Here is a 142,018-nt window from a genome sequence, read left to right as displayed (position 1 = left end):
AGAGTGCCCACCCCACCCTCTCTCTCTGCTCGTCTGGTGTCGTCCGTCCGACCAGCCCACCACCTCACGGAGGACAGCGCAGGCCACGGATCGCTGTGGTGCTTGAGCTCTAGTGTGTGTGTGTACTTCCCAATCCACCACCAGACACTCTGGCAACCAGACACTAGCATGCTCTCATATACGCAAAAGGTGCCCCCCCCGCACACACACACTCACTCTACTCCTCTACCTGCACCCCCCACCCCACCTGACGTTGCTGTGAGCAGTACTTCTGTTATTATTGTTGATTTCATTGTTTTTTTTGGAGGTCTGGAACCTGCACGTTTTCTTTTCTCTGTTAACAGAAAACCTTCTTGTGTAGTTTCTGTGTTCGCGGGTCAGAGCGGCTCGCGGGTCAGAGCGGCTCGCGGGTCAGAACGGTTTGCGGGTCAGAGCGGCTCGCGGGTCAGAGCGGCTCACGGGTAAGAACGGCTTGTTGGTCAGAACGGCTTGCGGGTCAGAGCGGCTCGCAGGTCAGAACGGCTCACGGGTCAGAACGGCTCACGGGTCAGAACGCCTCACGGGTCAGAACGCCTCATGGGTCAGAACGGGCTTGTTGGTCAGAACGGCTCGCGGGTCAGAACGGCTTGTTGGTCAGAACGGCTCACGGGTCAGAACGGCTTGTTGGTCAGAACGGCTCGCGGGTCAGAACGGCTCATGGGTCAGAACGGCTTGTTGGTCAGAACGGCTCGCGGGTCAGAACGGCTTGTTGGTCAGAACGGCTTGTTGGTCAGAACGGCTCACGGGTCAGAACGGCTCGCGGGTCAGAACGGCTCGCGGGTCAGAACGGCTCGCGGGTCAGAACGGCTCGCGGGTCCGAGCGGCTTGCGGGTCAGAACGGCTTCGCTCACGGGGGCCTCTCGGTGCCAAAATGTCTGTAGCTCACATGGAACAATGATTTCTTTCTCATATATTTCTTTGCTGACAAAGAAATATATTTATTTTTTTATTTTATTTGTATTACCGTGACAACGAGTCGAATGCCGCTCCACAAGTAAAATGTGATTGTTTCTTTCTGCTGTTGTTGTTTACATCACTCCTATAGCTCTCATCCCCCAGGTTCCTGTGCTTTGTGCTAAACCGTTTATTATTTTGAAAACAACATCTGATGATGAAATGACCGGCGCTTCACTCGACCCTCTGCTCGATGTTCGATATTGGCTTTTATACTGATATCCGATATACCGATATTGTCCAACTCTTAATTTTCCGATACCGATATCAACCGATACCGGTATATGCCAAAAAACGGAATAATTTCAGGTAATTAACATTCCATATCTCTTGTCGTGGAATTAACACAACATTATGCATACTTTTGACAATAAATAAAATAAAATTAGAATTTGTTCTTACTTGCTTGCCTGGGTAAATAAAGGTTAAATAAATGTAAAAAAAAAAAATTTAAAAAAATCCGATACCGATAATTATCGATATTACATTTTAATGCCAATATCGGACATCCTCGTTTTTTCTTCTTCTTCTTCTTCTTGGGGAGCTTGAGTGAAAGAAGCCCGGGCACTAAAGCCGGTGTACACACACTGTGCGGTAGGTCGTCCAAAACAAGAAAGAAATACATTATTTATGACGCATGGTGCATGGTGCCGTTCTGAGCCACGCCAGCTGCGCCCACTCACACTTCCGATGAGTTTAGAAGCTTTGCTTATTTCCGAAGAAGAGCGAAAACAACATTTTAAAGCAAAATGGACTCCTCTCTTTTTGCCTGTGAATAGCTCGAGGTGTCTCCAGAGCAGACGAGCATCTCCTCTGTCCTCTATATAACGGATGCTGGTGCAATTCCCTTCCGATGCCGAAACACACAAACAACAGGGTGACCTCCAGGTTTAGTGAGACATTTTGCTCAGGTTTAAAAAAAAAAAAAAAAAAATTAAATAAAAAAAGCATAATCGGAATCATTTTAAATATAACGTGTACATTGTATGATATTGCACTGTTTTCTAATATTAAAGCGTATGCGTGTCCCCAGGAAGAAAGATTTATGAAGCCTAGTGAGATGGTTGTAGCCTCTATAGGTGAAGATAGAATATTTTAACCCTTTCACTACCACACTACAGCAGGTTAACACCTTCACTACCACACTACAGAAGGTTAACCGTCTGTAGTGTGGTAGTGAAAGGGTTAACACTTTGTCGCGTGGCAGTGAAAGGGTTACCCTTCTGTATTGTTGCGTGAAAGGGTTAACCATTTGGTAGTGAAAGGGTTAAAGAGTTTGGCGAAGCTGTAGTTTTCGCTGTCCATGGTACTATGTACTGTATATAGTGTACACTGTCTATAGTATGTACTGTATATACACTGTACAGCTCCAGTGTCAATGGACGACACTAAATCAGATGCATCTTGATATATATATATATATATATATATATATATATATATATATATATATATATATATATATATACTGTATATATCCCCTTTAAAGGGACAGTCCACATCTCTTAGACTAGATGCATCTTGATATATCCCCTTTAAAGGGACAGTCCACATCTCTTAGACTAGATGCATCTTGATATATCCCCTTTAAAGGGACAGTCCACATCTCTTAGACTAGATGCATCTTGATATATCCCCTTTTAAAGGGACAGTACACATCTCTTAGAAGCCTGTCTGATGCGTCACGAGCTCGCGAGTCCTTTTACGACGCATCCCAGAAGCACTTGCACCCGGGGTGTTAGCGATGCTCGTGGTAAGCGGCTTTACGACAATTTTGTTCCTCACATTTTTACCCCGTTCACTCACACATTCACACACAAGTTCACACACCGACGGCGGAGGCGCCCATGCACAGCGCCAACCTGCTCATCTGGAGAAATTTAGGGGGTTAAGTGTTTTGCTCAAGGATACTTCGACACGCTGCCCGGGAGGAGCGGGAATCGAACCGGGAACCTGTCCGATTGCCAGATGAGCGCTCTATCTCCTGAGCCACTGTCATTAGGGACGTGTGAAGCATGGAATTGGCTGTTAATGACATGTTTTCATTTTGGAAATTCATCAAACGACAACAATGAACGTAATTTAATCACATACTGTATGTGTTTTTTTTTTTACCCAACCACCTCCCTATAACTTCAACAGCCGGGAGGCGGTAGGCGTGTGTGTGTGTGTGTGTGTGTGTGTGTGTTTACCTTCCCATCACTCTGACCTCTGACCTCTGACCTGCGGACACATCCCCCTCTAAACCGTAGGACTTCATTATTACAACATTTCCCACAACAACTGACCTTTTGGATGATAAACCGAACTGCAATTAACACATTAACTCTTTCACTGTGACAATACAGAAGGTTAGCCCTTTACTATCACACAACCGACGGCGATGCTCCATCATTAGCATCATTAGCTCCGCATAATGATGGAGCATCGCCGTCGGTTGTGTGATAGTAAAGGGCTAACCTTCTGTATTGTCACAGTGAAAGGGTTAAACATGTTAATAGTTTGACAGCCCTAGATCAGAGGATTGACTCAGGCTCCCGTTGACCTCCGCTGGCAACATGTTCTGCTTCAAACATCTCAAAAACCCAACCGCTGTACCTTTCTGGGTTTGCGTCGAAAAGGACACGTCGACTTGAGGCGTTGTAAAAAAAAATAATAATAATAATAATGTGGACTATCCCTTTATAGTGTTTGAAAATGTTTATTTAACCCTTTTACTACCACACTACAGAAGGTTAACCCTTTCACTACCACACTACGGACGGTCGGTCTGTAGTGTGGTTGTGAAAGGGTTAACCCCTTTTGTGTTGTGGCAGTGGAAGGGTTAACCTTCTTTAGTGTCGCAGTGAAAGGGTTAACCCTTTGGTAGTGTGGCAGTGAAAGGGTTCAAAAGAAAATAATCTAAATGACTTGGTATGTAAAGGAAGTGAAGCCACTGGCTGCAACATGATGGTATACTGTGTCGGTCCTCGTCAACCTGTTGTCTCTTGTTTTTCTCAAGTGCTTTATGTATGTATGTATATACTGTGTTCCTTAACCCTTTATGTATGTATGTATATACTGTGTTCCTTAACCCTTTATGTATGTATGTATATACTGTGTTCCTTAACCCTTTATGTATGTATGTATATACTGTGTTCCTCGTGCCACAACCCCAGGTGTTCTAATTTATTGTTTGTTTCCTCTGTTTTGTATCTTTCTTTTGTACCATAGTTTTCATGTGCTCTATTGGTATTCCACCCCGCCCCCCCCCCCCCCCCCCCTCTTCTCGCCCCCTATTACTATAAAGCCAATGTGTTTGTATTTATTCATCGTTTATTCGTGCAGGATTTGAAGAAAAACGAGGAATGCGCTCCCCAAATATTTTATTCCAAACAAACAAAAAACCACAACTTCATGACAATGTTTTGTGTAATGGCTGAAAAGCACAAGATGGCGCCGCGTCGGAGAACGCTGGTTCAGGAGAACCAGTCAAACGCAAAACCACTCGCCGTCGCTCCTCATCATCGACGACACACAGTCCGTAAAGACATTGATTCCCCAGTCCTTCTATAACACATCTGACTTGATCTTGACCACCCCACCCCCTCTTTCAGTGTCGGCTTGTAGATCACCACAATGTCTGCAGTTTAAATAAAGATGTTTTTTTGTTTTTTCTCCATGTTACCTTGCCTCGTCACTGTGCGGTGATTCAAAGTTTAAAAAAGTGGGCTTGGAATGTTCTTTCTAAACGGTAAATGGTGCATTTTATATAGCAGCTTTTATCCAAAGTGCTTTATAATTCTGTTCCTCACATTCACACACCTACGGCGGAGACGACCTCCTCATCGGCAGCAGTTAGGGGGTTAAGTGTCTTGCTCAAGGACACTTAAACACGCTGCCCGGGAGGAGTGGGAATCGAACCGGGAACCTTTCCGATTACCAGACGACCGCTCTACCTCCTGAGTCAAGTGTACACACGTTAAGCTAAAGAAAAGGCATATAACATCATAACAACAAGACAAGTAAGGATAACGTACAACTTTGACAAAGGTTGGAGATCAAGGTTTTAAATTCTGCAACAGAGGAGAATCTCAAACTTTAAGGATGTTGGAGTTCATTCCATGAGCTGGAGGGGCATCGTAGAGAAATGCAGATTTACCCTGTTCAGAGCAAACTAGAGGGACCTTAAGGACCAGCCAGTCACTAGAACGGGTTCCATAGGTTCCAACATTCCCTTCCAATAATGATGTAATATAAGGAGGTAGCGTACCAATAATGATGTAGTATAAGGAGGTAGCGTACCAATAATGATGTAGTATAAGGAGGTATCTTACCAATAATGATGTAGTATAAGGAGGTAGCTTACCAATAATGATGTAGTATAAGGAGGTAGCTTACCAATAATGATGTAGTATAAGGAGGTAGCGTACCAATAATGATGTAGTATAAGGAGGTAGCGTACCAATAATGATGTAGTATAAGGAGGTATCTTACTAATAATGATGTAGTATAAGGAGGTAGCGTACCAATAATGATGTAGTATAAGGAGGTAGCGTACCAATAATGATGTAGTATAAGGAGGTAGCTTACCAATAATGATGTAGTATAAGGAGGTAGCTTACCAATAATGATGTAGTATAAGGAGGTAGCTACCAACAATAATGATGTAGTATAAGGAGGTAGCTACCAACAATAATGATGTAGTATAAGGAGGTAGCTTACCAATAATGATGTAGTATAAGGAGGTATCTTACCAATAATGATGTAGTATAAGGAGGTAGCTTACCAATAATGATGTAGTATAAGGAGGTAGTTACCAACAATAATGATGTAGTATAAGGAGGTAGCTACCAACAATAATGATGTAGTATAAGGAGGTAGCTTACCAATAATGATGTAGTATAAGGAGGTAGCTTACCAATAAAGGCCTTAAAAATGTACATTGATGCAGAGACCGGCCTTGCGCGGTCGCCCCTACATACTGACAGGCACCATAAGAGACTGAAGAGTTGGACAAACATTCATTCATTTTCATTCAATCTTTAATCTCAAAATGTTATTGAGAGCAGGCTCTCGTTGAGAGGAACAATACATGATACAAGAACAATATAAAAGCAGAAAAGTCAATCAATGAAACAATTCAAGCTAATCAAAACGGTTACAGACTTGAGGTGAAATGTCCGGCCGTTATAGATTTAAACTGACTGACGGATGTATTGAGTTTTAAGGTGCTTTGCAAAACATTCCACATGTTAGTTTAGTTTATTTGGATCCCCATTAGCCATTGCCACAGGCATAGGCTACTTACTGGGGTCCACACAAATCAATACAATACAATAAAATCAATACAATACAATAAAACAATACAATACACCTCAATAACACATACAAATATTATATAATAAAATATCTAAGTTCACCAATCACACATACCCATCTTCTCAATCACCCACTATGTTTACTTAACTGACGGTACCATTCTTTCTTATGATTTTTAAGGTGTTTTTTAAATGTCTGTTTGTTTTCAACCCTAGTTAGTGCAGGTGGTAAGGAATTCCATGCAGTCATGGCTCTATACATCACAGTCCTCTTTATTGCATTTGTTCTTGGCATCTTTACAGTACATCTCTCCATTGACACATGCCTGGTGGAGTAACTGTGTACATGGATGTAAGTCACAGGACTATAATTAAACATCTTCCTCGCTCATGACTGTTCTGCACACGACGACTAGCGTTACTCGTCTCGACTCTGAGTTCCATCACCCCCTCCCCCTCCGTAGGGGCCTGCTCCGCCATGCGGTCCCTCCAGGGTGTAGTATCGTATAGTCTGCTCCCTTTGGTACAGTAATCCTGCAGAGCCTGTGAGCAGATTACAGGCCTATAGCCTGGGGGCTGAACCACGACCATATGACACAGTGACCCAGCACAGCACCGTGACGACGTGTCGCCTGAATTCCGGGCCACTTGAAATACCGGCAAGAAGACAAAAAGAGGGGCGACAAACAATCCATTTAGGATTAAATTATTTCATAATAGGGATTAGATAAGGTCCTTGTACAGTCCTGTCCCTGTGGAGATCTCAATAGCTGTGTCCCCGCCTCCGAGCTCACTGCCGCCGTATCATTAACTGTCATTTACATTAGTTAGAGCGGGGCTCCCTGTTGCCTGGCAACATGGCGGCCAATGATGCTGGTGTTGCCATCGCCGACATTCTCCCTGAATGAAAATGGTCCCTTCCATTGTCATTGTGACAATGTAACAACATTTTCCCTTCCATTGTCATTGTGACAATGTAACAAAATGGTCCCCTCCATTGCCATTGTGACAATGTAACCAAATGGTCCCTTCCATTGTCATTGTGACAATGTAACAAAATGGTCCCCTCCATTGTCATTGTGACAATGTAACCAAATGGTCCCTTCCATTGTCATTGTGACAATGTAACAAAATGGTCCCCTCCATTGTCATTGTGACAATGTAACCAAATGTTCCCTTCCATTGTGACAATGTAACAATGTAACTAAATGTTCCCTTCCATTGTCATTGTGACAATGTAACAAAATGTTCCCTTCCATTGTCATTGTGACAATGTAACTAAATGGTTCATTCCATTGTCATTGTGACAATGTAACAACATTTTCCCTTCCATTGTCATTGTGACAATGTAGCAAAATGTTCCCTTCCATTGTCATTGTGACAATGTAACCAAATGTTCCCTTCCATTGTCATTGTGACAATGTAACTAAATGGTTCATTCCATTGTCATTGTGACAATGTAACAAAATGTTCCCTTCCATTGTCATTGTGACAATGTAACAAAATGTTCCCTTCCATTGTCATTGTGACAATGTAACAACATTTTCCCTTCCATTGTCATTGTGACAATGTAACAAAATGTTCCCTTCCATTGTCATTGTGACAATGTAACAACATTTTCCCTTCCATTGTCATTGTGACAATGTAACAAAATGTTCCCTTCCATTGTCATTGTGACAATGTAACTAAATGTTTCATTGGTCGGTAAGAGAACAGCAGGGAATAGACCTCTAACTCAAATGTCAAGTTTTGTTTTATTTGTCACGTATTATATAAGGTACATTACAGTGACATGCTTGGTTCCGTATGAGCCTCCTGAGATTGTGCTTCATACAGTAAACAAAAACAAAAAAGTAAGTAAAAGAGGAATAAAGTCCCAAGTAACACTATACAAATATACAATATACAAACTAAAGTACAACCTATGTTAAATTAAGTAAAAATGCAGACAATGAGGTACAAAAACTTTTTTTTTAATGCAAAAATGAGGTATGGATGTAGAGCAAATCTTTTTGTGAGTGAAATATCCCTTTAAAACGTGGAGTCGGGGCGCCCTCGTGGCGCACCACGTTAGTGCCTCGCACAACTACGCGGCCGCACCGGGTTCGCCTCCCGCTCCCGGTGACATTTGTCGCATGTCTTCCCCGCCTCTTCTCCCGTTCATCCTCTCCTCATCTGTCGGTCATGTCTGACCAGGAAAAGCAATAAATGCTAAAAAATTAATCTTTAAAAAAAATAAAACGTGGAGTCAGGACCCTCATTCTTAAAATGAGTGTAGTTAGTATAATAATAATAATAATAATAATAATAATAATAATAATAATAATAATAATAATAATAATAATAATAATAATAATAATAATAATAATAATAATAATAAATGTAATTTGTATAGCGCTTTTCAAGGACCCAAAGTCGCTGACAATAGGCAAAAACAAAGAAACATAGAACCATGGAACCACAGGGAAACGGGGAACAATATGAATACACAAGAAACCACGAGTAACAGACAACAAATACAGGAGCCGGTAGGGGAGACAGTCAGGAAGTAAGTAAGGGAAACTGGGGGGGGGGGGGGGGGCAAGAGAGAAGGTAGGGCAGGGGAAAAGGGGCTGATAGGTTGGAGGAGGGTGGTTATGGGGAGGGAAGGTTGAATGCTTGGGAGAACAGGTAGGTTTTGAGACGGGATTTGAAGGTGGAGAGTGAGGGAGGGAGAGTCTCTGATGGTCTGAGGGAGGGTGTTCCAGAGTCGGGGTGCAGCACGTGAGAAGGCCTGGTCACCAAAACCTTTTAGTTTGGATGACGGGACGGTGAGGGAAGCAGGGGAAGAGGACCGGAGGGATCGGGTGGGGCGGTGAGGGAGAAGGACGTCAGTCTGATTGACCCACAGGGCACCAGCCTAGAAGAGTCAGGTACTGATTGACCCACAGGGCACCAGTCTAGAAGAGTCAGGTACTGATCTAGGCTGCTGCCCTCTGGGTCAATCAGTACCTTTATCTGGCTCTTCTAGGCTGCTGCCCTGTGGGTCAATCAGTACCTGGCTCCTCTAGGCTGCTGCCCTGTGGGTCAATCAGTACCTGGCTCCTCTAGACTGCTGCCCTGTGGGTCAATCAGTACCTGGCTCCTCTAGACTGCTGCCCTGTGGGTCAATCAGTACCTGGCTCCTCTAGACTGCTGCCCTGTGGGTCAATCAGTACCTGGCTCCTCTAGACTGCTGCCCTGTGGGTCAATTAGTACCTGGCTCCTCTAGGCTGCTGCCCTGTGGGTCAATCAGTACCTGGCTCCTCTAGACTGCTGCCCTGTGGGTCCAGTAAAGGTCATGTGATCTGAGGCCTAATTTATAAAGGCCTTGTGCACAAAAGAGTGCTTATGCCACTCCTGAGCAATTTATAATGTATACATTTTATTTTTTTAAGAACGTGGTGGGAGAATGAGCTCTGACCCAGGCCTGTGTGTGTGTGTGTGTGTGTGGGGGGGGGGTGCGTGCGTGTGTGTGTGGGGGGGGGGGGTGCGCGTGTGTGTGTGTGTGCGTGTGTGTGTGTGTGCGTGTGCGTGTGTGTGAGTCAAGCCAGACCAGAAAGCCATTTATCTGGTGGCCAGAGAAGAACCACAAGCTCAGCTTCCAGAAGCCTGGCCACACATGATGATGTGAGGGGAGACGAGATGTTGGCCACGGTCATGGAAAGTCAGTCAAACCATTGAGTTAGAAAAAATATTAAAAAAAGAGGATAACTAACAAATTATTTCCCTGCTACCTAAGTATAAATAATAAATAATAATAATAAACAGAACATCACCAGACAATAATAATAACAGTAACAATAACAATAATTACAATAAAATGACAGTAGAAATAACAAACAAAACAAAAAGAAATTATAAATACAGAACCTAAAAATAGAAACAAATTATATTACAGACACCACACAAGTAAAAGACATTTCCTCCCCCACCCCAGGACCCCCCAGGACCAACACCCCAGTCCCGCTCCGCTGCTAGATAGTGGCCTTAACTTTCTCATGTCTGTATTGTTATCCCCTCGTATAGAAGAGAGGCATCTTCTAGTCCTGATGGAGGAGCTGCCATCTGCTAAGTTCACCGCAATTAACAATCTTTTTCTTCCTAATAGCCCGTCCACTCCTCGAGCGAGGCGCACTCACTAACCTTTGTTCCAATTACTAAAGCCCCATCTGGTCCGGCTCCTCACACGTTCTGCATGGACCTCAGCCCCCCCCCCCCACAACTTACAGAATGATATAGTAATGTGGTGGAAAGTATTTTTTTACTCAAGTACAATTGAACTTAACTTTTCAGCGTTACTGGTGAAGCATAAAGAAATAATAATAATAATAATAAATCAAATTTATATCGCGCCTTTCAAGAAACCCAAGGTCACTTCACATGTCAAGAGGGCAAGGGAAAAGGGGCCATAGGGGATAGGGGGGGGGGGTGAGGGGGCAGGTAGAGGGATAATGAAAATAACTACTTACAATTAATAATAATTTAATAGACAAACTTGAAACTTGAGAGGGATAATGAAACCTAAATCTAATCTAAACTAACTAGTGGAGAAAACCTTGGTGAAAAGGTGCATCTTGAGAGCTGTTTTGAAGGTGTGTCCAGGGTTGGGGCGTTGCGGATTCCAGGGGGGGGGAGAGTTCCAGAGGGTATAGGGGACGCCACGCAACCTGGTGCGAGGGATAGAGAGGAGACCCAGATCAGAGGATTGTAGGTTCTGGGATGGAGTGTGCTGGTGTAACCGGTCTCGTATTGCTCTGCGTTGTGTTTCAAATTCCGATTCGACCCCTGTTAAGGGACTGCCCTGAGTGGGAGTTGAACCCCGGTCTCCCGCACCGGGGCCGACATCACAAACCGCTGCGCCAAGAAAGGATATCCCCCCTAAGCGCTCAGTTTGGATGCCTCTGGGGAGTGAGTTTACTTGCAGTACCGCTTAACATCCACAGCCACCGAACTACTTGTACCACGTGACTGTGGATAGACCGCGGTACCTCCGTTACACTGGAAAGGAAATAAACAATGTTTGTCTGTTGGTCTGTTTTCCCCCAAAAATGTTTATGTGTTTGCGAGGGGGGGATCTATACAGCGATATATCACAATATTGTGACTAGTATGGTGATAATATCGTATCCTGGGGCCTGTGGTGATTCCCACATGATAGAGACATGGAATGTGCCAAATGGAATTGTACTGATGGTGGCACTATAATCAAAGGTTTACTATGCATTATATTCAGCACTGTTGTATGTACTGCTATCATACAGAGTATATGGGTAGAGCAGTTGGTAGGTATAAACTGAGTTCAGAGTGGTGCAATCTGGGTAACAGAGTTCATAGTGGTGCAGTCTGGGTAACAGAGTGGTGCAGTCTGGGTAACAGAGTTCAGAGTGGTGCAGTCTGGGTAACAGAGTGGTGCAGTCTGGGTAACAGAGTTCAGAGTGGTGCAGTCTGGGTAACAGAGTGGTGCAGTCTGGGTAACAGAGTTCAGAGTGGTGCAGTCTGGGTAACAGAGTTCTGAGTGGTGCAGTCTGGGTAACAGACTTCAGAGTCGTACAGTATACTTGTTTGTTTTCAGATTTAATTTGCCCTATTCTCCTCGAGGACATTTTGACATGTTCAATAGTTAGCTGAACAAACCTAAACTTCATAATTTCTCAACATCAATCTGTCAATTCTGTTCCAATTGGTTGTAAATGAGTGTTTTCGTTGTGTAAAATAAATCTATTATTTGACTTCCTGACACTGACTAGCTAAGGATTACAGCACGAGGGGTTTGGTGATGTTGGATGGACATTTTAATGCAGCCACATCGACAAACCCCAGACTCAACATTTATTTTTTATTTTATTTTTCATAATTTTTTGTATCTAAATGTTTTTCTTTAAATGTATTGAAATCACAGAACAAATGGATTGAATGCAATGTGAGATATCTTGAACTGACTTGAATCCTGATCCTCATTATCACCTCAAACTAAAAATGTTGTGAGACAAGGCCCTCTAGTGGACAAAATACATATAACATATTTAACACATAATGTATTACTATAGAGCAAATATTCATATAATGTACATTTCTAGGTACCATAGTAACAAAAACTAAAATCACAAAAAATTTGACACATCTAATTAATCACTCCTGAACTCTGTTGCCTCAAATCATACCTACCTACTGCTTTCACTGTCTACAACTGCCCTACACTGCAATCATAATCATCATAATAATCTTAACTACCCACCTCATAGTCTACCCACATACTCTGTATGATAGCATGTACAACAGTGCTGTATATATATACATTGTATATTTATATTTACAGCATATATATATATATATATTTATATCCACGTGTGTCTGTACATACCTCGGGAATTGAACCAGGAACCTTTCCGATTACCAGACGACAGCTCTACCTCCCGAGCCGCATCCTTTTAGCATCGCCTGTGAGCACTGCACTGTGCAGCAGGCACTGCTCTGTTTACGGTTTGATTCCGTTTTTAAATCGGCAGTCATGAAATGACACATAAAACTAAATGTGCTAAATAAATCATCATTGTTTTTTGCTGATGTGCCCCTTTAATTTATTCTACAATATAAAGTACATACAATGACGTAGAGGCCCATGCAGTGAATAGTTCTGGTGGTTTTCTTCTGACATATAACGTTACATCACATAATTTCCTGGCATGGAATGAATCCAATCATTGGTAATAATAAGGTTATAGGGACGTTGATTCATTGATTAGAGCAAGCATTGCCTCTGATATAGATCTGGCTGTGAGTGGAAACCCACCTGAGATAACTATGGGGGAATTCACATGTATTACATTACCTGACCTCTGTAAGATTGTCTCTGAGTGTAATTCCGCCACCTCCTGCCTCGATCCTATACCAACAGCATTTCTCAAGCGGGTGTTCGATAGTGTCTCAAATCATGTCCTTGAAATCATAAATATGTCGCTTCAAACAGGCACTTTTCCAGATGCATTTAAAACGGCTGTAGTAAAACCACTACTAAAGAAAACAAACTTAGATGTAAACTAACTAAAAAGCTATAGGCCAATATCGAACCTTCCATTTATCAGCAAGATATTAGAAAAGATAGTCTCAGTACAAATAAACTCCTTTCTCAAAGATAATAACATCATGGAGGAATTACAATCATGTTTCAGAACAAATCACAGCACTGAAACTTGTGAGGTTTTGTCCGCTGCTCACCAACTTTCTCTGTCTTCTTTAAGCCTACTGTTAGGAATTCCCTACTCACTCTCTCTAGCCCCCACCCTCTCGTTCTTTACTCTCGTTTACTCTCAGTGGCCACACCTGGACTATTATCAATTACCTCTCGCACCTGTGGTGGCAGGCTAATTAGTTCCCCTGTGGGCTTTAAATACCAGGGCTCTTCCCCTCGTTTCGGCGTGGGGTCGTGTTGTAAACATGCCGTATCATATTCTCAAACATCTAGACTCTTTCGGGAGGTCCTCTGTTCTGCCTATGCTGTATTGATTCTCCGGCGTAGAGATGTATGCTCCAGCCTTCGTCTGCTGTCGCCGTTGCCTGAGAGTGGAGACTGGGCTGCGCTCCCTAGACTTCCACGGGAGGCATCCCAGTGATCCACTTCGGACCCCCGCGCAGCTGTTCGTCCTGACGCACATCCAGACCAGCGCAGACGCGCATCTCCTAGACCTTCGAGCTTGGCACGCTCTCCCGACCAGCGCGCAGACGCGCATCTCCTAGACCTTCGAGCTTGGCACGCTCTCCAGTCACCAGCGCGCAACGCGCATCTGCAAGGGCTTGGCACGCTCTCCAGTCACCAGCGCGCAACGCGCATCTTCAAGGGCTTGGCACGCTCTCCAGTCTCCAACGCGCATTTTCCAAAGATCCTCGTGCTTGGCACACTCCTCCTCGCAGACGCACCCCGATGCGTCTCTCGGTTCCGACGCGCACACCAAGGTGTGGCGCGCCACTCTGTTCCTCGGCTCCGACAGCGGCTACCCGGTGGACGACACCCTCGCCACCGCCGCTGTTCCAGCACTCTGTTCCTCGGCTCCGACAGCGGCTACCCGGTGGACGACACCCTCGCCACCGCCGCTGTTCCAGCACTCTGTTCCTCGGCTCCGACAGCGGCTACCCGGTGGACGACACCCTCGCCACCGCCACTGTTCCAGCACTCTGTTCCTCGGCTCCGACAGCGGCTACCCGGTGGACGACACCCTCGCCACCGCCACTGTTCCAGCACTCTGTTCCTCGGCTCCGACAGCGGCTACCCGGTGGACGACACCCTCGCCACCGCCACTGTTCCAGCACTCTGTTCCTCGGCTCCGACAGCCAGCCACCCGGTGGCGATGCCCTCGCCCCGCTGCTGTCCCTGTACCATTACGCATACGCCTGGGTGAGTTTTGATTGTGATGTCACTCACCCAGCGTAATGCCTCTTGCCCCCGTTCCCGCTGCTGTTTCCTGTACCATTACGCATACGCCTGGGTGAGTTTTGATTGTGATGTCACTCACCCAGCGTAATGCCTCTTGCCCCCGTTCCCGCTGCTGTTTCCTGTACCATTACGCATACGCCTGGGTGAGTTTTGATTGTGATGTCACTCACCCAGCGTAATGCCTCTTGCCCCCGTCTCGCTGCTGTTCCTGTACCATTACGCATACGCCTGGGTGAGTTTTGATTGTGATGTCACTCACCCAGCGTATTGCCTCCTTTAGTTCTCACTTAGTTAGTAGTTTGGACATTTCATCTCCCACTCTGTTTTTGTTCTCACTTAGATAGTATTTTTGGACATTACATCTCCCCCTGTGTGTTTGTCACACGAAGATATTATTACTTTGTTACCTTGTTTATTTGGACTGTTCTGCATCTGCTCTGTTTGTTCCCTTTTGAATATTAACCCTCTCCTCTGTTCTGCAGAGCGGCCCAGATGTTTTCCCACCAGTCCCCAGTTCCTCCCTGTTCCCCAGCCCGCCTCCGCGGGCCTCAGTCCCCTCTGTTCCCTAGTTCTCCCCTTTCTAGTTCCACCTAGTTCCTGGTCCCAAGTTCTCCCCTTCTAGTTCCACCTAGTTCCTTGTCCCTAGTTCTCCTAGTCCCCAGTTCTCCTGTTCCCTAGCTCTCCTTGTCCCGACTTCTCCTAGTCTCTAGTTCCTCTGTTCCTTTAACCTTCCCCTAGTGTTCCTTTAACTTTCCCCTAGCGTTCATTAACCTTCCCTTAGTGTTCCCTTTTCCTGCCCGCCTCTTAAAGGCACCTAGTTTTTCCCCTCTTGTTATATTCCTGTATTTGTGTTCTCCCTTAAAGGGACAGTGCCCTTTTTCCCTGTCTCTCAATAAATATCTGTTTCTTGGCAAACCATCATACCTGTCTTGTGTTGTGCGATTGGGGTCGGTTACAAACCATAACAGTACGACCCCACCAAATCGACGACCCCAGCCAGCACAGACGGTGTATGTTGAGTTTGCCTTTTTTTTCTTGTTCCCTCTAGTTCCCCTCTAGCTCCCCTGTTAGCTCCCCTGTTAGCCCTGTTGGCTTCCCTGTTAGCCCAGTTTAGCTCCCCTGTTAGCCTGTTAGCTCCCCTGTTAGCCCTGTTGGCTTCCCTGTTAGCCCTGTTTGACCCCCCTGCAGCTTGTTAGGCCTCTACTACCAGCATGGCCCCTGTCTGCTAGCCTTGCCCCGGCTGCTAGCACAGCCTCTATGTTTATGCAGCCCTTGCTGCTGGCATAGGCCCTGTAGCTAGCCTTGCCCTGGCAGCTAACCCAGTCCCTCAGCAGAGCCCCAGTCTGCTAGCTTAGCCCCGGCTGCTAGCACAGCCTCTATGTTTTATGCAGCCCTTGCTGCTGGCATGGGCCCTGTAGCTAGCCATGCCAGGCAGCTAACCTAATTCCCTCTGCATGGCCCCGGTCTGCTAGCTTGGCCCCGGCTGTTAGCACAGCCTCTATGTTAATGCAGCCTTGCAGCTGGCATAGGCCCTGTAGCTAGCCAGGCCCAAGCAGCTAACCCGGTCCCTCTGCATGGCCTCCACTTTTTTGTGTAGTTTCCCCACTGCTAGGACTGCCCTTTCAGCTAGCAAGGTCAGTTTATCTCCCACTGCTAGGACTGCCCTTTCAGCTAGCAAGGTCAGTATTCCCACTGCTAGGACTGCCCTTTCAGCTAGCAAGGTCAGTATTCCCACTGCTAGGACTGCCCTTTCAGCTAGCAAGGTCAGTTTCCCCACTGCTAGGACTGCCCTTTCAGCTAGCATGGTCAGTTTATCCCCACTGCTAGGACTGCCCTTTCAGCTAGCAAGGTAAGTTTATCTCCCACTGCTAGGACTGCCCTTTCAGCTAGCAAGGTCAGTTTCTCTCCCACTGCTAGGACTGCCCCTTCAGCTAGCATGGTCAGTTTGCTCCCACTGCTAGGACTGCCTTTTCAGCTAGCAAGGTCAGTTTATCCCACTGCTAGGACTGCCCTTTCAGCTGGCAAGGTCAGTATTCCCACTGCTAGGACTGCCCTTTCAGCTAGCAAGGTCAGTTTATCTCACACAGCTAGGACTGTCCTTCCAGCTAGCTTGTTCTCTCATGCTGGTCCAGCCCTGTCTGCCAGCCTAGCTCCGGCAGCTAGCGCAGCCTCTATGTTAATGTAGCAGTACAGCTGGCATAGGCCCTGTAGCTATCAGTGCCTTGGCAGCTACCCTTTCCCCCTGCTAGCCTAGCTCGGCAGCTAGCGCAGCCTCTATGTTGATGTAGCAGTACAGCTAGCATAGGCCCTGTAGCTATCAGTGCCCTGGCAGCTACCCTTTCCCTCTGCTAGCCTAGCTCGGCAGCTTGCACAGCCTCTATGTTGATGTAGCAGTACAGCTAGCATAGGCCCTGTAGCTATCAGTGCCCTGGCAGCTAACTTTCCCTCTGCTAGCCCTTTCCCGGTGCTACCATGGTTACCCCTTAGCTACCCTGCTTGCCCCTCAGTTCCTCTAAACCAGTTCTCTAGACCGGTTCTCTAGGCCAGTTCTCTTGGCCAGTTCTCTAGGCCAGTTCTCTAGACCAGTTCCTCTAGACTAGTTCTCTGGACCCAGTTCCTCCTGACCCGGTTCCTCTAGGCCCGGTTTCCTCTAGGCCAGTTCCTCCAGTTACCCCTCGGCGACCCTGTTTCTTTTGCTAGCCCCACTCTTGTGGTGGCTTCCCCTGCTGGCTTGGCCAGTACCTTTTGTTTTTGTCTTGTTTTGCCCCCTGCCACTCTGTCTGTATTTGTTTTGGGTCGCCAGGTGGCTCCCGTTGAGGGGGGGGTACTGTGAGGTTTTGTCCGCTGCTCACCAACTTTCTCTGTCTTCTTTAAGCCTACTGTTAGGAATTCCCTACTCACTCTCTCTAGCCCCCACCCTCTCGTTCTTTACTCTCGTTTACTCTCAGTGGCCACACCTGGACTATTATCAATTACCTCTCGCACCTGTGGTGGCAGGCTAATTAGTTCCCCTGTGGGCTTTAAATACCAGGGCTCTTCCCCTCGTTTCGGCGTGGGGTCGTGTTGTAAACATGCCGTATCATATTCTCAAACATCTAGACTCTTTCGGGAGGTCCTCTGTTCTGCCTATGCTGTATTGATTCTCCGGCGTAGAGATGTATGCTCCAGCCTTCGTCTGCTGTCGCCGTTGCCTGAGAGTGGAGACTGGGCTGCGCTCCCTAGACTTCCACGGGAGGCATCCCAGTGATCCACTTCGGACCCCCGCGCAGCTGTTCGTCCTGACGCACATCCAGACCAGCGCAGACGTGCATCTCCTAGACCTTCGAGCTTGGCACGCTCTCCCGACCAGCGCGCAGACGCGCATCTCCTAGACCTTCGAGCTTGGCACGCTCTCCAGTCACCAGCGCGCAACGCGCATCTGCAAGGGCTTGGCACGCTCTCCAGTCACCAGCGCGCAACGCGCATCTTCAAGGGCTTGGCACGCTCTCCAGTCTCCAACGCGCATTTTCCAAAGATCCTCGTGCTTGGCACACTCCTCCTCGCAGACGCACCCCGATGCGTCTCTCGGTTCCGACGCGCACACCAAGGTGTGGCGCGCCACTCTGTTCCTCGGCTCCGACAGCGGCTACCCGGTGGACGACACCCTCGCCACCGCCGCTGTTCCAGCACTCTGTTCCTCGGCTCCGACAGCGGCTACCCGGTGGACGACACCCTCGCCACCGCCGCTGTTCCAGCACTCTGTTCCTCGGCTCCGACAGCGGCTACCCGGTGGACGACACCCTCGCCACCGCCACTGTTCCAGCACTCTGTTCCTCGGCTCCGACAGCGGCTACCCGGTGGACGACACCCTCGCCACCGCCACTGTTCCAGCACTCTGTTCCTCGGCTCCGACAGCGGCTACCCGGTGGACGACACCCTCGCCACCGCCACTGTTCCAGCACTCTGTTCCTCGGCTCCGACAGCCAGCCACCCGGTGGCGATGCCCTCGCCCCGCTGCTGTCCCTGTACCATTACGCATACGCCTGGGTGAGTTTTGATTGTGATGTCACTCACCCAGCGTAATGCCTCTTGCCCCCGTTCCCGCTGCTGTTTCCTGTACCATTACGCATACGCCTGGGTGAGTTTTGATTGTGATGTCACTCACCCAGCGTAATGCCTCTTGCCCCCGTTCCCGCTGCTGTTTCCTGTACCATTACGCATACGCCTGGGTGAGTTTTGATTGTGATGTCACTCACCCAGCGTAATGCCTCTTGCCCCCGTCTCGCTGCTGTTCCTGTACCATTACGCATACGCCTGGGTGAGTTTTGATTGTGATGTCACTCACCCAGCGTATTGCCTCCTTTAGTTCTCACTTAGTTAGTAGTTTGGACATTTCATCTCCCACTCTGTTTTTGTTCTCACTTAGATAGTATTTTTGGACATTACATCTCCCCCTGTGTGTTTGTCACACGAAGATATTATTACTTTGTTACCTTGTTTATTTGGACTGTTCTGCATCTGCTCTGTTTGTTCCCTTTTGAATATTAACCCTCTCCTCTGTTCTGCAGAGCGGCCCAGATGTTTTCCCACCAGTCCCCAGTTCCTCCCTGTTCCCCAGCCCGCCTCCGCGGGCCTCAGTCCCCTCTGTTCCCTAGTTCTCCCCTTTCTAGTTCCACCTAGTTCCTGGTCCCAAGTTCTCCCCTTCTAGTTCCACCTAGTTCCTTGTCCCTAGTTCTCCTAGTCCCCAGTTCTCCTGTTCCCTAGCTCTCCTTGTCCCGACTTCTCCTAGTCTCTAGTTCCTCTGTTCCTTTAACCTTCCCCTAGTGTTCCTTTAACTTTCCCCTAGCGTTCATTAACCTTCCCTTAGTGTTCCCTTTTCCTGCCCGCCTCTTAAAGGCACCTAGTTTTTCCCCTCTTGTTATATTCCTGTATTTGTGTTCTCCCTTAAAGGGACAGTGCCCTTTTTCCCTGTCTCTCAATAAATATCTGTTTCTTGGCAAACCATCATACCTGTCTTGTGTTGTGCGATTGGGGTCGGTTACAAACCATAACAAAACTGCCCTTACTAAAATAGTTAGCGACCTCAGGCTAAACTCCGATGCTGGCAAAGTCTCAATTCTTGTCCTATTGGACCTTAGTGCAGCGTTCGATACGATTGACCATAATATCCTGATCAGTCGTCTTGAAAGACTGGTTGGCTTTTCCGATCATGTACTAAATTGGCTCATAACATACATTAAGGGGAGAAGGTTCTATGTTAAGCTTGGAGACAATGTATCCGAGGAACATGACAGCAGCTTTGGAGTTGCACAAGGAAGCTGCCTTGGTCCATTACTCTTCCTATATATGCTGCCCCTCGGGGACATCATTCGAGACCACAATGTATGCTTCCATAGTTATGCTGATGATACACAACTATATATCTCCGCAGAACCAAATAACACTACAGCCATACAGTCCATTACAAATGGTCTGTTAGCAATAAACAAGTGGATGAACAATAACTTCCTAAAATTAAACGAAAGCAAGACCGAAATCCTATTGATCGGCCCAAAAGCGAAAAGGGAAGTGCTGTGTGAAAACCTGGGGAGTCTGTCATCCTATGTAAAGACTGAAGTTACAAGCCTAGGTGTCATCTTGGACTCAGACCTGACCTTTAAGTCTCATATAAATAAGGCCATGAAAACCACCTAAGAAACATAGCGAAAGTAAGACCTTTCGTAAATAAAAAGGATGCAGAGACACTGATTCATGCTTTTGTATCAAGTCGGCTTGACTATTGTAATGCACTGTTCACTGGTCTTCCCAAAGCAACCATTGGGAAGCTTCAGCTTATCCAAAACTCTGCAGCTCGATTACTAACTCATACAAGGAGAAGAGAACATATCACTCCAGTCCTAGCCACTCTGCACTGGCTTCCAATAACTCATAGAATTGATTTTAAGGTCCTTTTCCTAACATATAAAGCTCTTAATGAGCAAGGCCCAAAATACATAGCAAATTCCCTAGTTAGTTATCTGCCCTCAAGAACGCTACGGTCATCCACTACAGGTTTACTAGACACACCCAGAAACCAAAAGAGGATAGGAAGTATGGCATTTGCCAACTATGCCCCAAAACTATGGAACACACTACCAACACACATCAGAAACGCCAGCTCCATACACATTTTTAAAGGAAAATTAAAAACGTACCTATACAGTCTAGCTTACAAATAGTTATGGCTTGGAAAAACCTGATGGATCCATGAGGCTAGGATAAGCCTTGTGGACCCAACTCTTTAGATGAAGGAACGGGTACATACGCACACAATACACGACCACTGATGGATCCGTAAGGCTTGGATAAGCCTTATGGACCCAACTCTTTAGATGAGGGAACGGGTACATACGCACACAATACGCGACCACTGATGGATCCATGGGGCTTGGATAAGTCTTATGGACCCAACTCTGACCACTAATAAAAACGTAACTACACTAGCGTTATAAGAGCTACCTACCATACAAGTGCATTGGTTTAGTGCATTTCCTACTTCCGGTTGCTACTGAGCGGACATGTTTGTGCGGACCTGTTCTCCCAAACTGGTAAGCAAATGACTGTTTTCATGTTTTCATTTTTAAGTTATTTTCATTTTTACGTTATTATTATTATTATTATTATTATTATTATTATTATTATTATTATTATTATTATTATTATTATTATTATTATTATTATTATTATTTTTTTTTTTTTTTTTTTTTTTTTTTTTTTAACATTGATCTTAACTGATCACTGTGACTTTATTGCTTTTATCGTTATATATGCCTATGTTTGTGTACAGCACTTTGAGCTACATGACATGTATGAAAGGTGCTTTATAAATACTTACTTACTTACTTACTTACTTACTTACTTACTTACTTACTTACTTACTTACTTACTTACTTACTTACTTACTTACTTACGTCACATAATCACATTATATCATCACATCATGCATTTATGTCTTCCTGACAAGCTGAGTCGACAGACACACACAGCCGTGAACAGATGTGGCAGCCAGACGCATAGATATATTGCCAGACGTACGTGGACCGAACGGACCAAGCCGGACTAGATATAACGTGTGCTTCTGCACGCTACACCCATCACTTTCACCACCCATCATTACCACACTCTGACTAGGAGTGTTGGGCCAAATGATAGGCTGCCTGAAAGTCCCGCTTTCTAGACTGCATGAAGAAGGAGCTCACGCTGCTGGAGAGACTGGAGAGTGTTTATGCTCCTTTTCTTTTCATCCTACAGGTCTGCTGTCATTTTGAACACAGATCCCCGGATCACAGATGCTGCCCAGAGCAAGGCCCAAACGTGCCCCCCCCCCCCCCCCCCCCCCCTACCCGGCCCTCCACCTTTTCCACCCTCCAGAGTTATTACAATATTCCATTTGGTCTCTCTTTAGGCAATTTGATTATATTTGAGTACGGAATATTCTCAAACTAATCAATACTTATTTCTTATATTTCTAAGTTATCATGGTACTATCATGGTACTCTCTATCATGGTACTATCATGGTACCGTCTATCATGGTACTATCATGGTACTATCATGGTACTGTCTATCATGGTACTGTCTATCATGGTACTCTCTATCATGGCACTCCCTATCATGGCACTCTCTATCATGGCACTCTCTATCATGGTACCCTCTATCATGGTACCCTCTATCATGGTACCCTCTATCATGGCACTCTCTATCATGGCACTCTCTATCATGGCACTCTCTATCATGGTACCCTCTATCATGGTACCCTCTATCATGGCACCGTCTATCATGGCACCATCTATCATGGCACTCTCTATCATGGCACTCTCTATCATGGTACCCTCTATCATGGTACCATCTATCATGGTACCATCTATCATGGCACTCTATCATGGCACTCTCTATCATGGTACCCTCTATCATGGTACCCTCTATCATGGTACCATCTATCATGGCACTCTATCATGGCACTCTCTATCATGGCACTGTCTATCATGGTACCCTCTATCATGGTACCCTCTATCATGGTACCCTCTATCATGGTACCCTCTATCATGGCACTCTCTATCATGGCACTCTCTATCATGGTACCCTCTATCATGGTACCCTCTATCATGGTACCCTCTATCATGGTACCCTCTATCATGGTACTCTCTATCATGGTACCCTCTATCATGGTACCCTCTATCATGGTACCCTCTATCATGGTACCCTCTATCATGGTACTCTCTATCATGGTACCCTCTATCATGTTACTATAGTTTACTATTATGCACTTTGCTACTAAGTAATCTACCTTGCCTATATTACTACACATACTATGCTAATTACGTCTATATGAATATGCACTCAAGACTGTAGCACTCAAGTTCAACACTGTTTGACAAACAATGTTACTGACCCTTAGCTGCCAGAGTTGTGCCCTTTCTGCTGACTTGTTGTACAGAACTTTTAAGTGGCTTTGGATAAAAGCGTTCAGCTAAATGACTAAATGTAAACGTAAATGTCACGTCCAAATATTATTTTTGCCCTAGGTCCTCCATGTCAGAAAGTTTGGGAAGCCCTGCTTTAGCTACCATTTATCATCACAAACCATGAAAGTCCACATACAGTAGATAGACAATGACATACGCACTAATTGAAATAGTAAACTAAACTTGGTACAGCGCCACCTGGCGCCATTTGACCTCCTTCTCCCTCACCGCCCCACCCGATCCCTCCGGTCCTCTTCCACTGCTTCCCTTACCGTCCCGTGCTGCACCCCGACTCTGGAACACCCTCCCTCAGACCATCAGAGACTCTCCCTCCCTCACTCTCCACCTTCAAATCCCGCCTCAAAACCTACCTGTTCTCCCAAGCATTCAATGTTCCCCACCCTCCTCCAACCTATTGATTGATTGATTGATTGAAAACTTTATTAACAGATTGCAGAATGGGTACAGTACAGTACAGCTCAATACATACAATTGTTAAGGGGATGCAGACCAGAGAAAGACTTTCGTCTTGTTTACATCAGGGTCCCCCATTTTCAATTCATCGTAACATATATGACATACATGACATACAGATAGACAGTACTGCTACATCTATACATGTATGACATACCAGATCTACAAATATACAGTACTGTTTGTGATAGGAGTGGGGGGAGGTTGGGTATGAGGGGTGGGTGGGGGACACTGTACAACTGTACAAACAAAACTGTACATTGGAATATTGACAAGACCATACTTGGTAATTTACTGTACATTGGAGGGGGTTGGGTTTGGACATTTACAGGGGCCAGTTTCGAATTGCAGTTTCCCGTAGGTGTTTTTTGAGAGTGTTTTTGAAAGTGGGTAGTGATTCACATTCCTTTACAGCTTTGGGTAGGGCGTTCCACATTGATGTGGCATAATTGCGAAACGTGTTTAGTCCCTTGTTTGAGCCGAATCTGGGTTTAACATGATTTGTGGAGCTCCCTCTGGTGTTGTGATCGTGGTATTCACTGACCTTTGGGAAGTATTTTGACATGTACATGGGTACCTTGGTCGTGTAGTGTATCTTGTAGACCAGGCCCATTGCAAGTTGCTGTACTCTGTCGTCTACTCTAAGCCATCCTAGGTTGACAAAGTGGGCAGGGGTGAGGTGGGTTCTAGGAGTAAGGTCAAGCAGTAGTCTGACCAGTTTGTTTTGAGATGTTTGTAATTTTGTTTTTAGTGCCTTTGAGGTGCTTTGGTACCATGAGGTGCAAGCATAGTTGTTACAAAGGATCAGATTAAACCGAATATATATATTTATTTATTGATATATATTGCATAGTATTTGTATATCGTTTGATATCCCCTGTATATTCCTTGTACATATACACGGAATATCCCTTTAGCCCAGACCATAATATTTCATTCTCCTATTGGACAGCGGTCCACCGGCGCCAGGGACCGGCCTCCGGAGTCAGGTTCAAAGTCACCGTCAAGACGTGTCTGGACATGCCCGGCCTTGCCCAGGGATACGCGACAGAAATGAGATTGGTACTAGTTTGTTCACCGTGCGTATAAATACGGCGCAGGTGAATATAGAAGCCCCTTCTTAGCCTTAGTATGTTACCAATAAGTTGAAGCCTCACCCACGATACAACGTGCGGTGAAGTATGGCCTGTTTGGCCCCAGAATAGAGCATTGAGACCGCGTGCGAATTAATAACTGAATTGTCAGAGTTTGGCGCTATACCGTCGAGTGCGACATATTTCTATTAAGTCATTAATAGTCTATTTGTGTATAGTGTATCGTGCGGTTAAAGTTCTACAGTGACCAGCATCTCCAACGCTTCCTCGTATTAGCTAGAGTTCTTATCCAGGCTGGGCTGACCACATGGCGCTTTCACCCGAGGAGACCTAGACGAGAACCGTATGGACATGTACACTGGATTAATCTACCCGACGACTACATAGCCCTTTGCGGCTGGAATATATTTGCTTTGGTCCTGTGATTTATGGAGCGGATAATCGCCGACGCCTGCACGTGTTGGATTTACCCCGCGAGGAGTCAAGTCGAGTCGGCGCCTCAGAGAGCCTGAGGCCGACTAGCTTTCTTCACTGTGGAGCTACAGTCCACGGAGAACAGCTGTATTCGTCTGTGGATCAAGAGGCTACTGCACCGGCTCCTGTACCTGGAGTCTCCTTAGTCATCGTTGACCAGACGTTCTACTACCGACAGATCTTCTACCCATGCTGGCTTACAACCAGGGGGACCCTTCCATTATCTCCCGCTATATTACTAGTGTACCATAGATATAATTCCCTAAGATTCAGGTTGTATAATTACCTCCTGCGTAACCAGAGAATGGACATTCATTATTGATTTGCCTACGCATATGCCTTTGCCTTACAAGTGCATTCAAAGAATAATGTAAAGTATCCTATGTACCTTTTGCTCCATTAAATACTTGATTATACCTTTGTTTGGAACCGATTTCATTGTGGGAAGTGTTCATCATATTCATATATCGTGTACTGTATGGCCAGTAATTAAAGTACATAAAGCGGTAGTGGTTTAATGATACCATACTTATCAATACAGTCAGGGAATTGTACCCCTCAGTTACAATTGGTCCTTCGAGCCGGATGGTAACTAGTGTAATATTAATATAGCGGTATTAATATTGACATGGCCTATGATGAACACTCCACAAAACGGTTCTCCTAAAGTAGATCGCCCGCAGCGTAGACGGCAGACACCTCAGTACTTAGAGGATTACGTTGCCAATATACTACCTAGCCTTCTACAGACGGTAAACGCGGAAAAAGTAGATAGTAAAATTATGTCCGACCCTATCGCCCAGGCTACCCCGCCAATAGAGGCCCTAGTGGGTTCTAACGTAACTGACCAAGCTCACGGTAGGGACCAGGAGGGACCTGACACGACTTTACCCCCCGCCAAGACCGAAGAAGTAGTCCCCGGAGAGCTCCAGGATAAAGACAGCTCTCCAGGGATGGAACTCTACCCGCTACAAGAAGAGGAGAGCACCCCGGAGATGGATCTCCAGGACTCGCCACAGGAGAACAGATCTCCAACGAGTACTGCCAGGAGCGGATCACCTCAACCAGCGTCTTCCCCCAGCGAGGCGGACAAGATGCTGGCACAGGCATTCCTCGCCAGCCTAGCAGCCTCAACAGAGCGCGATCGACTCCAAGCACAGACGCTTAGTGAGCGCGAACATTCTTCCATGGAAAGAGAACGCCTTCAAGCGCAGCAACGGAGCGACGAAGATCGTATACGTCTAGAGATTAGACGCCTTCAGGCGGAAGAGAATATGGTAAGAGACCGGGCCGAAGCAGAGCGCGCCGCCGCCGAAGCCCAGCGCGAAGAGAAGCGGAGCGCGACCTCGCTCTCACCAAGCGCGAAGCCGAGCGCGACCGATTACAAGCGCAGATAATGGAGCAGCTGATCGCCAGGGCGACACCCCCTCCCTCCGCACGGGGTTCCAGGGCCTCGTCAAGACACGGGTCAAGGGCACCCTCCCCTACCCGATCAAGTGACCCTGAGCCCGACCACCAGAGAGAGCCTATACCCCCCTCCGAACTCCTTCCCCGACCGGTCCACGCGAGGACCAGCTACAAGGAAGAAACGGTCTACACCGCGGAGAGGCTAAATAGACGACTACAGGATCTAGAGGACCTGCCAGAGCAAGAAGAAGAGGGAGAGGAGGAGAGTCAAGCCCGACAGCAGCACAGAACTCCACAGGACCAGGAGGTCCAGTACAGCCCAGGCTCTACCCCCGCGGCTCTGCGCTACAGACCCCAGACTCAATTCACGGGTGAGCTTGACGCACGACCAGCCCCGAGGAATAGCACCTGGATACGCGGGCCATGGTACCCAGCAGGTACCAGCCCACCAAGAGGCGTAAGAGGAGACTCGCCTAGGAGGCCTCTCTTCCAACGCTCACCGATGTGCCAGCCATCCATGGCATCATACATTGGCACACCGACGTTTCCGGACTTCACCCACGAGAACAGAGCACAGTACACCGAGCTACGAATGTGCTTAGAGACAATGATGTCCGATGTAGCTGACGAACCGTACAAGTATGCTATCCTACTGAAGCACCTCAAGGTGCCCCGAGCGCACAATATAGCGCTGGCCTATGCCACCTCTACTACCCCATACACAGCGGCTCTAGCAGCACTCGACCAAAGATATGGACGCATATGGGACTACGTAATACAAGAGATAAGGCATATTGACCGCCTACCCCCAGCCACAGACAATCGCTCACTAGATGACCTGTCTATCAAGGTACAATCCCTGGTAGGGATGCTGGGGGCGCAAAGAGAAAAGGGTATGCACGAACTGTACGCAAACTCTAATGTCGAGAGGATTTTAGAGAAGCTTCCGCCCGCCCGACAAGAGCGCTTCAGGCGGCAAAGAGACCACCGTGATCCTAACGGTCCCGAGCCATCCCTCCTAGACCTAGCCGACTTCCTGGCGAGAGAAGTCAACAGCCTACGGTTGGATACGTTCATGCGGAGCACCCCAAGCTCCAGAGAGGGACCTAGGAGAGCAAACGATGGCCGAAGATTGGTGACCGTCATGCACCAATCAGAACCAGTACCGAGCAGCAAGAACCACAGTACCCCCTCGATGAAAGAGAAGTGGAAGATGGTGTGCCCGTACTGCGAAAAGGAACACTGGTTGTCACAATGTGACACGTTCAAGAAGATGACCGCCGACGAGGTGGGTCAATGGATAAAGTCCAACCGACGCTGTTACCGATGTGCGCGCAGTCACATGGCAGCCGACTGCCGCTTAAAGAAGAGGTGTAGTCGGTGTGACGGAGCCCACCTAGATGTCCTACACGACAGTAACAGAAGAAAGCCTGCACCCTCAAGCAGCACAAAGGCAAGTGTTATGTACATTGACCCCGCCAGCAGCGGGGGCGCCCGGGTGCTCTTAAAGGTGGTCCGCGTAACACTGAGTTACCAAGACAAGGTCATGGACACTTACGCCGTCCTTGACGACGGGTCAGAGAAGACCCTTCTCCTCGCATCCGCTGCGGCCCAGCTGGGGCTGCGGGGGAGCGAAAACCAGATGACGATTCGGACAATAAGAAGAGATCTAAAGACGATAAAGGGCGAGAATGTCTCCTTCACTATCGCAGTAAGCGGGCAGCCAGAGAGACGGTATAGGATTACTAATGCTTTCACCAGCCAAGAAATAGGCCTGTCGCAGTACACCTACCCCATCGCCAAGCTGATGGATAAATATGTGCACCTGCGTCAACTACCTATCCCGCTCATAGACGGTGCCACCCCGACCCTGCTGATAGGCTCCGACCATGCAGACCTCATAGTCCCGATAGACCGGGTCCACACAGGGCCCAGAGGCTGTCCTGCAGCAGTCGAGACCCGCCTAGGATGGACATTACAAGGCCCCCTCGCTAAGTCTCTTAACCGAACAGCAGCCACTAACTGCCTCCACTCCAGAGTGACAGAAGAAGACACCACCCTCCTACAGCATGTCGAGAGGCTATGGACACTAGAGACAATGCCCTTTAAGAACGAAAAGAAAGACATTCGTTCCAAGGAAGACATTTACGCTATAGCCCTCCTCGAGCAAGGGACAAAGAGAGTCAAAGTCAACGGAGTGATGAGATACGCAACTCCACTCCTGAGGCGAGAGGGTATGCCCACCTTCCACGCCCCAAAAGAAGCGACGGAGCGGTATCTATTGAACACAGAGCGGCGCCTAGCCAGAGACCCCGCTCAAGAGACTGTGTACCGCGCTGAGATTAACAAGCTAATCACAGCGGGACACATAAAGAAAATTGACATTAAAGAGGCCGATCAGACGACCGAATCATGGTACGTGCCGCACCACAAAGTCCACCACAACGGCAAGGATCGTATTGTGTTCAACTGCAGCTACCAGATCGGATCACAAAATCTGAATAAAGAGCTCTTGCCCGGCCCAACACTCGGCCCCTCCCTACTAGGCGTGTTACTACGTTTCCGCCAGGACAAGGTGGCCATCAGCGGCGACATCAAAGGGATGTTCCTGCAGGTGAGACTAGTGGAGGAGGACAAGCCCCTGCTGCGGTTCCTATGGAGAGAGAGGATCGGGGATGAGCAACCAGCCATCTATCAATGGGAAGTCCTCCCTTTCGGAACCACATGCAGCCCATGCTGTGCTACGTTTGCACTGCAAAAACACGTCGCAGAGGACCCAGCAGCTGATGAAGAGGTCCGAAAAAGTGTAGAAAATAGTTTCTACGTGGACAACTGTCTGCAAAGCGTCTCGACGCCAGAAGAAGCCGAGGCCCTTCTACTCAAGCTCCGCGCCTCCCTGATCAAAGGCGGCTTTGATCTCAGGCAGTGGGCCAGCAGCGACCCGCAAGTATTGCGCAGCCTCTCCCCCGAGGACAAGGCAGCAAGCAGCGAGACCTGGATGGCGACCATCCCAGGAGAAGCCCAAGAAATGACATTAGGACTAGTCTGGCGCTTCAAAACAGACTCGCTCCATTATAAACACACACCCCTGACCAAGGGGCAGGGAAGGTCGACTGCACTACCGACTACCAGACGGAGTGTATACAGAACACTCGCCAGACAATATGACCCGTTGGGATGTATTCTACCTTACACCACCAGGGCAAAGATGATTGTAAGAGCGTTATGGGACAAGGACCAGGGCTGGGACGACCCCATACCCGAACACCTTGCATCCACATGGAGAGAGTGGGAGACGGAACTCAGCTCACTCCCAGGTGTCAACATACGCCGCAGCTACTTCCCACCCACAGTGAGGCGGGAGACGTGCCAGATGGACCTGCACGTCTTCAGCGACGCCTCCGAAGTAGCCTACGGTTCGGTGGCCTACTTGCGTGCCCGAGAGGAGGGAGGAGAAATACATACTGCCTTCATCCTGGCCCGCTCAAGAATAGCCCCACGAAAGCAACAATCTATCCCGCGTCTAGAGCTTTGCGCAGCCCTAGCAGGAGCGCAACTCGCCACGTTAATCCAACGTGAACTCACCATTCCGGTGCAAAGAACAATCTTGTGGTCAGACTCCACGACAGTACTCACATGGATCCGGTCTGATTCGTGCAGATACAAGGTCTTCGTGGGAGTCAGAGTCACAGAGATTCAAGATTTAACAGAAGTAGCAAGCTGGAGGTATGTGGACACAAAACACAACCCAGCTGACGTCATCACCCGGGGAATGTCCCTGGATGACCTCACCCGTCACAACCTATACAGTGACGGGCCAGAGTTCCTCAAGCTCCCGGAAGAAGAGTGGCCTACACCCACCCCACGGGAAGCGAGTAAAGAGGAGGCAGAAAACAAGAAATCTATGTTCTGTGGATTGAACACACTCGTCTCCACAGACCCCGACATAGACGATTGCCTCACCCTAGAGAGTGCGCAGCTAAAGACATTCCTGTGGCACCACCCAGAGGTTCAGCTCACTACTGACATTACTGCAGCTGACTACGAAGAAGCAGAACTTCTTCTACTACAACGAGCCCAGAGAGACTCGTTCCCCGATGAGCTAGACTGTCTACAGGGAGCAAAGCCCGTCCCATCAGACAGCAGACTGCTCCACCTAGCCCCCGAGAGCGACGCCCGTGGTCTCATCAGAGTGGGTGGTCGTCTGCGGAGAGCTCCAGACTTACCGGATGACGTCAAGTACCCGATAGTCTTAAACAGCCGACACAAGGTCACAGAGCTGATCATAAAGAAATACGACGAGGATGTGCATCACGCCGGGGCAGAGAGAGTCTTCGCGGAGATCAGACGTCGTTATTGGATACTGCAAGGGAGAGAAGCAGTGCGGCGCTTCCAGCGAACCTGTCTAGACTGTCGTAAGTGGCGAGCGCAGCCCAGTATACCCCGGATGGCTGACCTACCTCCCTGTCGCCTCCGACTCGGCGACAAGCCTTTTCACTCCACCGGTATGGACTGTTTCGGCCCGCTGTATATAAAGAAAGGAAGAGGAACCGAGAAGCGGTGGGGTATTGTATTCAAATGCATGACCACCCGAGCGATGCATATAGAACTCCTTCCAACCATGAGCACAGACTCATTCCTTATGGCCTTCCGAAGATTCACATCGCGGAAAGGTAAACCGTCTATATTATTGTCTGATCACGGGACAAACTTCAAAGGCGGAGAAAGAGAGCTGAGAGAGAGCTTCCAAGCTATGGGCCCAGAACTTAAGACCCACCTCGCTCCATACCAGATTGACTTCCAGTTTAATCCCCCGAACGCACCTCACTTCGGTGGAACTTGGGAACGAGAAGTACGTTCAATAAAGACAGCCCTGTACGCCGTGCTTGGGGCCCAGACCGTGGCGGAAGAAGTCCTAATGACAGTCCTCATGGAGATCGAGGGAGTATTGAACTCAAAGCCCCTCGGTTACGTCTCAAGTGATGTAGCAGATGTCGACCCAGTCACCCCCAACACACTCTTGATGGGGCGGCTGGACCCCGCGCTACCACAGACAATGTACAGGCCTGAAGAAGCGAACGGCCGAAGAATGTGGAGGTACAGTCAAGTATTGGCTGACAAGTTTTGGAACAGCTTCCTACTCCACTATCTACCGTCTCTACAGACCCGCCAGAAATGGGTGAAAGAGAGAGACAATTTGACAGAAGGAACAGTCGTCATGATTATCGACCAGTCAATACCCCGAGCTATGTGGCCGGCTGGCCGCGTAAGCAAAGTGATCACCGGTGCCGACGGAAAGGTCCGAGCAGCCGAAGTGCTCGTCCAAGGGCGGATCTACACCCGACCCGTGGCGAGGCTAATAGAACTGCCAAGGCTCCCCGATACTATCGATGACGACCATGACCCCATGACTTTGTGAACTGACCGACCCCTCACAACAGACATTGAGTAGTGGACAGTGCGGTTAATCTGTCTCTGCTTAGCTAATTAGGTGGGACTAATTAGGGGGCGGCTGTTACAAAGGATCAGATTAAACCGAATATATATATTTATTTATTGATATATATTGCATAGTATTTGTATATCGTTTGATATCCCCTGTATATTCCTTGTACATATACACGGAATATCCCTTTAGCCCAGACCATAATATTTCATTCTCCTATTGGACAGCGGTCCACCGGCGCCAGGGACCGGCCTCCGGAGTCAGGTTCAAAGTCACCGTCAAGACGTGTCTGGACATGCCCGGCCTTGCCCAGGGATACGCGACAGAAATGAGATTGGTACTAGTTTGTTCACCGTGCGTATAAATACGGCGCAGGTGAATATAGAAGCCCCTTCTTAGCCTTAGTATGTTACCAATAAGTTGAAGCCTCACCCACGATACAACGTGCGGTGAAGTATGGCCTGTTTGGCCCCAGAATAGAGCATCGAGACCGCGTGCGAATTAATAACTGAATTGTCAGAGTTTGGCGCTATACCGTCGAGTGCGACATATTTCTATTAAGTCATTAATAGTCTATTTGTGTATAGTGTATCGTGCGGTTAAAGTTCTACAGTGACCAGCATCTCCAACGCTTCCTCGTATTAGCTAGAGTTCTTATCCAGGCTGGGCTGACCACATGGCGCTTTCACCCGAGGAGACCTAGACGAGAACCGTATGGACATGTACACTGGATTAATCTACCCGACGACTACATAGCCCTTTGCGGCTGGAATATATTTGCTTTGGTCCTGTGATTTATGGAGCGGATAATCGCCGACGCCTGCATGTGTTGGATTTACCCCGCGAGGAGTCAAGTCGAGTCGGCGCCTCAGAGAGCCTGAGGCCGACTAGCTTTCTTCACTGTGGAGCTACAGTCCACGGAGAACAGCTGTATTCGTCTGTGGATCAAGAGGCTACTGCACCGGCTCCTGTACCTGGAGTCTCCTTAGTCATCGTTGACCAGACGTTCTACTACCGACAGATCTTCTACCCCTGCTGGCTTACAACCAGGGGGACCCTTCCATTATCTCCCGCTATATTACTAGTGTACCATAGATATAATTCCCTAAGATTCAGGTTGTATAATTACCTCCTGCGTAACCAGAGAATGGACATTCATTATTGATTTGCCTACGCATATGCCTTTGCCTTACAAGTGCATTCAAAGAATAATGTAAAGTATCCTATGTACCTTTTGCTCCATTAAATACTTGATTATACCTTTGTTTGGAACCGATTTCATTGTGGGAAGTGTTCATCATATTCATATATCGTGTACTGTATGGCCAGTAATTAAAGTACATAAAGCGGTAGTGGTTTAATGATACCATACTTATCAATACAGTCAGGGAATTGTACCCCTCAGTTACAATAGTCGTAGTACCCCTGAATGAGTGCTCCTGCCAGAGTCTTCAGGGTATTCTTGTTTACCAGAGAGGAGATCCGGTACAAGAATCGAGTTCGTTGGTTGACTTTTTTTATTACATTGGATGCCATTTTGTCACAGAAAAGATTTGCCTCTAGGATGGAACCCAGGTAGGTAATATCTTCTTTCCTTGTGACAATATTGTCACCCACTGTAACTGAGAAGCCGTCGGTCTTGCTGAGTTTGTTATTTGAACCGAAGAGAATGGACTCTGTTTTGCCCATGTGTAATGATAGTTTGTTATCAGCGAGCCATATGCAGATTTTGCCTAGTTCTGAGCTGAGGGTTTTTTCAACCTGTAACTTGTTCTTGTCAGAGACCAGCAGGGCTGAGTCGTCCGCAAACAGGAACAAGTTGCAGTCACAAGCTGACGACATGTCATTTGCATAAATTAGGAACAGTAGCGGACCTAGTATGCTTCCTTGTGGAACACCACAGCTTACTGTGAGGGGGGGGGATAGGGTACCGTTTACCTCCACCATCTGCTCTCTCCCCTCCAGGTAGGATTGCATCCAGCTCACTGATAGACTATCAAAACCAATTGCTTTTAGCTTGTCAATCAGAATGGTGTGATTGACAGTGTCGAAGGCCTTTTGTAGGTCCAGCATGACCATGCCGCAGTATGTGCCCGCGTCCACCTCTTGTTTGATGTGGTCGTTTAAATAGAGAAGGCATGTGTCAGTGGAGTGGGATGTTCTGAAGCCAGATTGGAATTCGTAGATTAGATTTTTTTCCGCAAGGTATTTTTCGACCTGTTCGTATACAATTTTTTCCATGACTTTCGAGATGGAGGTAAGGATAGAAACAGGGCGGTAGTTGCCTGGGTCTAATTTACTGCCTTTTTTGTGCAGAGGGGTCACTCTCGCAATTTTGAAGTCCTTGGGGACGTGTCCCTGTTTTATGGAGAGGTTTATTATGTGTGTGATGACTGGGGTGATGGCGGCTGCTGAGTCTCTGAGGAATTTGGAGGGGATGTTGTCATGGCCAGTGGCCTTGTTAGGTTGGAGGGCGCTCAGTTTTTTGAGTACCTCATCTGTTGTTACCATTTCCAGTTTGAAGTCGTCTTTGTGGACCCCTAGGTTCTTGTAGTATGCTACTATGTGTTCTACCCCATAATGCCCTGAGTGGGAGGGTAGTTTGTTTACCAGTGTTGTGGCTATGTTTGTGAAGAAACTATTTAAGTAATTGGCTACATCCAGCTTTTCTGTGATGAGCGTGTTGTCCGTCTTTATGTTTATGTTTGAGAATCTGGTTTTAAGTTTTTTACTGCAGCCTAGTTGGTTATTGAGTAATTTCCAAAGTTCACGTGGTTTGTTTTTGTTTTCCTCGGTTTTGTCATTGATGACATTTTTTTTTGCTGTTTTGATCATGGAGTTTACATCATTTCTTAGTCTGTTTCTTTCCAGTTTGAGTTCAGTCACGTGGGCTTGGAGTTCACTGCTCGTGCTTGTGGTAAGCTTTGACTGACTTTTACGAAACTCAGAGCATTTTTTGTCTCTGGTTTTCATAGCGGTCAGTATTTCAGCGTGCATCCACGGCTCCACGCGATTTTTTACCCTGGTGGTTCTTAGGGGGGCCATGTTGTCACCCCCTTTTCCCCTGCCCTACCTTCTCTCCTCTCCTGCACCCCCCCCTGGCTTCCCTTACTTACTTCCTAGGCTGGTAAAGATATGCCTCCTAAAGTGTGTAAACGGAAGTACAGGAAGTGCCGGCTACAGGCTTTCCGGTTTCGACAAAACAATTATACATAAAAATAGGGAAACAATGTCCAGGCACGCACTCCAGGTTTTTCCAAATTTATTGGCAGCCCGTAATGGGATCATCCCTATGTTCCCCGGGTCCTATGTTCCCCGGGTTCTATGTTCCCCGCTTTGATTGATTAATAGATTTAAAATTTTATAAATTTGTATTATTTTATTAATTATTAATGTCCGCCTTGTTTCGAACGGTTAAGCTTAGGCCCTCTTTCGAACTGGTTAAGGTTAGAGTTTGGAATCAGGGCTGGTGGTCTAAAATTTTCAATCAATCAATCAATCAAAGCGGGGGAACATAGGACCCGGGGAACATAGGACCCGGGGAACATGGACATGCTCCCCCTGTAATCATGACGTTTCGGTGTAAACACACCTTCTTCAGAATGGCTTGCAAGCCATTCTGAAGAAGGTGTGTTCACACCGAAACGTCATGATTACAGGCTGCCAATAAATTTGGAAAAACCTGGAGTGCGTGCCTGGACATTGTTTCCCTATTTTTATGTATGATATCAGAGGTTAGTGTCAAGTCTAGTGAGGTGAGCGCGTTCTACTACTTTTTTCGACAAAACAATTATAAAAACGTGTGATGAAGTGCACAATATTTCCTCGTTTAAGACACTGCAACGGCTTTGCCTGAAGAATTTACTACATGACCGGGACGTTCTAGCTTGTTTGCCGACAGGATTCGGGAAACGTTTGGCCCCATTCGGAGGCAGCTTCCAGGGGAAGTACATACACCGGACATTCTACCCCGTACACACTTTCGGCCGTAGTTCTTTACCAGGCTTTATCTCACGAGGAGATAAAACTGAGAACGAGGTTACTTCGGGTCAGCGTCTTCGGGTCATTGAGAAGCACAAGCACTATATAAAATAAATGAATTATTATTATTATTATTATTATTATTATTATTATTATTATTATTATTATTATTATTATTATTATTATTATTATTATTATTATTATTATTATTATTATTATTATTATTATTATTATTATTATTATTATTATTATTATTATTATTATTATTATTATTATTATTATTATCTTGGGTCTCCTGATGTAAAATGACTGCAAATGAAATGTCATTGTCTACAATTGCCTTACTGTAATCATAGTAATCATAACTACCTACGTCATCCTATAGTCTACTCATATAACTCTGTATGAAAGCACGTACAATAATGCTGTATATACTTATATATTTATATTTACCACATGCATCTATATCCATATCTGTCAGAATATGTCTGCATATAATCCTCCTATATACCTATTTATATACCTACCATGAGTCCAGACCCCAGGAAGAATAGTCTTCCACCCATGGGTGTAGAGACTAATGGGGATCCATAAATAAACAAATAAACAAATACACCTGGATATAACCCGAATAACTCTGTATGATGATAGCATGTACAATAATGCTGTATATAATGCATACATATATTTATACTTACCGTAATATATTTATCCACCTGTCTGTACATACCTGCATATAATCCTTTTTACATATCTGTAGATAGTATACTATATCTATCTGTACATATCCCTTACCTACTTTTATTAGTAACGCTGCTGGCCAGTATGACTTACTACCATAGTGTCTTTATACCTCTATATCCCTGTATATATTGATACTACAACTCTGTACATATATCTGATTAGCACTATTACTCAGTAGTACTCATTTATATATTTTAGATCCAGTTTAATCACCTGTACATTGCATATGACTACTGCACTTTACTCTACTTATTTTCGTTACTGTATGTGCTGTATAATGATAACATTTACATTTACATTTTGATAATAAATTGTAATCTAATCTATATGTAAAGCTAAGTAGATGTCACTGAGAAAGGAATTAAACAGTTTATTCACTTTGTCAAATGGAGTTGACAGGCTATTTCAGAGTTAAGTATTCCTCTCTTTCTCCCATAATACCTAGTCGTACACTAGTCCGCTAGAGGGCGCATAATTATTCCAGTCTTGATGACGTCACAGAGCATGTGACAGGAAAACAAAGATGGCGTCGGGACAACAGTGGGTCCTAGTGGAGATGGTACAAGCGTTTTACGAGGTAATTGCTCGTTTCTAAAGCCTTGATTGTAACATATTCGATATATTTGATTCCGGCCATTGACAAGAAGACGACTTATATGTTTATGGACGACGGTGCTTTCTAAAGACGCTGGCAAAAGTAAAACTCCCTAGTTCAGGAAGTGTAGTTGGTGTTGGGGGAAATGATCGACAGCTCCCTATAGCCAATCATCTGTTGAGTAGTGGATAACTCACTGTCACGTGGGGGCCAATCATACTTGGAGAATTTCTGTAAAGGCGTTTATTTTATAAGGTTTACTTAGGTTTAGTCAAAACTGGCATACATATTAATTTCACAAATGAATACGAAAAGATTGAAGAAACTAGGTAATGCTGTTACTCTTCAGTGTAATGTTGACATATTCCTAGATTGTTCCTGGCTTCAGGAAAGATCCAGCAAAGAAGGGAGGGGGGCTAGTTTATTGTGCAGTAAAACCTGATTGATTGAAAATGTTATTAACAGATTGCAGAATGGGTACAGTACAGTACAGCTCAATACACACAATAGTTAAGGGGATGCAGACCAGAGAAAGACGTTCGTCTTGTTTACATCAGGGTCCCCCATTTTCAATTCATCATAACATATATGACATACAACATACAGATATACAGATATATATCATGACATTTATGACATACATGATATACAGTACTGTTACATTTATATATTTATATTTACCACATACATCTATATCCATATCTGTCAGAATATGTCTGCATATAATCCTCCTATATACCTACTAGGACCCCAGGAAGAATAGTCTTTCACCCATGATGGGTGTAGAGATAATGGGGATCCATAAATAAACAAATACACCTGGATATAACCCGATATGTACATTAAGCATACATATATTTTATAATTACCGTATATATTTATCCACATCCATGTCTGTACATACCTGCATATAATCCTTTTGACATATCTGTATCTATCTGTACATATCCCTTACCTACTCTTACTAGTTATGCTGTTGGCCAGTATGACTTACTACCATAGTGTCTTTATACCTCTATATCACTGTACATATTGATATTACAACTCTGTACATATATCTGATTAGCACTATTATATATATTATTATATAATGACATTCATGACACACACAACATACAGATATACAGATATATATCATGACATTTATGACATACATGATATACTACAGTACTGTTACATTTATGACATACAAGTCCACAGTGTTTCCCATTAATTACCTAGACTGTGACAGTACTGTTTTTAACAGAGATCCTAACAGAAACTATATACATTCGAGGGGGAGGAAACTGTTAGTACCATATAATAAAACAATCTCTCTTTCTCTCTCTCTCTCTCTCTCTCTCTCTCTCTCTCTCTCGACAGCATTTATCTGGCCATCTTGAACATGTTTAGCTAACCTGTTTTTTTCCCTTTATGTTAGCTTAACGTTTACAGTGGCTATAGGCCTATGTTGTGTTTGTGTGTGTGTATCAGATATGACGGAATTCTCTCTCTCTCTCTCTCTCTCTCTCTCTCTCTCTCTCTCTCACAGGCACCTGCTTACCACTTGATCTTGGAGGGAATCCTCATATTATGGATTATCAGACTTCTGTTCTCAAAGACGTACAAACTACAGGAGACGTACAAACTCACAGAGAAGGTGTGATTGAGTAGCGTTCAAGTGTGTACTGTGTACAGGAGCAGTGAGTACAGGAGCAGTGAGTACAGCAGCAGTGAGTACAGGAGCAGTGAGTACAGCAGCAGTGAGTACAGGAGCAGTGAGTACAGGAGCAGTGAGTACAGGAGCAGTGTGTACAGGAGCAGTGAGTACAGGAGCAGTGTGTACAGCAGCAGTGAGTACAGGAGCAGTGAGTACAGCAGCAGTGAGTACAGGAGCAGTGAGTACAGGAGCAGTGAGTACAGGAGCAGTGAGTACAGGAGCAGTGAGTACAGGAGCAGTGAGTACAGGAGCAGTGAGTACAGGAGCAGTGAGTACAGGAGCAGTGTGTACAGGAGCAGTGTGTACAGGAGCAGTGTGTACAGGAGCAGTGAGTACAGGAGCAGTGAGTACAGGAGCAGTGTGTACAGGAGCAGTGAGTACAGGAGCAGTGTGTACAGGAGCAGTGAGTACAGGAGCAGTGAGTACAGGAGCAGTGAGTACAGCAGCAGTGAGTACAGCAGCAGTGAGTACAGGAGCAGTGAGTACAGGAGCAGTGAGTACAGCAGCAGTGAGTACAGCAGCAGTGAGTACAGGAGCAGTGAGTACAGCAGCAGTGAGTACAGGAGCAGTGAGTACAGGAGCAGTGAGTACAGGAGCAGTGAGTACAGCAGCAGTGAGTACAGGAGCAGTGAGTACAGGAGCAGTGAGTACAGCAGCAGTGAGTACAGGAGCAGTGAGTACAGGAGCAGTGAGTACAGGAGCAGTGAGTACAGCAGCAGTGAGTACAGCAGCAGTGAGTACAGGAGCAGTGAGTACAGCAGCAGTGAGTACAGGAGCAGTGAGTACAGGAGCAGTGAGTACAGGAGCAGTGAGTACAGGAGCAGTGAGTACAGGAGCAGTGAGTACAGGAGCAGTGAGTACAGGAGCAGTGAGTACAGCAGCAGTGAGTACAGGAGCAGTGAGTACAGGAGCAGTGAGTACAGGAGCAGTGAGTACAGGAGCAGTGAGTACAGGAGCAGTGAGTACAGGAGCAGTGAGTACAGCAGCAGTGAGTGTACAGGAGCAGTGAGTACAGGAGCAGTGAGTACAGCAGCAGTGAGTACAGGAGCAGTGAGTACAGGAGCAGTGAGTACAGCAGCAGTGAGTACAGGAGCAGTGAGTACAGCAGCAGTGAAACTCCACGTGACACATACAAAAAAAAGAAGTTGATTCTGATCCTGGAACGGCCGTTTTTCAATATGTTTTAAACAAGTAGGTAAATATAAATGGTTAGGATGAGGGACGGGTTTCTCAGCATCTTAGGCGAGATGGTGATGGTGAACCCCTTACAGAGGATTTGGATCTAGTCGTTAAAACCCTTTCACTGCCACACTGACTACAGAAGGTTAACCGTCGGTAGTGTGATAGTAAAGGGTTAACCTTCTGTAGTGTGGCAGTGAAAGGGTTAACCTGCTGTCGTGTGGCAGTGAAAGGGTTGACCTTCTGTGTATTGTCGCAGTGAAAGGGTTAACCGTTTGGTAGTGCGGCGGTGAAAGGGTTAATTTCATTACTTTTTCAGCCTGAATATGAAAGGGTTCATTGATTCGCTTCCCAACTCTACAGGCACGGCCGCCACTCAAGGCCATGATGCAAGGCATTCTGGGTATTGTGTAGTAGTGGGCAAGGCGCTCGCCACGAATGCGGAGACGCTGGGCTTGCCTGTTCGAGCCCAGCGCTCCACATTGCTTTCAGTTTAGCTGGTCGTCCGTACTAATACACATTGGCCGTATTAGGGGGTGGGAAACTGATGGGTGGGGATCGGGCGTTGTGGACAGCGACTCCTACAGGTCGGTTGGTGCGCCTGCGCAGTAGAATCAGGAAGTGTCGGGGGCAGCGTGAGCCTCCCACGCGTTACTCCTCGCCACTGAGAGATCGAGCTGCGCAGGTGAAAAGATGCGACTGCTGTTACCTCAAGTACCGGAGGGGACTTGTGCTATGTATGACTTAGTCCACATTGCAGCCGGCTTGTGGGAGGCAAGAAACAGCGTTCGTGACAGGGGAGGGTTGAATTGGATGATACGAAATTGGGATGGGAGAAAATATAGAAAATGGGAGAAAAAGTGGATCAAAAAAAAAGAGAGTCCAGCTCTAACCTGGAAAGACGAGTGTCTTGGCAAAACGACGTCTTGTTTGTAGGGATGATCGGCTGATGTACGGATAACCAATAATACATTTTCTGTTATTATGGCCATTGGCCGATTACATTTTTGTACAGATTGAAAGTGACGAGACGTGAAAACACTGTAAAATGGATAACAGTCTTCCTTTGCTTCTGTTGTCTATAAACAACACAGACACCTGCGCAGCTAGACGGAAAGATAACCACTGGCTGCTCACATCTGCCCAGTTTTGCTCATCGGGGCGCGTGAATACTTTGGGCAGCCGAAGAGTGCTTCCGCGATTGGCCAGCGCCCTCCTTCGTGAATACCAGCTCTACGCTCGTTTACCCTACGCCGCGCATGAGGCTCCCCCCCAGGTTAATACGCCGCCCTGGTTAATCACAGAACAAATCTTTTTTATTTTCTCTTTTTTTACATGAAACAAGACAAACAATACACTCTCTCAGGGTGCAGTTCTCTCTCTCAGGGTGCAGTTCCATCTCTCAGGGTGCAGTTCCCTCTCTCAGGGTGCAGTTCCCTCTCTCAGGGTGCAGTTCCATCTCTCAGTTCCCTCTCTCAGGGCGCAGTTCCCTCTCTCAGGGTGCAGTTCTCTCTCAGGGTGCAGTTCCCTCTCTCAGGGTGCAGTTCCATCTCTCAGTTCCCTCTCTCAGGGTGCAGTTCTCTCTCAGGGTGCAGTTCTCTCTCTCAGGAATTAGTAAATAGGCGAAAAAGGAGTTTTTCATTGTTCAAGAGTGGATATATGTTGCAGAACATGCCTGTTAATTACCTTTTAAATATCTGTTATGTGGTTAGGGTATGTTTTTTAAATAAATGCCCAGTGCTTTGTCATCACCTGTCAATCTGTTCTGTTATTCTATGCATAGCAAAACCTATTAATATTACCTATGTGTTGGCGGAATCGCGTTAATGTAGTGACGACAACCTATTAACCTATGTGTTGATGGGAATCGAATGCGCATGCGCGCATTACCGGCGTAGGGCGAAACGGGGGTAATAATAATAATAATACATCTATTTTATATAGCGCTTTTCCAGGTGCTCAAAGACGCTTTACATGGGCAGGAGAGACAAACTATGGCAAAACAAAAAACAGAACAAAACGGAACAAAATAATACATGACAAAATAAAATAAAATAAAACCGACAGAATTAGAGGTCAAAAGCAAGATTGAAAAGGTGAGTTTTGAGGGCTGATTTAAAAGATGTCAGGGTGTTTGCATCACGGATATGGCTGGGGAGGGCATTCCAGAGGGAGGGGGCAGCAGCAGCAAAGGCCCTGTCGCCCCAGGTCCGGAGCTTGGTCGTGGGAGGTGTTAGGAGGTTGGCATCTGCAGACCTAAGGCGACGGGTGGGCGTGTGACGGTGGAGGAGGTCGGACAGGTAGGGAGGGGCAAGGTTGTTGAGGGCTTTAAATGTGATGAGTAGTATTTTAAAATGTATCCTGTATTTGATTGGAAGCCAGTGGAGGTCGTGGAGGACAGGGGTGATGTGATCAGAGCGACGGGTGGAGGTGAGCATGCGGGCAGCAGAGTTTTGGACATATTGGAGTTTATTGAGAATAGTGTTTGGTGAGCCGTAGAGGATGCTGTTGCAGTAATCTAGTCTTGATGATATGAATGCATGAACCAGTGTTTCAGCAGCGGAGAGTGATAGGGAGGGGCGAAGACGAGCAATGTTCCGGAGGTGGTAGAAGGCCGATTTGGTTATGTGGTTCACATGGGGGAGGAAAGAAAGGGTGGAGTCCAGGATGATGCCAAGGTTACGGACGTGAGTGGAGGGGGTGACAATGGTACCATCAATATTTAGGGTGAAATCCTGGGTGTGGCTGGTGAGGGATTTTGGACCGATAATGATGATTTCTGATTTATTGCAGTTTAATTTGAGAAAGTTATTTTGCATCCATGTTTTGATGTCTGTGAGGCAGGTGCTGAGGGTGGAGAGAGTGGCTGGAGTGATAGTCTTGGTGGAGAGGTAGAGCTGAGTGTCGTCTGCATAACAGTGAAAACGCAGGCCATGTTGGCGGAGAATCAGACCAAGTGGAAGGATGTAGAGCAGGGGTAGGCAACCCTAGGCACGCGTGCCTGCATAGGCACGCGGGGGCATTTGCATAGGCACAGGGGGCATCAGTAAAAATGAAAAAAAAAATATATATATATACTTTTTTTTTTTTTTTTTTTTTTTTTTTAAATATTATAATGAAATATTTTGCACTGTTGTCGCATTTATCCCACAGGTTCTTTTTACTACCACATATTTAATTGAGACCCTTTATTTGTTTATTATTTCAATTTAGCTGGAAATATTTGCAGAGCCTTATAACAAACATTATTACGGTCACCATTGTGACCAGTGGGATTAATCAACACATTTTATTATTTATTTTTCTATTTCATTGAACATTGCACATGTTAAAAGCCATTTTTTTTACTCAAAATGTGAGTATTACCAAGTCAACTTGTGTTCTTAAAACAATGACAATAAACATAGTTTTATTAGGTTGAAATAATGTGGTTGTGTACTTATTTTTCTGTTAACTTATTATGGATTGAAAACTGAAAACCTTAATGCGCAGTAACTGAACTCAATATTTTTAAGTTCTGGTAACTTATTATTATTTTTACAGTGTAGTCTTGCGATCAATCAAAACTTATTTACACGATATACCTCACATTCACCCTCCATTCACATCCTGGTGTTCTCCTGGTGTTCTCCATTAGGCCTGTAGGTGGAGCTATGACAGCACACGTACAGTACACACACCGATGGTGTGTGATGTGTCCAAAAATGTATGGGCAAATGTGAGTGAAATGGTCGCACTGTATGCAGCTGTTTGTCTGCATTGCATCCCCCCCCCCCCCCCCAACTCAGATTTAGGGTTGATACAACCATCATAATAATATTGTTAATAATAACAATAATGATGTAATAATGTAAAAATTATCATTAGAAATACCTGATTATGAGAAGAAAAAAAATTATGATGCATGGAATATTGTTGAGGCACACTAGTTACAACTATATTTCAAACAGGCACTCCATGTCAAAAAGGTTGCTGACCCCTGATGTAGAGGATGAAGAGCAGGGGACCAAGTACTGAGCCTTGGGGGACACCATGAGTGATGGGGGCAGTGGGGGATTTGCAGTTGTTGATAGAGATGAATTGGTGCCTGTGTGAGAGGTATGATTGGAGCAAGGTGAGGGGGATTCCGGAGATGCCAACGGAGGACTGGAGACGAGTGATATGAGGATGGGGTGACTGATGGTGTCAAAAGCAGCGCTGAGGTCTAGGAGAATGAGGATGGAGAGGGAACCAGAGTCGGCAGAGAGGAGGAGTATGTCGTTGGTGACCTTTAGAAGAGCAGTTTCGGTGCTGTGTTTGGTGCGGAATCCGGATTGAAATGTATCATAAAGGTTATTGTTGTCGAGGTAGGATTTTAATTGGGAGGCAATGGCTCGCTCAATTATTTTTGAGAGGAAGGGGAGGTTGGAAATGGGGCGGAAATTATCAAGGGTTTCAGGGTTGAGACCAGGTTTTTTTAGTAAGGGGGTGACAGAAGCAATTTTGAGGGCGGGGGGAAATAGGCCAGTGGTCAGAGAGGAGTTTACGATGGAGGTGATAAGGGGAGAAAGGGCAGGGAGACAAGCCTTGACTAGGATGGAGGCGGGTAGGCGGGCGTCGGCCAATCAGGGCAACGCGGAAGCACTCTTCGGCTGCCCAAACTAAGTATTCACGCCATCGGGGCACGTGTATGCTTTTACCAACGCAGTTGTGTTTCCGGGTTCCCGTTTTGCGCTCTGATTGGCCACTGACCTACACGCGTACGCCCCCCTCGCTATCGCCTTTGGGGCGTGAGATATGAAGACAGATTTAACTGGGTATAGGAGTCTGCGACAACAACCCAATAATAAACACTCGAAACAGCTATTACCAGACAATTACAACAGCAGTGGTGCCTGCTTCAAATGTCACGTATTATAGGCTAGGGCTGGGCGATATAACGATAACGATAAATATCGCGATATATTTTAATAATCAATAGCGAATATCGAAATAAAAAAAATAAAACTTTTATTTTTATTTTTATATATATATATATATATATATATATATATATATATTTTTTTTTTGTGACCTGCAACAGGGCAGTTTTAAAACCAGAGACAGTGGACAGACTTGTCTTTCTTGCCTGCAACTTAAAGTAATGGCTTTGCTTGTCCAAATGACAATACTGACCAAATTGAGATTTATTTTTCTCTTGTCCATTTATTCTGTTTGCTTTCTAATGTAAAATACAGTTTGAAACCGTCTGTACACAGTAGGCTATGTGTGCTAGCAGAACTAGACTCCAGTCACAAGTCACGGTGCACATGTGCGGTGGTTTGTCCACCAAAAAAGCGCCAAAAGATCGAAAATAAACTAGCAGAGCCAGAACTGTTCAACTCCCCTGGAGCCACAGCCAGCAGAGAAGCCGGTTTACTTTCGCTTTTAAAGCAGCTGCAGCCTGAGAACTGGAGTGTGAGGGGATGTAACACTAAAGATGGCGGCAACGACAAAGAATTGCTGCAAAATAAACATACATCTGTTGTTAAATTTTTTTTATACTTATAACAATTCGATAGTTATCGATATCGAGAAATATGATAACATTATCATGTCGTTATCGCGATATGATTTTTTTCCATATCGCCCAGCCCTACTATAGGCTATAAGCCAGTGTAGATCTATTCGATGCAGACCAGAGAAAGACTTTTGTCTTGTTTACATCAGGTTCATTCATTCATTCATTCATTCATTCATTCTCCTCCCGATGTGTTCGTTCAACTCGCGTCTCTGCGACCAGCCGCTCTATCGGAGATAGGATCACATTGTGTCATGTTTTGCTAGAGGGTGGCGATGTTTATTATTCCGAATAGATCTACACAGGCTTATAGCCTATAATACGTGACATTTGAAGCAGGCACCACTGCTGTTGTAATTGTCGTCCTTCCCCCCCCCCAAAAGGCAGCCGGGAGCAGACACGGGCCAATCCAAGTGCTCCTGTCCGTCTTCGTCAGGGACGCAATATCGTTGGCGATCTGTTCTGCATGTTTTTCCATTGGGTTTATCTCTTTTTCTGGAGGGGAAACCCTTGCGAGAACATGCAGACTCCACACAGACATCCCGGGAGAGACCTGGGTACCTGGCGACCTGGTCCCCTAGCTGTGAGGCGACAGTTAACCACTACACCACCATCGTGATTACAATGTTTATGTTGTCAAATTAGAAAATATCTCTTATCGTGCAGCATCCCATTAGTTTTGTTTCATCACACTTGGGGAGATTGATTGATTGATTCAACATGTTATTAACAGATTGCAGAATGGGTACAATACAGTACAGCTCAATACACACAATTGTTAAGGGGATGCAGACCAGAGAAAGACTTTCGTCTTGTTTACATCAGGGTCCCCCATTTTCAATTCATCATAACATATATGACATACAGATAGACAGTACTGTTACATCTATACATTTATGACATACCAGATCTACAAATATACAGTACTGTCTGTTTATGAGTAAATTTTGTTTCTAAAAAGAGAGTATATACATTTGAGGGGGAAGAAACTGTACATTGGAGGAGCAACTATATAACTGAGCCATTCAGAGGTCGAATACACAATATGTGAAACATTCCTTTTTAACGATGGAAACATGTCGATCACAAACAAATGGACTTTTAAGTGTTATGTTTGAGGTGTGTGTGCTCCTGCCTTGTGTGTCCATGGCAGGAGAAGGAGGACCTCATTGAAGAATGGCTGCCAGAGCCTCTGGTCCCTCCCGTGTCCAAAGACCATCCCTCCCTGAACTACGACATCGTCACCGGGTAAGCTCCAACTGTCCCCTTCCCCCCCGAGATACCAGGTAAGCTCCAGTAGTCCCCTTCCCCCCCCGAGATACCAGGTAAGCTCCAGTCGTCCCCTTCCCCCCCGAGATACCAGGTAAGCTCCAGTCGTCCCCTTCCCCCCCGAGATACCAGGTAAGCTCCAGTAGTCCCCTTCCCCCCCGAGATACAGGGTAAGCTCCACCCGTCCCCTTCCCCCCCGAGATACCAGGTAAGCTCCACCCGTCCCCTTCCCCCCCGAGATACCAGGTAAGCTCCACCCGTCCCCTTCCCCCCCGAGATACCAGGTAAGCTCCACCCGTCCCCTTCCCCCCCGAGATACAGGGTAAGCCCAAGACGCAGCCCTTTCCCCCGAGATGCTTCACATAAAGGGGCTGTTATTTCCAGCTAAATGTTGTGGTTCCTGAGTGCTGACGTATAAAATGAGTCAGGCCAACGTGTGGGAATGTTCTTTTGTAATATTTTGAAATGAAAGAAGAAACGACAAACCCTTTTTATTTTTTAAACAATATTTTTATCGCATATAGTTTTTATACATATAAGACAGAAACACAGGACAAAAAAATACAATCAACCCCCTCCATTCCCTAATTATAATTAAAACTGACATTCACATAAACATTCAACAAAAAAGTACAGTAAAATGAATGATTTTTTATTGATATTTTTCCCCCTCCTTTTTTCCGTTTTTCTCCCATCCCAATGTTAGTCGTTATGCCAATTCCCAATCCCCTACCTGATCGTTGCGTGCTCTGCCCCCTACCGTCGGTCTGGGAGGGTGGAGACTATCACATGCTTCCTCCGACACATGTGTAGCCAGCCCACCGCTTCTTTTCACCTGGCAGCGCGGACTCTCACTGAGCGGGTGTAACGTGTGGAAGGATCACACTACATCCCCCAGATCCCTCCCTCGCTGTGCAGGCGCCCCGACCGAACTGTAGGAGTCGCTGTTTACAACGACCAGGATACACCCCACCGGCTTCCCACCCGCTGACACTGCCAATTGTGTCAGTATGGACGACCGACCAAGCCGGAGGTACCGCTGGCAGCTGGATTCGATCCCACTGTCTCTGCGGTGGTAGGCAGACGCTTAGTCCGCTGCGCTACCCGGCCGCCCTAGTAAAATGAATTATAAGAAATAATAAGAAATAAAAAAAATCTCTTCTGCCTCTCCACCTTCCTCTGTTTCTCTTTCCCATCCCTAACCTCTCACCTCTCCCATCGCTTTCCTTCACACTCTCACACCTTTCAAGAAACTCACAAATGTCGCCCACGTCCTCTCAAATTGCACCGCTTTTCCCTTTTGTATGTTTGTTAGCCTTTCCATTGCCAAGTTCTCTGACACTTCCTTTAACCATTGTTTCGATCCTGGTCTCAGTATCTCCTTCCAGTTTAGAGCAACCACTCTCTTGGCTTGTAACCAGTGTTGGGCAAGTTACTTTAAAAAAGTAACTAGTTACAGTTACTAGTTACTTCTTCCAAAAAGTTACTAAATTACTTACTCGGTTACAAATTATAAAAGTAACTAGTTACTTCAGAAAGTAACTATTGCGTTACTTTCAAGATTTTTTTTTACATAAACAACATACACAAATCTAAACTATTTTAATGTTGCTGTGGGACAAAGTGAGACTAGCCTCCAATCAAATGCCATGTGTAGGCTATGTAGATATTATAATTACTATGTTTATATAGTGGATCATACAAATACAAACAGAATAGATGTTTTGGAACTTTTGATATGTATTGCCCCTCAACAGGCCACAACTGGGCAACATTAAATTATGCTTGTTAAGCACTATACCAAAAATAAATAACAAATATATACTGATTGATTGAACATTTTAATTAACAGATTTCAGAATGGGTACAATACAGTACGGCTCAATACACACAATTGTTAAGGGGATGCAGACCAGAGAAAGAGTTTCGTCTTGTTTACATCAGGGTCCCCCATTTTCAATTCATGACATTTATGACGAAAGTCTTTCTCTGGTCTGCATCCCCTTAACAATTGTATGTATTGAGCTGTACTGTACTGTACCCATTCTGCAATCTGTTAATAAACTTTTCAATCAATCAATCAATCAATGACATACACAACATACAGATATAAGAATCTAATCAAATCATCTAAACTAATCTAATCATTACATTTAAGACATGCATGACATACAGAGATATATATATCTCTGAGCAGCTGAAGCCTGTGCTATTAAACCAGGAAGTGCAGCACTGTTGATAAGGCTGTCAGCACTGCAGTAGAGCAACTCAGTGCCCTGCGCTGCAAAGAGTGAACACTGAACACAAAACGCTCATGGACCCGCGGTCTTATGTTGACATTGTGTTGTTCGTTGGATTCGTTTTTGAGCTCAAAACGTACACTACACGGACCGCGGTCTCATGCTGACTGATCAGTGATCGCTTGTCTTGTCGCGCTGTGTGTCAGACTCTGGATGCTTTAGACACCCGCCCACCTCCACCTCTGATTGGCTTACCATGACATTGTATTCAACCTCAGCCAATCGTCAGCATGTATGCTTGGCTCGCGCACTGTCCACTAAACAAGGAAGAACATATTATTGCCTCTCGGCGCAGAGATATGTCTGATGTACATTGTACATATGTCTATACCGAACACTGTGACCTCATTTTCTTCTTCTAAATTACATGCACTATGTTATTTGATACTATCTTGTCTAGCACAGTCTCTGGAGCGTAACAGTAAGATAAGAAGCATTTTGTATGAAAGTATTCTGTACTTCTGTATGACAACTATTAAAGAAACTTGAAACTTAAAGAAACTTGAAACTTGATGAAAGAAACAGGTTCATTCATAGTAACGCGCCGCATTTTTTTGTAGTAACGGTAACAACGTTATTAAGATTGGAAGAGTAATCCGTTAGATTACTCGTTACTGAAAAAACGAACGCCGTTAGTAACGAAGTTACTTATAGTGCCGTTATTCCCATCACTGCTTGTTAACAGACAACAATTGATCAATTTCCTCTTTCTAGTGTTAGCTGGAAAGTTCTAACGACTAACCTTATTGTCTTCTACTATCATGCATTCTTCCACTAATTCATCTTCCTTGTCTATATTACTACTTACTATACTAATATGTAGGGCTGTCCCCGACTAAGGATTTGGATGGTCGACTATGATTGGCCAAAATGTGCCGTTAATCGACTATTGGGCTGGGGGGGGTGCTTAATGTCTGAAGGAGTCGACGGAAGGCTTCTTGTCCTCTGCAAAAGCATGCAATTGGTCCACTGATGGATACATGTTGATATTTGTCTAGTCTAGTGTGTTCATTAGACGGGTGAAATCCTCTTTCAGTGCCTCTGTGCCTGTTTTCGTAGGCAGTTAGCCTCTGGTATGCGTGCCATTAGCGTTAGCCACGCTTCTAGGCCTCTTTTTCTTTTGTAATGAATGATACATTTTTTTTTATAAATATATATATTTTTTGTATTCGACTAAGAGGTTGGCTAGTCGACTACGGCTCCTTTCGACCGATTAGTCGTCTAATCGACTAATAGGGGTCAGCCCTACTAATATGTCTCTACACTACACACTACTCTACACTATGCAGTCAACACTTCAAAACTGTTTGATGAACATTGTTACTCAGCTGAAAGAGTTATACCCTTGCTGCTGACTCATCCGCTAAATGACTAAATGTCCCCCATTGGTTGATTAATTGTATAGCTCTACTTGTGATATATTGGACTGACTGACCGAGTATCTGGTTCAGGAGCTAATAGTCCTGTAGAATAACCCTTGTGTTCTCTGGGTGGTAGATGGAGCGTGCAGCGCGTGTGTAACGATGCCGCTTTGCCTCCACAGGCCTCCAAGCCACCGGATCACTGTGAACGGAAAGGAGTGCGTTAACTTTGCCTCGTTCAACTTCCTGGGTCTCCTTGACAACGAGCGGGTGAAGGTTTGTACTGTTTTGATTGCATGACCACATTTGCATAATGTTATTGCAAGCTATTAATTTTGGACTCATTTAGTTTTCATTTAATCTGCTGTCGTTGTTGTTGTGATGAATAAATATATGGACCGTAGATGTAAAATGTAATGGATAGATGGGTAATAAGCACCACATCTTGGCTCCGGAGGTTCCCGCTCCTCCCGGGCAGCGTGGCAAAGTGTCCTTGAGCAAGACACTTGACCCCTAGCTGCTCCTGATGAGCAGGTCGCCACCTTGCATGGTCGCCTCCTCCGTGAGTGAAGGGGTTAATGTGAGGCATAAGTTGTTAAGCACTTTGGATAGAAGAGTTATATAAATGCTGTCCATTTATCGTTCACCCATCTCACGTTATATATGACTCTACATCTATGCATTTAGGTGTTTTCTTCATGATTAGTTGATTACTCTCGTACTATTCTGTAACTTATAGATGTATGTGTGGGGGGTTATTATTTATATTATATTTATTGTATAGGACCATCTGCATGATACATTATTCTATCTACATGGTAACGACACGGTATGAGGCCAACGGCGTGATTAAGGCAAGACAGTTCCCCCCGAAATCGCCGGTTTGCTTTTCTTTTGACGATATTGTGATTTTGTTATATTTAGCTTCTTCTATGAAACTAGTGACAATAAAACGTCAATAACACACATTTAGTTGTTTATTTTACTTAATTGTGTCTGATTGTGTCCATAGATCACAATTACAATACAGAACTTTGAGGTTGTTTTCTCAAACGAGTTTTTATGCATTTTACTTTACACACAAATACATGGAACTCCATTTCCCTAGTACCTACACACACCACGTTCCACATTTCCTCCTATCCATATCCTGCTTCTAATTACAAAAGGGTTTGTTGTAGTGTTGTCAAAAATATCGATTTTTCTATACATATCGATTCTGAATATTTAAAACGGTTTCAATACTCATTTCCTGCAATATCGATATTTAATTATTCAAAAATTTGTATAAAGAAGTTGCATTGTTCATTTCAATACCTGTAATAATACAGTAGTCCACACACACACACACACACACACACACACACACACACACACACACACACACACACACACACATGTGCATTCAGTTAAGTTGGAATATGACTGTAATACAAACGTTCACTTTGTCAGGTACATGCAACACAGATTACAGTGTTTACATCTGTCTGCTTGAGAAAATACCATGTTCTGCAATAAAAATTATTGAAGTGAGATGAACAGACTGAACTTTATTTTTGTATTTTATTTTTGTATTATTTTTTAAACAAACATAAACAAACATGACAACACACGATAAGATATACAAGCATTAATTGTCAGAGCACATCCAATGAGATCACATTTTAGTTAATTGTCTTATATAAGATATACCCCTAATACCTGTTATCTAAAAACCTACACACATATGCTCCAGCTCGAACCCCCCCCCTCCCGGACCCCACCCTGGGAAGTACCTCCACTATCCCTCGCACCTAACCAGACACTACCATTATAAGCTAGCTTTTATTCTCTCCACCACTTCTAACCACATTGACATTTTGGATTCATTGAGACCCAGAATTCTTGCTGTAGATATTTCTTGATAAATCACATCGAGATATGTAAGAAACCAAACTTTCCGGCAAATTTTTTCCGGTTGAAACCAGCGTGATGCGATCAGCTTTTTAGCTACTGTGATACCCGATAAAACCAATCTCTTTAGCTGTGGATTCACTGCAAACTCAAAAACATCATTCAATAGTAATACCGAGGGGTGTACAGGTATATTCCAAGATACGAGTTTTGATAATTGTTGGGTCACATCTTTCCAGAATGCCTTAACTGGTGGGCAGTCCCAATTAGGGATGGGTACCGAATTCGGTACTTTTGAGGTACCGAACCGAAACACGTCGGTACTACCGAGTATCGAATCAAGTGAGAAACCAAAAAAAAAAAAAATTATAATTTTTTTTTAACTTTTTTTTACTTTTTTTTTTTTTTTACTTTTCTCTTTTCATGTCAACATTCACACGCACAATATATGCTTACCTAGGATTTGACTTGATTCAACAACAAAGCAGTCGGAGCAATGACAAGCCGAAAACTGTCGAAATTGTAGTTATTTGAAGTTTGGATTTTTTTTTACGACTGAGGTAGGTAAATTAAATTTCGACAGTTTTCGGCTTGTCATTGCTCCGACTGCTTTGTTGTTGAATCAAGTCAAATCCTTGGTAAGCATATATTGTGCGTGTGAACGTTGACATGAAAAGAAAAAAGTAAAAATAAAAAAATAAAAAGTAAATTTTTTTTTTTTTTTTTTTTAAAGTACCGAAAAAAGGTACCGTTGGGTACCGGTATCGATTCACAGGTACCGGTACCGGTATCGGTTCAAATGTGAAAGGTACCCATCCCTAGTCCCAATACATGTGCATAAATGTCCCTTCGTCTCCATTTGTACATTGGGAGCATTTGGAGTCTTGTTTAAGCCTCCAATCTTATCCAAGCCTACAGTCTTATAGGAGTCAAGTATGTCCTGTGAATATAGTTAAGATTGATTTGTTGATGATCCGGGTTCCTTGATGTAAGTCGGACATTTGCCCAGGCTCCTTGCCAATCAAAGTCATTTTCCAGGTCTGGTATATCCCTCCTCCAGACAGAGTCTAGTTGGAGGGTTTCATACGAGGACGTTAGTAATTGATGATAAAAATCTGAAACAAAACCTCTCGATGTCTCTCTTTCGTAGAAGAATTTGTGGTATCTGTGGTGTTCAATTGGTATGTCTAATGGAACACCGTGAGACTTCAAACATAACAGTAACTGTTTGTAAAAAAGCCATGTGGACTTGGTGAGATAAAATGTTTTGCGTATTTCTTTATCACTACAAAAACCCTGTTTGTTAAAAACATCCCCTAATGAGTGTATGCCTTGCTCTTCCCATATAGGGAATCTTATAGGTCGTTTTTCAATTAAGAGTGCATTGTTATTGAATAAGGGAGCATGATTGTGCCATTTATGTGGGTTAGGATTTATTTTTTGTGATTCACGCCATATCCGGATCGCATGAGTAATTATGGGGCCAAATTTCCGTTCACAGTGCTTGATTGGTAGTTTAGTGTATGCTATGTCCTTCAGTCTATGTGGGGCTACTATGTTTTCTTCTAATTTTCTCCAGGATACTAATGCTTGGGGGTCAAACCATGTTGTCAATGGTCTTAATGTGTACGCCTTAAAATATTGGAAAAAATCTGGAAATGCCATGCCACCATCTGCTTTATTTTTCTGTGCGGTGGATCTTTTTATACGTGGTGGTTTGTTATTCCAAATAAATGTGTATGTGGAGGAGTGTAATCTTTTCCAGTAACCCTCTGGAGGGGGTAACGGTAGCATTGAACTGAAGAAGTTGATTCTAGGTAGTACATCCATCTTAACTATTGATATCCGTGCTTGTACTGTGTTTTTAAGTTTTGCCCATCTATCAAGGTCGTCTTTGATTTTGTTTTGGATTTTTGTGTAATTGTGCTTCACCGTTTGTCTTATGGTGGGGAATATTTCCACTCCCAAGCATCTAAAATGTTTTACCATCGGTATCTCTCCTGGGAGGGTTATATCTTTTTTTGCAGGGGTGTTAAGTGGAAGGAAAGCCGACTTCGGCCAATTTATCTTAAATCCCGATAAATCACCAAAGTTCTCAATCAACTTGAGCAGATGAGGCAATGTGGTGTTGGGGTTTTGCATGAACAATATTATGTCGTCCGCATATAAACTAATTTTTTGTTGTGTGCCCTTGATTACGATTGGTTCTATGGATTGGGATTGTCTTATATATTGTGCTAAAGGCTCTAATGATAGATTGAATAGTCCGGGACTAAGAGGGCAACCCTGTCTGGCAGAGCGTGATACCGGAAAGATTTTGGAGATGATCGTGCCTGTTGTAATCATGGCCGATGGGTCTTTGTATAATACTTTAATCATATCAATGAATCCTTTTCCTAACCCCATCCTTTCTAATACTGCCCATAGATACGACCATTCCAGCCTGTCAAAGGCTTTCATAGCATCCAGGGACAGCATCGCCTTAGGTATGGTGTCATCCTTGTCGGCATCTAGTACGTGCAGTATTCGTCTTATGTTATCAGTGATCAGGCGGCCTCTTATGAAGCCAGTTTGGTCCGGGTGAACTAAAGACGTCATATGCTTTTGTAATCTGATGGCTAATACCTTAGAGTACAGTTTGATATCGGTTCCGAGGAGGCTTAAAGGTCTATAACTACCGCACTCGTTGGGGTCTTTGTCTTTTTTAAGGAGGACTGTTATGAGTGCAATATTGTCATTCTTATGGAAGTTCCCCTCCTTGACTGAGTATAAGATCATATTTAGTAATAAGGGTCCAATTATGTCCCAACAAGAAAGGTACATTTCTGATGGGATACCGTCTCTTCCAGGAGCCTTACCACTTTGCATTGCGGTTATGGCCTTCTTGAGTTCCTCTAGTGTGATCGGTGTTTCTAACTGTTTAGCGTCATCCTCTGAAAGTTTAGGGAGAATAATTTGATTAAGATATGTGTCCATTTTGTTTTGATCGAAGGTCGTTTCTGATTTATATAAGTCGGAGTAGAATTCTTTGAATGTATTGTTTATTTTTACAGGGTCTGTTTCAAGTACTTGTTGTGCTCTAATGGTAGTTATATCTGCAAATTTTGCATTAATTCTTAATCGCATGGCTAATAGGTGACTAGGTTTGGAACCATGGGAGTACTGCTGTTGTCTTGTGCTGCGTATTTGTATTTCCGATTGTTGTCTGTATATGGCATTGATCTCTATTTTTAGTACGTTAACTTGATTCTCTAGTCGAGTTGAGTTGTTGTATTTTAGAGAATTAAATAACGTTGAGTAAAGCGTTTCCAGCTCAGCCAGTTGTGTGCATTGATTCTTGCGCATTTTGGAGGAAAAGCTATCCGTGAAATCTTTGATCATTCCCTTTACCGACATCCATAATATTCTGGGGTCTTGCACCGAGTTTGCATTCTCCCGTTGGAATACTATAAGAGCTTCTTTGAGTTGTGTAATGAATTCCTTGTTATTAAGCAGCATCGAGTTAAATCGCCATCTTGGGGCTCGGGAGGATAGTATACCAAATGTACCTTTGAGGAGTAAATAACAGTGATCTGCGTTGGGTATCATTTCCACTTCATAATTATCAAATAGTCTCTGTGATGCAAAGACATAATCTATTCTGGATAATGTATTATGTCTCGCAGATCGACAAGAGTACTTTCGGGTCGTGGGATTAAGTAATCGCCATAAGTCATTTACACCTGTAATCTTCGACCAATCCTTTAATGCCTTAGATGAATTATTTTGTTCGCTGGAAAAGGCGAGGTAAGATTTGTCCATCCTTGGGTTCCAGATGGCATTAAAATCCGCACCTATTATAAATGAGTAATCGGGAATGTCTAACATTGCATTGGTTAGTGTAGTGAAGAAATCCTCTTCGTACAAATTTGGGGCGTATACCGCTACCAACGCTATTTTCCTGTTCTTATGTGCAATCTTAGCTATAGTTATCCGACCTTCTACATCAGACCATACTCCCTTTAGTACAATATTCAACTTACGTTTAACGACTATGGCTACACCCCGAGTTCTCGTACCAATAGAAGAGTGACTAATATTATGATATGTGTTGTCCGCTAATTTATCTATGTCTTTCTCTAGAATGTGCGTTTCGCTTAGCAGAGCAATGTCCACATGTTCTTTTTTCATCAGTGTGAGCACGCTTTTGCGTTTGAGTTGGTTATTTATTCCCCCGGTGTTCCATATCATTATATTCAAACTAGCCATAATCTATACATGTTGTAGTGTAATTTTTGGTAATGCTTCTGGAGTGCGAGGCAATAATAGATATACATCCCACTAGTGTGGTCCCGTTGAGAGCCGAGCTTAAAAACATACATATATACAAAAAAAATCCCCTTCCCTTCCCTCCCACCGAGAGTCGTACAGGATTGTGTTCCATGAACACAACCTTTGCGTATGACTCCCTCCCTTGCACCACCGGATATCCCAGAATGATCCAATTATCCTTAACATTCCTATGTATACCATAGGATCTAACACTCTAAATTCTACCATAAGTAGAATGTCGACTGTGGCTTGGCCACTTTCCCGTTAAATAAAAATTTAAATAAGATAAAACTAAAAATAAAGACCAAAAATAAGCTTCAATTATCATGCCCTAATCACTTACATTTTATATGAACTTGTGTAATTTATAGTAACCCATGAATAATATGGAGGTATTGAACTGAAGAGAGAGCCTCAATAAATCAGAGAAAACGGATGAAAAAAAACAAGTAAAAGGAAGAGAACATTAACTTGGATCTTAAAAAGCAGTTTTTAAATACGTATATGCAGCATTACCCCTGACCAGGGGTGGGCGATGATCCGATGTGTAGAATGTTATTTCAGCCGGCCGCTGCTATGATGGTTCTGTGGTTCTGCAGCTAGATGCTGTTGATTATTCCCCCGAAGGGCTTCTGGTAGAATTGTCTGGCCACGTATTGCTGTTATTCCAGAATGTTTCCTATATCAAAGAATGCTTTAGATGTTCTAGATTATTCAATATGTCGTTTTTACAGTGATCGAATGTTCCAGTATGTTCTGGAGTGTTCCAATTTTGAATCCAATATGTCCGCAATAATAGAATCCCGACGGGGAAAGCATTCAATAACTCTGAGCTCGTAGGTCTCTCTGTCCCAAATCCTCGGTTCATTAAAGATTATACTATATGGTGTCCATGCATAACAGAGACTTTATTTTATTAGATAAAACATGTTGACAAAGTTTTACTTTGCAGTTGAAAAAAGGTAATAAATTAAATTTGATTAAAACAAATTTAAATATTTTTTCATATATGTTATGATGAATTGAAAATGGGGGACTCTGATGTAAACAAGACAAAAGTCTTTCTCTGGTCTGCATCCCCTTAACAATTGTGTGTATTGAGCTATACTGTATTGTACCCATTCTGCAATCTGTTAATACAATTTGCAATCAATCAATCTGTTATGCTTAACACACAGTACTATTAACTTTACTTAATTTCTAAGATTATATCATTTAGTTATTTTTTACGTGTGATCTAAAGATAAACAAAGGGTTTTAAAAGTGTTATATTTATCTTCTCTTATAGTACCAGAGAGAAGCTGAGGAGAATACATTTTTTTTAATTAAAATATATATGTATCTTTTTTTCTTCTTTTTTTTTTTTACATTTTAAGATTGAACCTTTTTCCCAGTGGTATCGAAAATGGTATCGAATATCGATACTTTTCAAGGTATCGTATCGAAGTTCGAAATTCCAGTATCGTGACAACACTAGTTTGTTGTAGACCTACGCGGTCGACCCGGGTTCGTCTCCCGATCCCGGACGTACATTTGCTGCATGTCCTTCCCCCATATCTTCTCCCATCCTTCCTCTGCTCTGCTCTCTGTCGGTCATGTCTGACCAGAAATAAGCTGTAAAAATGCTCAAAATAATGTTTTGCCTATTGGGGGGTACTGTCTCGCCTTCAAGTATTTGTTGAATATTTGTTGTTCTTGGAAAAACACACAAACGTAGACTATGTATTCTTCTAAAAGTATTGGGACCAGTCATCCTGTGTCCGTCTCCTTCCCGACAGCAAAAGGCGCTGGCGTCTCTCAAGAAGTACGGCGTCGGCACCTGCGGTCCCAGAGGGTTCTACGGCACCTTCGGTGAGTGAAGACACGCCCACTTTAACCCTTCCACTGCTGCACTGTTAACCCTTTCACTGTGACGATACAGAAGGTTACCCCTTTCACTGTGACGATACAGAAGGTTACCCCTTTCACTGTGACGATACAGAAGGTTAACCATTTCACTGACGATACAGAAGGTTAACCCTTTCACTGTGACGATACAGAAGGTTGACCCTTTCATTGTGACAATACAGAAGGTTAACCCTTTCACTGTGACGATACAGAAGGTTAACCCTTTCACTGTGACGATACAGAAGGTTGACCCTTTCATTGTGACAATACAGAAGGTTAACCCTTTCACTGTGACGATACAGAAGGTTAACCCTAGGCCTGCCACGATAACACATTTTGCTGGGCGATTAATTGCCCCCGAAAATATCACAATAAGCGATATTATTGCGACCGGTTAGAGCAGTGTTTCTCAAAGTGGGGGGCGCGCCCCCCAGGGGGGGGCGCAAAGGCATGACAGGGGGGGCCTTGAGATTTATTATAATTTTTTCTTTTCTTTTTTGGATTACAGAAAATTATCACTAAAGTGCTATCTGTTGCAGCTGCACTGTTCTCCATGAAAATACCATTTCTCAAAATCTGAAAATCATTATTTAATAAAACACAGAAAAGGATCACCAAGTTACTCTAGATAAGCTTCCTGACACATCTCCATCCAAACTCTTGGAAGAACTCTTTGAAATCTCATCTGATACCACCTAGAGAGCTAGTTTCAGAGTGTGGTGCTGAGTACCAAGTATCTCATCTCATGGCCCACCAAGTATCTCATGATGCAGCAGTTAAGGTGTTGATACCATTCAGCACCACATACAGTATCTGTGTGAAGCTGGCTTTTCATCCATGACAGCTCTGAAAACGAAATATAGGGCCAATTTGAAAGGTCACGATATTGGTGTTATTTCAATAAATTTAAACATGGCCCATTTCATGACTATTTTGTTGGGGGGGGGCGGGGGGCCAAAATATTTTGGTCTGCCAAAGGGGGGCCTGACAGAAAAAGTTTGAGAAGCACTGGGTTAGAGAATTTCTTTTTGGAGAAATTTATTTCCCAAAAGTTCTCATTTTTTTTTTTTTAAATTCACTAATATAATGATAATAGCATAATAATGCAAGGACACCGTTTCAAAGTGCAATACACTTTTTTTTTTTATAACTTTCTTTTTATTGTTTTTCACAATAAGCAAACAATCACAAACAACAAGACATAACAAAAACACAATCCCGGGCTGCATTATTAGTGTCACTTTACAAAAATATACTTTTCACATGCTGAGTTCTCAATTCTCTTACTTTCCCTATAGGTATGGCGAATATTCTTTACAACTATACATCAATACATCATCCACTGGTTGTCGTCATTAACATATAAAAGTCCCACTTTTCCCAGTACTTCAAACCTTTCTCTTCCTGTAATCTGAGAGTAAAAGTAAGTCTTTCCATTGTGTATATTTCGCCTATAATGGCCAACCATTTTTCTTTTGTTGGAGGTTCTTGTTGATACCAGAGACGCGTGATCGCTTTCTTACTTGCTGCTAAAAATATTTTCATCAAATATCTGTCTCCTCCTACCAATTCCTCAGGTAAGTTACCCCGGTACAAATAGGAGAAGGTCTCCGGTATCTTAAAATTCAATATAACCTGCATGGTGGAGTGAACATCTTGCCAATAACGTTGAATTCCTGGACAATTCCAAAACATATGAGAGTGGTTTGCCTCCCTCTGGCCCCACTGTCTCCAACATGGTTGCTCTATGTCTACTTGTCGGGATTTGATTTTGGGAGTTATGAAGAATCTAGTCAAGTTTTTCCAGCAGAATTCTCTCCATGTTTTTGAATTAGTCGAGCTACATTGAGTTCTGCACATGTTCTCCCATTCGTCTTCGGTTATTTCAATGTTTGATTCCTTTTCCCAATTTGTCTTAATGTAACTTGTGGAGTCAGTTCTGGCCTGAACAAAGCTATTATACAATTTTGACACAGTCTTACTTATCTTGTCCCTGTACGCCTGAATGAATATCTGAATAACACTGTCTATTGGGGTATTGGGCTCAGACACCTTTACCTCTTTTAGAAAGTACTGGCGTAGTTGTAGGTATCTGAAGAAGTCGTGTTTATCCAAACCGTATGTATCTTTCAAGGTTTGAAAGCTCACAAGTTCTCCATTCTCTACCATTGTGCTGAATGAGGTAATACCTCGGAGAGCCCATTCCTTAAATGTTTGATCATACATTCTTGGTTTAAATCCTAAATCGAAGGCAAACCACCTCAAGATCTTAATCCTTTTTTCTAACTTGAATTGTTTCACAATTTTGAACCATGTCTGTAGGGTGTGTACAATAAATGGGTTTAAGTTTCTATATAGGGTCTTGGCCTGCTGTCTATCACCAATTACTGTCTGGAGTGGTATATCAAGTGATTTCACTTCAATGTCCTTCCACTTCGCTTCGTAGTCCCTTTCACACCAACAGACCAAAGGTCTTATTTGCGCTGCATAGTAATACTCCTTCAGATTTGGGAGGGACATGCCTCCCTTCTCTTTAGGGAGTTGGAGTGTCCGGAACCTAATTCTCGGTTTTTTCCCGCTCCATATGAATCTAGAAATCATCCTGTCCCACTCGTTAAACTGTTTAGCAGGGATTTCCACCGGCAGGGACTGGAAAAGACAATACACTTTTATTTAACATTGGAAGACATTTTAAATATCCTAAATAAAAAAAATGCTCAGTTTGATTGTTTATTATAAAACAAACTGAAACTGGAAACAAGCCCTCTGTCTGGCTTTTTGTGTCATCCTTTTAACATGTACATGTATTATTAATGTACCTTGCGCCGCGGTACCATGTACAAAATGTTAATAAAGTGTGAGGAAAAAACTGGAAACGTAATAAATAAAAAGGCAGTGAAACAATAATCAAATAAACACAAATATATACTATCTCTATTGGAATGGAGACTTCAGCACAAGATAAACTAGGGATGGGCAAAAATAATCCAGATCGATTGATCACATGATGTACTCGAGTACTCGTGGAGGAAAAACGCTGTACAAAATAAACGTATTTTCCGGTGTTTTAGACTTTTATTTTGAAGCCCACTGCTCCGTCTTTTCCGGTGTTTTAGACTTTTATTTTGAAGCCGACCGGAGCGGAAGTATTGTTGTTATTATATTATCCTAGCAGCCAACTTGTCTCGTCCGGTTCTGTGTTTTTGAGCTAATGATAAAACAAATGTTGAGATTGTTGGTGAACAACTAACTTTAGGTTAGTTTTAACGTTAGCTACTAACGTTAGATGCAGCTACTACAGGCAATCAACGATGAGGAGGAAGCGTCAAAGCCGTATATAATAGAATAGCCGTGGTGCGTAGGCACGAGAGCGTAACTCGATTACCTGTTATAATAAATTAATTCATGTTTAACTTGTCCCCGTGTCCAGTCCTTTGACCACCCGTTCATTGTTTTTATTTTATTATTTTTTGGTCTTTTTCCCCCTCCATTTTCCTCCGATTTTTCTCCCATCCCAATGTTAGTCGTATGCCAATTCCCAGTCCCTTCCTGGTCGCTGCGCACTTACCCCCCACAGTCAGATCATCTGGGAGAGTGGAGGCTACCACGTGCTTCCTCCGACACACGTCCAGCCAATCACCGCTTCTTTTTCACCTGGCAGCGCGGATTCTCATCGAGAGGGCGTAGCGTGTGGGAGGACCACACTATCCCCCTCAAGTCCTATCCGCGCTTAGCAGGCGCCCCGACCGAACTGTAGGAGTCGCTGTTTACAACGACCCGGACCCACCCCGCCAGCTTCTCCCACCCTCTGATACTGCCAATTGTATTAGTGCAGACGGCCAGCCAAGCTGGTGACAACCCCGGAGCTGTGAGCTGGATTCGAACAGGCGAATCCAGCTCACAGCTCCGGGGTTGGTGACGAACGCAATCTCCGCTCGGCCACCTAACCGCCGACCACCCGTTCATTGTAAACAATGATGCATGTAATTGTATTAACGTTATTGTGTGTTGTAGCTATGCTATACGTTGTATTTTGTTTGTTAGTTATTTAGCTAATGTTGTTAGCATTGAATGAGCATCAACGAACGCTAGATCTTTAATCTTTATTTAGCAGTCCAGTTTCTCCGGGCAGTAGCGAGTAACTACTTGGTTCTAAAAATAGCTAACGTTACACTACAAATAACGCTACTTGGTTAAAAGGAGCAACACTATTGAGAAATGTAGTTAAGCTATGTGGCGTTGCCCCCACGGAGCTCCCGTGCTGTGCTCTAGTACGATGAATTGAAAATGGGGGACCCTGATGTAAACAAGACGAAAGTCTTTCTCTGGTCTGCATCCCCTTAACAATTGTATGTATTGAGCTGTACTGTACTGTACCCATTCTGCAATCTGCTAATAAAGTTTTCAATCAATCAAGTAACTCCAGCGGCCCCCAACACGGAGAGTGACTGACGATGGGTACTGGTTCCGCCTCATTAAAACAAACGCGCAAATAGCAATTAATCGCGCCCGTCAAAATCATTGCATTCATTTTAATTATCGCGGCAATTAATCGATTTATTGCTTATCGCGGCAGGCCTAGTTAACCCTTTCACTGTGACGATACAGCAGGTTAACCCTTTCACTGTGACGATACAGAAGGCATGCGGCCTTGGAGCCGCAGGTTGCCGACCCCTGGGTTAAAGGAACATGCCAACGTTATGGGAAGAATTTGCTTGTTTTATTTGTCACATATAAGGTAGATTACAGTGAAACGCTTGGTTCTGTATGAGCCTCCTGAGATTGTGCTTCATACAGTAAAAAAGAATAAAGACCAAACATACATATACAAAAGTACAAAATGCAAAAATGAGGTAGAGGTGTAGTGCAAATATTTTAGTAATAAATGGATCAAATATGGTGTAGTGTTAAAAAGTGTAAACTAGCCTATAGCTTAAATCTCCGGGAGAGGTGGTTTTGGCCAACAGCTAGGCTAGCTGGTTCTTATCCGCTTCCATTCATTTGTGCTAAGCTAGGCTAGCTTGCAGCCGGATAGCTTTCTAATGAACGCTAGAGGAAGTTGGTATCTACAGTATCTTCTTGTCTGACTCTGGAGGAGACAGTAAGTTAATTTCCCATAATGTTGACGTGTTCCTTTAAACTGAAAACCTCTCCTCTTGATCAATAGAGTCTATCTATAATGTTCCTTTAAACTGAAGCCCCTCCTCTTGATCAATAAAGAGTCTATCTATAATGTTCCTTTAAACTGAAGCCCCTCCTCTTGATCAATAAAGAGTCTATCTATAATGTTGATGTGTTCCTTTAAACGGAAGCCCCTCCTCTTGATCAATAAAGATTCTATCCATAATGTTCCTTTAAACTGAAGCCCCTCCTCTTGATCAATAAAGAGTCTATCTATAATGTTCCTTTAAACTGAAGCCCCTCTTGATCAATAAAGAGTCTATCTATAATGTTCCTTTAAACTGAAGCCTCTCCTCTTGATCAATAAAGAGTCAAAGTCTTTATGCCGCTGGTTTTGTTGATGAGTATAAAATATGGAGCAGCCTCCTTGCTGGTATTAATATGAACTGTAGTTACTGGGGAATGAAGCAGTTTCCCCTGGAAGTCTCACGCAAGCCATTCTGTTTACTGGTCCGGCTCCGTTTCAAAGGACCTGTATGTGACGTTAATCTCCTCTCTCTCCTCTCTCCTCTCTCCTCTCTCCTCTCTCCTCTCTCCTCTCTCTTCTCTCTCCTCTCTCCTCTCTCCTCTCTCTTCTCTCTTCTCTCCTCTCTCCTCTCTCCTCTCTCCTCTCTCCTCTCTCTTCTCTCTTCTCTCCTCTCTCCTATCCCCTGTCCCCTCTCTCCTCTCCTCTCCTCTTCTCTCCGCTCTCTTCTCCCTGCTCTCTCCCCTCTTCTCTCTCCTCTTCTCTCCGCTCTCTCCTCTCCGCTTTCTCCTCTCTCTCCTTTCTCCTCTCTTCTCTCCACTCTCTTCTCAATCCTCTCCTCTCTCTTCTCTCCTCTCTCCTTTCTCTTCTCTCTCCTCTCCACTCTCTTCTCTCCTCTCTCTTCTCTCCTCTCTCTCTCCTCTCTCTCTCCTCTCTCTCTCCGCTCTTCTCTCCTCTCTCCTCTCTCCTCTCTCTTCTCTCTGCCCTCTCTCCTCTCCTCTCTCCTCTCCCCTCTCTTCTCTCCTCTCCTCTCCGCTTTCTCCTCTCTCCTCTCTGCTCTCTCCCCTCTTCTCTCTCCTCTCTCCTCTTCTATCCGCTCTCTCCTCTCTCCGCTCTCTCCTCTCCGCTTTCTCCTCTCTCTCTCTTCTCTCCTCTCTCCTCTCCTCTCTCTTCTCTCCTCTCCTTTCTTTTCTCTCTCCTCTCCACTCTCCTCTCTCTTCTCTCTTCTCTCTTCTCTCTTCTCTCTCCTCTCTCTCTTCTCTCCTCTCCTCTCTGCTCTCCTCTCTCCGCTCTTCTCTCCTCTCTCCTCTCCTCTCTTCTCTCTGCTCTCTCCCCTCTCTCCTCTTCTCTCCACTCTCCTCTCCTCTCTCTTCTCTCTGCTCTCTCCCCTCTCCGCTCTCTCCCATCTCCTCTCTCTCTTCTCTCCTCCTCTCTCTCTTCTCTCCTCTCTCCTCTCTCCTCTCTCTCTCCTCTCTCTTCTCTCCTCTCCTCTCTCTCTTCTCTCCACTCTCTCCTCTCTCCTCTCTCCTCTCCACTCTCTCCACTCTCTCCACTCTCTCCACTCTCTCATCTCTCTCCTCTCTCCTCTCTCTCCTCTCCTCTCTCCTCTCTCCTCTCTCCTCTCTCGCTCCCCTCCAGATGTCCACTTGGAGTTAGAGGATCGTTTAGCCAAGTTCATGAGGACAGAGGAGGCCATCATCTACTCCTACGGATTTGCCACCATTGCTAGTGCAATACCCGCATACTCAAAGAGGGGGGACATAGTTTTTGTGTAAGTACCCACTTTACACTCGCATTTAAAGCCACATTGTTTAGAGGTGTAGTAGTAAGATTGTCCAGTTTTTAATTATTAAGTTAGTTCATAAATAGTCAACGTCTGGCATTAGCAGCCCGACAATCCCCACTTGCATTTAATTGTATTTATTTATTATTAAAAATTATGTTTTGTCTTTCTATAATATTTTTTCTCTCATCCCCCAATTTAGTCGTTATGCCAATTCCCTTCCTGGTCGTTGCGCGCATTGTCGGTCTGGGGAGGGTGTAGACTACCACATGCTGCCCTACTGTCGGTCTGAGGAGGGTGTAGACTACCACATGCTGCCCTACTGTCGGTCTGGGGAGGGTGTAGACTACCACATGCTGCCCTACTGTCGGTCTGGGGAGGGTGTAGACTACCACATGCTGCCCTACTGTCGGTCTGGGGAGGGTGTAGACTACCACATGCTGCCCTACTGTCGGTCTGGGGAGGGTGTAGACTACCACATGCTGCCCTACTGTCGGTCTGGGGAGGGTGTAGACTACCACATGCTGCCCTACTGTCGGTCTGGGGAGGGTGTAGACTACCACATGCTGCCCTACTGTCGGTCTGGGGAGGGTGTAGACTACCACATGCTGCCCTACTGTCGGTCTGGGGAGGGTGTAGACTACCACATGCTGCCCTACTGTCGGTCTGGGGAGGGTGTAGACTACCACATGCTGCCCCACTGTCGGTCTGGGGAGGGTGTAGACTACCACATGCTGCCCTACTGTCGGTCTGGGGAGGGTGTAGACTACCACATGCTGCCCTACTGTTGCTCTGGGGAGGGTGTAGACTACCACATGCTGCCCTACTGTCGGTCTGGGGAGGGTGTAGACTACCACATGCTGCCCCACTGTCGGTCTGGGGAGGGTGTAGACTACCACATGCTGCCCTACTGTTGGTCTGGGGAGGGTGTAGACCACCACATGCTTCCCTACTGTCTGTCTGGGGAGGGTGTAGACTACCACATGCTGCCCTACTGTTGGTCTGGGGAGGGTGTAGACGACCACATGCTGCCCCACTGTCGGTCTGGGGAGGGTGTAGACCAGGGGTCTCAAACTCAATGTACCTGGGGGCCACTAGAGTCTGGGTGAGGCTGGGCCGCATCAAATATTCCACAAAAAAAGGGGTTCAAGTTTTCCAAAAAAAAAGTACAACTGATCCAATCTTCTCAATCTTTAGTAATAACATTTCAGAACATAAACGGCTCTTCAGAACATGAACAGTTCTTCAGAACATAGGCTTCTCTTACCTACTCCTTGCTGCCAGAGACTTGGCAGTGCTTCCTCTTATGTCTTCCCCCCTTGTGTGTCCTCTGAGGTTTTCAGGCGCAATACATCTTCAACAAACTACCCCTTTGCCTCATCATAAAACCTCACAAACACCAGCAACTGAGCGTTCTCAGTGGTGTCAGTGGACTCATCCACAGCTAAGGAAAGGCACTGTGCATTTTTTTTTATTCTATCACAAAGCTGTTTAATCAAATCACCAGCCAGTATTTCAGTTATTCTGTCAAAGAGCACCTACGGGAGACTGCAATTAGAAACTGGCCTCGGTAAATGTCCAAACCCACCCCCCACCCAACCCCCGCCAACCCCCGCCAATGTAGTTTCTTCCCCCTCAAATGTACTGTATATATTCTCTTCTAGTCTGAAACTTTTTAAATTGTATTGCTAAATTGACATTACTATAGCCCATTCAACATCGATTATCTTATCGTTCAGGATGTAGGAACGTTTAACTTTTTGCATTCACACATTCATATGAAAATACCGTCTAGAATATAAATATGTTATCGTTTTCTGCAGTAATTCCTAGAACGTGAGATATAGGCATAAATGCATATACATTATCGAATGCCGTTTGTTGCCGATCCACGCTATATTAAAATTTCAACTGTACATGGTCCTAAACGTTATGACTGATCATGCGCGGGTGAACGGAGGGGGGGGGTCGTTTATAATTCCGTGATCGTCGTTGAATGCTTTATGTAGTATGGGTGATATATAGATCAGAGCAGTTTGTATGGATAATAATAAACAAACAGGCTGAAAGTCACGGCAGCCTCCTCTTACCGTTGGGCGATGAGACTGGAGCAAAAAGATCCCAGTTATTTGATGGGGATCGAGTCCATCCATTTCCGGTTTGTATAATACTAATACACGCCCAAATCATGTCGATTATTGAGTTATGGCAGCGATCCATATCCACGGTGTGTGGCTAGAGTCCCGCGACGATATGCGAGTGGCCGGACGTATTTAGGAGACGCACCGATATCCAACCGGCCATTTCCGGTTTGGCAACTCGCCGATCATCCACCAGGGGGCAGTATTGAAGCGTTGCAGAGTTGTGCCGAGTCCCACTGCATCAGACAAGGCTCCGTGAGTGAAATATGAATACCATGGCGAAAATATGAAATATGATCACAATGATCTCAAACAAGTCGTACAGCGTGATTGGCGGGGGAAAGTGTTAACAATTGTGTATATTGAGCCGTACTGTATTGTACCCATTCTGCAATCTGTTAATAAAATCGTCAATCAATCAATGGAGGGAAGTCTATCTAGTAGGGCTGACCTTCGATATTTTTTTTGGAATTCGAAGCTTCGAGATTAAATTCTTTTTTTTTTATTATAATAAAAAGATTTTTTTTTTTTTTTTTTTTTATGTTGTTGGACTTGTACAGCACTTTGTTCAACTTTGTCAGTGCTGTAAAGTTTAAATCTTAGACAAATGAAACACTGCTTTCATGAAATATTGTAAGCCGTCATTTGAGGCTTTATAAAAGCAGCACAATGAACACAAATCTGTCAGTGCCGAGTCCGACCTCGTCTTAAATAACAAACAGCATTGCTTGTTGTAGTTAACAAAGAGAGGCAGAGTTGAGTTTGCACACAAAAAAAAAGATTTAAATTATTATTATTATTTTTTTATATATTCGAATTTTATTTTCATATTCCAATCCCATGCCCATCGAACAAAGTATTGAAGACAGCCCTACTATCTAGACCCACACACCCTACATGTATGGAGGGAAGTCTGTGTTGCCGGGCAGGATCTGAGCAGCTTCTCTGATTGGCTGTTCTCTCCACAGGGACGAGGCGGCCTGCTTCTCCATCCAGAAGGGCCTGCAGGCGTCCCGCAGCTTCATCAAGTACTTCAGCCACAACGACATGGAGGACCTGGAGCGCCTCCTCAAGGAGCAGGAGCTGGAGGACCAGAAGGTCAGTCTGGGCTCCACCCTCCGTCTTCCAGACACTGAGCTTCACAGCTCCACAAGAGCACAACGGCATAATTTCATAATAAAAGCACAACGGCATAATTTCATACTGAAAGCACAACGGCATCATTTCATAATAAAAGCGGAACAGCATAATTTTATAATAAAAGCGCAACGGCATCATTTCATAATGAAAGCATCTCCCAATTTACATATTCCATGAGCGAAAAGGAGCAAGGGGAAGAAAATATTATCTAGCATGCCCCCTTTACTCAAAACAATAAATAGACAATAGAAATAGATGGTCTATCAATTACACATATTTAACAAGCAATACTTACAATAACATGAGAAAAATAAATAGTCATAGGGAAAGCTATTACCCCTTAACTTCATAAACTCTAAATGTTCTTTCTTTATACATTTTCTTGAACTGAAAGACATTTGTAGAACTCTTTTAAATCATTCTGGAGAGAATTCCATAGTTCTAGGCTACATACTGAAATACACATCCTCCTGATGCTTTAACCCTTTCACTACCACACTACAGAAGGTTAACCCTTTCACTACCACACTACAGAAGGTTAACCCTTTCAATACCACACTACAGAGGGTTAACCCTTTCACTACCACACTACAGAAGGTTAACCCTTTCACTACCACACTACATAAGGTTAACCCTTTCACTACCACACTACAGAAGGTTAACCCTTTCACTACCACACTACAGAAGGTTAACCCTTTCACTACCACACTACATAAGGTTAACCCTTTCACTACCACACTACAGAAGGTTAACTCTTTCACTACCACACTACAGAAGGTTAACCCTTTCACTACCACACTACAGAAGGTTAACCCTTTCACTACCACACTACAGAAGGTTAACCCTTTCACTACCACACTACAGAAGGTTAACCCTTTCACTACCACACTACAGCAGGTTAACCCCTTCACTACCACACTACAGAAGGTTAACCCCTTCACTACCACACTACAGAAGGTTAACCTTCTGTATTGTCGCAGTGAAAAGGTTAACCCTTTGGTAGTGTGGTAGTGAAAGGGTTAAAGACGTGAACGTGGATGTGTGCTCCCTCTCTCCTGGCTGCAGAACCCCCGTAAGGCCCGCGTGACCAGGAGGTTCATCGTGGTGGAGGGACTGTACATCAACACCGCGGACATCTGCCCTCTGCCAGCGCTGGTGAGGGGACCAGAGCTGGGCCTCAAACCTGCTCTTTATCTTCTTATAGAATGGCCTTAACCCTTTCACTGCCACACGACAGCCGGTTAACCCTTTCACTGTGACAATACAGAAGGTTAGCCCTTTACTATCACACAACCGACGGTGATGCTCCATCATTAGCATCATTAGCTCCGCGGAGCTAATGATGCTAATGATGGAGCATCACCGTCTGTTGTGTGATAGTAAAGGGTTAACCTTCTGTCGTGTGGCAGTGAAAGGGTTAAGGGATTAAATACTTGTTTTAAATCTTGTTTTATGTTGCCTTTTTATTTAAGGCCCTGAATGTCACATACCGGTATACATGTGTGTGTGTGTGTGTGTGTGTGTGTGTGTGTGTGTACTAGGGGTGGGAATCACCAGAGGCCTCACGATACGATCACGATACTTGAGTCACGATACGATAGTATTGCGATACTAAATATATTGCGATATTACTATTGCGATTTATTACCTTTTTTCAACTGCAAAGTAAAACTGTCAACATGTTTTATCTAATAAAATAAAGTTCAGTCTGTTCATCTCACTTCAATAATTTTTATTGCAGAACATGGTATTTTCTCAAGCAGACGGATGTCAACACTGTAATCTGTGTTGCATGTACCTGACAAACTGAACTGTTTGTATTACAGTCATATTCCATGTGTGTGTGTGTGTGGACTACTGTACTATTACAGGTATTGAAATGAACAATGCAACTTCCTTATACAAAAACAAAATACAAAAAAATATATTTTTTATGAATAATTAAATATCGATACTTGGCATCCCTGTATCGATACAGTATCGCCACGCAAAGTATCGCGATACTACTACGTATCGATTTTTTCCCCCACCCCTAGTGTGTACTGTAGTATGTATTCCCACCAGGTGAAGCTGAAGTATATATGTATGCATGTTCTATGTATTCCCACCAGGGGGCGGTCTTGGCTCTGTATGTACACGATCACAATGGACTTGAAATTCCACTTCTTTGCCTTAAAAAAAAGTCTGTGGTTGCGTTTGCAGTCTGCTGAGTGAGACTGCACTGTGAAGCGCCGTCCACTGAGTTCTGAAGCATCTGGCTGAATACAGGGTTCACACAAGGTCCTTGAAGTGCTTAAAGTGCTTGATATTTAGACCTATCTCAAACCCTGCCCCTTTTCTTGATCCTCCAATCACAACTGTTGTCCAGACAACTGTTGTGATTGGAGGATCAAGAAAAGAGGGCAGGGTTTGAGATAGGTCTTGAAAACAGCCAAGGTGCTTAAAAAGTCCTTGAAATTCAAATCAACCATTCGCATTGAAAGTTTTGTTCATCCATGATAAAATGGTTCTGAATCAAGAAATTGAATTGTTTTATTTAAAGTGTAACTAATTGTCGGAAATTATTTTTTCAAGCCATAAATATTGGATCTGAATTTTCTGAAACACAGCATTTAAAAGTGAATTGTATCCCTTTAAATGCCCTTTTAAAATGAAAGATAGTGCTTAGGAAAGTACTTGAAAAGTCACCATAACACTACCACCACCACGCTACACACCATAACACTACCACCACCACGCTACACACCATAACACTACCACCACCATGCTTCACACCATAACACTACCACCACCATGCTACACACCATAACACTACCACCACCACGCTACACACCATAACACTACCACCACCACGCTACACACCATAACACTACCTGCTACACACCATAACACTACCTGCTACACACCATAACACTACCTGCTACACACCATAACACTACCACCACCACGCTACACACCATAACACTACCTGCTACACACCATAACACTACCTGCTACACACCATAACACTACCACCACCACGCTACACACCATAACACTACCTGCTACACACCATAACACTACCTGCTACACACCATAACACTACCACCACCATGCTACACACCATAACACTACCTGCTACACACCATAACACTACCTGCTACACACCATAACACTACCACCACCACGCTACACACCATAACACTACCTGCTACACACCATAACACTACCTGCTACACACCATAACACTACCACCACCATGCTACACACCATAACACTACCTGCTACACACCATAACACTACCTGCTACACACCATAACACTACCTGCTACACACCATAACACTACCTGCTACACACCATAACACCACCTGCTACACACCATAATACCACCTGCTACACACCATAACACTACCTGCTACACACCATAACACTACCTGCTACACACCATAACACTACCTGCTACACACCATAACACTACCTGCTACACACCATAACACTACCTGCTACACACCATAACACCACCCTGCTACACACCATAACACTACCTGCTACACACCATAACACTACCTGCTACACACCATAACACTACCTGCTACACACTATAACACCACCCTGCTACACACCATAACACTACCTGCTACACACCATAACACTACCTGCTACACACCATAACACTACCTGCTACACACCATAACACTACCTGCTAGCTGCTACACACCATAACACTACCCTGCTACACACCATAACACCACCTGCTACACACCATAACACTACCTGCTACACACCATAACACTACCTGCTACACACCATAACACTACCTGCTACACACCATAACACTACCTGCTACACACCATAACACCACCTGCTACACACCATAACACTACCTGCTACACACCATAACACTACCTGCTACACACCATAACACTACCTGCTACACACCATAACACTACCTGCTACACACCATAACACTACCTGCTACACACCATAACACTACCTGCTACACACCATAACACCACCTGCTACACACCATAACACCACCCTGCTACACACCATAACACTACCTGCTACACACCATAACACTACCTGCTACACACCATAACACTACCTGCTACACACCATAACACCACCCTGCTACACACCATAACACTACCTGCTACACACCATAACACCACCTGCTTCACACCATAACACTACCTGCTACACACCATAACACTACCTGCTACACACCATAACACCACCTGCTACACACCATAACACTACCTGCTACACACCATAACACTACCTGCTACACACCATAACACTACCTGCTACACACCATAACACTACCATGCTACACACCATAACACCACCCTGCTACACACCATAACACCACCTGCTACACACCATAACACTACCTGCTACACACCATAACACTACCTGCTACACACCATAACACTACCTGCTACACACCATAACACTACCTGCTACACACCATAACACTACCTGCTACACACCATAACACTACCTGCTACACACCATAACACTACCTGCTACACACCATAACACTACCCTGCTACACACCATAACACCACCTGCTACACACCATAACACTACCTGCTACACACCATAACACTACCTGCTACACACCATAACACTACCTGCTACACACCATAACACCACCTGCTACACACCATAACACTACCTGCTACACACCATAACACTACCTGCTACACACCATAACACTACCTGCTACACACCATAACACTACCTGCTACACACCATAACACTACCTGCTACACACCATAACACTACCATGCTTCACACCATAACACTACCTGCTACACACCATAACACTACCATGCTTCACACCATAACACTACCTGCTACACACCATAACACTACCTGCTACACACCATAACACTACCTGCTACACACCATAACACTACCTGCTACACACCATAACACTACCTGCTACACACCATAACACCACCTGCTACACACCATAACACTACCTGCTACACACCATAACACTACCTGCTACACACCATAACACTACCTGCTACACACCATAACACTACCCTGCTACACACCATAACACTACCTGCTACACACCATAACACTACCTGCTACACACCATAACACTACCTGCTACACACCATAACACTACCCTGCTACACACCATAACACCACCTGCTACACACCATAACACTACCTGCTACACACCATAACTCTACCTGCTACACACCATAACACTACCTGCTACACACCATAACACCACCCTGCTACACACCATAACACTACCTGCTACACACCATAACACCACCTGCTACACACCATAACACTACCTGCTACACACCATAACACTACCTGCTACACACCATAACACTACCCTGCTACACACCATAACACCACCTGCTACACACCATAACACTACCTGCTACACACCATAACACTACCTGCTACACACCATAACACTACCTGCTACACACCATAACACTACCTGCTACACACCATAACACCACCTGCTACACACCATAACACTACCTGCTACACACCATAACACTACCTGCTACACACCATAACACTACCTGCTACACACCATAACACTACCTGCTACACACCATAACACTACCTGCTACACACCATAACACTACCTGCTACACACCATAACACCACCTGCTACACACCATAACACTACCTGCTACACACCATAACACTACCTGCTACACACCATAACACTACCTGCTACACACCATAACACTACCTGCTACACACCATAACACCACCCTGCTACACACCATAACACTACCTGCTACACACCATAACACCACCTGCTACACACCATAACACCACCTGCTACACACCATAACACTACCTGCTACACACCATAACACCACCTGCTACACACCATAACACCACCCTGCTACACACCATAACTCTACCCTGCTACACACCATAACACTACCTGCTACACACCATAACACTACCTGCTACACACCATAACACTACCTGCTACACACCATAACACTACCTGCTACACACCATAACACTACCTGCTACACACCATAACACTACCTGCTACACACCATAACACTACCATGCTACACACCATAACACTACCTGCTACACACCATAACACTACCTGCTACACACCATAACACTACCTGCTACACACCATAACACCACCTGCTACACACCATAACACCACCTGCTACACACCATAACACTACCTGCTACACACCATAACACTACCTGCTACACACCATAACACTACCTGCTAGCTGCTACACACCATAACACTACCTGCTACACACCATAACACTACCTGCTACACACCATAACACCACCTGCTACACACCATAACACTACCTGCTACACACCATAACACCACCTGCTACACACCATAACACTACCATGCTACACACCATAACACTACCTGCTACACACCATAACACTACCTGCTACACACCATAACACTACCTGCTACACACCATAACACTACCTGCTACACACCATAACACCACCTGCTACACACCATAACACTACCTGCTACACACCATAACACTACCTGCTACACACCATAACACTACCTGCTACACACCATAACACTACCTGCTACACACCATAACACTACCTGCTACACACCATAACACTACCTGCTACACACCATAACACCACCTGCTACACACCATAACACTACCTGCTACACACTATAACACTACCTGCTACACACCATAACACCACCACGCTACACACCATAACACTACCTGCTACACACCATAACACTACCTGCTACACACCATAACACTACCTGCTACACACCATAACACCACCACGCTACACACCATAACACCACCTGCTACACACCATAACACCACCACGCTACACACCATAACACTACCTGCTACACACCATAACACCACCTGCTACACACCATAACACCACCTGCTACACACCATAACACTACCTGCTACACACCATAACACTACCTGCTACACACCATAACACCACCCTGCTACACACCATAACACTACCTGCTACACACCATAACACTACCTGCTACACACCATAACACTACCTGCTACACACCATAACACTACCTGCTACACACCATAACACTACCTGCTACACACCATAACACTACCTGCTACACACCATAACACTACCTGCTACACACCATAACACCACCACGCTACACACCATAACACTACCTGCTACACACCATAACACTACCTGCTACACACCATAACACTACCTGCTACACACCATAACACCACCACGCTACACACCATAACACTACCTGCTACACACCATAACACTACCTGCTACACACCATAACACCACCTGCTACACACCATAACACTACCTGCTACACACCATAACACCACCACGCTACACACCATAACACCACCACGCTACACACCATAACACCACCTGCTACACACCATAACACTACCTGCTACACACCATAACACTACCTGCTACACACCATAACACTACCTGCTACACACCATAACACCACCTGCTACACACCATAACACTACCTGCTACACACCATAACACTACCTGCTACACACCATAACACCACCTGCTACACACCATAACACTACCTGCTACACACCATAACACTACCTGCTACACACCATAACACTACCTGCTACACACCATAACACTACCTGCTACACACCATAACACCACCTGCTACACACCATAACACTACCTGCTACACACCATAACACTACCTGCTACACACCATAACACCACCTGCTACACACCATAACACTACCTGCTACACACCATAACACTACCTGCTACACACCATAACACTACCTGCTACACACCTTAACACCACCTGCTACACACCATAACACTACCTGCTACACACCATAACACTACCTGCTACACACCATAACACCACCTGCTACACACCATAACACCACCTGCTACACACCATAACACCACCTGCTACACACCATAACACTACCTGCTACACACCATAACACCACCTGCTACACACCATAACACTACCTGCTACACACCATAACACTACCTGCTACACACCATAACACTACCTGCTACACACCATAACACCACCTGCTACACACCATAACACTACCTGCTACACACCATAACACTACCTGCTACACACCATAACACCACCTGCTACACACCATAACACTACCTGCTACACACCATAACACCACCTGCTACACACCATAACACTACCTGCTACACACCATAACACCACCTGCTACACACCATAACACTACCTGCTACACACCATAACACTACCTGCTACACACCATAACACCACCTGCTACACACCATAACACCACCTGCTACACACCATAACACCACCTGCTACACACCATAACACCACCTGCTACACACCATAACACCACCTGCTACACACCATAACACAACCTGCTACACACCATAACACTACCTGCTACACACCATAACACTACCTGCTACACACCATAACACTACCTGCTACACACCATAACACCACCTGCTACACACCATAACACTACCTGCTACACACCATAACACCACCTGCTACACACCATAACACCACCTGCTACACACCATAACACCACCTGCTACACACCATAACACTACCTGCTACACACCATAACACCACCTGCTACACACCATAACACCACCTGCTACACACCATAACACTACCTGCTACACACCATAACACCACCACGCTTCACACCATAACACCACCTGCTACACACCATAACACCACCTGCTACACACCATAACACTACCTGCTACACACCATAACACTACCTGCTACACACCATAACACTACCTGCTACACACCATAACACCACCTGCTACACACCATAACACCACCACGCTTCACACCATAACACTACCTGCTACACACCATAACACCACCTGCTACACACCATAACACCACCTGCTACACACCATAACACTACCTGCTACACACCATAACACCACCTGCTACACACCATAACACCACCACGCTTCACACCATAACACCACCTGCTACACACCATAACACCACCACGCTTCACACCATAACACCACCTGCTACACACCATAACACCACCACGCTTCACACCATAACACTACCTGCTACACACCATAACACTACCTGCTTCACACCATAACACTACCTGCTACACACCATAACACTACCTGCTTCACACCATAACACTACCTGCTACACACCATAACACTACCTGCTTCACACCATAACACTACCTGCTACACACCATAACACCACCTGCTACACACCATAACACCACCACGCTTCACACCATAACACCACCACCACCGTGCTCCACTGATGAGGTCCCCACATATAGAAACTGTTGTAATTCCTACACTGTTCACCTGCTTAGCATGTAAATAATATACCCTCACATTAAAGCTGAACGTCTGCACTTAAAGCACATCTTGATTGTTTCGTTTAAAATCCAGTGTGGCGTACAGAGCCACAGCGATGACATCAAATATCTCTGGACGTCACCTGACTGTGTGTACTATACTATGTTTTCCCACCAGGTGAAGCTGGAGTATAAGCAGGGGTGTAAAGTACTTGAGTAATTGTACTTTGTTACAATACTTAAGTACTGTTTTTGGGGATTTGTACTTTACTCTGGTATTATTAGGTTTGTATACTTGTACTTTTACTCAATTACATTTCAGAGAAGAAAAACATACTTTTTACTCCTTACATTTAAAACGCAGACCTACAAAGTACAAATCTCGCAGGTCCAACCATTTAAATTCGTATATTTGTTTCTCTGGCCGAACTAACGTTAACGTTATTAATCCTGCGGCCGCTCTTTATTTAAAAACAGCCAGATACTCTGACTTTTACTTGAGTACGATTTTGAGACGGTACCCATACTTTCACTTAAGTATAATTTCTGGGTACTTTTACCCAGAGCTTACACCCCTGAGTATAAGTATGTATGTATGTTCTATGTATTCCCACCAGGTGAAGTATAAGTATGTATGTTCTATGTATTCCCACCAGGTGAAGCTGAAGTATAAGTACAAAGTGCGTATCTTCCTGGAGGAGAGCATGTCCTTTGGCGTTCTGGGGGAACATGGCAGAGGCGTCACGGAGCACTTTGGTGTCGACGTGAGTGGAGTTCATCAAGTTTCAGGTTTTGTTTGTCTCATATATAAGGTACACGTACATTACAGTGAAATGCTTGGTTCTGTATGAGCCTCCTGAGATCAGTCAGAATCAGAAAGGTCTTTATTGCCAAGTATTTACACGTACAAGGAATTTGATTTGGTCCTTTTTGGTGCGACATTAACCGACAGACAATTACGGTAGAATACAATAAAAAGGTAGAATGAAATCAAATGTAATATAAAATAAATTAAAATGGAAGCACAATAGAATAGAATTACAGAATTCTAAAATAAAATAGGCCAGGACTGTACAATTGGGAAGTACAATTGTACACTTTATTATTTTTTCTTTTTATTGTGTTTTTGGTAGATTTGTTTAAAATTGTTTGTTCTACCGGGCAGTCCGGTAGAGAGAGAGGAAGAACGGGGGAGACAGAGCGGGGGGAAGACATTCGGCAAAGGACGCCGGGTCCGGGAATCGAACCCGGGTCGGCCGCTTCGCGACGCAGCGCGTTACATGGGTCGCCACTTGGGTGCCCAATTGTACACTTTTTCAAGTGGAAAAATACATAAAACACACTGTTTGTTACGTCCTGCACATGGGAAATCGGTTTAAAATGGAAGATTGACCCACGTCTTTATGGAGTGGTTAGTACCCAAGAACCACATGGAAAGAAACGTGCACGAATAGAGGTCTCGACGAAGGCATTGTTAAAGTTATTTCTTTCCATATCGCCAAACTCCAGTAGTCTGGCTGCTGTTAATGAAACACTTAGCAATTCCTGTTTTAGGTGTTTTATTAATAATTAATTGATGTACTTAACCTCTTAACGGTCCTGTACATTTTGCATAAAACGCCTGTCGATTACAAACCCAAAGTAAGTTGAAAGTTATTCTTGAACCATCTGTAGCACATGCACTGGTCTGGCCTCTTCTGAAAGGAAACGTTATGAATTTTCTTCCACAACAGCTGGAATCACTCTGAGTGCTAATGTAATAGAGTTACAGAGGTTTGAACACTGAAATAAACGTTATTTTATACTTACGTCTGAATTATTTTGCAAACGGATGCCCGCAAAAGAGTTCCAGCTGAGAGGTATGAGCTGGAGTTTATCAAGTTTCAGGTTTTGTTTTATTTGTCACATATAAGGTATGTGTACATTACAGTGAAAGTATTGGTTCTGTATGAGCCCCCTGAGATTGTCCGAATCAGAAAGGTCTTTATTGCCAAGTATTTACACATTTGCAAAGGAATTCGATTTGGTCCTTTGTGGTGCGACATTAACGGACAGACAATTACAGTAGAATAAAATAAAAAGTAAAAATAAAATGGAATATAAACTAAATTAAAATAGAAGCACAATAGAATAGAATAGAATTATAAAATAAAATAGGCCACGGCTGTACAATTGTGCACGATGTGGTCCAGTATATATACACTAATAAGAATAAAAATAACAATACAGTGGGATGGAATAGTTAACAGGGCTTCATCATACAGTAAAGAAAAAAGTGAAGTACAAAATGCAAAAATTAGGTAGAGCAAATCTTTTAGTAATAAATAGATCAAATATAGTGTAGTGTTTTTGATAAATGAATGTTAGCACAGCATGAGGATACATTCATGATCAATAAAACGTTTGTTAGGAGACATACAAACGTAAACTATTAATTACATACTTTTTTTTTTTTTTTTTAATAGTAGACTGGACTATGTCAATGTTGAACTTGTAATGGAATTTACACTATTTTACCAACTTTGTTGCTCTATTCAGATAACATCTGATTAACTTCAGCAGCTGATCATGTGATTAAAACCACCCCAAGTTATTAGTTCACAATGTTGTGTTTATAAATTAGTTATATAGAGAAACGCACACACATTGATTTAGATTTATTTCAATCATCAATTTTACAGATTGATTGTGGTTGTCTTTTCACATTAATATTGATAAATCACAATGACTTGGATCATTTTTTACATTCTATAACTGACTATATATATCTTAGTCTACGTCTGTGGTTGTGTTCACATGTGCCGCCCCATCAACTACTGGAGTGGACATGTTGCAAGATCCACTGATCACACTTCAATTTTCACTTGGATTTTCGAGTTGAAACAAAGATTGAATTAATGCAGTGGTTTCCAGACGTTTTCAATCAGGCCCCACTTGGGTAGTTGGAATATATATATTTTTTGCCCCACCTAGCTAGAATCCATTTTAGGCTACAAACATGCCATTTCCTCTACCACTAACAAGACAGGATTAACATAACAAAGATACAATTATAGTTTTATATTTTATTTGAAAATGCTTGGCAAATGATCCTGTGCCACTGTGAAATAATTAGGCCTAATTAAAAACGTAGTTGTAGGCCTACAGTAGGATAGGAGATTTCTTTTCATTCACATAATAATAATTTGCCTAATAATTTGCCACCTTTTTTGTGGCAAAACGTATTTAGGCTTCTGAATGTGCTCTGTATAAAGAACAACACCTGGCGGTCAGTTCATTTTTGTTTACATTGTTCAGTTTTGGTAGGCTAAATTAATATTAGTCTTTCGCACCCCACCTGCAGTACCTCCGCGCCCCACTAGGGGGTTGCGCCTCACACTTTGGGGACCACTGAATTAATGAATGAAAGTATGGCAAATTCAAATCAAGGAGCCTTATCGCACTCTGTGAGTGTGACACTGTACTGTACTGTGCTCACAGCAGACTATTAGGCTAAGCGGCAAACTAGTTCAAATACTTCCTTTTGTCACGCAGCGCATTGTCGCTTCACGCACCAATAGGGAGGTGTAGTGGTTACGTCATTGTTGTTTCCGGCCGGTCCACCTCGCTGGAAATTGCAATGTATTTCCAATGGACACATTTCTAAATCGTCTTGTTTAAAACAAATAAAGCATGAACATTGACACGGTGTACCTTTCTGTGCGTATTCATCCACAATCTATAGCTCACAATTCGCAATTAATCGTAAAATAATTACGTATAATTGTATTTCAACAAAAAATGCTTAACACATTGAGTGCCAGCCACGAGAAATCTCGTTATTTCATGCCATGCGTTGAGTGCCAACGATGAGAAATCTAGTTTTTAATCGTTATTTCTTTTATTAGCGATTTCCATTCATTTTTCATCAATCTAGCCTCATGTTACCATTGGGACTGGCTTTGAGCTTGAACAGGGAAAATACCGCCCCTATCGTCTCTCTGGATGGTATTGCACCCATTGTATTGGACTGAATGAAATGGATGGGGAAAAAAGACATTTTACTTATCAGGCATGTAACCGGAGACGATCCCATTCATTGCCCACCCTCAGAACAGCGTGGTATGTGTTTCCAGTACCCAGCGTTGGATCAATAAACGCGATCGATATTTGGAATGGCGATCAGGAATTGGAATAATCTTTTTGGAGAACATCTGATCTGAGGTAAGGAATCAATTTTACCAGTCTTGGGGTAATCAGAGTATTTTTTCACCTATATCTCAGCGTGTCCCATATGTGTGTGTGTGTGTGCTGATCAGGAAATGGATACTCGATTTTTCAGCCCGCTTCTCTAGCGTGCATAAGTACACATAATACTATCGATAATCTAGAGTTTATTTGAAAACGATTCATAAATAGGCCGAAAAATGACAACGTGTTTTGTTTATTCCACTAAAGAGCAATTCCTGCAGAATCTCTCTTTTTTCTAGAAGTTAAAAAAAACAAGCGTTTTTCAAAATTGTATAAAACGGAAATGTACCGATTAAAAAAAACAATCCGTTTCGACAATGTTGACTGCAAACAAGTCATTGATAAGCGACAGGCGTATTAGACACATAGCCATAATTTAAGATATAGTTTATGCGTTCGCAAATGTGCTCGCCCTCCCATTGACTACAGCGCCGGCACTCAAGCGCTAAATCGTGCGCCCCCTGCTTGCACTCCAAGTGTTAAACAATAATGTTAGTGATAGAAGGGAACACATTTTTTGCAAAAATGGAAAGATGGCACGCATACCAGAGGCTAACTGCCTAAGAAAACAGGCACAGAGGCACTGAAAGAGGATTTCACCCATCTAATGAACATATATCAAGATATATCCATCAGTGGACCAATTGCATGCTTTTGCAGAGGACAAGAAGCCTTCTGTTGACTCCTTCAGACATTAACACATTAACTGCCACGCTTCTATCCATCAATGTATGATCACTGCCACCAGTCTAAGCTTATGGAGATGTTCACCTTCTTTGCAGGGCTATAACTTTTTAAATTGTATTGCTAAATTGACATTACTATGGCCCATTCAACATCGATTATCTATCGTTCAGGATGTAGGAACGTTATACTTTTTCATTCATAGATTCATACGTCTAGAATATAAATATGTTTTTATCGTTTTCTGCAGTAATTCCTAGAACGTGAGTTATAGGCATAAACGCATATATAGATTATCAACTGCCATTTGTTGCCTATACGTTATATAAAGAATTTCAATTGTACATGATCCTAAACGTTATGACTTATCATGCGCAGATGAACGGGGCGGGGGGGGTCGTTTATAATTCCGTGATCGTCAGTAAATGCTTTATGTAGTATGGGTGATATATTGATCAGAGCAGTTTGCATGAATAATAATAAACACTCACACTGAAAATGACGTCAGCGTCCTCTTACCGTTAGCCGATGAGACTGGAGGAAAAAGATCCCACTTATTTGACGGTGATCTCCTAGATCCATTTCCGGTTTGTATAATCATAATAAACGCCCAAATCATATCGATTATTGAGTTATGGCAGCGATCCATATACACGATGTGTGTCTAGAGTCCCGCAACAATATGTGAGTGCCGGACGCATTTGCCCGGTGCACCGAGATCACAAGAGATCCATTTCCAGTTGTAACTCGCCGATCATCCACCAGGCGGCAGTATTGAAGCGTTGCAGAGTTGTGCAGGCTCCCACTGCATCAGACCAGGCTCCGTGAGGGCATTCTGAATACCATGGCGAAAAAATTAAATATGATCTCAATAACGTTGTACGCCGTGGAATGTCAGAATTAGCATGACCTTGAAACACGTTGTACGACGGTTTTGGCGCAGTATGTGTTAAGCACCCCCCACAGCCCAAATGGAATGATAAACAAATATATTAACCTGTTAAGCTGTAGGCTGTATTTCGCCTAAAGGTACATGCCTAAGTAAATGGAAGATTGCTCCACTTCTGCAAGGTCAATTTGCATGTTCTTGGTATCTAGGAACATTTAGGGACCTGGGGGTATGTATTTCCAGTGTCAGAAATATTGTGTCTGTTACTAGGCTGAGTAAATTGTAATGAAGAAAAGGAGAATATAAATTATGATTTATGATTTTGATTTTATGATGTTAAATCTGCGGGGTACGAGAAAATGCTCACTGTGCTCATTCACCACCTTATTGAGATCATGTGTACAAAAAATCTAAGCAAATGAATAAAGGGAAGATGATTAAACAGAAGGATTTGTAGATACAGTAATTAATGATAATCGATTTTAATTAATTTAATTTAATTATAAATTCATATTTGACCTTGACCTTGACCTTATTATGGCCAAATCATACATCTATGTATAGGGAAAATGCTCCTCTTTCCAATGGCAGGGTTAAATCTGGATTTAGTCATTTCCTTGCGGTTTTTACGATAATTAGCATTTTCTGATAAATTCGTATTTCCGATAAATCGTATAAAACATCGGTAAAAATGAAAATATACACTTTGACTACTGTTTTTGATATGGTTATGGTCTTTACTCTTGGCTACAAAAAAAAAATTTAAAAACATTAACCTCTTAACATCCAAGGGCCCACATGTGGACGATTCTTTGCCGACCTCTAGTGGCTCGGGTGTGCATTTCTTTTAATACAATATATAGATAGAATTAAAGCCCTATTTGTTGCCTGTCGATTGCCCTTTCAGGTGACAAAATCCATTCAGCGGTTCTAGAGTTGCATGCCGATATGTGAGGCGTGCCCCAAAGTACGCAAAAGTACACATTACCACCCCCGACTCCCGGGGCTCTAGCTCCGTCAATCATTTGGCGATCTCGAAAATATTTTCACAAGGTTGTAGCCAATGAGAGTGGCTTTCCAATGATATCCCATGATATGATAATTGGGGATCTAATACGGTCTCTATTGATTTATGATAAAGAAAAGCAGGGTCCCCCTATAAAAAAAATTCATAGTCGACTAATAGTCGACTATCGGCTAATTTCGGCCAATCATAGTCGACTATCCAAATCCTTAGTCGGGGACAGCCCGTTTCATTTGGTTTGTCTCTCCTCTTCCAGATAGACGACATCGACCTGATCAGCGCCAACATGGAGAATGCTATCGCCTCCATCGGTGGCTTCTGCTGCGGACGCTCGTTCGTCATCGACCACCAGGTAACCACAGGAGGACCTGTCACACGCATGTAGCATGTAGCGTGGTTCACTCTGCGTTGTGTTTGTCATCGACCACCAGGTAACCACGGAGGACCTGTCATACGCGTGTAGCATGTAGCGTGGTTCACTCTGCGTTGTTTGTCATCGACCACCAGGTAACCACGGAGGACCTGTCACACGCGTGTAGCATGTAGCGTGGTTCACTCTGCGTTGTGTTTGTCATCGACCACCAGGTAACCACGGAGGACCTGTCACACGCGTGTAGAGCGTGGTTCACTCAGAATCAGAAAAGGTCTTTATTTGCCAAGTCGTTTTCACATACAAGGAATTTGCTTTGGTCGTTCTTGGTGCGACATTAGCGGACAGACATTAACTCTGGATGCCAGACCCGATGATAGTCGGGTTATCTCGCCGACCGTTCAGCGCCAGACCCGAGTATAGTCGGGTTTTCATCGTTATTTCTTTTATTCGATATTTCCATTCATTACAGGCACACGGACATCTGGGTTAACATGGGGACTCATCCTGAGAATGCCAAAGTGCAATACCGGCCGCATCCACCCAGGTGGCAGTATCGAGCACCCTTTGAAACATTATATCTTGGCCTGTGCGTCAATCAAATGTCTCTGGTCCCACTTTTCTTTGTCGGGCAAGGCGGGCGGGTATCCCGATCCCATTGAGAAGCGTCAAATGCCTCCGATGCATCTGTTGTGGTCGATTATGTTGGCGACACGATGGACACCGATACTCGGACTCGCGATCAGACAATTGGAATATTCTTTTTGGGGTACATCCTAGTGAAGGTAAGGACCATACGATATCAATCCTGCTGTGATCCAACCATGACTTCACCTAGATCGCAACATGTGTCTGTAATGTTACTAGTGAAAATCACATTTGACTGTATATCGTCGTTTTCTGGGATTAGACAGGATCACTCTAAAACTATATTCATATTCACCACGGTATAACACGCAAACGTATATTGACGTATATTATTTTTCATGTATTGAAGCTTGCTAACGTTAGATAGCAGTGTTTATAAGGAGTCGTCTGCCAACAAATATGTTGTTTCAACAAATGGATTCACAAAATGGATTACCATCCAAATGTTATTGAAGACTCCTGTGACCAGTACATAGGTACTACATACGTCTTAACTTTTATTAACAATTTTTGACCGCAGAAATATGCGCAAATGTTCTGCGTTATATGCGTCAAGACTCGACAGTGTGTGTGTCCCGACCCCACTTCTCCATGTCCACACGGAGATCTTTGTTTGTTGTGCCACATAGTAACAGTGAACCAAACACAAACATCCGTGGACTGAAGTGACATCATCCCGGCTGCAGAAGCCCCTCCCCCGAGCATTGTGTGTGCGGTGTCGTGCCGATTGGTCAACTGTTTCTCAAATGTGATCGGTCCTTTTTTTTAAGTGGAAAAATACATAAAACACACTGTTTGTTACGTCCTGCACATGGAAAAATCTGCTTAACTGGAAGATTGATCCACGTCTTTATGGAGCGGTTAGTTACCCAAGAACCACATGGAAAGAAACGTGCACAGATAGAGGTCTCGACGAAGGCACAGTTAAAGTGAAAATATGTACTTATTTCTTTCCATAATTATCGCCAAACTCCAGTGGTCTGGCTGCTGTTAATGAACCACGTTGTAATTCCCGTTTCATGTGTTTTATTAATAATGAATTGATGTACTTAATAGTAATGTATGTCGTATAAATGTATAGGACATTTATAGTAATGTACTATTAAGTCTATTAATAATGTGCTATGAATAGACTTTAATAGTAGTGTAAGTGAATCTGGGTATTATACATATGGGAAATGCTTGAATTAAGCATTTAAACAGTCACTTCATAATATGCGACATATCAGTCAGTCGGGGTCAATACCAATATTTTATAAAGAGGAAATATCAGTCGACGCCTAGCTTTCTATCCCGGGTTTCAAAAGCATAAATTAAATCTGTGCAACTGTTTTACGATCTGGGAGAAGCGCAGGTTTTTATGGTGCGTATTAAATGACTGTAGCTCATTTTCACCAGAAGACTACAGAAAAAAGAAATATTCTGGAACGAGCGTGGTGGACACTGCAAACTATGCTATATTTTCCTGTTATGCTAAACTTCAATACTATACTAAACTGTGCTATACTGTCTATTTATCTTTTCTTTGTACAACTTTTTGAAGTGAAATATATTAGTAGAACTCTTTACATCATTCTGCAAAGAGTTCCATAGTTTGATACCTATAACTGAGGTGCACCGAATGTCTGGGAGTGTCGCATATTTGGATTTTATTGTGTTTTTTTTGTTCTTGATTTATTGTGATGTTTCTTCTTGACTAAAGGAACACGCCAACTTTTTGGGAAATTAGCTTATTTGCCATCTACCCTGGAGTTAGACAAGAAGATACATACCCTTTTCTTCTCTGGGCATGCATTAGGCTTTCATCAAAAGCCCTGTAAATGGGGCTTTTGAGGTGATGAAATCACTGCGCCCAGGCAGCAGTGGTTAGGCAAAAAATTGTTAAGAGTATATATCTGCTTAGAAAACGAAAATGTCTAATTATTAGAAAATGTATTCTCCACGTGGTAAAATACACAGGTGCACAACATGTTTACAGGAACGTTTTAGAGTTGTATTTGGAGTGTATTTCGTGACTGTTGGGAACTACAGGGGGGATACTAGAGGGGGGATACAACCTCAGAGGACCATTGAACTTCAAAAAACCTGTGATGAAAACCAACCTGAAAATAATGTGTATCTCCTCTTACGGAGCCACCCTGTGGAATGGGCTACAGGATGAACTAAAATATTGCGAAAAGATAAATCAATTCAAATCTAGACTAAAAAAATCTATTTTGATAGGTACAGAAGGGAAGAAGAGCTTTCATTGCATATAAAAAAATAATAATAATAATAAATACGTATGATACTGTATTGTGCGCTATATCATATCACATTATATAATCATATTATAATTAATTTGTATATTATATTGAACTATATTTGCGGTATATTGTATATATATATCATGTACTATATATCTCACATCACATTATATATGTGCTGTATACACTATACTATTATATATGCTATTATATACTGCAGGTATACTATACTGTAATGTGTAGTGTAATGTGTACTATATGTATCTACTATGTATGTATGTAAATGAAAAAAAGATAAATGAAACGTAAGTCTTCAGGGGTAGGGCCCGACAAGCCTAGTGCTTCTCCCTTCAGCCCTTTTGGGACAATTGGACAATGCTGCAATAGCAGCTGGTAAAACTTTGGTGATTTATGGAATGGACGTTGTTATGTGTCCAAAGCCCGAAATAAAAAATAACTGAACTGAACTGAACTGAACTGAACTGAACTGAACTAGGCTACACTGGCACACCTACTTCCAATGAATGACGCTAAGCCAGGCTAACGGCGCGGCTGTTCCCTGGGCCTAATGCATGCACAGAGAAGAAAAGGGTATCTGCTTGTCTAACTCCAGGGTAGATGGAAAATAAGCTAATTTCCCAAAAAGTTGGCGTGTTCCTTTAAAGAATACATGTGATTTGATTTGACTGTGTGTGTCTCGACAGCGTCTATCGGGCCAGGGCTACTGTTTCTCTGCCTCTCTGCCCCCCATGCTGGCGGCTGCAGCCATCGAGGCCCTTAACATCATGGAGGAGGACCCAGGTAGGAGAAGAAGCCTCTGTTCACCGTCTTGTCTTACTTTTCACAGTAGTGGAGGAAGTAGCTGTAGAATTAGAATAGCAAGGGCGGTCAGGTGGCGTAGCGGAGATTGCGCTCGTCACCAATGCAAGAGGCTGCGGTCTCGACTCCCGGAGTCAGCATTGCTTGGGCTGATCGCTATACTAACTCGTTTGGCTGGGTTAGGGGGAGGGAAGTCATGGGTGGGAATCTGGCGTTGTGGACAGCGACGCCTACAGGTCAGGTCTGGGAGCTTGCTCAGCGGAGGCAGGACTTGATGAAGGCAGCGTGACCTCCCACGCGTTACACTTCACCAATGAGAGTCCTCGCTGCCAGGTGAAAAAAGAGTCACTGGCTGTCGCCGCGCGTGTCGGAGGAAGCGTGCGGATGACTTCAGGGTTCAATTGTACCGACCAGTAGGAGAACATGCGCACAACAACCAGGTAGGGGAGGGGGGGAATTGGCACAACGACTAAATTGGGATGGGGAGAAAACAGAGACAAATCTGAGAAAGAGAGGATACAAAAAAAATAATTAGAATAGCACCCTGGTTCTATGTGTATATGTCTAACTGTTCATGTTTAGTAATGTGTGAATTCCGGGTTGACAGTGTCAGGTTTAAGTTGTTAAAGCACAGATGAGTAGAAACTTTAAGGTGGTATCTATAAATGTAAATGGTCTGGTTAACCCAGTTAAACGGAGCAAAGTCATAACCAAATTGAAACGTGAAAAAGCTCAAATTATCTTTTTGCAAGAAACTCATCTCTCTCAGATGGAGCACGAGAAACTCAAGAAATATGGATATAGGAATACGTTCTATAGCTCGTTTAGATCGGGTCATAAACGAGGTGTTTCTATACTAATTCCTAACTCATTAAATTTTGAACTCATGACAGAAACTAATGATAAGGAAGGACGCTATGTCATGATAAAATGCAAATTAGAGGGCAACTTGGTTACGCTGCTGAATGTATATGCCCCACCGGGGAGCAACAAAGGTTTCTATAAATTCATATTTGGTCTGATAGCAGCGGAGTCTGAGGGGATACTAATCTGTGGGGGAGATTTTAATACTATTCTTAGTCGTGAGCTGGACACTACAAGCCATAGGGTGAACAGGACTCCACAGACAAAAATAATGAATGCTTCACTCGCAGACTTAGGAATGTTTGATGTATGGCGAGATCTGAGAGAGACTACACCCACTATTCTGTTCCTCACTCTGTTTATTCAAGAATTGACTATCTTTTTATGTTTAGAGGTGATAGACATAGGATAATGGATTGTACTTTGGGAACTACTGACATATCAGACCACTCTGCAGTCTATATGACTTTACACTTGGATAGTAGGCCAAGGAACACGCTATGGAGGCTTAACACAGGAATATTGAACAACAAAACAATTGTTGAAAGTATTAGGACCGAATTAAAAACATATATAGAGATTAATGACAATGGTGAGGTTAATCCAGTGATTGTTTGGGATGCCGCAAAAGCTGTGCTAAGGGGGAAAATGATTGCCATCACAGCAACACTGAAGAAGACGAAAGAACGCAAATATCAGGATCTAACCCAAAAATTGACATCTATAGAGCAACAGCATAAAAATACTCCAACTAGTCAGCTGCTACAGCAAATTAGGGAAACAAGAAAATTGATTGACGAAGTCTATAAAGATGACATTGAGAAAAAATCTAGATTTTTATGTCAAACATATTATGAATCAGGCCCAAAGGCTACTAGATTATTGGCCAGAAGGTTGCGAAAGCAACAGACACAAAATACAATTAATAAGATTAAAGATCCCTTAACTGGAGTAGTGTCCAGTAATTTGGGAGATATAGAGAAGGCCTTTGAATCATACTACAAAAACCTATATACACAACCAGCACAAATAGATAGTGAAGCCACTATTGCATTCCTGAGATCTCTTGACCTGCCCTCAATTGGCAAAATGCAGAACAAAATTATGACTGCAGAAATCACTATAGAGGAGTTAGACAGGACAATATCTAATCTTAAAACTAACAAATCGCCAGGTAGTGACGGCCTTCCAGCAGAATGGTACAAAGCTTTTCGCCAGGAGATCATGCCATTGCTGGTGGCCTCATTTAACTACACTCTTAGAGAGGGCATCCCCCCTCCCTCCTGGAGGGAGGCGACTATAACAGTACTTCCCAAGGAGGGTAAAGATAAGGAATTATGTAGTTCGTTTAGACCAATATCGATCCTTAATTTGGATTATAAGCTGTACGCCTCCATTATCACAAAAAGATTAGAACAGTTTTTGCCAGACCTAATAAGCACGGACCAAACTGGATTTATATCTGGTCGCCAAACCCAGGATAACTTAAGACGAACACTACATATTATGAATCAGATTAAACAAACCAACGTTTATTCGGCCTTATTAAGTCTGGACGCGGAAAAAGCGTTTGATTGTGTGAGCTGGGACTATTTATTCTTGGTACTAGAAAGGTTAGGATTCAAGGAAGATGCAATTAGGTGTTTTAAAACACTATATACAAGACCCACAGCGAGAATAAAAGTAAACGGTCGGTTAACAAATCCGATCGCCCTAGAACGCGGTACACGCCAAGGTTGTCCATGTAGCCCCGCCCTGTTCGCGATTTTCATTGAACCGCTAGCCCAAGCAATTAGGGAAGACCCCAATATAACAGGTATTAATATAAAAGAAACGGAGCATAAAATAGCATTATACGCGGATGATGTCTTAATTTACTTAAAAAAACCCAGTCTGAGCCTCCCTAGACTAATGGACCTTATTGAAACCTATGGTCAACATTCGGGATACAAACTAAATATAGGAAAAACACAGATACTTACATATAACTATACCCCCCCAAGAGAAATAAAAGAAAACTACAATTTAAATTGGAACATGAAGTCCATAAAATATCTGGGAGTAAGGCTGACTAAGGACTTAACAAAATTGTATGAAGCAAATTACCAGCCCCTAAACACACAAATTAAAAAGGATATAGAAAGATGGTCATTAGCCCCCCTGGATTTCACCTCCAGAATAGACTCAGTAAAAATGAACGTAGTCCCTAGACTACTATATCTTTTCCAGTCCTTGCCGGTGGAAATCCCTGCTAAACAGTTTAACGAGTGGGACAGGATGATTTCTAGATTCATATGGAGCGGGGAAAAAACCGAGAATTAGGTTCCGGACACTCCAACTCCCTAAAGAGAAGGGAGGCATGTCCCTCCCAAATCTGAAGGAGTATTACTACTGTATGTATGCAGCGCAAATAAGACCTTTGGTCTGTTGGTGTGAAAGGGACTACGAAGCGAAGTGGAAGGACATTGAAGTGAAATCACTTGATATACCACTCCAGACAGTAATTGGTGATAGACAGCAGGCCAAGACCCTATATAGAAACTTAAACCCATTTATTGTACACACCCTACAGACATGGTTCAAAATTGTGAAACAATTCAAGTTAGAAAAAAGGATTAAGATCTTGAGGTGGTTTGCCTTCGATTTAGGATTTAAACCAAGAATGTATGATCAAACATTTAAGGAATGGGCTCTCCGAGGTATTACCTCATTCAGCACAATGGTAGAGAATGGAGAACTTGTGAGCTTTCAAACCTTGAAAGATACATACGGTTTGGATAAACACGACTTCTTCAGATACCTACAACTACGCCAGTACTTTCTAAAAGAGGTAAAGGTGTCTGAGCCCAATACCCCAATAGACAGTGTTATTCAGATATTCATTCAGGCATACAGGGACAAGATGAGTAAAACTGTGTCAAAATTGTATACTAGCTTTGTTCAGGCCAGAACTGACTCCACAAGTTACATTAAGACAAATTGGGAAAAGGAATCAAACATTGAAATAACCGAAGACGAATGGGAGAACATGTGCAGAACTCAATGTAGCTCGACTAATTCAAAAACATGGAGAGAATTCTGCTGGAAAAACTTGACTAGATTCTTCATAACTCCCAAAATCAAATCCCGACAAGTAGGCATAGAGCAACCATGTTGGAGACAGTGCGGCCAGAGGGAGGCAAACCACTCTCATATCTTTTGGAATTGTCCAGGAATTCAACGTTATTGGCAAGATGTTCACTCCACCATGCAGGTTATATTGAATTTTAAGATACCGGAGACCTTCTCCTATTTATACCTGGGTAACTTACCTGAGGAATTGGTAGGAGGAGACAGATATTTGATGAAAATATTTTTAGCAGCAAGTAAGAAAGCGATCACGCGTCTCTGGTATCAACAAGAACCTCCAACAAAAGAAAAATGGTTGGCCATTATAGGCGAAATATACACAATGGAAAGACTTACTTTTACTCTCAGATTACAGGAAGAGAAAGGTTTGAAGTACTGGGAAAAGTGGGACTTTTATATGGTAATGACGACAACCAGTGGATGTATTGATGTATAGTTGTAAAGAATATTCGCCATACCTATAGGGAAAGTAAGAGAATTGAGAACTCATGTGAAAAGTATATTTTTGTAAAGTAACACTAATAATGCAGCCCGGGATTGTGTTTTTGTTATGTCTTGTTGTTTGTGATTGTTTGCTTATTGTGAAAAACAATAAAAAGAAAGTTAAAAAAAAAAGAATAGCACCCTGGTACAGTAGCGTATTGCTGCCACACCAGAAACGGAAGAAAAAAAAATATCATTATCACCTTATAACATGATAACTTATTGTTTTAACATAAAACGTTTCACGGTATAACGTGATAACTTATCGTTTAACATAAAAGTTTCACGGTATAACGTGATAACTTATTGTTTTAACATAAAACGTTTCACGGTATAACGTGATAACTTATCGTTTAACATCAAACGTTTCACGGTATAACGTGATAACTTATTGTTTTAACATAAAACGTTTCACGGTATAACGTGATAACTTATCGTTTAACATAAAACGTTTCACGGTATAACGTGATAACTTATCGTTTAACATAAAAGTTTCACGGTATAACGTGGTAACTTATTGTTTTAACATAAAACGTTTCACGGTATAACGTGATAACTTATTGTTTTAACATAAAACGTTTCACGTTATAACGTCATAACTTATTGTTTTAACATAAAACGTTTCACGGTATAACGTGATAACTTATTGTTTTAACATAAAACGTTTCACGGTATAACGTGATAACTTATTGTTTTAACATAAAACGTTTCACGGTATAACGTGATAACGTATTGTTTTAACATAAAACGTTTCACGTTATAACGTGATAACTTATTGTTTTAACATAAAACGTTTCACGTTATAACGTGATACTGATATTTCTTTTCTGTTCTGGTGTGGCAGCAATATGTACCCTGGTAAATGTCCACCAAAATGATAAATAGCAGCTTTTATCGAAAGCGCTTTACAATTTTGTTCCTCACATTTTATCCATTCACTCACACATTATAGGGGATATGTTGATAAACATACACATATATAACATATATATAAACATATATATTTGCACAGTGCATGCAGCTACTAAAATATATATATCTTCTTTCAAATTCTGCTTCCTTATTAACTCAATCAGCGCCTAGAGGTCGCTGTTTACCGTGTGGTAAAAAGGCCAGCGCTTTAAAGAATAGGGATACATGCCGGTATTTGCAGGGCTAAAAACTATATTAAATATTATAGCTATGGATCTAATAAACACGTCGATTGTCAGTGAGTTTCTTCCAGTCAACATGCAAAAAACAGATAATTTTTTCATACATACATTTCCGTTTTATACCGTGGTGAATATGAGTATAGTTTTAGAGTGATCCTGTCTAATCTCAAGAAACTCCAGCAAACCGCGCTTCAATGCATTTTCTTAGAAATCGTGCCATGTCTCGGCTGGTTTATGAATCATTCTGAAATAAACGCTAGATTATCGGTATTATGTTTCACCATGCACGCACGAAAGGGTGGGGGGGGGGGATATGCTTCGAGCGCCACCAACGGCTTATATTACACAGTACAGTACATTACAGACATACACTGCGATGGTGGCGAAAAAATCATCGGATCAAAGCAAGATTGGTAACATATAGTCCTTACCTAATCTCTGATGTACTGCAAAAAGAATAATCCAATTCCTGATCGCCATTCCAAATATTGATCTGCGTCTGTCCAGCGTTCTTCCACCAAAACACATGAATCCACGGTGCTCCAGAAATCCCCAAATCCGTGTGTTATAACGTTAGTCATGCCCAAGAAGGAAAACCTGGACCGGACTTCTTAGATCGATGCACAGCCCAAGCCAGAGGGATTCCAATGATGTGCAATACCGGCCGCAAGGCATTAGGCGACGGTATTGGCCGTTTGCGATCTCAGAGCAATTCCCAATGATAACATCAGGCTGGATGGATGAATTATGAATGGATATAGCGAATAAAAGAAATAACGATTAAAACCCGACTTTTCTCGTGATTGGCGCTCAACCACCGGCGACATAACCCGACTTTTTTCATCCTTGGCGCCCAATGAGTTAATACCTCATGTTATTTATGGTGCATTTATATAGCAGCTTTTACCCAAAGCGATTTACAATTTGTTCCTCACATTTTACCCATTCACTCGCACATTGACACACCGATGGTGTGTGTGAATTTTTTACTCTAGTAAAAGTATTTGATATTTAACGTACTCTCTTGCTATTTAATGTAATGTCACACCTCCTTCCATTTTGCTGCTTCCAGCAGTTGGAACGAGATGCAGAAGACTTTGAAAATGGACAAATTGTTCCCCCCTCACTACTTTTAAGGACTCTATCACAGAGTTGTTTACACACACCTGCAACTGTCACTGACTTAGCTTCCAGCCCGTAACCTTGGTAACCCGGTACATTCCTGCAGCATCCTAATGGACCTGACAGACCTTCGGTACAGCGTCAGCTGAGGACTCTGATTCAAACCAGTTGCAATCTGCATTTTCTTTTAATAAACCAATATTTCTATTAAGACTAATCTTGTCTTAACTGCATTTGTGGAATCACAGCACCCGTTTGTGGGTGTATACACAGAAGATACTGTAGGTAGCCATGGGTAGAGAGGGTTTGGTAAGGTTGTAATATATATATTCTTTGTAACCTTTATGTACCCTGAGGAGGTTGAGGGATTTTGAGTGACGCCCTGCTTCACACTCAGTTAAATGGCTGCTTTTTTATAAAGCGCTTTACAATTTGTTACTCACATTTTACCCATTCACTCACACATTCACTCACACATTCACAGACCGATGGCGGAGGCAACCATGCAAGGTGCCAACCTGCTCATCGGGAGTAGTTAGGGGGTTAAGTGTCTTGCTCAAGGACACATCGACACGCTGCCCGGGAGGAGCGGGAATCGAACCGGGAACCTCCGGATTGCCAGACGACTGCTCTACCTCACACTGAGCTGCAGTACGACAGCCTGCGGGTTGCTACTATGGAGCAGTTGGGTGTTATGTGCCTTGCTCAACGGCACCTCAGTGATTTGTTGTTATGGGGAAGGGTGAATTAATTTCCCCCGCCCCCTTATCATATGAACTTTTTTTTTTATCCACTTTTTCTCCCATTTTCTATTTTTCTCCCATCCCAATTTCGTATCGTCCAATTCTACCCTCCCCTGTCTCGAACGCTGTTAGACCATGCCTCCCACAGGCCGGCTGCAATGTAGACCAAGCCTTGCATCACGTGTCCCCTCCGGTACACGAGGAGGCAGCCGTCGCATCTTTTCACCTGAACAGCGCGATCTCTCAGCGGCGAGGAGTAACGCGTGGGAGGCTCATGCTGCCCCCGTTGCTTCCTGATTCTGCTGTACAGGCGCACCAACCGACCTGTAGGAGTCGCTGTCCACAACGTCCGATCCCCACCCACCGGCTTTCCCACCCCCTAATACTGCCAATTGTATTAGTATGAACGACCAGCCAAGGCGGAAGCAACGCCGAGAGCTGGGCTCGAACCCAGCATCTCCTGCATTAGTGGCGAGCGCCTTGCCCACTGCGCCACTGCGCCGCCCCCAGTATTAACCTTTTTTTAAAGTTACTGTCGCCTTTTGGCTACAGCCACCATGAGACGCCAAGTATCCTGAAAGAATCCGAGAATAAGGGATAAAAATCAACGTACAGAAGTTTGTCTTGTCTCCATACATAAAGTACCGCGTGCGTCAGCCGTAGTCCTGTAGCGTACAGTCCGTGGAAGCAGGTATAGCATGTCCAGGCCACACATAGTCACAATGCTACTACTGTGCTACCTACCACACTTTTATGGAAAAAAACTCAATACCTGGTTATTAACCAATCAAACATGTAATCACTTTTAATCAGTTCATTGTGTATTTTATTATTGCTTTTTAACTATTATGTTGGATTGTGTTGTAAATATACTGTGTTTTACTTTTAATGCTTCTGTTCTAGTAGGTGTATCGTCGGTCTTATAACAAAATGTTGATTAATGTGTACTGTCCTTTTTAATGTGTACTGTCCTTTTTTAAAATAAACTGAAACTGAAACAAATGCATAGGAGCGGTAGCAGGAGGTAATCAGCCTCACGGGCACCGCCAACACTGACCTCACTCTCGTCTCTCTGCGCGGCTCTGTCGGTACGGAATGTGCGTGCCGCGTACCCACGTGTGTGTATGTGTACGTGTGTGTATATGTATGTGTACTGTGTGTGCGTGCGTGCGTTCACCCGTGTCTCCCCGGCGCGAGATGAGTCGAGGTCGAGTGCACTTAGCGCCGGCAAGCGCTCCCGGTCTCCGTCACATTCTGACAGGGGGGTGGGGGGGGCGGTACCAGGACCGGTACCAGGACCGGTACCAGGGCCAAGGTAAACTAATTACCCCTCTCTCCGCCAGCTGGATCTTGGCTCGTACCAGAGAAGCTTGAGCCCCCGACTGCAGAAAATACTCCCAAGACGTTGAACTTCTCCTCTCCTCTGTTTTTTTCTTCTTTCCCCTCTCCAGAAATTTTTACCGTCCTGAGGGAGAAGTGCAAACACATCCACAAGGCGCTGCAGGGGTGAGTTTCTGGGATCTCTAGTCTACCACAACACTCCACAACAACCACTACTCCTATAACACCTCGCAACAACCACTACTCCTATAACACCTCACAACAACCACTACTCCTATAGGCCTGATATTCTATATTCTATAATCATATTTCAAATTGCATGTGCATGTGAATTCAGTACTGTATAAAATGTAATTGATATTCTCATTTGGTTCATTACAATTTACTCAAGCCTAGTAACAGACACAGTATTTCTGACACTGGGAATACATTCCCTGAGATCCATAGATGTCCCTAGAATCAGATACCAAGAACATGCAAATGGCCCATTTAAAAAGAAAAAAAGTCTGTAAATGTTTATTCTACGTTCTTATGGAATGAATGAAATAAAAAAAAATAAAAAAATATATATATTTTTTTTTAAACTGACAGCCCTAGTTTAAAGGGTCTAAAAAGTGAACGACGTGAATGTTCAAGGTCTTCCTTCAAGCTGTGGTTCTGCGGGCGGTCTGAGGCTCCGAGGCTGGTGGTCCTGTTACGCTTTTTATCAAGAGCATCTAGTACTTGCAGATGTTACACATTAAATATAGTGGACTAAAAAGGAGGATATATTCCCCCGAAATATTGCGGAGTAAAAGCCCCATGAAATGGAAATACTCAAGTACATTAGAAATTCCTTGAATCTTAATTACTTTCCACCCCTGCATATTCCTAGTGGTGACCTTATGCAATATAAAAAAAAAAATAATACTGTAAACTCAAACTCAACACAGAAATCTCCCATTATAGCTGAGCATGGGAGCAGTTAAAAACGAGATGCTGACATTTTTGGCAGTTTATTAACAATGAGATATTGCCACTTCCCTGTAAAGCTCACAGATTTTTATTTTACAGCCCCTGGCTCACGCTCGACGTCGTGTCCATATATATCTTATCTATATACACAGTTGTTGGAAGCAGCACATAAAGCTGTGGACAAGGTTCCCTGACATGTTCTTTCTATGTTCTCTGTGGGAATAATGAGGATTATAGTTATATATTTGACCTCTGACCTCGGCACACATAGTGGTGGTGGAAGAGGTAGACAAATCCACCTCTGCACTAGTGTTGTCACGATACTGGAATTACTAGCTTCGATACGATACCTTGAAAAGTATCGATATTCGATACCACAGGGACATTTTTTTTTATCTTAAAATGTAAAAAAATAAATATATATATTAATACACTACATTTTGCTGGTCGATTCTCCTCAGCTTCTCTCTGGTACTATAAGAGAAGAAAGTCAAGATAGACCGCTCTCTCGGTATCTGACACTGGGTGCTGAAATCCCAAAGATTAAATAGAAAAAAGCAGGAGGAAGCCGGACCAGCACTCTCAGATTCAAAAAAGTTTTAATCGCAGCCTTGAACAAACATGTTTTGAAGCAAAAGCTCCTTCGTCAGTGTTAGTGGCAACGATAGCTTGCAAAGGTGGGGGCTATATACAAGGTAGGCAGGAAGTGACATCATTGCAGGTGAGACTGGAATTGCTAGTCAACTTTGACCGTAGGAACTCATTTGTATTTAATTTTAGTTTACTTCACATTATAACACATTAGATTATAATGTCCTTACATTTGAGTTCCTACGGTTCCTTACTTCTGACCATTATAGTCAAAGTATTTTCCTATGAATTGAAACTCATAAGATCACATAACAAGGATAGCATCATTGGCGTTCAGTTTCAGCTATATTGGCCAACGTTAGCCAGCCATCTAGCCAGCCACTGCACTACGAACTGCTAGCCAGCCAGCTGGCTACCTTTTAATTCACAATACAACAGCCAGCTACTGCACTACGAACTGCTAGCCAGCCAGCTGGCTACCTTTTAATTCACAATACAACAGCCAGCTACTGCACTACGAACTGCCAGCCAGCTAGCTGGCTACCCTTGACCCACTGCCAGCCAGCTAGCTGGCTACCCTTGACCCACAATACAACAGCTATCCAGCCAGCTACTGCACTACGAACTGCTAGCCAGCCAGCTGGCTACCTTTTAATTCACAATACAACAGCCAGCTACTGCACTATGAACTGCCAGCCAGCTAGCTGGCTACCCTTGACCCACTGCCAGCCAGCTAGCTGGCTACCCTTGACCCACAATACAACAGCTATCCAGCCACCCCCAATCTACAACACAACAGTCAGCCAGCCAACCGTACACAATACGGTCTCAGCCAATCTTTTATCTCTCTTTTTATTTTTTATTACAGATCCCCATTAGTCATCACCGCAGCAACAACTAGTCTTCCTGGGGTCCACACACAACAAAACAGTACATACATACATAACATTATAGTAGCATACATTAAAAAATCTATTCCAATATTCCTACATATAAAAATAATTGCAATCACATCGTTTTGTCAGCTAGCCACTCCATTGCGAATTAAAAGGTAGCCAGCACAGCCCGTATTAGCTAGCTACAGTAGCTAGGTAGCTAACGTTAGCCAACGGAAGAACGATAGCTAGTTAGCCAACACTAGCCAACAGCTGCGACAACGAATGCCAATGATGTTATCAGACATTGATATTATGAGCTATCAGTAGCTAGCCAGCTAGATAACGTTAGACAACGCCTCATGAAGTGAATAGTTTACTGGGCCATTTTGTTTAATGCTTCAGTGATGTTGAAAGAGGAGCTGTCGCGACAAGTTGCGGAGGCTAGGACTCTTGCCATCTTCGGAGCGAATGAGAGGATTATTTGACAAGACGGTCGGGGAGGGGCAATGCGTGCACTGCAGTGGCGTGTGTGTGCCTGTGTGTCAACAACTTGCTATAGGAGAGAAGACGGCGAGAAAACCAGCTGGTATCGATAGTGCAGAAAGTATCGATATTGCGGGAAATGAGTATTGAAACTTTTTTATATATTCAGAATCGATATGTATCGAAAAATCGATCTTTTTGACAACACTGCTCGGCACACATGGTGGTGGAAGAGGCAGACGAATCCACCTCTGCACAAATTTTTTACATGTTCCATACACATTTTCCGATGCATTAACCTCTACTTTATATTTTCCATACACATTTTTTCCGATGCATTAAACTCTACTGCATATGTTCCGTTAACATTTACATTCCATCTTCTTAACATTAAATATTAGGATTCCATACAGAGCCTGTTTAGCGTCTCCTGCTCTCTGGCGTAGAGGTCTCTGCTAGGGGCACTTCCCCTCTCCGGTCTCCCCTGGTATCGGCTGTTGCTCCAAGCATAGGAAGACACTCATTAAGGATTCTTAGGTCTTAAAGGCAGGTTTCGCACAAGGTCCTTGGAGTGCTTAGAGTGCTTGATTAAGTCGAGGCCTGGAATTCCTTGAAAACAGCCAATTTTTTAACAAGGTGCTTAAAAGGTCCTTGAAATTCAAATCAACCATTCGCATTGAATGTTTTGTTCATTTTTTTTGGTCTGTTTTAATCAAATCTGACGTCACTGTATTGCACGCTCTAACTGCTTTTCCTAATTTCTTCGCGTGTGATGCTCTAGCTGGCAAGCAGGCCAAGAAGATGCTTAAACAGCATTTAAAAGTGAATTGTATCCTTCGAGTGACATCCTTGAAACTGAAAAATAGTGCTTGGAAAAGTACTTAAAAGTCCTTGAATTGCAATGTCTGTGGGAACCCTGTAAAGGAACCAGAAAGGTCTTTATTGCCAAGTAGTTTTACACATACAAGGAATTTGATTTGTCGTTTTTGGATATTAACGGACAGACAATTTACGGTAGAATGAAATAAAAAGGTAAAATAAAATGGAATATAACTAAATTAAAATAGAAGCACAATAGAATAGAATTATAAAATAGGCCCAGGGCTGTACAATTGTGCACGATGTGGTTGAGTATATACACTAATTCGAATAAAAATAATAATATAGATGGAATGTTCAGCAGGGCTGTGCAATTGAGCAGAAATGTGCAAACATAATGAACAGTGAAGTATGAACAAGTATGAAGAGTTTTGATTGTATATACAACATATATAGCTTTCATACCCGATGAAAGCTATTTGGGGGCAGAGGTAGTTTGATGTAATTACAGCGTGTGAAGAACTTCTGGAAATAGATTACCAGCGACATGTGTTGTTTAAAAGCTGAAGTGTTCTAAAAAAGGGTTGCGTCACACTGCTCAGAGTTTCAGTTGAATCAGAATCGGAACGAGGATCAGAAAGGTCTTATTGCTTTTCACACACAAGGAATTTGATTTGGTTGTTTTCGGCGCGACATTAATGGACAGACAATAACGGACAGATAATAAAATTGAAAAGGTGGAATAAAATTAAATATGAACTAAATTAAGATAGAAGCACAATAGAATAGGATATAATTATGAAATGGAAAATAGGCCAGGGCTTTAAAATAAAGAGGTGGAATAAAATTAAATGGGATATAAACTAAATTAAATATAATCACAATAGAATATAGTATAATTAGTAGTGCTGTCAGGCGATTAAAAAAATGTATCTAATTAATTACAGGATTTGTAATTAATTAATCGCATTTTAATCTCATAATAATTTTAGGCCTGATAATTTATATTCTATAATCATATTTCAAATTCAGATTCAGAGTTTTTATTTGCCACATGGAAGCAATACAATCATACAGTTTTCATACAAAATCATAAATACAGTTCTACCATGGGCAAAAGGAGCAGCCCCCCCCCCCCTATTCTTAAACTAAACAAGTATCAGTATCAGTTTCATTTGTTCATTTCAAACCATACAACCTATACAATACAAGACAACCACAAAACAGCACTACAACCACCACAAAACAATAGACAACAGCAACAACAGACACCACCCATGGTCCGAAAAGTGGGATGGAAGAAGCCAAGCCTGTGAACTTCCATTCCCCACACCCCGACCATCAACCGCTACACACACAACATGCAACACAGCTCCGCTTCCCACATTCCCGACATCTCAACAAGACACACATGAGTCTGACCAGTCAATACATATTTTATATACATACTCCTTTTAATGCCAAACATCATGTTCACCCTCCTCCTTATACCTTTCCAATATTCCTTTTTTTAACTTTCTTTTAAACTGGTATATGTTTTTACTCAATTTAACCTCCTCGTCCAATCCATTCCATAATCTCACTCCACAAACAGATATAGATTTTAGAGTGGTTCTTACACCCGGTTGCTGGAGTTTCTGTTTCCCTCTAAGATTATAATTCCTGGTTCCTACCCTCTCAGTGAACCGATATTGGATGGGGGTTGGAACTTGGAAGAGAGTTATGTGAAGCTTTGAACATGATTTCGGCAGTTTTAATTTTGATCAAGTCCCATAATTTAAAAGCTGATGCTTGTAAAAACAATGGGGTAGAGTGTTGGTTGTACTTAGCATTGTACACAATCCTAATGGCCTTTTTTTGCAGAATATAAAGAGGTGATATATTGGAACGATAAGTATTACCCCATACTTCCAGACAATAATTTAAATATGGGACTACAAGTGCATGGTAGAGGATGAGAAGTGACCTTTGGTTGACAAAATTATTGGATCGATACATAATCCCCACACTTTTGGCCATCTTGGATTTTACATGACTGATGTGTGGTTTCCAGCTTATCCTGTCATCTATGATCACACCCAGGCATGTGTCCAGATGGCAGAATTCAGTACTGTATCTACAAAACCTTCTGTTTAATCATCTTCCCTTTATTCATTTGCTTAGATTTTTCAGGTCTGGTAAATTTTAGCATGGTGTTATTTACAGTTAAAAAAAATGAATGTAATTGATATTCTCATTTGGTTCATTACAATTTACTCAAGCCTAGTAACAGACACAGTATTTCTGACACTGGGAATACATTCCCTGAGATCCATAGATGTCCCTAGAATCAGATACTTAAGAACATGCAAATGGACCATTAAAAAAAAAAAAAAAAATTATTCTACGTTCTTATGGGATGAATGAGATAAGTATATATATTTTTTTTGTAATTCATTTCGAGTTAATTTTCATAACGCGATAATTTGCTGTGTAATTAATTAATCTAATTAACGCGATAAACTGACAGCCCTAATAATTAGTAAACATTTAAATAGGCTATAGGTACGTTACTATGAATGAATGAACATTACATTTATATAGTGCTTTTCTAGACACTCAAAGCTTTCCCCACAGTGTAGGGTGGAAATTGCCTCCTTCACCACCACTGGTAGCACCTAACCTTGGGCTACGCAGGCTCAATGACTGCCATACACTGGCACCAGGCACACATCACACTACACAATGACTACCATACACTGGCACCAGGCACACATCACACTACACAATGACTACCATACACTGGCACCAGGCACACATCACACTACACAATGACTACCATACACTGGCAACAGGCACACATCACACTACACAATGACTACCATACACTGGCACCAGGCACACATCACACTACACACTACACACTGACTACCATACACTGGCACCAGGCACACATCACACTACACAATGACTACCATACACTGGCACCAGGCACACATCACACTACACAATGACTACCATACACTGGCACCAGGCACACATCACACTACACAATGACTACCATACACTGGCACCAGGCACACATCACACTACACACTGACTACCATACACTGGCACCAGGCACACATCACACTACACACTGACTACCATACACTGGCACCAGGCACACATCACACTACACAATGACTACTATACACTGGCACCAGGCACACATCACACTACACACTGACTACCATACACTGGCACCAGCCAGGCACACATCACACTACACAATGACTACCATACACTGGCACCAGCCAGGCACACATCACACTACACAATGACTACTATACACTGGCACCAGGCACACATCACACTACACAATGACTACTATACACTGGCACCAGGCACACATCACACTACACACTGACTACCATACACTGGCACCAGCCAGGCACACATCACACTACACCAGCGTTTCCGTTAGCCGGTAATTACCGGTATTTGACCGGCAAAATCTGTTGAAGTCCGACATATTTAATCTCTCCGGTCATAATGTCCGGTGAAAATAATTCCCTCTAAACACAATTAGATTATTTGAATTGTATTAAAATAGACTAAAATTAAATAGCCTATGCGATGAACGAAACAATCATTACATTTGTTTCATCGTTGCTTCACCAAGCAGCCGGTCTAATAATGACACCGCTGTGTCAGCGCGAGCTTGCTGCTCCTAGATTTGTGAGAAGCATCCATCTGCAGCCCCACAGAATGCAGTACTCCAATCCAGCCATTGGCAATTCAGCTGTTGGGTGGGCGGCGCTGCTGAGCCCAGACCGGACCGGACCTAAAAACACCGCTGCTCTGTCGGTCTGCAGCTCCATGCTTCACGTAAATCTAACAACAGCCAGCTCGCGCTGACACAGCGGTGTCATTATTAGACCGGCTGCTTGGTGAAGCAACGATGAAACAAATGTAATGATTGTTTCGTTCATCACATAGGCCATTTAATTTTAGTCTATTTTAATACAATTCAAATAATCAAATTGTGCTTAGAGGGAATTATTTTCACAGGACATTATGACCAGCACCAAGTCGTTGGGAGGTGGAGTCATCACGCAAACCCACGATAATGTTGCCGTCTCTCTCTGCCAAATTTCTCAGTTCTTCGCTTGATATAATTAATACAAATGTCCAATATAACGGAATTCGTTAGCTCATAAAAATGTGATTATAACAGACTGCTGTTTAATGTCGGGCAGACTGCCCACCGACACCTCATGTCGGCAGCAGCACGAAGTCTCGAGGGACTTATTTTATTTGGAATATATTAATGACTGTATACGCAAAAGTAGCCTAGTTTTAAGTTAAAATATTATAAATGCCTTGATGATGTCATTCTTTATATAGGCCTATCAATTGTTTTTAAGCTCAATAAACTCTGACCGGAATTTATCCCATTTGTCCGGTAGATTGAAATCTACCGGACACTCAGACCTGCAAAAAAAAATTCTAACGGAAACCCTGCACTACACACTGACTACCATACACTGGCACCAGGCACACATCACACTACACAATGGCTGAAAGGCTCAGGAGACAAGGCTTGATATCAGCCAATTAACCCTTTCACTGCCACACGACAGAAGGTTAGCCCTTTACTATCACACAACCGACAGCGATGCTCCATTATTAGCATCATTAGCTCCGCATTTGCGGAGCTAATGATGCTAATGATGGAGCATCGCCGTCGGTTGTGTGATAGTAAAGGGCTAACCTTCTGTATTGTCACAGTGAAAGGGTTAACCGGCTGTCGTGTGGCAGTGAAAGGGTTAAGGGGGATGACATTAGTACTGTTCCATGAACACAGTGCGATCTCTCTCTTAACATGTTGCTTGGTCTCTGCTCACAGCATCCCTGGCCTGAAGGTGGTGGGCGAGGCGATCGCTCCGGCGCTTCACCTGCAGCTGGAGAGGAGCTCGGGCTCCAGAGACCAGGACCTGCGGACGCTGCGCAGCGTCGTGGATTACGTGAGTTCAATACCTTTATCCATTTCACTACCACACGGCAGAAGGTTAACCTTTCACTATCACACGACAGAAGGTTAACCTTTCACTACCACACGACAGAAGGTTAACCTTTTACTACCACACGACAGAAGGTTAACCTTTCACTACCACACTACAGAAGGTTAACCTTTCACTACCACACTACAGAAGGTTAACCCCTTCACTACCACACTACAGACGGTTAACCCTTTCACTACCACACTACAGAAGGTTAACCCCTTCACTACCACACTACAGAAGGTTAACCCTTTCACTACCACACTACAGAAGGTTAACCGTTTCACTATCACACTACAGACGGTTAACCTTTCACTACCACACTACAGAAGGTTAACCTTTCACTACCACACTACAGAAGGTTAACCTTTCACTACCACACTACAGAAGGTTAACCTTTCACTACCACACTACAGAAGGTTAACCTTTCACTACCACACTACAGAAGGTTAACCCTTTGACTACCACACTACAGACGGTTAACCTTTCACTACCACACTACAGAAGGTTAACCTTTCACTACCACACTACAGAAGGTTAACCTTTCACTACCACACTACAGAAGGTTAACCCTTTGACTACCACACTACAGAAGGTTAACCCGTTCACTACCACACTACAGACGGTTAACCCTTTACTACCACACGACAGAAGGTTAACCCTTTACTACCACACGACAGACGGTTAACCTTTCACTACCACACTACAGAAGGTTAACCTTTCACTACCACACTACAGAAGGTTAACCTTTCACTACCACACTACAGAAGGTTAACCCTTTACTATCACACTACAGACAGTTAACCTTTCACTGCCACACTACAGAAGGTTAACCTTTCACTGCCACACTACAGAAGGTTAACCTTTCACTACCACACTACAGAAGGTTAACCTTTCACTACCACACTACAGAAGGTTAACCCTTTACTATCACACTACAGACAGTTAACCTTTCACTACCACACTACAGAAGGTTAACCTTTCACTGCCACACTACAGAAGGTTAACCTTTCACTACCACACTACAGAAGGTTAACCTTTCACTACCACACTACAGAAGGTTAACCTTTCACTACCACACTACAGAAGGTTAACCTTTTACTACCACACTACAGAAGGTTAACCCTTTCACTCACTCACACACTGACCTCAGAGGCGGCAGTTAGGGGTTAACCCTTTCACTACCACACTACAGGTTAACCTTCTGTAGTGTGATAGTAAAGGGTTAACCTTCTGTAGTGTGGTAGTGAAAGGTTAACCTTCTGTAGTGTGGTAGTGAAAGGGTTAACCTTCTGTAGTGTGGTAGTGAAAGGTTAACCTTCTGTAGTGTGGTAGTGAAGGGTTAGCCTTCCGTATTGTCACAGTGAAAGGGTTAAACCATTTGGTAGTGCGGCAGTGAAAGGGTTAATGAGACTCTTTTACAGTTTGTAAATAGTAATAATAATTATTATTATTATTATTATTATGAGCATGTACCCAACATTATATGAAAAATAAAAAGTCATTACGATGTTTTAGTGCACTTCAAGCGCTAAAGGGATTCATTAACAACTTATATTAGTAGGGTCCATCTCACTCTGTGTTAGTACTCGTCTGTGTCTTTTCTTTTCATACCAACCTTACCTTTTTAAGTGACCGTGGTCTTGTCCTTGTTGTATCCATGTGTAATGTTGATAGTAGTGGGTGTACACAGACGAAGGAGTATCTACGGTGGAGAGCAAGCCTTTGTCTGGGATAGGTTCCAGGCTATTAGCTCTTCTCACAGCCTAGCCATCATCTTTAGCCTCCGTCGTCTTAAATGCTATGTTCTTTTGGTAGAACTCTTCGGCTGCCGCAGAAGTGTTGAGAGAGTAGCAGATTCCGTTCATGGTTATTGGTATAAGCTCATTAAGCTGTAGTCAAGAGAGACCTGGGACGCGTTTTTTAGCCTCGCCTAGCTTGGCTTTTAGTGGGCCATAAACAGTGCAGAGCTTAGCTATCGATTAGCCGGAAACGGAAATGGGAAATGCTGAAATAATAACGTGAATTATTCTAAAAGTTATAATTATTTTGTCTCATCTTGTTTTAGTCAACAGTTTTTAATAAACTAAATAATAAACAAAGAATTATATAATGTTGGGGTGCACCTTCCTGATACTCAAATCCCTTTACACAAAGTTGACTTAAAACATAAACCAAAAGGATGCAGCAATACACATTAAACAAATTAAGAGCGTACAGGTGTAATGTACACTATCCATCTTTCCCATTTCTTAAAAAACATGTCCTGTTGCAGTCTAAAAGAAAATGTAATTCTTTCCATCTTAAAAATATCATAAATAATATCAAATCCAATCATCCACTGTAGGAATTTCTGTTCTGAACCACTCTCTAGTAATGGCTGTCCTGCCAGCAGCACTTAGAATCTGAAATACATGTCTATCATATGAGGTGAAAATATATATGAATTGAAAATGGGGGACCCTGATGGAAACAAGACAAACGTCTTTCTCAGGTCTGCATCCCCTTAACAATTGTATGTATTGAGCCGTACTGTATTGTACCCATTCTGCAATCTGTTAAATAAAGTTTTCATTCATTCATTCATTCAGGTAACGTGTTCTGATGGCAGAGCGCCCAAATACAGACTCTCCATCTTAAATGGAATGTCCACCTGGAATACCTTTAGCAAGATGTTATGAACCTCCCTCCAGAAAGGTATCAACAAAGGACCAGACCAGAATATGTGATAATGATTTGCCTCGGAGAGTCCACACTGTCTCCAGCAGTTGGGAGAATTGGTATAATGACTCCTTTTTGAGCTGGAGTAATGAAGAACCTAATGAGGGTTTTCCAACTAAATTCTCTCCATACGGCTGAACTTGATGTTTTCCTTTCTCCCATTCCTCTTCCGTTATACTTAGGTTTCCCTCCCTTTCCCGTTTTTGTTTTACATACATTGAATTACCTTTTGTCTGTTGTAGTCCCCAAGTCTTGAGATGGTTTTTTGGTTTGAGTTCAAGACATAAGCCTCTCTGAAAACTTTTAGTAGAATATGATCCAAAAGCGTTTGTTTATTTAGCTTCATGAATTGCTCAATATACTGCCGAACTTGAAGACATCTGTAGAAATGTAAATTTTTCAAACCATGCTGCATCTTCACATCTTGAAAACTCTTCATGGACCCCTGATGTAAAAAGGTACAATATGCTGTTAAGCCTCGAGTCTCCCACCCTTTAAACCTTACGTCCAATCTTTTAGGTACAGAATCTGGGTCATATGCACACCATGTCAAAACTTGTATAGCCTCTTTTAAATGACTTTGGGCTATTACCTTATTCCACAGCTTAAGTGGTAAACAAATCCATGGATTTCCAAACTCAATTAAATTATCCAACAAAACCGTATCCCCAATTGCAGCTTGAATTGGATACTCCTCTGTTACAGCCATCTCAATCTCCTTCCACCTGGCAAAATATTCTGGATTACACCAACATGTCAAAGGTCTTAATTGAGCTGCAATATAATAATCTTTTAAACATGGAAGTGCGACCCCTCCCTTGTTTTTTGCCAATTGTAGACTCTTGTATCTAATTCTAGGTCTTCGCCAAATGTACCTCGAAATAAGCTTGTCCCATTCCTGAAATTGTTGGTCAGGTAGGTCTAGTGGAAGGGATACTAAAATATTCATTTTAACCGATTCAATTCAAGACCCAAAATTCAGAAGAGGTATTAGATCTTATCTCCTTATGTCTTCCTTAATCTTTTGATTGATTTCGTCTTGTTTACATCAGGGTCCCCCATTTTCAATTCATCATAACATATGACACACACGACATACAGATAGACAGTACTGCTACATCTATACATTTATGACATACCAGATTTACAAATACAGTACTGTTTGTGATACAAAAAGAGTAAAAAAAGAAAGGGAGTATACATTTGATGAAGAAACTGTACATTGGAGGAGGTGGTGGGGTGGGGGGGGATGGGTAGGCGGGGTGGAGGTAACTGTACATTGGATTATCAACGAAACCTTACTTGGTCCCAAGAAGAGGGTCTCGTGTATTACTGGGTTAGGACATTTACTGTACATTGGAGGGGGTTGGGTTAGGACATTTCCAGGGGCCAGTTTCGAATAGCAGTCTCCCGTAGGTGCTCTTTGAGAGCGGTTTTAAAAGTGGGTAGTGATTCACATTCCTTTACAGCTGTGGGTAGGGCATTCCACATTGATGTGGCATAATTGCGAAAACGTGTTTAGGGAGGAAGTTAAGTAAAAAAAAATTCTAAGCTTCTAATTAAAATCGAAGCTTGGCCCCGAAGCTTCGATTGCCAAAAAAAGCTTGGAAGGTCAGCCCTAGTATTCATGTGTTTTGGTTGAGAAACGTTGGATCAATAAACGCGATCAATATTTGGAATGGCGATCAGGAATTGGATTAATCTTTTTGCAGTACATCAGATGTGAGGTAAGGACTCTGTTACCAATCTTGGGTTAATCCGATGTTTCTTTCGTAACGATCACAAGTGTGTGTGTGTGTGCGTGCTGTTGGCGCCGACCAAAGCACGGAGGGGCGACTTTTCAGCCCCCGCTTCCGTGCGCGCATGATGAAATATATAATACCAATAATCTAGCGTTTATTTCAGACGATTCATAAATCAAGCGACAAATGGCACGATTTCTAACTAAATGCATTGAAGCGCCGTTTGCTGGAGTTTATTGGGATTCGACAGGATCACTCTAAAACTATACTCATATTCACCAAAAAACGGAAATGTATGTATGAAATAATTATCTGTTTTTTGCATGTTGACCGGAAGAAACTCACTTGATTGAATTGATTGAAAAGTTTATTAACAGATTGCAGAATGGGTACAGTACAGTACAGCTCAATACATACAATTGTTAAGAGGATGCAGACCTGAGAAAGACTTTCGTCTTGTTTCCATCAGGGTCCCCCATTTTCAATTCATCATATGACACACATGACATACAGATAGACAGTACTGCTACATCTATACATTTATGACATACCAGATTTTCAAATACAGTACTGTTTGTGATACTAAAAAAATCCAGAGGGGGGGGGTTGGGTAGGGGGGGGGGGGACACTGTACATTGGAATACTGACATACATTTGACATGGAAATTGTACATTGGAGGAGGTTGGGTAGGTGGGGTGGGGTTGGGTTGGGTGGGGCTGTACATTGGAGTACATTACACTGTACATTACACTGACAATCGACGTGTTTATTAGATCCATAGCTATAATATTTAATATAGTTTTAGCACTCGCAAACACCGGCATTATCCCCATTGAACAGAGCGCTGGCATTCTTACCACAAGGTAAACAGCGACTTCTAGTGGGTGCGGAATGAGTTAAGGTGAATGTTTAAAGTGAGTGTGTGGATGGCTGGCCGTTCACACTAATACAATTGGCAGTATTAGAGGGTGGGAGAAGCTGGCGGGGTGGGTCCGGGTCGTTGTAAACAGCGACTCCTACAGTTCGGTCGGGGCGCCTGCTAAGCGCGGATAGGATCTAAGGGGGGTAGTGTGATCCTTCCACACGTTACACCAGGGCTATTCAACTAAATTGTTCAGGGGGCCACATTGTCAGAAACCCAAGGGGCCAGGGGCCGGACTGCCACGGCGTCTCCCCGTGCTATGAATATATGTACACTTGACACAACACGCAACCACATTTTCACAACTTTTATTTAAAGGGGAACTATTTTACTATTTCTTTCACTATTTGGGCACTTTTACACAATTCCTGTGGGTTTATGGAACACCTCTGTAATATTTTTTTTTTTTAATTCATTGTTTTGTATTTCTAATCAAGTACTCAAAAACAGCATTTTTCTACCTCAAGATCTTAAGCCGTTTTGAGCCTGGGCTCCAACCACAGTGGGAACTGTGTGGAAACTCAGCTGATTATCATGCAGCGGTGTCTCTCTGACATCACAATTCAGCACATTTTCAGATGACTCAGTTCAGTGAGGGTGAATATTGTGAGAGGAGAATTGGAAGAATGCTCCAATATGAGAATTAGAGACATAGATCATATTAATATAAGTCCACATAGCTAGGAAACAATGCTAAACACTGAAAAAGGCCATTTATAAGATAGTTCCCCTTTAACTACATTGCAAAAGTAGTATACTTTTCAAAAAAAGTGCTTCATTTATGTGCCACATCTGCAACATCTCCTGCAAAAAGTGCTTCATTTATGACTGTGCAACAACTGCAACATCTCCTCTTCAACATTTCAATATAAAAATAAAATAAAAAACAAACAAGTGCATGATGTGCATCTGAACATTCTAACATCAACACTTGAACAAAAAAACACATTTGTAGTGCAGCTGAGCTTATGAAAAAGTGCTTCATGTCTGTGCAACAACAGCAAATCACAGCATCTTATTAGCACTTATTGTCGACTCTTAACTCTCAAACATCAGGGGGGTGGGGGGCAGACAGGCCTAGCCTACATACACACATCTAATGAGAGCGATTGCACTTCTTTGACTGGGCAATGGCAGAGAAAGAGGGTTCATAGGAAGTGAGGGCTACCCGCAAACAGTGATGCAAATGCTCATTTGTCAAGGAGGCATGGTTGCTTGTTTTAATGGCATTCATGTGAGAGAAACTGGATTCACAGGTGTATGTTGAGCCAAACATTGTTAGCACAGATATTGCCAGCGTTTTTATTTTGGGGAATGTCTTGACATGAATACACTTTATCCGAAATGTTGTGGTGGATTCATTCTCAAGTGCCTGCTTCAGAGCAGATGATGCTTGCATGTCAATTATTTCAAGTTGCAGGAGACCTTCATCAATGTGAAGTGATGCAAGGAACTCTTGTCCTTTTGTGGAAATAGCAGCTACATTGGCAAATGGGTTGCTCACAAAATGCATCAATTCTCTGGACATGTCAAATTCATCAAATCGACTTGCAAAGTTTTCCCTCAATTTATCAATGAAATCTGTCATTAATTGAGTGACTTTTGGCTCAATTGTGCGTGTTAACGTTAACATGAAAAGAAAAAAGCAAAAAAAAAGAAAAAAATTATTATTATCATGTAATCTTTGGCGGGCCGGTCAGAATCATCCCGCGGGCCGGATCTGGCCCGCGGGCCGCCAGTTGAATAGCCCTGCGTTACACCCTCTCAGGGAGGATCCGCGCTGCCAGGTGAAAAGAAGCGGTTGATTGGCTGGACGTGTGTCGGAGGAAGCACGTGATAGCCTCCACTCTCCCAGACCGACTGTGGGGGGTAAGTGCGCAGCGACCAGGAAGGGGATTGGGAATTGGCATAACGACTAACATTGGGATGGGAAAAAATCGGAGGAAAATGGAGCGGGAAAAAGACAAAAAAAAAAGGGAAAAAAAAAAGTGAGTGTGTGGATGTGTGTGCAAAGACTTGGATCATCTTCACTGTTGACGCCTGTTTCCTTGTTGTTGTTCTTCTTCTTCGTTAGTGTTTGGAGCGGCAGGTGGCTCTCACACTGGCACGCTACCTGGAGAAAGAGGAGCGCTTCCTTCCCCCGCCCACGTAAGTCAACCGTTTGTTTAACCTGAAACACATGACAGCCCATTCTGATCACCCTGCTCTCTCTCTCTCTCTCTCTCTGCTCTCTGCTCTCTCTCTGCTCTCTCTCTCTCTGCTCTCTCCCCCCTCTCTATCTGCTCTCTCTCTCTCTGCTCTCTCTCTCTGCTCTCTCTCTGCTCTCTCTCTGCTCTCTCTCCTCTCTCTCTGCTCTCTCTCCTCTCTCTGCTCTCTCCTCTCTCTCTCTGCTCTCTCTCCTCTCTCTCCTCTCTCTCTCTGCTCTCTCTCCTCTCTCTCTCTGCTCTCTCTGCTCTCTCTGCTCTCTCCTCTCTCTCTCCTCTCTCTCGCTTTCTCTCTCTCTCCTCTCTCTCTGCTCTCTCTGCTCTCTCTCTGCTCTCTCTGCTCTCTCTCTCCTCTCTTTCTCTGCTCTCTCCTCTCTCTCTCTGCTCTCTCTCTCTGCTCTCTCTCTGCTCTCTCCTCTCTCTCTCTCCTCTCTCTCTCTGCTCTCTCTGCTCTCTCCTCTCTCTCCTCTCTCTCTCTGCTCTCTCTGCTCTCTCTCTCTGTTCTCTCTCTGCTCTCTCTCTCTGCTCTCTCTCCTCTCTCTCTGCTCTCTCCCCTCTCTCTCTCTGCTCTCTCTCCTCTCTCTCTCTGTTCTCTCTCTGCTCTCTCTCTCTCTGCTCTCTCTGCTCTTCCCTTTAAACCTGCATCACAAACCAGACAAATGTCCCCTTTAAACCTGCATCACAAACCAGACAGGAAATGCCCCAGAATGCAAAGCGGCCGCTCTAGGTGACATTAGCCACACTCCTACAACACCAGCAGCAGCAGCAGCAGTTCAGGTCTGACGGCTTCACCTTGTCTCCCCAGCATCCGAGTGGTGGTGACCGTGGAGCAGACCGAGGAGGAGATGGAGGCAGCGGCGGCCTGCATCCGAGAGGCGTCCCTGGCTCTGCTCCAGTGACCCGACGAGGCCAGGCTTCTCTCTGGGTCCCTGGCTCTGCTCCAGTGACCCGACGAGGCCAGGCTTCTCTCTGGGTCCCTGGCTCTGCTCCAGTGACCCGACGAGGCCAGGCTTCTCTCTGGGTCCCTGGCTCTGCTCCAGTGACCCGACGAGGCCAGGCTTCTCTGGAGCCACTCTGGGCACTGCGCCACCCGGTGGGGCTTCCCTGGGGAGAGAGAACATTCATCCATCCACTGCAACACAACCAGGCGCCGTCATCCACTGGACCTTTTTTCTTTTCTTTTTTCCCTTTTTATTATTGAATATGAAAGTGGGTACAGTAGGAGAAACGACAGACTGTCTGCACCAGACTCACCACGGGGGTCACGTGGACCTGAAAGGTGGATGACGTTCATTGTTTCGGAGCTTCGCAGAAAAAAAAAAAACCAAAACAACCAAAACAAACCCACGTTTTTTCCATTTCTCAGTCATGATCTCTTTTTCGGTTTTTTTTCTTCATATTTTTTATATTTGTTTTCCTCGTCTCATCTGCTGTGTCGCCGTCACTGCCTGTACATCCACGTCCTGTAATCTGCTACAGGACGTAACGCTCTGATATCTTCTGACTGTGAGAGGAGGCCTCTGGGTTGTGTTCACTCCACGCTGACGGCTCGTCGTCTCACCGGCTCAGTCGTCTTGCCTTGGAAAGTGGTTACATGTCTTAACTAATCAAAGAGTAAAATATACTGTATTTAAAAGTAGACTTTAGAATTTTGTATATCAAATTACTTTTATATATATATATGCTGTATTGTTTATATATATATCCTTATAATGACGGAAACCAAATTTCTTTTTGATATTTGATTTAGCCTTTTTACTTCTGTGACCTAAGGGTAGATAAACAAGACTAATTAATTTTGATTCCCTGCACTGTGCTATTCTATGAAATGTACATATTCTTCTTTTTTTCTTTCTCCAATCTTAACGGGTTATAGATTTTCTTAGCAATTTTCTTTCTTTGTAAACCTTCTGAATCGTGTTTTGATTTGTGTGTTTTTTGGTATCTTTGTTTCAGGTGATTCCTTGCCGTTTGCATATCGTGACCACATCTTTGTTTGTCTGTCTGTTTGATTGATCCGTTATATCATTTTCACGTGTTTTTTTTTATTTTATTGTTCATAATGACATTCCTACAAGAGCTAATGAGATCACTAAAGGTTTGTTACACTAATGTGAGCATTTTATCCACCAACGCATTAAAGGTAAAGAATCTGAACAACTTTTTCATCCAGATCATCAGCCTGGATGTAATATTTGCACTATTTGTAATATCTGTCTTCATTTCAGATTCAAGCCTGTTATGAGCCAGAGATAATGGCAAGTTCTATCCTTATTTTGTACCGTGGTCAAAGGTTTAACAACATGCAATATACAGTGTGTGCCTTGTGTGTCGCTGCTAACTGTACCATCAATTCCAATAGTTATTAAAAATAAATGCATTGGGAAATGGTCTCTTATAGTTGGATTATTTTTCTCTTGCTCAAATAACATGGTTTTAGAATGTCAACCTTTCCATATTACAGTACTTACAGAATCTTTAAAAAAAAAATTATATCTCACTGATTCTTGAGAGTCGGGACAAAACACTTTAATATTATATTTTGAGAACGCACACTATATTGATTAGAGTTGTATATTCATGTAGATAAAGGTCTGAGCTATTTAACCATGTAAAGGTGCGGGCTCTACATAGAAAAACATTTTCAACAAATTCACATGTTTCCCTTTGAAACTTGATTTGTGTTTACTCCGTCAGACACACAAAAATGTATGTAATTCTAATTATTCCAGTCCAACAAGAATCTAAAGTTCTGAAGTATGTTGTAATAGTGTTTAGTTACTCTGGTATGCAATCAAATATAATATATAAACCTCAGGTGTAATTTCACACTATTCTGAAAACTCAGATTTAGAAATATTAGCATTTTCAAACTTTGTTTTTAATTTTGATATGATAAATAAAAGATCATTAAGTAAATAAGACAAGAGGATGAAGATCTGATGCTCCTTTATTACTTAAACAACATAAACTGAAGAAGGAATTTGTCATTTCCCCAAAATTAACAAAAACAAACATCTGACGGTGTTGACGATAGGGCTGACCCCTATTAGTCTATTAGTTGACTAATCGGTCGAAAGGAGCCGTAGTCGACTGGCCAACCTCTTAGTCGAATATAAATAAAAATAAATAAATAAAAAATGTATCATTCTTTCCAAAAGAAAAGAGGCCTAGAAGCGTGGCTGACGCTAATGGCATGCATACCAGAGGCGAACTGCCTAAGAAAACAGGCACAGAGGCACTGAAAGAGGATTTCACCCATCTAATGAACACACTAGACTAGACAAATATCAAGATGTATCCATCAGTGGACCAATTGCATGCTTTTGCAGAGGACAAGAAGCCTTCAGTCGACTCCTTCAGACATTAAGCACCCCCCACAGCCCAAATGGAATGATAAAAAAATTAAATATTATACTTTTTTTATTTATTAATTTTTTTGGTCAACCAATAGTCGACTAACGGCAATTTTTGGTAATCATAGTCGACCATCCAAATCCTTAGTCGGGGACAGCCCTAGTTGACGAGAAACTGACTGAGTTGACAAAATTATATGCATCTCTGATAAATGAACACATGCATTTTTTAAACAGATGGAAGTGACAATGATAAGAACTAATAACTCCTTGTCTTATACTGAACATTTTGTTAACTCATTTGTAATAACAACAAACTTTACATACACCTTTCCAACTATTACAAAATGCACTGTTTCCAACAACAAAAACTAATGGAGACCAGGACCCCTTCTCCTCATCCCTGTTTTCATCTACCTCCTCTACACCACTTCCTGATCTCCACTTTCTCACCCACTTCTCCTCTTCGTTTCCTTCTGCATTTCCGATTAGTTTCACTATGATGTCTTGAACTGGGCAGAAATGGAACCTTTTCTGTTGGACCATGGGGATGCAGAAATTCCACTTTCACATCTTGTTGATCAGTATCCACATCGATGGTCTTGGATAGCCACCCAGTGGTCATCATATTAGGGCGGGCCATACTTTTGTGCAAACATGAATTTTAAAGAAATCTTAACATGAGGGGTGTCTAAAATATGTTTTTCGGATATGATAACTCTAACCTACATCATTTTGGATTTCAAAATGGCAGATTTGACCATTTTTCACCCCTTCGCAGGGCCGGACTGGGGGAATTATTCAGGCCAGGAAATATAGTGCGAAATATAGCCCAAGTCAGGCCACTTTTTAAGCAGGGGGTCTGGGGGTCCCCCACCAGGAAGATTTTTGTTACAAAGACTTAATTCCCTGCATGCTGGTGCAGGACTTTTAAAATGTTTACCCTTTAAATGCCATTGTTTGTGATGGCATCACAAATTATTGTTAAAAAAACACACAAACATTTAAATATTTTCACAGACAGAGCTCCCGATGGCCAGTCCGGGCCTTCGCCATACATGGATGCCAACATGAATCTGAAGGAAATCCTAACATGCAAGGTGTCTAAATGATGTTTCTTAATGGGGAATTTAAATATGAGTACATTTTTGGGATAGGATAACTCTAACCTACATAATTTTGTATTGCAACATTTCCAAATGTACCTATCCCCTTTCGAAGATTTGAAAAGATATGGGAAATCATTTATAATGACAAAGCCATCATTAGCACTATCCATCATCACACATCATCACACGTGCAGAGTTCAGGAAGAAATCCTGTGTTATACCCTGTATGAATGTTGGCTTTTTCTGAGGATGCTCCCTTTCTCATTAACTTATAGGTTAACCCAACGTCTTTCATTTGTTGAAGAAGATGATACTTTTTAAGAATCGTGCCTGATGACACACTCAGTGCTGGTTTTTGGCGCCGTGGGCCAGGAGTTTGTTTGTTTGTCTTCAGCTCTCTTCTGAGGATGTGGTGGAATAGCAGGGCCTTTTGGATTGTCTGATTCCTTACTTTGCTTCCTGATAGCATATTCTTTGTTTCCGTGCCTGGAGAGTCCAGTGGTGATGTATTTGTAGCCTTTTTCCCAGCACATTATTGTTTTTCTCAGGTTGTTTTGTTGCTTTGTTACATTTGTAATCTTCTCTTTTAAAGTTTGTATTTCTCTTGAATGCCTTTTTCGCGTTTTACTTTGTTTCTGTTCCTGTCTGAGAGACTCCCTGCGCTGTCTGGCATTGTTATCTAGAATATCCTGATCTGGGGGGGGTGTCTGCCTCCAGCACCGCACCTTCACGGGACCTTTTCTTTCTGCACCTTTTCTGGACCTCTCTCCAATATCTTCTCCGATACCTCTGTGCCCTGTCTCCCATCTTGTCTATTTCTATTACCTTTTTGTCTTGAACCCTCTTTTTCCACCTTTGTCTTTCCTGCTCTTGCAAGGCATGTTTGCTCTCTTCGTCACTGTGTAATTTTTCTCTTCTCTTTCATTGGTACTCTCTATTTCTTCTCCTTCGCTCCTCAACTGACAATTTTTGTCTAGCCATGCTTTCCTATAATACAAAAGTCATGGAAATGTATTAGAATAAGACTAAAATCAGGTGTCTATTTACTAAACATGATTGATTGATTGATTGATTGATTGATTGACGTTAAAGCTGCAGTGCGTAGTTTCTACAACTAGATGTTGCAAACATCTTCACACTGGCTTGTGCAGACAAAATCCATGTTCAGTGGGAGAAAATTCAAGAAGACAGTCATTCCAATAATCCTAGGGTATATTACAACTGATAAGATTGTGACAACTGACTAGCAAAGAATTATCCTGTTGATCACTCCATACCATAATGTATTACACTATGGATGGAAAGTCAGAGAAAGGATGATGCAGCAATCTAGACACATGAACCAGTCCTATATTAAGAATTATTATAAATATATTAAGATGAAATATCCACAGTGCACCTTTGCTCTGATGATCTAAGTAAACATAACAAGAATAACTGTTTTCTTCTGTCTTGTATCCCTTCTGGGATATGAAAGGGCAACATGGAACTCCTTCCCCGCTCTATAAGAGGCAAGAGTGTAGATGTTTGGTAGTGAAAACTACACACTGCACCATATTTTACATCAATCAATCAATCAACGTAGACAAGTGATATATTTATATTTATTTATTAACACATGTGCTGGGAAAGTAAGACAATTATTCAATAAGCAGACCACAGCCTGCCCATGCTCTAAAAGTCAGAAGTGTATTGTAATGCATGCTATTATATGCACACTTCTGTGCAGATAAAACTCTGAAATAACATTTAAATCCTTTACCATGTTCAAAAATAGTATAATAATAAGGTTATTGATGGATTTGTCAACTCCGTCAGCTTACACGTCAACTCCGTCAGACACAAAATCTGATGGAGTTGACGTCTGACAGAGTTGACAAAAGGGCACACATTTTCCCTCCAAGCCTGCATTGTGCACTACAGATAGCTAGTTTTTTGGCAGTTGCTAGCTGTCTTAATAATCTCACTGAAACACTTGAATTCAATCCACTATTGTTTTTTAAAAGTATAATAACGGAGAGATGGTGTTGACATGTTCCAGCTGTGACCATCGGAATATTGACATTGTTTGTCTAAAATATCAAAAAGTGTAAAACTTACCAGACCATGTGTGGTAGTGTTGCATTCACCACATTCAGGGGAAGGAAAAGGGGTCCTCAGGGATAGAGCTGGCCATGCTATTGCCTGATTTAATTAGGTTTATGAAAAGGTCTGACAGAGTTGACATAAACTGAGGACACAACTTTGATAGGTAGATTTCTATGGACTATATTATTTGAGTTTCATTGCATGCATTGTTTTATACATGTATAACCCTTATCACCTGTCTGAAGAAGTCCACCATTATCTCTGTACCCAAAAAATCTACGCCCGCTTGCCTCAACGACTACCGCCCTGTAGCTCTCACCTCCATAGCCATGAAGTGCTTTGCGAAGCTAGTGAAGGGCTACATCTGTTCTTCCCTCCCCATCAACCTGGACCCCCTGCAATTTGCATATCGCCCCAACAGGTCCACGGAGGACGCGATAGCCCATGTGCTGCACACAGCAGCATCACACCTGGACAAGAGGCAGGGGAACTATGTGAGAATGCTGTTCATCGACTACAGCTCAGCATTCAATACCATAGTCTCCTCCAAACTCATAGCCAATCTCAGGGACCTGAGCTTAAACTATGACCTCTGCCAGTGGTTCTTGAACTTCCTGACGGGTAGACCCCAGGTGGTAAGAGCAGGCAACTGCACCTCCTCATCCATCACGCTCAACATAGGGGCCCCCCAGGGCTGTGTTCTGAGTCCCCTCCTCTACTCCCTGTGTGGCACAGCGGAACAACAACACAATCATCAAATTTGCTGATGACACAGTAGTGGTGGGCCTGATCTCTGCCAACGACGAGAGGGCCTACCTGGAAGAGGTAGAGAATCTGTCGCAGTGGTGTCAGGAGAACTGCCTCTCCCTGAACGTCAGCAAAACAAAAGAGATGATTGTGGACTTCAGGAGGTCGGGGGTCAGGGACTACAGCCCCCTCAGCATCGACGGGGCAGCGGTTGAGAGAGTGAACAGTTTCAAGTACCTCGGAGTCCACATATCCGAGGACTTGACATGGACCACACACATTGACAGTGTTGTGAAGAAGGCACGGCAACGCCTCTACTTCCTCAGGCGCCTAAGGAAGTTCCAAGTTCCAAGTTCCAAACAAATCCTTAAGAACTTCTACTCATGCACAATAGAGAGCATCCTGACTGGCAATATCACCTCCTGGTTTGGGAATAGCACCGCACAAGACCATAGCAGACTACAGAGAGTGGCCCGTTCAGCCGAACGCACAATTGGAGGGGGGCTTCCCACTCTCCAGGACATTTACAACAAGCATGGGTAGGGCGGTCAGGTGGCGTAACGGAGATTGCGTTCGTCACCAAACCCCGGAGCGGCTAGATTCGCCTGTTCGAATCCAGCTCACAGCTCCGGGGTTGTCACCAGCTTGGCTGGCCGTTCACACTAATACAATTGGCAGTATTAGAGGGTGGGAGAAGCTGGCGGGGTGGGTCCGGGTCGTTGTAAACAGCGACTCCTACAGTTCGGTCGGGGCGCCTGCTAAGCGCGGATAGGACCTGAGTGGGATAGTGTGATCCTTCCACACGCTACGCCCTCTCAATGAGAATCCGCGCTGCCAGGTGAAAAGAAGCGGTTGATTGGCTGGACGTGTGTCGGAGGAAGCACGTGGTAGCCTCCACTCTCCCAGACCGACTGTGGGGGGTAAGTGCGCAGCGACCAGGAAGGGGATTGGGAATTGGCATAACGACTAACATTGGGATGGGAGAAAATCGGAGGAAAATGGAGGGGGAAAAAGATAAAAAAATAAAAAAAAAACAAGCATGGGTAAGGCTAAGAGAATTATCAAAGACTTCAGCCACCCAAACAACTGCCTCTTTGAACTGCTGCGGTCATGGCAAGCACAGAAAGACTCAGAAGAAGCTTCTATCCCCAGGCCATCAGGATGCTCAACGAACAATAACACTATGTAACAACCATCAAATGCACTCACAGCACACACATCCACACGCACACACTCACTTAAACAAACAACTCACTGCAGCACCCACTTTACACACTTTAGAATACCTAAACACACTTTATATTTATTGGTAAAGAATTTGCACTACAACCCATACCTCATTACACCTTACTGTAAATTGTACCTAAATTGTACCTCATCCCATTTCTGCTTTGCACTATATAGTTTATTGTATATTAGTATATTGTATGGTAACTCAGTTACTTCTACTCTGCATTGAACATTGTACATATGTACATACTGAACACTTGTGTCCACGTACGTGACTTATATATTTTTTTACTTGCTATACTTATTTTATACTTATCTATTTTTGTCTAGCACAGTCTCTGGAGCGTATACAGAAAGAAGCATTTTGTATAAAAGTATTCTGTACTTCTGTATGACAACTAATAAAGAAACTTGAACTTGAACTTGATTTGATATGTATGTTTTCACAAGTGGAGAGGTCTTTCAAGCTTTTTTGGGCTGGTCAATAATGTGACCCCTTGCTGAGGACAAGATAATTAACATGGGAGCTTCTAACCACAGATTATACATTTAAACAAATATCCCCCAAAAAACAAAATATATGTGCTAAAACATAACATCAGTATACACAATACCTTTAGATGTAACTTTGTGAGTATGTCAATCATTATGAATTTCTTAATTTTTTATATAAATTCAACTTTTCTATGTAGGACATGTTTTGTCCCAACTCTCAAGAATCAGTGACATATAAACCCCATGTCTGGCATGATGTTGACTAGTATAGGCCGTACTTTCACCGATCGATTAGCATTGAGAAACATGGCACTGTGCTGCATTGAGAAACAGCACTGTGCTGCATTGAGAAACATGGCACTGTGCTGCATTGAGAAACAGCACTGTGCTGCATTGAGAAACATACTGTGTTGCATTGAGAAACATTGATTGCATTTAATTGATTGAAAACTTTAATTAACAGATTGCAGAATGGGTACAGTACTGTTGTGAAGGGCCAGATTAAAGCTGAGAATCTACATTTATTGTTTTATATACATTGTATATTATTTATATATACACGGTATATCCCTTTAAACCTGCGTTCGAACCATAGTAATATTCGCTCTCCTTATTGGATAACGCCCGTAGGCGCCAGCCCGCAAGCCCCCAAAGTCAGGTTCAAAGACGAACCCAGGCATGTCGTAACATGCCCGGAGACAGCGTATTGATTCCAGACAAGAACTGAGGTTTGGGACTAGATAATCACTTAAGTATATATACGGCGCAGGTGTACACGGCAGTACGTGTTCGGTAACAGTGAAGTGAGCAACCGTGCGTCTAACAGAGCATTGAGAACCACGTGCGAATTGAATAGTAAAGTGTCAGAGTTTAATGCAGTAACTTCAAGTTCGACTTAGTTTAATGTGAAGTAAATAGTCGTTCATTTATTGTATATCGTGCCAACCACAGTTCGTTCGTGTGTAGCCTTACCCAGCGGTTCGTTCGTGTTAGCTAGTGGACCTTAGCCAGTGCGCGTGGACTAAATACCTTAGTACCAGCACACGAGGAGGCCTAGTCGGAGAACCTGTTGGACATGTGCACAGGAGAACCAGCGGCGGCGATTGCAGAACCATTACTGGTTGGATTATATTGATTGTGGAACGTGTTACCCGGAGAAGGGCATCGTTAATTCCCACTGTCGTTTGGGATTTAACCTCGTGAGGATTTACATTCTGGTTGGCCTCATGGACCGAGGCTGGCTGGCTATCATCGTTTGCTATCAAGCATTGGATTACAGTTATTGCTTTTGTTGCTGATCGTTGGATTTACAAGGACTGGCTTCTGTACGTGAACCCCCTTATTCTTCATTGAATCAGACTGAGTATCCGAACATTCCTCTATCCTCCAGACCTTACAACTCTGGGAGGAACCCAGTGTCTCCAGGCGGTACCAGCGTTGCCTTCTGTAGTTGCTATTGTACGCCAGGTGGCGTCAGCCTAGTACCCATCGTAGGAATCATTCTATTCCCAGTGACTTATGCTACTGACTGACTTTATGCATATTCTTCGCCATACAAGCGCAACCCTAATTCTCATTCTGTAACCTAATGTTGCATAATAATAAAATACCCTCAAATACTATTTCTTTGTCAATGCCGTGTTATTATGAGTGTCCACCATATCTATTCGATGTACTGTCTGGCCAGTAATTAAAGTACATACCTAGCAGTGGTTTAATCTATCACAATCTTTAATACAGTCAGGGTTTTGTAACCCCTCAGTTACAATTGGTCCTTCGAGCCGGAGGGTATCAGTAATCTTTAATATCATATTAATATTGATATGGCCAGCGGTGGACACTCTCCAGACGGCTCCCCCAAATTAGAGCGCCTGCGGCGCAAACGTCAGCCACCTCCATACCTGGAGGAATACGCTTTCGTTTTACCCCCTAGCTTATCTAAAAAGACGTTAAATACGGATAAAACGGATAGTTTAAGCATGCCCAATCCTATCGACTTGGCGGCCCTTCCAGTAGAGACCCCAACGGGTTCAAACGAAACTGACTTAGCTCACGGGGGGGACCAAGCGGGACATGACGTGACTATACCTCAAGACAGCGCCACCGGGATAGACCCCGGAGCGCCCCAGGATAAAGAAAGCGCCACCGGGATAGACCCCGGAGCACAACCAACCCAAGAGCGCGCACCCGAGACAGACCTCGGCGCGCAACCAAGAGAAGAGTACCGCGCTCAAGAGATAGACCTCGGAGCGCGCCAAGAGAACAGGTCTCCACCAAGCCCTGTCAGCGCCCGATCACCTCCGTCAGTGTCATCCCCCAGCGAGGCTGACCAGAGACTGGCGCAAGCCTTGATCGCCACGCTGACAGCTTCAACCAAAAGAGACCGACTCCAGGGTGAGCGCGACCGTCTTCAAGCACAGACGCTTAGTGAGCGCGAACACTCTGCAGCGGAACGAGAGCGCCTCCACGCGCAACTCCAAGCACAAGCCCTTAGTGAGCGCGAACACTCTGCAGCGGAACGAGAGCGCCTCCAGGCGCAACAACGGAGTGAGCACGAACGCATCAGACTGGAGGAGAGGCGCCTCCAGACGGAAAAGAACATCCAGCGAGAACACGCCAATGCACAGCGCGAAGCGGAGCGCGACCGGCTACAGGCGCAGATGATAGAACAATTGATCGCCAGGGCGACCCCCCCTCTCTCCACACGGAGCTCCCGGAGATCATCACGACAAGGGTCTAGGGCACCTTCCCCTACCCGACAAAACTACCCGGGACCCGGCCAACAGGAAGAACCTGCCTACGTCTCCGAGCCCCCTCCCCGACCGGTCCATACGGGACCCAGCCAATGGGAAGAACCGGCCTACGTCGCCGAGAGACTAACTAGAAGACTCCAAGACCTAGCGGAGGAAGAGGAGGGATATCAAGCCCACCAGCACGAACCTACTTTGGACCAGGAGGCCCAGTACAGCCCCGACCTCAGCCCCGAGTCACTGCGCTACAAACCCCCGACCCAACTCAAGGGTGAGTTTGATGTACAGTCAGCACCGAGGAACAGCACCTGGGGGCCCGGCCTCTGGTACCCACCCAGTACTAACCCACGACCACCCGTACGGGGAGACTCGCCCAGGAGGCCTCTCCCCCTACGCTCATCGGTGTCCCAGCCATCCATGGCGTCTTACCTTGGCACACCGACGTTCCCAGACTTCACGCGCGAGGACAGAGCACAGTACACGGAATTACGCATGTGTTTAGAGACTATAATGTCCGATGTCCACGACGAGTCTTATAAATATGCCATCCTCCTCAAGCATCTCAAGGTGCCCAGAGCGCATAACATAGCGCTGGCATATTCGAACTCAAGCACCCCATACTCAGCTGCTCTGGTGGCCCTCGACGCGCGCTATGGACGCATATGGGATTACGTGATCCAAGAAATACGAGATATCGACCGCCTCCCCCCAGCCAAAGACAATAGAGCACTGGATGACCTCTCTATCAAGGTACAATCCCTCGTGGGGATGCTGGGGTCCCAAAAGGAGAAGGGGAGATATGAACTGTATGCAAATTCTAACGTGGAGCGGATACTGGAGAAGCTCCCTCCAGCCCGTCAAGAGCGTTTTCGGCGGCAGAAAGACCACCGTGACCCCAACGGCCCAGAACCATCCCTCCTAGACCTGGCTGATTTCCTCGCCAGGGAGGTCAGCAGTCTACGACTGGACACATTCGTGTGGAGTGGCTCTAGCCCTAGAGATGGACCGCGGAGGTTCAATGACAACCGCCGGTCAGTGACAGTTATGCACCAGGCCGAGTCAGTGCCGCAGCACAAGAACCACAACACCCCCCACGTGAAGGGAAAGTGGAAAATTGCATGCCAGTACTGTGAAAATGAACATTGGCTGTCTCAATGTGACACCTTCAAGAAGCTGACCGCTGACGAGGTGAGTCAGTGGATCAAAGAGAACCGCCGCTGCTTCCGCTGCGCGCGCAGCCATATGGCAGCCGAGTGCCGCCTAAAGAAAAGATGCAGCAAGTGCGACGGCGCCCACCTGGAGGTCCTGCACGACAGCAACAAGAGGAGACCCGTACCACAAAGCAGCTCGAGAGTAAATGTCATGTATATAGACCCTGCGAAGAGCGGGAGCTCCCGAGTGCTCTTGAAGGTGGTCCGAGTGCTCCTAAGCTACGAGGACAAGGTCATGGACACTTACGCCGTCCTAGATGATGGGTCAGAAAAGACTCTCCTCCTCGCTTCCGCCGCAGCCCAGTTGGGTCTGCGGGGTACCGAAGAAACAATGACAATCCGTACCATTAGAAGAGACCTAAAGACCATAAAGGGTGAAAACGTCTCCTTCACGATAGCAGCGGTCGAGCAGCCCGAGAAGCGGTATAGCATCACTAACGCCTTCACAATCCACGACATAGGTCTGTCACGGTATACCTACCCCATCACACAGCTGACGGAGAAATACGTGCACCTACGTCAACTACCTATACCGCCCATCGACGGCGCCACCCCGACCCTGCTCATAGGATCCGACCACGCACACCTCATCGTCCCAATGGACCAGGTCCACATCGGGCCCAGAGGCTGTCCAGCAGCGGTCAAGACCCGCCTGGGTTGGACACTACAAGGCCCCCTCTCCGGGTCTTCCAACCGACCGACAGCCACTCGCTGCCTCTACACGAGGATAAATGAAGACGACACCACCCTCTTGCAGCACGTCGAGAGACTATGGACATTAGACGCGATGCCCTTTAAGAACGAAAAGAAACTAGTTCGTTCAAAGGAAGACACTTATGCCATAGCTCTCCTCGAGCAGAAGACAAAGAGGGTCGAGGTCGACGGAGTGATGAGATACGCAACTCCACTCTTGAGGCGAGAGGGGATGCCCACCCTCCACGCCTCAAAAGAACGCTATCTACTGAACACTGAGCGGCGTCTAGCCAAGGACCCCACTCAAGCCACTGTGTACCGCGCTGAGATCGACAAACTGATCACAGCGGGACATATCAAGAAAATTGACAATCAAGAGGCAGACCAGACGATCGAATCCTGGTACGTGCCCCACCACAAGGTCCACCACAACGGCAAGAACCGCATTGTATTCAACTGCAGCTACCAGATCGGACTACAGAACCTGAATAGATTACTCTTGCCCGGCCCGACACTCGGCCCCTCCCTCCTCGGCGTACTACTACGTTTCCGCCAAGACAAGGTGGCCATCAGCGGCGACATCAAAGGGATGTTCCTGCAGGTGCGACTGGTGGAGGAGGACAAGCCCCTGCTGCGGTTCCTATGGAGAGAGAGGATCAACGATGAGCAACCCTCCATCTACCAATGGGAGGTCCTCCCCTTCGGCACCACATGCAGCCCATGCTGTGCTACGTTCGCACTACAAAAACATGTGACAGAAGACCCTGAAGCTGACGAGGAGGTCAGACAAAGCGTAGAGAGGAGTTTCTACGTGGACAACTGTCTACAAAGCGTCTCGACGCCAGAAGAAGCCGAAGCCCTCCTGCTTAAGCTCCGCGCCTCACTGATCAAAGGCGGCTTCGATCTTAGGCAGTGGGCCAGCAGTGACCCTCAAGTACTTCGCAGCCTCTCCCCAGAGACAAAGGCAGCAAGCAGCGAGACCTGGATGGCGACCACCCCAGGTGAAGCACAGGAAATGACATTGGGCCTCGTCTGGTGCTTCAAAACAGACTCGCTCCATTACAAGCACACATCCCTGACCCCGGAGCAGGGAAGGTCGACCCCTCTACCGACCACTAGACGGAGCGTATACAGAACACTCGCAAGCCAATACGACCCGCTGGGGTGTATCCTACCTTACACCACGCGGGCGAAGATGCTTGTGCGAGAACTGTGGGACAAGGAACAGGGCTGGGACGACCCCATACCCGACCACCTAGCTTCCACCTGGAGAGAGTGGGAGAGAGAACTCAGCTCGCTCCAAAATGTGAACATACGCCGGAGCTACTTCCCACCCACAGTGCGGCTGGAGACGTGCCAGATGGACCTGCACGTCTTCAGTGACGCCTCGGAAGTAGCCTACGGTTCGGTGGCTTACTTGCGAGCCCGAGAGGAGGAAGGAGAAGTACACACAGCTATCATCCTGGCTCGCTCAAGAATAGCCCCCCGCAAGCAACAATCGATCCCGCGTCTAGAGCTCTGCGCAGCTCTGGTAGGCGCGCAACTCGCCACGTTGATACAACGTGAACTCACCATAACGGTGCAAAGAACAATCTTGTGGTCAGACTCCATGACCGTACTCAACGGATCCAGTCCGATTCTTGTAGATACAAGGTCTTCGTGGGAGTCAGAGTCACCGAGATTCAAGACCTGGTAGGATCAGCGTGCTGGAGGTACGTTGACACCAAACAGAACCCAGCCGATGTCATCACACGGGGGATGTCCCTAGATGACCTCACACGTCCCAATATTTACAGTGACGGTCCCGAGTTCCTCAAGCTCCCGGAGGAGGAGTGGCCTACCCCCACCCCACGGGAGGCTAGTCAAGAGGAGGCAGAGATCAAGAAATCTATGTTCTGTGGACTGACGCACATCCCAGCCCCCACTGACCCTAACATAGACGACTGCCTAACCTTTGAGAGTGCGCAGATAAAAACATTCTTGTGGCACCACCCTGAGGTTCCCCCCACTACAGACATTAACGCATCGAACTACGCAGAGGCAGAACTCCTTCTGCTACAGCGAGCCCAAAGAGACTCATTTCCAGATGAGCTAGACTGCCTGCAGGGAACAAAGCCAATCCCTTCAGACAGCCGACTGCTCCACTTGGCCCCCGAGCTCGACACCCACGGCCTCATCAGGGTGGGTGGTCGTCTGAGACGGGCCCCGGACTTAACGGATGACGTCAAGCATCCTATCGTCCTCAACAGTCGACATAAGGTCACCGAGCTTATCATAAAGAAATACGACGAGGATGTGCACCACGCTGGGGCAGAGAGAGTCTTCGCTGAGATCCGACGTCGTTACTGGATACTGCAAGGAAGAGAAGCAGTACGTCGCTTCCAGCGGACCTGTCTAGACTGTCGCAAGTGGCGAGCACAGCCCAGTATACCTATGATGGCCGACCTGCCTCCCTGCCGCCTCCGACTCGGCGAGAAGGCCTTCCACTCCACAGGCGTGGACTGTTTTGGCCCGCTCTACGTCAAGAAAGGAAGAGGGACAGAGAAGAGGTGGGGCATTGTATACAAGTGCATGACCACCCGAGCAGTGCATATAGAACTCCTGCAGACCATGAGCACGGATTCATTCCTCATGTCCTTCCGGAGATTTACAGCAAGAAGAGGGAAACCGTCTGTATTATTGTCTGATCAAGGGACAAACTTCAAAGGCGGAGAAAGAGAACTGAGAGAGAGCTTCCAGGCCATGGGCCCAGAACTTAAGACCCGCCTCGCTCCCTCTCAGATCGAGTTCCAGTTCAACCCCCCGAACGCCCCTCACTTCGGGGGAACCTGGGAAAGAGAAGTACGTTCCATTAAGACAGCTCTGTACGCCGTGCTTGGGGCCCAGACCGTGGCGGAAGAAGTCCTCACGATAGTCCTCACGGAGATCGAGGGAGTATTGAACTCAAAGCCCCTCGGGTACATCTCAAGTGATGTAGCAGACGTCGACCCAGTCACCCCAAACACTCTCTTGATGGTGCGGCTGGACCCTGCCCATCCACAGGCGGTGTACAGACCTGAAGAAGCGAACGGCCGAAGAATGTGGAGGTACAGTCAAGTATTGGCTGACCAGTTTTGGAACAGTTTCCTCCTCCACTACCTACCGTCCCTCCAAACCCGTCAGAAGTGGGTAAAGGACAGGGACAACTTAAAAGTGGACACAGTCGTTATGATCATAGACCAGTCACTACCCCGAGCTATGTGGCCGGCCGGCCGCGTAAGCAAAGTGATCACTGGTGCCGACGGGAAGGTCAGAGCGGCAGAAGTTATTGTCCAAGGGCGGACTTACACCCGACCCGTGGCGAGGCTGATAGAGTTGCCAGAGCTCCCTGACTCCCCTGATGACGATCATGACCCACTGACTTTGTAGATTGCCCTACTCCTCACAACAGATATTGAGCAGTTGACTGGACTATTAATCTGTCTCCCTTAACTAATTAGGTGCGGACTAATTAGGAGGCGGCTGTTGTGAAGGGCCAGATTAAAGCTGAGAATCTACATTTATTGTTTTATATACATTGTATATTATTTATATATACACGGTATATCCCTTTAAACCTGCGTTCGAAGGGGAGCTCCAGTAGCTCACCGCGTACCTCGAGCGCTATTTCGGCGCCGGGGACAACCGTGCTCGTCACGGATCTGGGGTTTAGCGAGTTCGAATCCCGGACTGCAGCCGTGCCTTTCCCAGAGTGTCTTCCCCCCCATCTGTACCCCTTCAGCCTGTTTCTGTCGGTCATTCTTGACCAGAGTAAATGCGATAAACGCAAAAAAGAGCCAGCGGAATGGCCAAAGTTAAAAAAGAAAAAAAAAAAAACCTGCGTTCGAACCATAGTAATATTCGCTCTCCTTATTGGATAACGCCCGTAGGCGCCAGCCCGCAAGCCCCCAAAGTCAGGTTCAAAGACGAACCCAGGCATGTCGTAACATGCCCGGAGACAGCGTATTGATTCCAGACAAGAACTGAGGTTTGGGACTAGATAATCACTTAAGTATATATACGGCGCAGGTGTACACGGCAGTATGTGTTCGGTAACAGTGAAGTGAGCAACCGTGCGTCTAACAGAGCATTGAGAACCATGTGCGAATTGAATAGTAAAATGTCAGAGTTTAATGCAGTAACTTCAAGTTCGACTTAGTTTAATGTGAAGTAAATAGTCGTTCATTTATTGTATATCGTGCCAACCACAGTTCGTTCGTGTGTAGCCTTACCCAGCGGTTCGTTCGTGTTAGCTAGTGGACCTTAGCCAGTGCGCGTGGACTAAATACCTTAGTACCAGCACACGAGGAGGCCTAGTCGGAGAACCTGTTGGACATGTGCACAGGAGAACCAGCGGCGGCGATTGCAGAACCATTACTGGTTGGATTATATTGATTGTGGAACGTGTTACCCGGAGAAGGGCATCGTTAATTCCCACTGTCGTTTGGGATTTAACCTCGTGAGGATTTACATTCGGGCTGGCCTCATGGACCGAGGCTGGCTGGCTATCATCGTTTGCTATCGAGCATTGGATTACAGTTATTGCTTTTGTTGCTGATCGTTGGATTTACAAGGACTGGCTTCTGTACGTGAACCCCCTTATTCTTCATTGAATCAGACTGAGTATCCGAACATTCCTCTATCCTCCAGACCTTACAACTCTGGGAGGAACCCAGTGTCTCCAGGCGGTACCAGCGTTGCCTTCTGTAGTTGCTATTGTACGCCAGGTGGCGTCAGCCTAGTACCCATCGTAGGAATCATTCTATTCCCAGTGACTTATGCTACTGACTGACTTTATGCATATTCTTCGCCATACAAGCGCGACCCTAATTCTCATTCTGTAACCTAATGTTGCATAATAATAAAATACCCTCAAATACTATTTCTTTGTCAATGCCGTGTTATTATGAGTGTCCACCATATCTATTCGATGTACTGTCTGGCCAGTAATTAAAGTACATACCTAGCAGTGGTTTAATCTATCACAATCTTTAATACAGTCAGGGTTTTGTAACCCCTCAGTTACAAGTACAGTACAACTCAATACACACAATTGTTAAGGGGATGCAGAGCAGAGAAATACTTCCGTCTTGTTTACATCAGGGTCCCCCGTTTTCAATTCATAACATAGCCCTGTGCTGCATTGAGAAACAGCACTGCAAATCAGTAGTACTCATTTGTATATTTTATACCCAGTTTAATCACATGTACATTGTATATTACTGTTGCACTTTACTGTTACATTTGCACTCTGGTTGGATGCCAAACTTCTTTTTGTTGTACTGTACTCGTGCTGTATGATGATGATGACGATACATTTGAATCTAATCTCTCTCTTTCTCTCCTTCTCTCTGACTCTCTTTTTTTCTCCCTCTGACTCTCTTTCTCCCTCTCTCTCTTCAAATGTATTTTCGTTGTACTGTACTTGTGCTGTATGTTTGAATCTAATCTCTTGAGTGACTCTCTCATTCTCCCTGAATGATGAATGAAAACTTTATTTAACAGATTGCAGAATGGGTACAATACAGTACAGCTTGTACTGTATTGTACAATTGTTAAGGGGATGCAGACCAGAGAAAGACTTTCGTCTTGTTTACATCAGGGTCCCCCATTTTCAATTCATAGTGACTCTCTTCCTCCCTCTCTCTCTTCAAATGTATTTTCGTTGCACTGTACTCGTGCTCCTGTATGATGATGACAATACATTATAATCTAATCCCAGCCACATTATAAAAATGAGAGTACATTAATAGTACACCTCCCGGATCCTGCCCCTAGATGGCGCATCATCTCTGACACACAGCATCCCCAACCCCCCCCCCCAAACCCTTCCATCACCTACGTCACCAGAGTGTGTGTGGAGTAAGTTCACTTTCCAGAGAACCTCGGAACAGCAGTGAGGAGGGCTTGAACTCACGACGCACCGCGTTGGCTGCTGTACGGGATGAAATTCAACATTTATTCTCCTACTAGCGAACAACAACAACATCAACAACAAACAGGACTTTATTAATAACTCATCGCACCTGAATGCCTCCACTCTCTGATTGGATCGTTGCAATTTGATTTGTTTTTCTTTTTATTTCCCTGGATTTTGGGATATTATTTGGAGAGAATATAGAAAGATCCGACTAAAATAATCCCATTATATGAATTTCATTGGTCAGGTTTTTGTTTTTTAATTGCACAAATCCACTTGTAGTGGAACCATGGCACCAAGGATACACTGTCTGCTGCTCCTGCTCGTCCTGACTGCAGACCTGAGATGTGCAGGTAAGACCCTTCAAAGACCCTGCTGTACTATGAGTTTATTATTATTGTGCTTAAAGTAGTTTCATTTGGGTGAAAGGGAGATCCGACCTGTGAAAAGGATCAGCAAACGCCGAGATTCAAGCATCTCCTAATTGATCTATAAACATTGGACCCGACCCCCAAATGATGATGGGAGGGGTGACATCTAATTATAATTTGAATTACGAGTTATTACATACTAGTTGCATCGGTGCCCTGCTTTGCAGAGGGTGGTCTATTCTGAAACTGCAGACCTGCTTCACATCTCTTCTCAAACTGGAGGCATTATGCTTGCTTTTATTATTATTATTATTTTATTTTACAAAAGTTGCACATTTGCCTTGTTTCAACATGCATGAAATATGTTGGGCAGCAATTCTCGAAATGCTCAATAACAGCTTCATTGTTATTTTATTTTATTTTTTATTTCCGAATGATGTCAGACATGAGGTGCTTGGACGTGTTAATTAGATGCACATAGTTTGGAGCTGATCTCTTCTTTGTGTCAGTCTTGCTAATTCAGTTAGTTCCCGGTGGGGGGGGGGGGGTGACAGACAGATGTTGAGATGTCCTGTTGGCTGTTTGCAGCTCTCTCTCTCTCTGGCTCCTCGCAGGACCTGCAGTGATCGAGGGGGGTGGGATGGGGGGCCAGCCCTCCCTCCCACTTCATACCTTCTTCTTAGTTGTTTATTTTTAGTCTCTTCCAAAAAAAATAATAATGTGATTGCATTGGATTGATGGGACTCGCCAGGGAGAAAACAGTCGCATAAAGGTGGAACAAAGGGTCTGTGATTTAAGGGGGGGAGAGAGAGATTTAGCTTTGGGGAGGGGAAACTGTTCTGAAGTCCAAAAGGCACTGCCTTCAATTTCAGTGGAATTTTTAATGGAGAACCAGCGTTGCAGTGGTGGGTTTGACCGGGTTTTGTAATATAAAGTGAAACCTATGCTCTTGCTCCATAGGAGGTCCATTTGTGTGTGTGGAGTGGTCTGGTCTGGTCTTCCATCCAGGAGTTGGAGAATATAAATAGGAGTGACTGCCGCTCCTGGATGGGGCCAGGCCAGCTTGGCCCCAGGGGTATGAGCAGAGGTGCGGAAGGGGGGGTATATATCCACCTCTTTTTGCCCCCTTGCTCGCATCTGATCACCAAGGGGGGGGGGGGGGGGGGGGGGCGATGGCAAGCCAGGCCATTGACATGGTAATTGATTCACTTGCTAATAACACAGCTCTTGAACCCACAAGGCTTTGTCTTATGGCCAAACAAAGGGGGCATTCCTGAATTGAATTGATTCTCCGCATGTGAATGTGTTGAGTTTGTTGTTTGGCTTTGCCCCTCTAACCAGAACTGTGATGCATACACTGTGTTCTAAATGCACCCTTTTTTTAAACCCGTCTTACTTCTCGTCCTGGTGTGTTTACTTTACACTGTGGGACACCGTGTGCCGCGGTCAAAGCAATTTGCAGACTTTTGTGTGTGTAACAAACTTTGCTCCACAACGGTGGAACCAACCTCCCACCACAGTCGGGAGTCGGGACAGCTAAAGACACAACCAACTTCCCACCACAGTCGGGAGTCGGGACAGCTAAAGACACGACCAATCTTTCACCGTCGACTAAAAACAAACTTCTTCAATCAATATCTGAAATGAAATAAAATAAAATAAAATTCAACCTTCGTACGGTCTTCTACTATCATGCACTCTTCCACTAGATAATCTTCCATGTCTATATTACTACCTACTATACTGACATGTCTCTACTACTACTATGCACTCAACACGGCAGCGCCCAAGTTTCAACACTGTTTGACGAACATTGTTACTCGGCTGACAGAGTTGTACCCTTCCTTCCTGCTGACTACAGAACTTGTGAGTCGCTTTGGATAAAAGTGTTCAGCTAAATGACTAAACAAGTCCTCGTCATTGTTTTAGGAGTGATTTCTAACATCATATCGTACAACTCTTCTTTTCATCCAAAAGCATTTACGTACAGTATATTTCCCAGTGCTTCTCCTGTGGTGCCCGGCCCTAATGCATACGACAGGGCTATTCAACTAAATTGTTCAGGGGGCCACATTGTCAGAAACCCAAGGGGCCGGACTGCCACGGCGCCTCCCCGTGCTATGAATGTACACTTGACACAACACGCAACCACATTTTCACAACTTATTTAACTACATTGCAAAAGTAGTATACTTTTCAAAAAAAGTGCTTCATTTATGTGCCACATCTGCAACATCTCCTGCAAAAAGTGCTTCATTTATGACTGTGCAACAACTGCAACATCTCCTCTTCAACATCTCAATATAAAAATAAAATAAAAAACAAACAAGTGCATGATGTGCATCTGAACATTCTAACATCAACACTTGAACAAAAAAACACATTTATAGTGCAGCTGAGCTTATGAAAAAGTGCTTCATGTCTGTGCAACAACAGCAAATCACAGCATCTTATTAGCACATTGTCCACTCTTAACTCTCAAACATCAGGGGGGTGGGGGGCAGACAGGCCTAGCCTACATACACACATCTAATGAGAGAGATTGCACTTATTTGACTGGGCAATGGCAGAGAAAGAGGGTTCATAGGAAGTGAGGGCTACCCGCAAACAGTGATGCAAATGCTCATTTGTCAAGGAGGCACGGTTGCTTGTTTTAATGGCATTCATGTGAGAGAAACTGGATTCACAGGTGTATGTTGAGCCAAACATTGTTAGCACAGATATTGCCAGCGTTTTTATTTTGGGGAATGTCTTGACATGAATACACTTTATCCAAAATGTTGTGGTGGACTCATTCTCAAGTGCCTGCTTCAGAGCAGATGATGCTTGCATGTCAATTATTTAAAGTTGCAGGAGACCTTCATCAATGTGAAGTGATGCAAGGAACTCTTGTCCTTTTGTGGAAATAGCAGCTACATTGGCAAATGGGTTGCTCACAAAATGCATCAATTCTCTGGGCATGTCAAATTCATCAAATCGACTTGCAACGTTTCCCTCAATTTATCAATGAAATCTGTCATTAATTGAGTGACTTTTGGCTCAATTGTGCGTGTGAACGTTGACATGGAGAAAAAAAAGTAAAAAAGAAATTACCTTTTTTTATTTTTTTTTATTATCATGTAATCTTTTGCGGGTCGGTCAGAATCATCCCGCGGGCCGGATATGGCCCGCGGGCCGCCAGTTGAATAGCCCTGGCATACGAGATCTGAAAACCCAAGTAGCAGGTCAGAGGGATTAATGTGGACTCTGGCTCCCAGGTAGAGGGATTGATGTTGACTCTGGTTCCCAGGTAGAGAATTGATGTTGACTCTGGCTCCCAGGTAGATGGATTGATGTTGACTCTGGTTCCCAGGTAGAGGGATTGATGTTGACTCTGGTTCCCAGGTAGAGGGATTGATGTTGACTCTGGTTCCCAGGTAGAGGGATTGATGTTGACTCTGGTTCCCAGGTAGAGGGATTGATGTTGACTCTGGCTCCCAGGTAGAGGGATTGATGTTGACTCTGGTTCCCAGGTAGAGGGATTGATGTTGACTCTGGTTCCCAGGTAGAGGGATTGATGTTGACTCTGGCTCCCAGGTAGAGGGATTGATGTGGACTCTGGTTCCCAGGTAGAGGGATTGATGTTGACTCTGGTTCCCAGGTAGAGGGATTGATGTTGACTCTGGTTCCCAGGTAGAGGGATTGATGTTGACTCTGGCTCCCAGGTAGAGGGAAAACCCACTGTGGCTGAGGGAGAGAGATGCCACTCTGATCAAATTAGATTAGCAGCATAATAAACACATCTGTCATCATGCTAGGCTGGATCTCGTCCAGCATGTACAGTAATGCTGTATATATACCATATATATTTATTCTCACCGCATATATACCTATCCTCACCTGTCTGTACTTACCTGCACATAGTCCTTTACTATATCTGTACATATCCTACTCTTACTAGTTACACTGCTGGCCAGTATGACTGACTACTACTACTCTACTGTCTTTATACTTGTATCAGTCTGTACATATTAATACTACAACTCTGTACATACATCTGATTAGCGCTATTACTCAGTAGTAATAATTTGTATATTTTATACCCAGTTTAATCACCTGTATATTTGCACTCTGGTTGGATGCCAAACGTCTTTTCGTTGTACTGTGCTTGTGCCGAATGATGATGATGATGACGATACATATTTTGAACCTAATCTAATCCGTGGCTCCCTCACACACCGACCAACCGGTGGGCTCCTCTTCCTCTTCAGCGGCGAAACCCAGCCAATGATGTCACAGACAAACCCAGTCACATGATGCGTGACTTTTATTGAAGAGCAGCTGTAAATCGTTGCAGGGCAGAGAAAGACTTGACGTTTTTAAAGAGAGGGAGAGGCAGGTTTGCCTTTTTCTAAACCTTTACTACCTCCTATCAACTCTCCCACACCCCTCCCCCTCCCTCCTCGGAGCTGTGAAGTGAAGCGAGAGGTAGTAGGACTGGACACGCCAGGGAAGTTAGCCAGAGTTCAGTCTCCTGATCTAGTGCTAACCTGGGCTGTGTGTGTGGGAAATCTTCAAAGAGGTGTCACAGGCCCCCGTGTCCTGATGTTCTAGATGTTTCTCTAGGCGGGTGGCGTGGGATCTCATCCCATTTAATTTTTCCATTGTATTTGAGTCATTCCCTTAAACGGCTCCCCTTCTGAGATTGGCGTGGTCTTTTCTCTCACTCTCTCCAGGGATACCGTTTGTGGTGGCGTCCGCAGGGATGCATATCGGTATCGGTAGATTTTCCTTCCACCGCTTTGACCGCTATTAACGTCTGTTATGAAGAGCCACGTGTAACCGTTCAGATATCAAACCAAAGCAACTCCATTTTCTGCTTCTTTCTCTTTTTTTGGCATCGTCTACAGTGCTGTCCATAAGCCGGAGTCCAGTTAAACTTTTACATTTTTTTTTGTTATATTGGATCTGAACTCCGGCACATTGGATTTGTAATGGAAAAACTATGAGGTTGAAGTGCGGACTTTCATCTTTAATTTGAGTTAATATTGGGTGGACCGTGTCGGAATTGTAGCCCTTTTTATACACATTCCCCTCATTGTAGGGGAGAAAAAGTCATTGGACAAATGGACACAAACTTGAATAAAGTTGTTAAATTTAATGGGTTAACCCTTTCACTACCACACTGCAAATGGTTAACCTTCTGTAGTGTGGTAGTGAAAGGGTTAACCTTATGTAGTGTGGTAGTGAAAGGGTTAACCCATTGTCGTGTGGCAGTGAAAGGGTTAACCTTCTGTATTGTTGCAGTGAAAGGGTTAACCATTTGGTAGTGTGGCAGTGAAAGGGTTAATGGGGTTTTTTGTGTACAATGGACTCCATCAAACAACTCAAACACAGTATGGGATATGTAGTCTTTTGAGTATTGTTCTGTCCCCGAGGACTCAAAGGAAAACTTAAGTGAACGTGCAGATAGGTGCAATTTCAGTGGCTTTCCTGTCGACTTCACCATTGACTTCCATAGTCAATTGGGACAGGAAAAAGTTAACTCAATATGGATGTAAATACCCTCAAATTAAAGCAGAAAGCTCTGTTCCATTTCAAATCCGAAGCCAAAACAACAAATACTGTTTCACTGGACTCAGACTGCCAGGCTGCTCTGCACTTAAAGCATGTTTCTTCTCTTTGGGAGAAAAATGAACGATGTGCCCGTGATATTTGTACAGTGACCGCAGACCAACGGTGTAACTCGATGCCTCTCTACACAAAGTGCTCTGCATCAGCTGATGCTTTTTAAATGGTAAATGGCTGCTTTTTTATATAGTGCTTTTATCCAAAGCGCTTTACAATTTGTAACAAATAATCTTTTTACCCATTCACTCACACATTCACACACCGACGGCGGAGGCAGCCATGCAAGGTGCCAACCTGCTCATCGGGAGCAATTAGGGGTTAAGTGTCTTGCTCAAGGACACATCGACACGCTGCCTGGGAGGAGCGGGAATCGAACCGGCAACCTCCGGATTGCCAGACGACTGCTCTACCTCCCGAGCCACTGTCGTCACCCTTCACCAAAAAATTACTGACAAATCATTTTCGAATAGTCTACTGTTCTTAAAGGAACACGCCAACTTTTGGGAAAATTAGCTTATTTGCCATCTACCCTGGAGTTAGACGAGCAGATACCATTTTCTTCTCTGTGCATGCATTTAGGCTTATGGAACACCCGTACCGTTAGCCTAGCTTAGCGTCATTCACTGGAAGTAGGTGTGCCAGTGTAGCCTAGTTCCCAACAGTCAAAAACGGGGGCTTTTGAGGTGATGAAATCACTGCGCCCAGGCAGCAGTGGTTCGGCAAAAAAATTTCAGAGTATATATCTGCTTAGAAAACAAAAATGTCTAATTAAATAATTAGTTTCTCCACGTGGTAAATATACGGGTCACAACATATTTACAGGAACGTTTTGGAGTTGTATTGGGAACTGTTTGTATTTTTACAAATGAATAAACGGACTTCCTCAGATGAAACAAAGTCCCTGAAACACAAAGCTGCCTAGAGTTGTTTAGTGGCTACAAATACGTGTGTTCCAGTTTTACATTTGGGTCACTCTTGTGTGCCTAAAAAAATATTCTATTTTGATTCGTGATGGCACGAGATAGAATAATCTTCTTCAAATGATCGTCCTGGCTCATCTTTCCCTCCCAGAATGTAATGGTGCAGCATAAAATATGGCTGGATTTTTTGGCTCAAGTCTACCAAACTCCTGGAAAGTTGTTTATTATTTTATATGAAAAATTATTGGAATCCTAAAGGCTTTACCATAAAGATGTCATCAAAATGTAAAACTGGCATGAATGACCTCGCTCCGTCCCACCACGGTGGCGTCTAGAAGAGGACCTCGCTCCGTTCTTCCCGGCCCTCCGCGGTTGCCGTCTATAGGTATTAATCAAAATAAAAGACCCCTGTGTCCCGTCAACCTGGTCTCTCGTTAAAAGGAGCTTTCTGTTTGACTCTCGACTCGCGTACGCTCGCGTCAGGAGCGGGTAAAGCTCACACTTCACATGTTACACAAGCAACGCTCTCATTTTAGCGGAGGTGATTGACAGCCCTGGCCCCTCTGCGCCGAGCGTGTTCTCTTGACGTTAAGAGTTTTCCGAGCCATGTTGTCAGATGACTAAAGAAGAGTGGAATTCCCTCCCCCCTCCCCTTTCTGTTTTCAGCCGAGTCCCAAACTTGAGAGATTTCCTCCGGCGTTTTTCGGAGGGGCCCTAATTCATCCATGCACACTGTGTCTCCTCAGGCCACCCAAACACACAGACACAAGACACACAGACATGACACACACAGACACAACACACACAGACACGAGACACACAGACACGACACAGACCGACACACAGACAGACACAAACACACAGACACACACACATACACGACACACACAGACACACAGACATGACACACACACACACAGACACAACACACACAGACACGAGACACACAGACACGACACAGACCGACACACAGACAGACACAAACACACAGACACACACACA

General features: G+C 44.0%; 1 protein-coding gene across 1 annotated transcript; it reads left to right on the top strand.

Moving 5' to 3' along the window:
- The first annotated feature begins 37,361 nt into the window (after window positions 1-37,361).
- On the top strand, window positions 37,362-115,863 carry sptlc1 (serine palmitoyltransferase, long chain base subunit 1). The gene is made up of 15 exons (XM_084325647.1): window positions 37,362-37,420; window positions 38,970-39,077; window positions 47,009-47,103; window positions 50,968-51,061; window positions 58,768-58,840; window positions 65,661-65,793; window positions 68,915-69,044; window positions 70,152-70,241; window positions 79,070-79,177; window positions 85,497-85,592; window positions 89,209-89,305; window positions 98,270-98,324; window positions 106,755-106,872; window positions 114,369-114,442; window positions 115,304-115,863. Exons 1-15 carry the CDS (start codon window positions 37,367-37,369, stop codon window positions 115,395-115,397), a joined length of 1,419 nt encoding a protein of 472 aa, XP_084181773.1. The 5' UTR covers window positions 37,362-37,366; the 3' UTR covers window positions 115,398-115,863.
- Window positions 115,864-142,018: the final 26,155 nt, after the last annotated feature.

This window comes from Notolepis coatsorum (assembly GCF_963971535.1).
Source record: "Notolepis coatsorum genome assembly, chromosome: 12".
Lineage (NCBI taxonomy): Eukaryota > Metazoa > Chordata > Actinopteri > Aulopiformes > Paralepididae > Notolepis > Notolepis coatsorum.
This window is presented reverse-complemented; position numbering and strand designations above follow the sequence as displayed.

Bases quoted from the DNA above. Each gene is read 5' to 3' on its own strand.
- sptlc1 (XM_084325647.1), top strand. From the start codon at position 37,367: ATGGCGTCGGGACAACAGTGGGTCCTAGTGGAGATGGTACAAGCGTTT. The intron at 47,104-50,967 runs GTAAGCTCCAAC...TTGCCTCCACAG, and splicing joins AACTACGACATCGTCACCGG to GCCTCCAAGCCACCGGATCA. The intron at 98,325-106,754 runs GTGAGTTTCTGG...CTCTGCTCACAG, and splicing joins ATCCACAAGGCGCTGCAGGG to CATCCCTGGCCTGAAGGTGG.